This window comes from Leopardus geoffroyi, chromosome B2, assembly GCF_018350155.1.
Source record: "Leopardus geoffroyi isolate Oge1 chromosome B2, O.geoffroyi_Oge1_pat1.0, whole genome shotgun sequence".
Taxonomy (NCBI): Eukaryota; Metazoa; Chordata; class Mammalia; order Carnivora; family Felidae; genus Leopardus; species Leopardus geoffroyi.
The window spans coordinates 41,049,195-41,165,260 of NC_059332.1; the positions used below are offsets into that span (position 1 = coordinate 41,049,195).

The 116,066-nt window shown below is 43.8% G+C and overlaps 2 protein-coding genes, 1 long non-coding RNA gene and 1 pseudogene across 8 annotated transcripts; 2 read left to right on the forward strand and 2 right to left on the reverse strand.

Annotated features, from left to right (window-relative positions):
- Window positions 1-1,391: 1,391 nt before the first annotated feature.
- On the reverse strand, window positions 1,392-3,566 carry TBCC (tubulin folding cofactor C). Its single transcript, XM_045498248.1, has one exon. The coding sequence runs from the start codon at window positions 2,777-2,779 to the stop codon at window positions 1,745-1,747; it is 1,035 nt and encodes a 344-aa protein (XP_045354204.1). The 5' UTR covers window positions 2,780-3,566; the 3' UTR covers window positions 1,392-1,744.
- An 833-nt stretch (window positions 3,567-4,399) lies between these two features.
- On the forward strand, window positions 4,400-111,618 carry BICRAL (BICRA like chromatin remodeling complex associated protein). 5 transcript variants are annotated; one of them, XM_045498243.1, is made up of 13 exons: window positions 4,400-5,048; window positions 32,532-32,796; window positions 70,772-70,817; window positions 72,537-72,585; window positions 72,674-72,742; window positions 75,311-76,990; window positions 95,728-95,833; window positions 96,714-96,814; window positions 98,566-98,627; window positions 99,412-99,557; window positions 100,875-100,969; window positions 103,223-103,325; window positions 107,746-111,618. In XM_045498243.1, the coding sequence occupies exons 3-13, from the start codon at window positions 70,777-70,779 to the stop codon at window positions 108,507-108,509; spliced, it is 3,216 nt and encodes a 1,071-aa protein (XP_045354199.1). In that variant the 5' UTR covers window positions 4,400-5,048; window positions 32,532-32,796; window positions 70,772-70,776; the 3' UTR covers window positions 108,510-111,618. The 5 variants fall into 5 exon arrangements, with proteins under 5 accessions (XP_045354199.1, XP_045354201.1, XP_045354200.1 ...); XM_045498244.1 differs by lacking the exons at window positions 4,400-5,048; window positions 32,532-32,796 and adding an exon at window positions 65,276-65,296; XM_045498242.1 differs by lacking the exons at window positions 4,400-5,048; window positions 32,532-32,796 and adding an exon at window positions 69,803-69,916.
- On the reverse strand, window positions 57,148-69,677 carry LOC123608389. 2 transcript variants are annotated; one of them, XR_006717216.1, is made up of 3 exons: window positions 69,565-69,677; window positions 58,978-59,131; window positions 57,148-57,195 (listed from the first exon to the last, which is right to left on the reverse strand). It is a non-coding gene; the product is annotated as an uncharacterized LOC123608389 (long non-coding RNA). The 2 variants fall into 2 exon arrangements; XR_006717215.1 differs by lacking the exon at window positions 57,148-57,195 and adding an exon at window positions 57,493-57,539.
- LOC123608388 lies at window positions 59,524-61,213 on the forward strand (annotated as a pseudogene).
- Window positions 111,619-116,066: the final 4,448 nt, after the last annotated feature.

Sequence of the window (116,066 nt, forward strand, 5' to 3'; positions counted from 1 at the left end):
TTAGCATTAACTATGGCTCAAACTGCCATGATTTTGTGATTTTATTATCTATTACAAACTGCATGGATTTTTTTTAGATGCAACTAGTTAACGGTCCTATAAAAGTGCAGTCCACAAAAATGAATCGCAAGCCCGTTAGTGCCAGAAGCATGGCTTCTCCTGAAGGGCACCTGGTGTTAAACTATCAGTCTTTAGGAGCGTAGTTTTCCTAGTCCCTGTTTCTTTCTAATGTGAAGATATGTTTGAGAATTTCATTACATGTTGTCTCTTCTTCTTACCAGCATTAATTCTCCTGAGCAATAGATTTTTTTAATCTCTCCTCTTTGGAGATGTTGCAAACTGTGAAACTGATTAGGATTCTGTTTCAAGTCAGCTAATAGCGAGAGGGGGAAAAATTCTGGTTTCACCTCCATCTAAAGAATAGAGCTTGGCAGGCCACATTTTTTTACTGGCTTCATTTCTGCCTCATTGACTCTACCCTTGTTCCTCCTCCTCATTTGTTATCTTGTTACATTTCACACATCCAAAAAGCCACCTTAAGTCCTTTTTTGGAACAAGCCAGAACATATAAATATTAAACATATACTTAAGGTACGATAAGCACTTTAATACTAATGGTTATTATTAAATTCAAATCCTATGTCTACAGATACAAGGCACTAGACCCCAAAAAGCTTTTCGAAACTCTCAGAACTTTCCATTTAAGAATATGGGTGAGAACATAGAGCAAAAGCCAAATTTATAATAGTACCCAATCACAGCAAAATTTGAGTGGAAAAAATTAAGACTCGGCTATATGTTTCTGTGTGAAGATATGTAACATTTATTCCTGAGAATTTAGGAAAAGCAATTTGCCCTCTTTAATGACTCCGGAAAGCTCTCTTTCCAACTCAACTAACGCTATTCAAAATCAGTACGTTCCAGGGGTTGAGAAGGTGGGCTCTGGAGCCAGACCACCTGGTTTCCCAGTCCCCTTGAGCTGTGTGACTCTGGCAACTCACCTACCTCGCTTGAAAAATGGTGTTCACAGAACCTACCTAAGATTTTCTGGACTAAACGTCATGTTTACATGAGTAAGGTGCTTAGAATAGTGTCTACAACCTTTTAAGTGAACAAAAAATTTGGTAGCTATAATTATTTTGGTTTCACAGTTGGTAAGCCTCATGAGTCTCCTGGGGTCAATGCCAAAACTTTGGATCCAAACAAGTCGATGAGTAGCTGGATTCCGGAAGCCCAAGCTAATGTGTACCTGAAGACCAGAGTCTTTCCACCGCCCTGCTGAGTAATACCTATGGAAGTGAAAGTTTCAAGTCAAGAGCTCTCAAGGGCTATTGTTTTCAGGTTTGATAACATACTTCTACATTAACTGCCTCCTACTAGAGCCCTACAAATTCATTTATTAAGTATTTATTGAGGGTCTACTTTATCATGCAGTAAATTTTAAATACACAAAGCATTAATAACCAACATACACGGACACTCTTTACCTCTTACTGTTTCAAACTATGATAGTCAATTAATTAAAGCTACTACACATTACCAAAAGAGCAAACATGCTTCAAAGTGTTAGACCTGTTGTGAATTTAATGGAAATCACAAGTAGGAGCCTAACACAATCTCAAGCCTTAAAATACCGAAAACATACAAAGCGTGATAACAGTAAGTAAACTTTGAGATCCCAGTAGCAGGAGTCGGTCCCACATGGGAAGTATTTGGTAGGAGTGAAGAATATAGTGACAACTGCTTAGTCCCACTGGACCATTCGCTCTTCTTCAGGAAGAATACTCCAGTTTGGGGAGGCCATATCCCGGGCCAGCCAGTTAAAATCGTCGACGTCGTTCCAGTTATTTTTGCTCCTATCTAAACCAGAGCCCTCGAAGTCCTTGTCGATACCCGGGTAGCTCCAGGTATAAGGGGCGAACTGGATTCCGCTACAGTCTTCCACGATGGCCCTGCTGGTCACCTGCAAGAAGATGCGGGTGTCTCTCGTAGTGTGTACGCGCAGCTGTTGGCAGGCCACGGCCAGCACGCAATCACTGCAGTCCTCCAGGAACACAGAGGTGGACACCGGGCCGCAGAGCACCGTGCAACTTCGGGCTTTGGCCAGCCGCAGGGTGTTGGGATTGCCATACAGTCTGACTGTACATTTGCTCAGTTCGGTCAAAAGAACGTCACGCTGGTGCAGCTCCTCTGCCCTCTTCTCCAAGACTTGGGACTCCACGTTGGAGAAGCCGAAGACCCAGCTGGAGCCGATGCCTCCCTCCTCCTTCAAGGGCGGCGGGGAGGCCAGGATGCCTTCCGCCGCCGGGGCTCCAGGAGCGGAGTCTACTTTGGCGGCCGAAGCAGCGTCCTTCCTCCGGGTCTTGAAAGCGAAACGCTTCTTGGGCTGCAGCTCCTGGCGCCGCTCGGCCAGGGTCGTCTGTAGCCGCGTCAGCGCCTCTTGTCCCTGCCGCAGGTCGTAGGCGGCCAGGAACAAAACCGAGTCGTTGACAAGTTTCTGCAGGCCCTGGAGCCGAGCGGCCGCCTCCTCCAGCCGCTCCATAGATTCTCCGCCCTCCAGAAGCTCTTCCACGGCCGCTCGCTCCCGAGCGAAGGCGGCAGCGAAAAAGTCGCTCTTCTCCTCCTCCACCTCCTGGTTCTGCCGCTTTTGCTTCCGCCTTTCCATCTCCAGTTGACGCTCTTGCTCTCGTCTCTGAAGCCGCTCAGGCACCAGGCTCCGGTCCCGCTGCGACCCCACGGCCCCATTCGCCGCGGCGGCGGAGCAACTAGCAGTCTCCATCTTGACTTCAAGCTTCCTTTCTCCTGCCTTGCTTCCTCCTGGCGCGCCCTGCGAGAGGCCTCCCACCAACGCGTCCTGTGATTGGCCGGACTTGCTTACGTCAGCCCCGGCCTTATTTTCTTAGCCCATTGGCTCCTCCGCGTCGGAGAGGGCGGGGATATGAGGCGGGGCCGATTGACAAGGGGGGTGGGGAGACAAAGGTCCTTGTGGATGGGTGGGGTGGGAGACAGGAGGGGGAAGCTTTTTTTCCTCTTAAAGGGGCAGGACTTATATCCGGGATTGTGGGGTGAGTTGCAGCAGCGGCAGCTGCACATGTGGGTTTGTTTATAAGAACAAGGTTAGAAACTCGCAGGCCTCCCCCTCCCCCCAGCTCCTCCCTACTACCCCCTTACAGGCCGGAGATCCGCTACTGGTGGGGGGAATGTGTGCGTATGGTGGGTGGGGGGACAGGTAGTGGTGAGAAAGATGGAGGGGGGGGTGGAATATTGCACCGCCCGGCCCGCGTCGGAGGAAGCGGCAGCTGGAACAGCTGGCTAGGGAGCCGCTTGCATGCCTCTGGTTTTTTCTTTTCCCTTCCACCACCCCCTCCCCCAACCCATTCCTGCCGCCCCCAAACCCTCATTCTACCCGCCTTTCCCCCTCAGCCGCTGCAGTTCCGCGTGGCCTGGGTCTCCTGGATTCCCGCAGGCACTTACGGGGGCGGGAGTAGGCGAGGGGCACTGGGATGGGAGAGACTGGGTTTCTCACTGCAACCGGGTTCCGGGGGCCCAGGGGCAGTCTAAAAACGGATTACTATTTTTTTGGCCAATTGCTGCAGTCGGAGGGGTGGGGGCGGGGGAGGGTGAGATTCCACACCCCCTTCCTCTTCCTCCCACGTCCTCCCCCCCTTCGAGGTCAGTCGCTCTGCAGCTGCGCGCCGCTGGCCGCGCGGGGGTGAGACCCGAGCCCGGGGTTCTGGTGCTCTCCCGTGGGACCGTCGGTCTTTAGGAAAGCGTTGGGGGAAATGTTACATTATTTCTAGGGTGGTGGGAGGGATTTGTCACCGGAAGTGAATGAGCCTAGCCTAAAGTCGGGATCAGCCGGAGGTGTGAGTGGGCAGCCAAGCCGGCGCAGTCACTAGCAAAACGCAGGGCCACCGGCCGGCTGAGAGCCGGGACGCCGCGGGCTGCGGGCGCACGGCAACCTCGCGTGCTCGGGGCAGCCGGGGGAGCGCAGGGCGCGCCTTTGACCGCGCCCGCCTTGCCAGGCTTCGGTTTCACCCTGATCTCCACCCCCGTTCGCAGCCTCCCATCGTTGCTAATTGGGGTATTTGCCCAAGAAACTGTCCGTTGAAATTTCACTGATACACCTGCATTTTGATGCATAGAAGGATGGGAGGAAACGAGAGAATTACGACTTATTTCCAGTTTTTCACGCCCCACTCTCCTCTTTCCGTTCCCACTTAAAACAGCAAAACACACGTAAATTCCCTTATTTTTCCACTGAAAGCAAGCACACATCGCACTGTTGGGCAAATTGTGCGCCCCGGGGGATAGGGGTGGGGGTCCCGGGTGTTTGTGTGTGCAGCAGATGGGAACCAGGGTGCTGAAAAAATCCTGTGCTTAACGCTTGTAGTATATATTCTTAGTTTTCGTTTGCTTTGTTTTCATGTGCAGACTAGACGAGGCTTTTTGTGTGGTTTGGTTATGAGGCTGGTGAAAGAAATATAGCTGGTTAACTTGTCTAAGCCAAACGGAGGCGTACAATAGCTGCGTCATTTTATGAAGAGTTGATTTAACCAAGGAAGGTTTAAAGAAGATTTATTTTGCTAGGGGGAACGACCCCAAAAACAAAAACCTGACCTGCCTCCCTTAAGTTTTTCAGCAATTGAATCTGTCCCACTCAAGTTTGGAGCCAACCGAGGTTTACTGGAGCTGCAGGTGCAGTGAGGCAACATTTCTGCATTAGCCATAGTGGACTATGGGTGGTCGTTAGTGTCTGTATCCGACGTGGAATTGAATGTCATTAAGCCTTCCCAAGAGCTTCATTTCTGCCCCCAAACAGGTTTTGGCATAGAGGCCAAGAGACTTTGGAAGTTTCTGAATATTTTAAGTTGGGCAGTTCAAACTTTTATGAGAAGAGGTAAAGGACAAAAAGGGACAGGTTGTTGGAGGCAGTTTCAAAGACCGATGTTGGGCCTGCGTGGGAATGGACAGTGGTCAGTGGTGTGGTCATCATGAAGGATTGGCTTGACTGTTCTTTACAGACCCCAGCACAGCTGCAAGCCAAGGTAGGTAGGTGGTCAGAACATGAATATAAAGCTACGTTTCTACGTTCAAAAGCAATAGGAGGGTTATAAAACTTCCAGCAGTGCCGGACTGTATTTGTGTGTTTTTTCTGACATTTGAGGGCAGACAATTCAGTGTGCATCCTTGAAATGGATCCCAGCTCCTGGGAGGTAAGCGCCTGTTGAGTGGAAGGAAAGAGGGTGATGTATTACAACAATGTGAAATGTGGCAAAAGGCAAGCAGCTTGAGAGTTCTGAATCCTACTTTCATAACCTTCAGGAGTTTGTGAATCAAGTACTACCCCTCTTCTAGACATCTTGAAAGAATTCTAAGGTATTACAGACTTTAAAAATTATTTAACAAAAATTTATGGTTTATGGTTCTATTCGTTAGATTTACTTTATAAGAAGATCCTGAAATTTTCAAGCATAGGAAAGGGGACAGTAGAGGTGATGTGTATGTGTCACCCAAGCTTCAACAATTACCAACTGACAGTCCGATTTCTTCTGAATCTCTGACCACTTACACACCCCATCACCCTGATTATTTTACAGCAAGTCCCAAACATTGTATTATTTCATATTTCATAATCTATAAATATTCCAATATGCCTCTCAAAATGATGAGGACTACCTTTTCAAAGTTTACTTATTTATTTTGAGAGAGTGAAAGAGAGTGCGCACAGGGAGGGGCAGAGACAGAGGGAGAGAGAATCCTAGGCAGGCTCCATGGAGTGTGGAACCCAATGCGGGGCTTCATCTCGTGAACAGTGAGATCGTGGCCTGAGCTGAAGTCGAGAGTCAGATGCTTAAAGCGACTGAGCCACTCAGGCGCCCCTACCTTTTTAAAACATAACCACATATGGGGTGCCTGGGTGGCTCAGTCGGTTAAATGTCTAACATCAGCTCAGGTCATGATCTCATGGTTCGTGGCTTTGAGCCCCGCGTCGGGCTCTGTGCTGACAGCTCAGAGCCTGGAGCCTGCTTCGGATTCTGTGTCTCCCTCTCCCTCTGCACCTCCCCTGCTCATACTCTGTCTCTCAAAAATAAATAAAACATTTTCAAAAATAATTTAAAAAAACCGTAACCGCATATCACCACACTCCAAAAAAGTAGTGATATTTCCTTATCATCAGAGTTCCAGCCTATATTCGTATTTCCTCGATTATCCTATAATTTCCCCATTTTAACTTATTTATTGAATAAGGAGCCAAAAAAGTTCCATATAATGTGTCTAGCTGATATGTTCCTTAAATCACTTTTAATCACTTTTAAATCCTGCCCCCCTACCAATTGTTTGGTTAGAAAAACCTGATTGTTATTAGTTCAGTAGAGTTTCCTAAGTCTCAATTTTGCTGGTTATGTCTCCATACTGTGTTAGATGTTAAGTATTTGTCATATTCATTTGATCTTGTAATGTCATAAAGTGAATGTTTATGTATTTATGCTGCAGGAAATGAAAGTATCTCAGTACAGAAAACAGTTTTGGGGTGTCTAGGCAGCCAGGAGTAAGTCCTTTTGCTGTTCTGTGGAGTTTATCAGAGACCCTGTGTGGATGAGAGATACCAGGCAAATAAACAGTTCCAGGCCGTTTTCTGGTAGCTCAGTTCCAAAAGAGGTGGTATCTTTCAGCAGACGTTGACTATTGGATATAAAGCACTCATTAAAGAGCTCTCCATGCAAGTGTCAAATGTTAGGCAAATTTTCCAACTTTCCGGACCATGAAAGATGACTGTGAGAAGGCATGTGCTGTCCTTGAAAAGACACCAAGTTGGTCTGGGAAGTAGGACAGGAGCAGGCCCCTTCCTTCCACCTTTGCCCCTGGCTCTCATATACTCTTCAAAACCCTTCTCTTTCTGGAACTATTTGCATCATTGTGCATCTAATGCCTAGCCCAGAGGCTGGCACCGTTCATTGAGCCAGCATCAGTTTATGAAGCACTTACTGTGCCCCACCCCTCCCCCATTGAGCCCAGGGAGGCCCTCAGGCTACCAAGGTGAATAAAGACAGGCATAGCCTCTTTCCTCTTGGGGAGGCCTAACCTGGGCAGATAATGGCACAAATATGTAAAATTGTAACAGTGACAGTGTTACAGAGGAAAAGAGGAACAGTGAGTGCCTCCAGGGGGAGGTTTGACCTTGCTGGGGAGGTCGGTAAAGGCTTCCTTGGGGGTTGAGCTGAGGCTGGAAGGGTGACCAGGAATCGATAAGGAGAAGTGAGTGAACACTGGAAAGTGTCTTCTAGATGTATGGGTTCATGGAGTCACTTGGTGGCTTTGTGGAGAGCTGTGCCAGAGGACTGCTGTGGGCAGGAGGCATACCACACGAGTGTGAGCAGGGATGGAACGCCGTAACCGAGCTAGTGAGACAAAGATAAGTCTTTGGAGAAGTTTGACCATGAGGGGGAAGGGCCACTAGCTGGGGGTTGGGAGGAAGCCAGTGAGGTGTTGTTTTTTTTTTTTTACAGAGAAAACATAGGTTCATAATACAAGGATCCTGAAAAGGCTGGTGGGGGCAGGGGGCAGGGGGGCCGGGGGGGGGGGGTTGGGGAGAGGGGGGCTGGGGTGGGGAGTGGGGGCTGTCGGATCCAAAGCACAGGTGCAAGGATCAGCCCTAGATAGAGAGCTGGGGCAGATTCTCTGTTGCAAGGCTGTTTTAACTTTTTATTGTGCATGTTTCCCAACATACACAAACTTTTTGACCTCAATCCACAGTCACAGATACATGGTAACTGAAACAGAAGCTTTAAGAAACAGTAAATACTCTTACTGTGTGCAATAGATACTATTTTCTATTCTACTTACTGCATTTCAAAAATGCTGATCAAGGCCCCCTACATTAAACTGCAGCGTTTTTTCTTTTGTAAGGTTTATGTATTTATTTTGAGAGAGAGAGCATGAGCAGGGGAGGGGTGGGGAGGGGTGGGGGAGGGCGGGGGGGGAGAGAATCCCAAGCAGGCTCCATGCCCAGCGCAGCATGGAGCCAGAGGTGGGCTCAGTCTCTCAAAGACAGTGAGATCTTGAGCTGAAATCAAGAGTCAGACAGACTAAGCCACCCACTACCTCCTAAACTGCAGTTTAAACATGCCACATCAGCAGGGAGGGTGCAGCTATAGGGAAATTTGTATGTTTGGTAATTGGCAGATGAGTCAGATGGTTTCTGGGTTCTCTGTAAAAGTAGGCAGTGAGGGGCGCCTGTGTGGCTCAGTCAGTTAAGTGTCCAAATAGCTCAGGTGATGATCTCATGGTTCTTGAGGTTCTTGAGTTCGAAACCCGCATTGGGCTCTGTGCTGACAGCTCGGAGCCTGCTTGGGATTCTCTCTCTCCCTCTCTCTCTCTGCTCCTCCCCTTCTTTCTCTCTGTCTAGAAAAGAAACAAAATTGGGGGAGTAATAGGTAATTAGGTTTATTCCCCCCCCAGTTTTATTGACATATAATTTGATAAATAACACTGTGTGAATTTAAGATATACAACGTGATGGTTTGAGATATATAGTGCAAAGTGATCACCACAATAAGTTTAGTTAACATATCTATCACCTCACGTAGTTACCTTTTGTGTATGTATCTGGTGAGAACTTTTAAAATCTACTCTCGAGGCGCCTGGGTGACTTAGTCAATTAAGCGTCTGACTTCTGCTCAGGTCACGATCTCACAGTTGGGTGGGTTCAAGTGCCACATCGGGCTCTGTGCTGACAGCTCAGAGCCTGGAGCCTGCTTCGGATTCTGTGTCTTCGTCCTACTCCCCCAGCCCCCGCCGTGCACACGCACTCTCCTTCTCTCAAAAAATGAATAAACATTTTAAAATTTAAAAATAATAAAAACAAAAGATCTACTCTCATAGCAACTTTCAATAGATGATACAATTAACTATAATCAGCATGCTGTACATCACGTCTCCAGAACTTACCCATCTTATACCTGGAAGTTTGTACCCTTTGAGCATCTTCACCCATCCCTGCACCCCCTGACTTTTAAAAGCATAATCTACATTTGCTATGACTGGTTTCTCAGTTATCATTCCCTCCTCAGCCCCTTCCCATATGACTTCTGCCTCTGCCACTTTATTTGAAAGTGAGAGTGCCCACCTCCCTCCTACCTTCAAATCCATTGCTGTTTGTAGCTCAAAGCACTCGAATACCCCTTCTTGAAGCACGGCCTCTGGTTCTGTCTTAGTCCCCTGTCCACCCCAGATCACTGCTGCTTCTTGTCTCCCTGACAGGCTGAGAGAGAGAGAGAGAGAGAGAGAGAGAGAGAGAGAGAGAAACAGAATCCCAAGTAGGCTCCACGCCCAGTGCAGCATGGAGCCAGAGGTGGGGCTGGATCTCTCAAGGACAGTGAGATCTTGACCTCAGCTGAAATCAAGAGTCAGACCGACTGAGCCAGGTTTCTCTCCCAGTACCCCTCTTCTCACTCGTCTCACCTCCTTGACCAGCTTACCATCTCCTTGGCCTGCTGTCCATGTGCTAACCACCTCTCTGATGCTTACCTCCTCCTCCACCTCTCTCCTGAACCCAACCCTGAACTGCCAGTACCTTTCTAGATATTGCCTTGTAACCATTTACTATCCTTGTAACTGTCTTCTATCCAAAATACCTCATCTTAAGTAGATGGCCTAAAATGAAGTCCTTATTGCCCCACTGGTGTCCTTTTTCTTCTGTGTGTAAGTTTCAATCCTATTTTGCTGCATGACCATCCCCAAACTCACTGGCTTAACAATAATTTATTATTTTTCACAGTTCTGTGGGCTCAGCTGGGGCTGGAGGCCCCAAGACTGCCTCACTCCCAAGTCTGGGGCCTTGGTGCTGGCTGTCGCCTGGTGCAACTCACTGCTCGGCCTCTCTCTCACGCTTGGTCTCTTAGCACGCGGTAGTTCGAGCTTAAGCTTTGCGTGCTGGCTGGCTGGCTTCCAAGGCAGATGCCACGAGCCTCTTAAGGCTCGGACCAGAATTGGTACCGTGTCACTTCTAGTGCAGTCATGGGGTCAAAACAAATCACAAGGCCAGCGCAATTCAACAGGAGGAGAAACAGACTCCGCCTCTTGCTGGGTGGAACAGCAGTCACTCAGGTGGAAGGGATTGGCAGCCATCTTTGCAGACGACCCACCGTGCTGTGTGTGTGTATGTATAAATATATAAGTCGTTTTGTTAAATCTTACATGGCATTTACCGTGTGCCAGGTGATGGCTGCACACCTGCATGTATTACCTCATTCAGTTGAAACATGCCCGTGATGTAGGTACTATTGTTATCCCCATTTAACGGATGGATAACTGAAGAAGTGACAGTGACTTCCTCGGGACCAAGAGTTACTAAGTGGCAGAGCTAAGATTCGAAGTGGGTCAACCTGGTTCCTGGGTCCAAGCTTTTTAACACCACCTGTCTGATCATGATACCACACCTGATTGTACTGACAGCGCGTCAGTGGGCTTCCGAGCCCTGTACCTCCCCAGCCGTGTCTCCCACCGTCGCCTTTACTCCAGCCACACCAGACCCTGCCAGGACACCTACACACCATGCCCGCTGCTTCCATTTGTACCTGCCGCACTTACTTAATCACCACCGACTGTAGGCTCGGCCCTTTGCTAGGTGCTGAACACACACACACGGCTCCCTTGGAGCTTACAGCCTAAACGAGGGACACAGACAATGTCGGGTGATACATACTAAAACAGGGGAAATCTTGGGCGTACTAAGATCACACACAGTAACCTAACCCAGACCAGGGGAATGGGGTGGGGGGATGTCTTTAGTAAATCGCAGCTGCATCCTGCAAAATGAGTGATCTCCAGCCAGGAGAAGGGAGAAAGCAGTCACTCGTGCATGCCTTTCCGCAGATACTCATAGAGCGCCAACTATGATCTGGGCACCGTTCTAGGTACTAGGAATACAGTGAAAAAGACAGGAAGTCCCTGGCTTGATGGCCAGGAAGCTAGAAGAGCTCCAGTGCCTCTAGCAACAGAGACAGGGCATGTGTAACAAACCTGGACGTGAGAAAAAGAGCAACGTCCTCAACCCTGGTTGCCCGTTAGTACCTATGGAAGGCTTTACAAAATCCTGATGCCCACGGCCTTCCCATGAATAGTTCAGTCATAACCCCTGGGAGTGAGACCTGGCCACTGTTTTTTTTTCTTTTTTTTGTTAATGTTGATTTATTTCTAAAGAGATAGAGTGCGAGCTGGGGAGGGACAGAGAGAGAGGGAGACATGGAACCCAAAGCAGGCTCCAGGCTCTGAGCTATCAGCCCAGAACCCGACGCGGGGCTTGAACCCACGAGCCCTGAGATCGTGACCTGAGCTGATGTCGAGGCTTAACCGACTGAGCCACCCAGGCACTCCATACACTGGTATTTTTTGAAGCTCCCCATGTGGTTCCAGTGGGCAGCCAGGGTTGTAAGCCACCACGTTAGGGGACCTGTGGCCCATGGAAGCCGAAAGTGGAGATCAGAGTTGAGGTTAGAGTAGTGAGCAGGGGCCAGACCGCCAAGGGTCTTGTAAATCCCGTCTGGCGGTTTTGGCTTAATCTTGAAAGCACTGGGAACTGGTGAAGGATTTCAGCAGGGTAATGGCAGAATCAGATTCTTTTTCTTTCTTTTTTTTTCTTTAACAAAGGATCAGGCTGGATGCTCTGTGTGGAATAGATTCACTTGGAGCAAAAGTAACAGTATGAGTTTGGAGGCTGTTGTAGGAGCCCAGGAGAAGTAGAGATACAGGACTATGGTGATGGGTGAGGACAGAGAAGGAAGGGGTAATGTGTGAGAGATTTAAGAGACTACACAGGACTCTGACTCACTGGAAGTGAGGGATAAAGGAGGGCAGAGAATTGTGGAAGGTACTGGCTTGAGGAGCTGGGTCCTTGGTGATCCTAGTACAAGAGACAGTGAACCAGGAAGATCGTGTTTGGAAAGAGCTGGTACGTCCATTTGCGACCTGCTGCTTGCTTTCTTGTCCTACTGCCTGTGATCCTATGCTTAATCTCTATTTGACAGCACTCGCCTCCTACGAGACCTATTTTACACACCTCTTCCAGGAAGCCTATCAGGATTATTCCTTCCATTGGCTCTGGATGAATGTCTATCAGGTTGTAAAGTCAGTATCTATTTACAGATATGTATTCTACAGCTTGGGCTTCTCCAAGCACAGAAGTGTTTTATTCCATGCTGTCTGCATAGCACAGTGCCCAGAGCACAGGAAGTGCACGATAAATAGATGTTAAATAGATGAGTTGATGGCTGAAGAGCTGGGTCAGAAACAGGAGTTCTCCTAGGACTGTGATTAGAAGTGGGTCAGGGGCTTCTGGCTCTCATTTCTAGGGTAAGGGACAGACAGAGTCCAGGGGCAAAAGAGGGTATTTGCTGAGCTGATCAGTAAAGAGGCTGAGTTAGAAGCACCAAAACTGTTGACTATAAAATAGAGAGACATATAATCAGCTATCTAAATTGTCTTTTAATAAATGCAGGATGGGGTATTAAGAAGGGCACTTGTTGGGGCGCCGGGGTGGCTCAGTCGGTTAAGCATCCGACTCCTGATTTCAGCTCATGTCATGATCTCACAGTTTGTGACTTCCAGCCTGGCATCAGGCTCTGTGCTGACGGTGTGGAGCCTGCTTGGGATTCTCTCTCTCCCTCTCTCTCTCTATCCCTCCCCCACTCATGCTCTGTCTCTTCCTCAAAATAAATAAATAAACTTAAAAAAGAAAAAAGGAGGGTACTTGTTGTGATGAGCATTGGGTGTTCTGTGTAAATGATGAATCACTAAATTCTACTCCTGAAACCAATATTACACTATATGTTAACTAACTAAAATTTTTTTTTTTTTTTAACGTTTATTTATTTTTGAGACAGAGAGAGACAGAGCATGAACGGGGGAGGGTCAGAGAGAGGGAGACACAGAATCTGAAACAGGCTCCGGGCTCTGAGCTGTCAGCACAGAGCCCGACGCGGGGCTCGAACTCACGGACCGCGAGATCGTGACCTGAGCCGAAGTCGGCCGCTTAACCGACTGAGCCACCCAGGCGCCCCTTAACTAACTAAAATTTAAATAAAAATTTGGGGAAAAAATTGTCTTTTGAATATAATTTCGAATTCCTTTTGTGGCAAAGGCATGTAAATCTTTTAAAGCTTCCCTGCATCTGTTCTTTCTCTTATGTCTCTTCCTGTCAGTAAAGTGGGGTGATGGGGGGCGCCTGGGTGGCGCAGTCGGTTAAGCGTCCGACTTCAGCCAGGTCACGATCTCGCGGTCCGTGAGTTCGAGCCCCACGTCAGGCTCTGAGCTGATGGCTCGGAGCCTGGAGCCTGTTTCCGATTCTGTGTCTCCCTCTCTCTCTGCCCCTCCCCCATTCATGTTCTCTCTCTCTCTCTGTCCCAAAAATAAATAAACGTTGAAAGTGGGGTGATGGTAAAAAGTAGACAGATCTGAGTTTAAATTCTGATTACTAGCTGTGTGACGTTGAGCATGGTACGTAACCTCTCTGAGCTCAATTTCCCCCAACGGTAAAGTGGGGGGAAAGAAAGATCTATTTCTCCCAGGATTGTCGTGATGTGAAATGAGGTAATAAAATAATGTGTGGGAAAAGTACCAAGTATTGGGCCAGGCCTGTAGTAGGCCCCCGCCAATTGCCAGGTTCCTTTCTGCCTTCCGGTTGCTGACCTTTGTTCCTTAGCACCTACTTCCCAGCCCTCTAGACAAGTGGTGGGACCAGAATGTGCTATGTGCATGTGACCTTCTCAGAAAGGGCCCTTTAATGTCCAGCCTTTCTGCAATTCTGGGGCATATTTAGGCAGATTTTGCATGCAAATAGTGCTGCAAAAGAAAACCAGAGAAATCTAGAAAGAGGGAGCCGGACAAGGTCTGCTGGACCCTTTAAAACCAGGACAAAAGCTAGCTTATAGTTTAAGGAAAAAATAAGGATACGCCGTGATTTTTTTTTATGACAATTCAGTTTGAAGAACTATACTGAGAGATCATATCATTTTTTTCTCTCTCTTTCTGTTTTTTAAGTATTTCTTTTATGATCGCCTACCTGAAATCTTTACTTTGGGGAAACCACTGATCTAATCTTACCTCACTTTACAGGGAGTGTAAAACAGTTGTATGTTATGTAATATTAATGGCTATTTTCTCAAACACTAAACTCTCTGTAGACACCATAAGGGCTGTGGTTGTGTCTACCGTTTTTTCTATTCCATAATCCCATCATGCTTGGCATGAAAGGCTCACAATAATTACCTGTCAGAGGAATAAATGAATTATTCAGCCCGGGCGCTTTAGAATCCTAGTTTTTTGTTTTTGTTTGCGTTTTTTTCAAGATCCAAAAACCAGTTTCTTTTTAAATTACATATGTGTGTATATAATGTTTTTATTTATTTATTTTAATTTTTTTTTTAACGTTTATTTATTTTTGAGACAGAGCATGAACGGGGGAGGGGCAGAGAGAGAGGGAGACACAGAATCGGAAGCAGGCTCCAGGCTCCGAGCCATCAGCCCAGAGCCCGACGCGGGGCTCGAACTCACGGACCGCGAGATCGTGACCTGAGCTGAAGTCGGACACTTAACCGACTGAGCCACCCAGGCGCCCCTATAATGTTTTTATTTAAATTCCAGTTAGTTAACATGCAGTGTAACATTCGTTTCAGGTGTACAATATAGTGATTCAACACTTCATACCACACCTGGTCCTCATCACAAGTGCACGCTTTAATCCCCATCACTTACTTTACCCATCCCCCTGCCCACCCCCCCCTCTGGTAACCCATCAGTTTGTTCTCTGTCGTGAAGGGTCTGTTTCTTGGTTTGCCTCTCTCTCTTCTTTTTTTGTCCCTTTACTCATTCGTTTGTTTCTGAATTTCCGCATATGAGTGAAATGATATGGTATTTGTCTCTTTCTAACTGACTCAGCATTGCACTCTCTGGCTCCATCCATGTCACTGCAAATGCCAAGATTTCATTCTTTTTACGGCTGAATCATACATATTCCGTTGTATATATACCTCATCTTCTTCATCCATTCATCAGTCAATGGCAACTTGGGCTGTTTCCATAATTTGGCTATTGTAAATAATGCTGCTATAAACGTCAGGGTGCATATATCCCTTTGAATTCGTATTTTTGTGCTCTTTCGGTAAATATCTAGCAGCGTGATTGCTGGATTGTAGGGTAGTTCTATTTTTAACTTTTTGAGGAATCTCCATACTGTTTCCCAGAGTGGCTGCACCAGTTTGCATAGAACCCTAGTTTTTAATGATATTTATTTTCATTGATGGAGCCAGTAAACTCCTTGAGGGACTCTGTTCTCTAATGCCCGGCAGGGCAGGTGCTCAGCAAGTGAATGAGCCTCCTGGTCATGCAGAGATGAGACATATCCAAGAGAGGATAACTCAGGAACCTGAATGATAGGGAGGAGCCATCAGGTACTTCCCTTATATTATCTCATTTGATCTCCATGGTAATCTTGCCAGGAGGGTAATAATTTGAAGCAACAGCAACTTTAAGATTCATTTTTTTGTTGTTGTTTTGCTTACTTCTTTATTTTGAGAGAGAAAGTGTATGCACTCATGGAGGGGCAGAGAGAGAGAGAGAGAGAGAGAGAGAGAGAGAATCTCAAGCAGGCTTCATACTGTCAGCACAGACCTGACACAGGGCTCTATCTCAGGAACCTTGAGATCATGACCAGAGCCACTATCAAGAGTCCAATACTTAACCAACTGAGCCACCCAGGCCCCTCAGTTTTAAGATTCTTTTAAAAGATATTGCTGAATTTTAACTCCCAAACACATCTGAGTTTTTAATACAGATTGAGAGGCGCGGACGTGGTGGGGGTACCTTTTCTACTTTCGTTTCTTTCTTCTTCAGTGTGAAGGGAATAGTGACCCACAAGGTTTTGAGATAATTTAAAGGCTTTTGTTGCAACGCTCATTTATTTAGATCAAATGCTTTTAAAGTATCCTGGCAGTCGAAAGTTAAATAAGAAACAAAAAAATTACTCCTCTAAAACTCTTCTGCCTAGAACTTTTAAGGTCTTCTTTAAGTAGGACTTCATTATTTGCTGTAAAATGCCACTTTGCTGGGAAATGCTACAAACTACTATATTAAGACATAAGTCCCAACCCAATAAGGTCATGAAATCCATTTAGTGGATGGCGATCTGCATTTTTTAAAAAATGGCAAAAGAAGGCTGCCTAGCTGACTCAGTCAGTAGACCATGCAACTCTTGATCTCCGGGTTATCAGTTTGAGCCCCACATTGGGTGTAGAGATTACTTAAAAATAAAATCTTTAGGGGCGCCTGGGTGGCTCAGTCAGTTAAGCAACTGACTTCGGCTCAGGTCATGATCTCACGGTTTGTGGGTTCGGGCCCCGCATTGGGCTCTGTGCTGACAGCTCTGAGCCTGGAGCCTGCTTCAGATTCTGTGTCTCCCTCTCTCTCGGCCCCTCCCCCACTTGTGCTCTGTCTCTCTCTCTCTCTCTCTCTCTCTCTCAAAAATAAATAAAATGTAAAAAAAAATTTTTTTAATAAAAAATAAAAATAAAAAAAAAATAAAATCTTTAGGGGCACCTGGGTGGCTCAGTTGGTTAAGCCTCCAACTCTTGATTTTGGCTCAGGTCATGATCTCACAGTTTACAGGATTGAGCTCCGCATCAGTCTCTGTGCTGGGAAGCACAGAGCCTGGTTGGGATATTCCCTCTCTCTCTCTCTCTCTCTCTCTCCCCCTTCCCCCATGCTTTCTCTGTCTCTCAGAATAAATAAATTTAAAAAACGTTTTTAATAAAATCTTTAAAAACAAGGCAAAAGAAACAGAAGATGTCAGAATGCATTGTGTTGCATAAACGGGTTTATATTATGTATATATGTTTTACGTATAATATACATGACTTGCCAGATAAAATGTATTTCTTTTTATAGGTTATAGTCAAAAAAGTTTGAAAAAAATGGTTTTGTGAATGACACCTTGACATTATGGTGTTCAAAAGCATTCATTGGCAAGGATGAAGGGACATTTTTTTGTGTCATTATCAAGTGATGGCAATAAGGAAATATGGGTGCTGAGCTAATTTCCTGCGGAACGTCTTGTCAAGTGGGGACCTGTTTGTGCTGCACATACTTTTCTCCTCCTTTCATTTGTAAAAATACTGAAGGTTTGCTCATAAAAAGTGAAAGATTTGGATGAGGAACCAATGGCATATAAAGTTTAGGAATGTGCATATGTAACAGGCTACAGCGTGAGGGTTTGTGGCTCTAACAGTTATGAATTCTACTCTCTGGAAGGGAACCCAGGGGTCCCTGCCATGTAGTAACTCGAAATTTGCTGAGGCACAAATCTGAGTACATCCTAGGAGGCCTATGGGTAGGGAGATAGTGATTTGGCTCATGAGTGAGCCCCGCCCCCTGCCCTTCATCTCCATTTTTTCTATTGTTTTATTATTTTAAAAAAGATTTTTTAATGTTTATTTATTTTTCAGAGAGAGAGAGACAGACAGAATGTGAGCAGGGGAGGGGCAGAGATAGAGGGAGACACAGAATCTGAAGCAGGCTCCAGGCTCCGAGCTGTCAGCCCAGAGCCCGACACGGGGCTTGAACCCACAAACTGTGAGATCGTGATGTGAGCTGAAGTCAGATGCTTAACTCACTGAGCCACCCAGGCGCCCCTCTAGTCTTTGTTTTTAAGAGCATAACTCCCTTCAGGTAATAAGGGGTGTTTCCATCTGAACAATGACCATGAAGTGAAAGGAGAAGCTTGTGATGTGAAGACATGTCAAGAAAGACAGCTTCTTGACAAAGGTGTGGGTGCCCAGAAAGCCACAGCTGCTGCAGGTATCCTTGTGTCCTACAAGCTGGTCATTCCCCAGAGGTCTCGGGAGGAAGCTGTGCCATATGCTTTCCTGCCTCTTTAGAACCTGGGGGGTTAAGCCAGTCAGTATTCATTTCCTGTATAGCCTCTAAAAGATAGAAACTTTGTGTGTGGAAATTTTCATGTTTGTTTAAAAAGAGGAGAGATTGTATGTTTTGTGTATAGGTTTTGTTTGGTTTCTGCTTACTGGCCGGCGCTTCTGGATCGATTGCTTTGGGAACGAGTGTGTAAAGCTCTCAGATAGTACCTGAAGTCGTTACGCTCTTTAGGATTCTGTGTTGCCTGTCTCGGGTTGGCTGAGAGTTGAGGCCTTCCCGCCACTCCGGAGGGGAGAGGAGCAGTTGGGGACAGGACAGGGATCGTCAGTGGAGAAATCAGGACCTTCACATGTAGATGCTGACTCTTTTGAGAGCATTGCAATAAAGTCACTCCTGGGTTGACTCACGTGCCCTTCCTCGAAAACACATAAACCGGGTAACTGCCCATTCTCCAGTATTGACCTGAAGCTGGCATTCCGTAATGTGCCTGTGAGTCACAGTTGGAACGTAGGCAGGGGGAAAGAGAGGAAGAGGAGAGAAGCATGTTGGTTTATCAGGATATGAGAAATTGTGCCTCCTTTTTTATTAAAAAAAAAAGGGGGGGGCGCCTGGGTGGTTCAGTCGGTTAAGCGTCCGACTTCGGCTCAGGTCACGATCTCAAGGTTTGTGAGTTCGAGCCCCGCGTCAGGCTCTGTGCTGACAGCTCAGAGCCTAGAGCCTGCTTCCCAGTCTGTGTCTCCCCCTCTCTCTCTGCTCCTCCCCTGCTCATGCTCTGTCTCTCTCTGTCTCAAAAATAAATAAAAACATTAAAAAAAAATTAAAAAAAAAAAAAAAGTTGGGCTGAGATTCAGTCATGCTGTATCTTAGATGTCACCAGGAGTCCACCTCTGCTTTCTCAGCTCTGCATATGCAGAGGCTGAGTGGGCGCCTCACCTAAATTGATTAGGTCCAGGGAGAACTTGTCCCTACCGCCCCAACCACCTGTGGCCATGTGTTGAGTGCCTCCTGCCTCCAACGCCAGCCAGGCACCTTGATACAGTAACACAGGACATTATTTTTTCATTTTAAATGTTTATTTATTTTTGAGAGAGAGAGAGAGAGAGAGCGTGAGCACTAGTAAGGGAGGGGCAGGGAGCGAGGGAGACAGGATCCGAAGCGGGACCTTAACCGACCCTTAACTCTTGATGGACTGAGCCACCCAGGCGCCCCAATAACAGCAAACACTTAGTAAATGTTCCTATAATATATTGACGCAAGATGCTATAGTTGGCCCTGGGATGAGGGTGTGTATAAAAATGAACAAAACAGGGGGCGGCTGAGCTGCTCAGTCCATTAATTGTCTAACTTTGGCCCAGGTCGTGATCTCACAACTAGTGGGTTTGAGCCCCGCATCGGGCTCTGTGCTGACAGCTCGGAGCCTGGAGCCTGCTTCGGGTTCTGTGTCTCCCTCTCTCTCTCTGCCCCTCCCCCGCTCATGCTCTGTCTCCTTCTCTCAAATGTAAATAAACATTAAAAAAATTTTTTTCTTAATTGACCAAAGCATAGTCCTTGCCTCCTTGAGGCTCATGACCAAGGGATGGACATGAGGACAACTAATTATAAGTCAAGCCAACTGCAGTGTGTGTTACAAAGGAGAGAGGAAGTTCCATGGAAGTACAAAGGAAAGATGGAAGGGTGCCGGGCCATGGCAAGAACATGAGCAGAGCCGGAGAGGCACCGGTAGTATTTGAGGAGCTTGGAGTAACACCACGTGGCAAGAGTGGAGAGTAGTTGGAGGGAAGGTAGAGGGATGTGGTGGATGATGGGCTGAAGCCCACCTTCATCATCCCGAAGTCACTGGGGCCCCTTCGGAGGTTTTGAGCAGGGAGCAAGGCATCCGCTTTGTGTTTTAGGAAGAGAGGTTGATGAGAATGGATTGGAGCAGGGGAGATTACCTGCCAGAGGCCACTGCAATGGTTCGTTGGGTGAGTGACAGGGCTTGACCTCGGCCAGTGGAAATGCAGTGGAGGGTACTCAAGAATGATTTGTACTCCACAGCCAACCTGTGAATTTATAATGGGCGCGAGCCTACCCAGGCACTGGAGTGGTTAGGTCAGCTGGCCAGAGCACACCTTTTAAAATCGAAGTACATTAATAATCAAAGGATTACTTGGTGAAAATGGAGGTAAGGCGAAAGGAGCTGGATGGTCTGCAATGACCTTTCACTCAATCTATAGCAGTTCTTGTATAGTAATAATAATAAAGCTCAGTCTCCAGCGGGTTGTTACCCTTCTCTGGAGAGATACTTGGCCTGCTGCAGCTGGAGGCACTGCTCTCCTGGCCAGCACTGCAGAGAGGCTGGTGGGTAGCCTATCAAGGATCTTTTGGTTGCAAAAAAGGAAACTCATGCATAGGCGCGCAAGGAAAATGAGGAATAATTATAAGGAAGGAAAGTCTTCTAACCCAAATGCTAGAAAGGCAACCAGGTCTCGTGGGGCTTAGAATATCATCAAGCAGGGGTGCCTGGGGGGCTCAGTCGTTTAAGCATCTGACTCTTCTTTTCGGCTCAGGTCACAATCTCATGGTTCATGAGATCGAGCCCCACATCAGGCTCTGTGATAACAGCACGGAACCTGCTTGGGATTCTCTCTCTCTGCTCCTCCCCAGCTTGCACACACACACACACACACACACTCTCTCTCTCTCTCTCTCTCTCTCTCAAAATAAATAAACATTTAAAAAAATGAAGAAAGAATATCATCAGGCACTTTCTCCAACCCTCTTCCCTCCCTCCACACCCAGTGAGAATCTCTTCTTCTCCCTGACACACCGACCTTCCTATACCCATCCCCTTGCATGGGCCCCATTACAATTGCTCCAAAATGGTGGCCTTGACCCTTAGTCTTTCCAGCCATATAGTCTGTTCCCCACAGCTGAGTCAGTTTCTGTGTCCCAACTATTAATACAAGCAGAGAGGATCCGATTGGTCCAGGTTTGGTCCTGGGTCTTTCCCCAATCTAGTTAGGCTGAAGATGTGATGTGATAGATTCTTTGACAAAAAACAAAATGATGGTAAATAATGGATAACTCTAGTATTTCTGGTATTAATGTTCAGCTCTGCCAGACTTTATGAATGACTCTGTGTATTAGTTGTCTATTGCTGTATAACAAAATACCTCAAAATTTAGCAATTTAAAAAAATTTTTTTAAGTAATCTGTACACCCAGTATGGGGCTCAAACTCAACCCCACAATCAAGAGTCACATGCTCTGCCAACTGAGTCAGCCAGGACTCCCCAAAATTTAGCAGTTTAAAACAACAAGCATTTATTATATCCCAGTGAACCCCCGGGAGCCATTTAGCTGGGAGTTTCTGCCTCAGGGTCTCTCATGAGGTTGTAGTCAAGCTGGTCTCTGGGGTTGCAGTAACATGAAGGGTGGGCTGGGAGATGATCTACCTACACAATAGGCAGAAAGCCTTGGTGCCTCACTGACTGTTGGCTAGAGACCCAAGTTCCTGGCCATGTGGGTCTCTCCATAGACTGAGTGTCCTTAGGACATGGCAGCTGGCTTCCCCCAGAATGTGTGATCCAGAGAGAGCACCTCAGATAGAAGTTGCTGCCTTTATATTCTCACCTCAGAAGTGGTAAACAATCACTTCTGCCCTATTCTGTTGGTCACCGTGGTACAAAGTGGGCGGGGTGCATAAAGGTGAGAATACTAAGAGGTGAGTCTACCTGGGGACATCTTGAAGATTAGTTACCACACTCAGTCAACAGACATTTATTCAGTATCTACTTGTGTGCCAGGTGCTAGGAATTCAGAGCTGTGTGACACAGAGTTTCTATCCATGAGGGGCTCTCTGTCTAGTGTGGGGAAGCCTTAGAAAAACAGACCACCATGTGTCCCCTGAGCTCTCCCCGCTGTCCAGTCATCTTTCACACTGCCAGCATACTTATCCTCATAAAATTCAAATCTGTTCATATCAGTCTCTTATGGAAACCATCCTCAAGTGGGTCCCCTTTTTGCCTAAACAGGTTTTGTTTTTGTTTTCGATTTTAATCACCACCACAGTAACAAATACTTTTTTTTTTCTGTAGGTAGACAAAATACCATATGATTTCACTTATGAGTGGAATCTAAAAAACAAAACAAATGAAGAAACAAAAAACAGAAACACAACCATAAATACAGAGAACAAACTGGGGGTTGCCAGAGGGGAAGGGGACGGAGGGATGGGCAAAATGGGTGAAGAAGAGTGGGAGATACCGGCTTCCAGTTATGGAAAGAATAAGTCACAGGGATGAAGGACACAGCATAGGGAATGCAGTCAATGGTTACCATAAGAGCATTGTATGGTGAGGTAGGAGCTACACTTGTGGTGAGCATAGCTTAACATACAGGGTTGTTAAATCACTGTGTTGTACACCTAAAATTAATGTAACACCGTGTCAACTATACTGCAATAAAAATAATAATAATGAGAAATTTTAATCATCGCCACAAGAAGAAATATACACAGTAAAACCTTGGTTCGTGAGCACAATTCATTCTGGAAACATGCTTTGTAATCCAAAGCACTCGTATATCAACGTGAATTTCAAGAACCATTGGCTCAGTTGTGATCATGTGATGTTCGCTGTCACGTACTAAATGTATTGCAAGACCTCGCTCATTTATCAAGTTAAAACTTATTAGAAATGTTTGCTCGTCTTGCGGAACACTCGCAGAACAGGATACTCGCAACCCAAGGTTTTACTGTATATATTTTTAATTGAAGTGTAGTTGACACATGGTATTATATTAGTTTCAGGTGCACAACACAGTGATTCACCATTTATATACATTATGAAGCGATCACCAGGGTAAATCTAGCTACCATCTGTCCTCGTAGAAAGTTGTTACATATTATTAACTATATTCCTATGCTGTACATTGTACTCTCATGTCGTATTTATTTTTTATCACAAACCAACACATATAATAGATGCATTTATAATGAAAACAAATTTCACAAAAAAGTTTACCTCACTACCTGTGATATATTCAGGTATTTTCGATTCCAGGCTGTTTCATTTTTTTCTGAAAGCGAGTCACAATCTCATGAATTTTACAACCTACTGAATTGTGACCTGCAGTGTGGAAAGCAACAGGCTAAAAAGTCGTTCAGACTCCCTGCCATGAGCTACAAAGCCCCCCAGCATAAAGTTCCTCTCCCTGGAGTTCTCTCCTATTTAGAGAGCTCTTACTCATCCTTTAAAACCAGGCTTTAAAGTGTCTCCTCTTCCCCTCTCTTCTTGGATAGAATTGCCTGCTCCCTCCTCTGGCCCCTAGAGCATTTCACTTGGTAACTATCCATCCGGCTCTAGGGCCAGCCCCGGAGTCTACAATGTATTTTCATGGAGTCTCTCCAAAGTATGTTTAGGTAGAAAGACATGGAGCAAATTAGCATCACACAAATGATGATGTTGCAAATGAGCGATGTGCAGGTGGAGGGTGTCGCGCACGTGGGTTTCCTGTTGATGGAGCCGCGTGCTTGCAGAAACAGGATCCCTCCCCCTGCGGGCCACAGTCTCGCCCGCGCGTCCATCTCAGGTACAAGTCGCACCGGAACTTGCCGCTGGGGTTCATTGCCGCGGTTCATTTTAGCTGCTCAGGTCTCTTTCTTTCTTTTTTTTTTTTTAATATATGCTTTTTTCATTTGTTTGTGTTGATAGGGACAGCCTGGTGAGAAATGGAGCTTCAGGCAGCACAGATAGAAAGATCTCTCTATCTGCACCCGCCCTGCGGGGTGGGGGCGGGGGTGGGGTGGGGAGGGTTTCCTTTCTGAAGTGGTATGGAAGGAGGGTTTTGAGGTTTTTGAATATTTTCTTCTAAGTATCTAAGAAAGAGATTTGTTTGCCCACATTTACACTATCTTGGCAGGGTAGCAACCTGACAAAATATTTTCTGGTTGGTTTTGCCTTTACGTGGTTTTTATTTTTCTGAGGGGGAAAAGAATCTACACCTTGGTTAAATTCTACTGAAACACAGTGGCTGTTTTCTTTTGACTTAAGGGTTGATGCCAGTAAGATGCCTAGGTCCAGCCTCTTGGGAGCTGCTGATAGACCATTCTGTGAGCCATAACCAGAAAAAAAAAAAAAAAGGCATAAGCAAAAGCAATTAAATTATTCCTTCTCCAGTATTCTCATTTCTGCATTTGTCAACGGCTGTAACTGCCCAAGGATATGTTGACTTGGTTATGGTGTGTGCATATTTGGGGGAGGGAAGTGAGGGGTGAAGACAGACTGTAAACAGATTATTACTGTAGAATATGAGAAGTAGAATAATAGAGGTATGTATTGCATGCAGAGAGAAGGGAGTCATTTACTCCAAGCAATATTTTTCAAATGAGGGTCACCTCTATTAGTAGATCATGAAATCCATTTACAAGGTAGCTAATAGCATTTCTATGTATTTTTTAAAAAAAATTTTTTTTAATGTTTATTCATCTTTAGGGGAGAGAGAGAGAGACTGGGCAGGGGGTTGGGGGTGGGAGCAGAGAGAGTGAGTGACACAGAATCTGAAGCAGGCTCCAGGCTCTGAGCTCTCAGCACAGAGCCCAATACGGGACTCGAACCCACGAACTGTGAGATCATGTCCTGAGCTGAAGTTGGAGGCTTAACCGACCGAGCCACCCAGGCGCCCTGGTAGCTAATAACATTTCTAAAGGAGACTAGACTGAAATACGGTTGACAACATAGGGGTTAGGGGCACCAATTCCCCCACACCCTTCAATGTGTAGTCAAAAATCCATGCATAACTTCTGATTCCCCTCAAAACTGTAGCCACTGACAGCATACTGTTGATGGGAAGCCTTGCTGATAACATAAACGGCCAATTAACACATACTTGGTATGTTATATGTATTACGTGCTGTATTCTTTTAAGGTGTTTTTTTTTTTTTTTTAATGTTTATTTTTGAGAGAGAGAGAGAGAGCAAGTGGGGGGTGGGGGTGAGGGGAGAGAGAGAGAGAGAGAGAGACCAAGGATCCAAAGAGGGCTCTGTGCAGACATCAGAGACCCCGATATAGGGCTCGAACTCATGAACCAGTGAGATCGTGACCTGAGCAGAAGTGGGCCACTTATCCGATAGCCACCCAGGGGCCCCTTACCGTGCTGTATTCTGACAGTAAAGTAAGCTAGAGAAAAGAAAATCATATAAAGAAATCTACAAGGGGGGTGCCGGGGTGGCTCAGTCGGTTAAGTGTCGAACTTCGGATCAGGTCATGATCTGGCAGTTCTCAGCTTCAAGCCCTGCATCCAGCTCTGTGCTGTCTTTGCCCTGAGCCTGCTTGGGATCCTCTGCCCCCTCCTCCCTCTGCCCGTCCCCCGCTAACTCTGACTCTATCAAAATAAAATAAACTTAAAAAAAAAAAGTGGGTACCTGTGTGGCTCAGTCGGTTGAGCGTCCAACTTCAGCTTGGGTCATGATCTCACAGTTTGTAGGTTCAAGCCTCCGTCAGGCTTGTGCTGACAGCTCAGAGCCTGGAGCCTGCTCTGGATCCTGTGTCTCCCTCTCTCTGCTCCTCCCCTGCTCATGCTCTGTCTTTCTCTCTCAAAAATAAACATTAAAAAAAAATTTTTTAAGATTCCTCTCTCTCTCTCTCCTCTGCTCACATTCTCTCTCTAAAAAATAATAACAAATTAAAAAAAATTCATATGAAAGAGGGGCACCCAGCTGGCTCAGCCTGTAGAGCATGTGACTCTTGATCTGATCTCGGGGTTGTTAGGTCAAGCCCCATGTTGGGTGTAGAGATTACTTAAAAATAAAATAAAATAAAATAAAATAAAATAAAAGAGGGGGAGGGAGGGAGGAGGGAAGGAAAGAGGAAAGAAAGAAAGAAAGAAAGAAAGAAAGAAAGGAAGAAAGAAAGAAAGAAAGAAAGAAAGAGGAAGGAAGGAAGGAAGGAAGGAAGGAAGGAAGGAAGGAAGGAAGATTCATCAGGAAGAGAAAACACATTTACAGTGCTGTACAATAAAACAGTCTGCATATCGGTAGACCCGTGCATGCTCTTCAAACCCTTGTGGTTCAGGGATCCACTGTGTATCAAGTTGCATCCTCCGTGGTAAATTTAGATATTTTTTCCCAAAACCTTTGTTTTAGTTACATATTTATTGCATGGTAATGTGAGATCTATTTCTTCGGAGTGTCAGGCACAGATGTTTGAAAGCCACTGCTTGTAGGGGATGGAAGAAGGCACCCCCCGAGGAGGTGGCATTTGAGCTGGGCTTTGGAGAATGGTGGATGTGCCCCCAAAGAGGAAGGGCATTCCTTACAGAGGGAAAAGCATATGCCCACACTGGGCAAGTCTGTTCCGGGGCAGGATGTTCCCCGTGACTGCACCGCAGGGTCCTGGGAGATGAGAGGCTGCAGGTGCTTCTGGGAGGCAGGTGGAGTAACTAATGGACCACTTGACAATATAAATGTTGGCACCCCAGCCCTCCCCAGAAATTCCAAGTCTCTGGTAATGGGTTTGGCCTTGGGAATCTGTATTTCTAATACGCTTCCCTGGGCAGTGAGGTGCTGATGGGGGTGTGACGAAACCAGCGCTAGGTTTGCAGAGGTGATTTTTGTAGTAATTTAGATAGAAGGTTGAATGGAAGGAAGTAACATGGGGAGGCCAAGCGAGACAGAGATGAGGACCTGAAGTGAGGTGAAGGCAGTTGGAGAAGAAGGGCTGCATTTGAGGGAGATTTTGGAAGTGGGTTGCATGAGCTAAGGGAAGTAAGAGAATGAGAAGGAATCGTAAATAATCCTAAAATATCTAGGGGGTTGGTCTATGAACACAGAGACTAGAGAGACCACATTCAGAAGGGGAGAGGATTACTGGAGTTTTGGTTTGTGCCCATGGCAGGGCAGAGACAATTCAGTTTTCACCATGCCCCATGTGAACTAGACCTTCAGAGCATATCTGTCCTTTGCTCTGATTGCCTGTCTCTGAACAACCTTCTGATTGTCTTAGAGCGGGCTCAAATTAATCTAACTCACAAGAGACTGATACATACACACCCAACTGCTGGTTGACTGGTATGATTTACAGTGAGGGATGTATACACGTTTGCAGGTGTAAAAGTACTTACGCCTTTGCTCAGGGTATCAAAATACCTGGAGAATGGAAGCAGTATTTAAAAGATTTAGGCGAGGGGTGCCTGGGTGGCTCAGTTGGTTAAGCGACCGACTCTTGATTTCAGCTCAGGTCACGATCTCACGGTTCGTGAGTTCAAGCCCCACATTGGGCTGCGTGCTGAGAGCACGGAGCCTGCTTGGGATTCTCTCTCTCTCCTCGGCCCCTCTGCTCATGCTCTCTCTTTCTGTCTCTCAAAATAAAGAAATAAACTTTAAATAAATAAATAAATAAATAAAAAATAAAAGATTTAGGCGAGAGAGAATTGTATGGTTTGCAGAGTGTTGCATGTGGGCTCTAAAAATGCCTGATTAACTTTGCTGCGCTCAAATAAGAATGTGACTCTTCAGTAATCAAAATACTTTGTGGAGGTTACAGTGTCTACACTCCCTCTATCTTAGAGGCTGACTTTCTCATCAAATTCTGAGGGCGCTTTAATTTTTTTTAACGCTTATTTATTTGGTGGGGGGGGGGGGGGGGAGGGAGGAACAGAGATTCCGAAACAGAATCCGAAGCAGGCTCCAGGCCCTGAGCTGTCAGCACAGAGCCAGACGCAGGGCTGGAACTCACGAACTGTGAGATCGTGACCTGACTGAGCCACCCAGGTGCCCCACTGAGGGTGCTTTAAAGCAGCAACTTAAAGCCTATGAGACTCCTCTTCTACTGCCTCTCTAGTTCACCATCCTCCTGGGCCTGGTGGTGGGGAAAGAATGCTCTGTTTAGGAGAGGTTAGGAGTGCTGGCAGAGCACCAGAGAGGCTGGGGAGTTGGTGACTGACACATCCCAGCCATGCCTTCTAGCCACGTGTGATGTCCTCCTTAACCTGATGACTGTCCTCCCCCTCACATACTCTGTGGGGAAGCAGGCTAGATGTGTAAGACAGCAAGGCCAGTGGGAGTGCTGAATGCCTTTTTTTTTTTTTTTTACAGTTCTGTTATACTCCTTATCCTTGTACTAGAAGCTTGTAGGAGTTCAGACTTTTTAAAATCTGTCAAGGAAAATAACCAGCTTGAAATATGTCATGACTAGAATAGCCTTAGTCTCTACAAAGATGATTTAAAGTGTTTATATTCATGTATCAAATAATGTAGGCAAGGTTTTGAAAACAGTTGTAATCCAATAAATTGCTTGTTTGGGATTGCTTTGAAAACAGTTCCACATTACTTCTAATGATAGTATTAACAGTCACAAGAATAATGGTAACTATTATTGGATATTACTATATATCAGGTTCTTTTTCAAAGTTTATTTATTTTGAGACAGTGCATGCACATGCATGAGCGCGGAAGGGGTAGAGAGAGGGAGAGACAAAATCCCAAGAAGGCTCTGAGCTGTCAGTGCAGAGCCTGGCACGGGGCTCGATCTCAAGCACCATGAGATCATGACCTACGCCAAAATCAGGAGCCAAGCCGGATGCTTAACCACTGAGCCACCCAGGCGCCCCACTACATATCCGGTTTTAAAGCAAGGATTTTGTACACCTGACATCATTTAACTGTCCCTCCACCAACCTGAGATATAGGTATGTTACCTTCATGTTACAGATGAAGAAACAAAGGTAGGAGAAGTTTAAAAAGTAGGCAAAGAGATCACTTGGCTAAAAAGTGGTGGTGATAGAGCTCTAACTCTTGAGAGTGGTGGGGAGTGGGAGGAGGGAGAGGAAGAACCATTGGCTTCTTCTGCCTGTGATCCATTGGGCAGTGGTTTTATGTGGTTCTAGGAGACTTACTGCACTCGCTTGATATATAGGTCTCTAGTTATAGATTGATTTCATGTGTTCTAATGCATCTTGTAGACTGGGCTGTTTTTCTTTTATCCCACAAGTACTGATTGTGAGCTAACTATGTACAAAGTACTCTGCTAGGCCCTCAGAGAATAGTAAGCCCTTGAGGAGCTCCCTGTCCAGGAAGGAACATGAGAGAGAGAGATTAGGTTGAATCATAGGAGATGGCCGTTGGGAAATTACATGGTACGTACTAAAATAAATCACTGATACATAATTAAAACAAGGCAACATGGTATTAGCTAAATATTGTGACCTCGCATACCTTTCAGCTACCATGCTAAACATTTTGCATGCACTAGTTCCTGAATCCCTAAAATAACTCTCAGACATGATTATAATTGTTCCATTTTATAGATGAGGAAGTAGAGGCTCTGAATGGTGAAGTGAGTTGCCCAGAGCCACATACCTCGGATGTGACAAAGGTAGAATTTGAACCCAGGTCAGCCTGAGTACAGAGCCAACGCACTTAAGCCCGAGAATATAAGTACTTCTAGAGGTACAAATAAAGGTATACGCCTTATTTATACACATTGACCATTTAAAAATTTTTATTTCACAAGCACTTTATAGAGCACTTACTAACTCATCTGAAATATTTTGGTATTTCTGTGATCAGGACACATCTGGTCATGCATATCGCTACTTACTCTCAGCATTTGCACTCTTCCCCTTCTGAGAATGGCCCACCAACCAAGGGGAGCATTTGGAGAGAAAATACAAACAACAACAACGACATGTATTTCACCTTGTATTATGTGGACATGGAGCCTTTATTTATGACGTGTATTTGGAGGCACAAGCACATGCTAGAACACTTCAATTATAATTTAATTTCTTCCTTTTTTTTTTCCTATGTCCACTTGCCCTTCTTTCTAAATCACACACAGAGATGGGAATCACAGGAATGACCATTTAAATTGTACATACTTTGCAGGCAGTACTGTTAAAGTGATTTGTATATAGTCGAGCCACTCTAAGAACTTTCCTCTTAAAAAGCTTCCAAATCAGGGGCGCCTGGGTGGCGCAGTCGGTTAAGCGTCCGACTTCAGCCAGGTCACGATCTCGCGGTCAGTGAGTTCGAGCCCCGCGTCGGGCTCTGGGCTGATGGCTCAGAGCCTGGAGCCTGTTTCCGATTCTGTGTCTCCCTCTCTCTCTGCCCCTCCCCCGTTCATGCTCTGTCTCTCTCTGTCCCAAAAATAAAATAAACGTTAAAAAAAAAAAAAAAAATTAAAAAAAAAAAAGCTTCCAAATCATACATTCGGATACCAAAATCCTGTTGATATAAACCACAGTTTAAAATTTTATGTATAAAGGCATATCCCTTATTTTAAAATGTTTTTTTTTAATCACATGGGAAAAAAATAAAGTTTTTATTTTGTTGTATTATTAAGCGATGTCCATTTTGGTGGTGATCTGGCGAATCTGAGATTCTCCCCACTGCTGTTCTGGGATTTTGCAACACACCCCAAAATTTAAAATTAGATTTGACAGCTGGCATTCTCAAAGTATGTTGTCACAAATTAGAGGGCTGTCCCCTCTGCCTATGCCACAGTATTGAACTCTGTTTAAAACAGGAAGGAGTGTTTGTTCCCAAGATCCTTTTTCAGGCCTTGAAGAGGGGGGAGTTCTAGCATCAACCTGACTTGGGGCCCCCCACCAGCCCTTATTAGATTGATGACCCCAGGCAAATTACTGAAATCATTGGGAGCCTTAGCTGCAAAATCAGGACGATTAAACCTTACTCTACAGGCTTGTGTGAAGGTTTAGCCAATAATGTATGTAAGTATGTAGCTGGTACTTAGTAGGCTCTCAGGAAATGTCGGTGCTCTTATCCTTTGGACATTCTTTAAAAATCCTGCAATGCCCCATACTCTTTATAAGTGTATAAATTCAGTTCTGTTTGGCGATCTTTTAAAGTCAAAGTTGTGTTTCTTTGGGGTTTTGGGTGACTCGGGAGAATAGCTTCCTGAAATCCATTAATATTTCATTGGAACTGTAGAGCAACAGCTGTAGAACTTGCTTGGTAGGCCCTAATTGCCATGAATAATCCATGAACTCTTTTGAAATGTAATTCTTCGAAATGGGTATTATAATTAAATTCCAGCCAATCCAAGGGCACTTTAAAACATGTTTAAAAATTTCCCAAGCCAATTAGAAAACTGGTTGGTCCAACTGTCAAGTGTAGAGAAATATGCTAATTTATGCAAAGACTACTGTTCCAGGAAGGCCCTGACTGAATGTGAAGCACATTTTCTGAGAAAACACCTCGGTGATACTATGTGATACTAAATCACTGAATATATTTTTAAGGCATGTCCAAATACAAAGCATACATCGTGAATGACAGAACAGCAGTTACTAGGGCAAGATGTGGTTTGTTTTTTAAAAAGATTTTGTATCTTGAATATGACAACATTGTATGCCAACCTTTACATTTTTATCTTGTTTAATATAGGTTAGTTACAGTATCCTTATAAAAGCAAGCAAGGTGCACTAGTGTTATGTTTTTTAATTCTAAGGGGGTGTAGAAACTAAACAGTTTCCCTTAATTTAAATCTAGAGATAATTGTTATTTGAAACTCACCAAATATCTGGGGGACATGGGTCTGAATATTCTGTTTATCCGCAGGACTCCCACTGCTCTATGTATTACAAACTAACTTAAAATAATTTGGAACATTTCTGGGGCTTACATATGGAGTTTTTAAAAATCCAAATCACATTCTCGTCCAATCCATCGTTTACCTGCCCTTGATGTTTATTTAAAAGAGAACGAGACCCCCACTGTATTTTTGTGGGCATTTACAGGAAAAGTAAATATAATTAACCTAGACACAAAGGCACCCCTTCCCAATCCACACTATCATAATTAACATTTACATAAACGCTCTGAAGGCTAGATGGTTTATGGAGACGTCTCAACAGTTTGAGATTTGAGATTAAAAACGGGTGGTAATTATACTTGCACCAAAGAGTGTTAAAAGAGTGGGTAGCTCCCTTTTTAAGACTGGGAATCATTTAATGAAAATTCCACAAATGTAGTAATAAAGGATATCTACATAAAGAGAAGGCAGTAGGAATTGGATGTTTTGAGAGTGACTTAATCAGCTCCTGACCTTCATCTTGGCCGCTAAAGTTGTGTTGTGTTTTGTTTCTTTTTAATGTTGACTTACAGATATCACAGATAAGGTTTCACAGCATTCCGGAATGGGAAGAGAGGGTGTTGCAAAGGAAACCCTAGTACATTTAAAAGTTAGAATGAATCAGTTATTTGCCAAATAACTAAGTAAAAGTGTTGTTTTAGTTTTAAAAAAGGTATATGCAAAAAAAGAGTATTTACTGGTTCTAATCAGAGTTCTAGACAAATATTGTGGGTTTTGTTTTTAACCCCCCAGCGCCCTCCTCCCCCGTCGAGCTAAAACTGGTGTGTGTGTGTGTGTGTGTGTGTGTGTGTGTGCAGGGCGCCTGCAAAGAATAGCACGCATCTTGTAGATCTTAAAAAAAAAAAAAAAAAGCCAAATAAACCTGTTTCTTGAATAAACCAATACATTTCTGAAGTTAAAAAGAATCCCAAAGGAAACAGGAATTGACAGCTTGGGAGCTTGATTTTGGAAAAAAAAAAAAAATTTTTTTTTTTTTAATTAAAAAACCCCTAATCTCCACATTTTTTGCTAGGCGAGAACCGAAGTTTGGAGGTAGACGAGCAGGCGAGCGGTTTGCCCGGGCGCAGAGCATGAAGGCCGGGCGGGCGCGGGGAGCGGGCGCCCGCCGCCCGGCGCGGGGGTGAGCGAGAGAGAGAGCGGAGCGCGTGTGGCCGGCGCCGCTCGGCCGGGAGCTCCCGCGCCCGCGCCCCGCGCCCCGCGCCCGCCGCCGCCGCCGCCGCCGCCCCTGGTGCGATGGCGCAGAAACCCCGTTGACAAGGCACTGCTTTTTCATGACGGTGAGTTTCCCTTTGAGTGTATTATAATTTTGTGATAAAAATTTCAAGGAGAAAAAAAAAAACACACACAACCTCCTTCCTCTGCCTCTTTCCTTCGGGGAGGGGGAAAGCGAGGGAGGGGGGGCTGGAGATCTGTCTCCAGACAGACAGAAAAGAAAGAGGAGCAAATTAAACACCGAGTTGCCAAAACCAGGATATTAGGTTTCAGCCCAGAGAGCTATTGGCTAAGGCTGTGTTTTTTTTTGGGGGGGGTGGGTTTGTGGGTGGGTGATGGTGGTGGTGGGTGGATGTTTAATGGACACGGAGAAAAGGGGAATCGAGTGTTTATGCCTTTCCCAGCGCCGCCCGGGCCCCGGGAAGACCAAGTTCAGTGTCTCGGGCGGGGGCGCGGGCGGGCAGGGGGCGGCGGGGCTGGGCTGGGGGTGCCTCGGCGGGGTGGGGGCCCGGCGCCTTTTTTTTTTTTTTTTCCTTTTCCGCGGATGCAAATTTCTGGAGCGGGGAGAGGGAGAGAGCCTGGGAAGGGGGGTGGCGTGGCGGTTGGTGGTGGGGAGGAGAGGGGAGGGAAGCCTTTTAATGACTCATTGATTGAGCCGGTTTAAAATTAGTTGTGTGCGCGAGTGTGAGTGTGTTTTCCGCCCCCCGGAGCCGCCGGGAGCCGGGAAGGAGGGAGCGGGGCTCGCCGTGGGGAGGACGGCGCGGCGAGGCCGCGAGCAGGGGGCAGGGAGGGCCAGGAGTGACGGCGGGCGAGGAAGAAAAATAAGCTTTTCCAATCTCCTCCCCTCGGTTTTCCCCCCCTCATTTCTTTTCTCTCTCGGAAGCTCTTGGGTGTGAATCGCATTTTCTTTCTTCTCGGCAAAATGGACCCCGCGTCTCGGGAGGGGGAGGGGAGAGGGTGGGGAGGGAGGCGGCGGCAGGGACCGGGTTCCTTTTTCACCCTGGCTGCTTCTTCCCTCCGCTTCTGCGGGCGGCCGCGGCGAGAGCTCGGAGCCGGCCGCCGGTCCCAGCCGGGGCCCGGTCCTGCGCGCGCGACCGCCGGCGGGACTGGCTCTTCCCGGTCGCCTCGCCGCCTGGCTCCGGAGCTCCGCCGAGGACCCGCGGCCGGGCCGGACCAGCCCTCGCGCCGCGCCGAGGACCCGAGGCCCACCCAGGCACTTTCTGTCGGGGCCGCGCGGCCGGACCGAAGAGACGAGAGGCTGTGGCGGCACTGTTTTGGCCGAGAGCGCGCGGGCCCGACGCGGTTCGCGCCCCCCGAGTCGCCCCGAATGCGGGCTCTTGAGTGGGGCGGGGGGGGGCTGCGGCTGGAAGGCGCTAAGATGGCGCTGGGCCTGGCCCGTCGCCAGGGCTGGTGGCGCAGTTGCTCCGCGGGCGCCATCTTCCCTGGCGGCGCGGGCGGCGCCCTTCGCGGACGCTTCTCCGGCCCGGGCGCCGGGAGGGCGAGGGCGACGGGGAGCCACGCTTGGGGTGCAGAATTCTGCAAATGGGGCCGGAGCCGAGGCCGGGGCCGCCTAGCCTTGGCCTTCCCCGTGCCCCCGGACCCAAAAGACGAGGAGGCCGGCCCGGAGCAGGAAGGGACTAGGGCCGGCGGCGTCCTGCTCCTTAGCACTTGTGTTGGAGGGAAGAAGTGGGCTTGGGGTCGGACCTTGCGGCCGGCGGGTTCCCTCTCTGAGCCCGCAGACCCCCTCCGGTCAAATTTGGAGGGGAGGGGGCTTCTCGTTAGCGCTTCTTGGGCCTAAAACTGCACGGCTTTGTCTTCCCTGGCCTGGCCGAGGGCAGGGCAGGGCATGGAGGCTTTTCCTTCATCCTCTTCCAGTTAGTTTTGAAGAGTAGAGTCAAACCAGGTTACAAAATTGCAGGAAGAAAGAGTCGTGGACAGTGTCTGCCTTCTAGTGACTCGGTTCTCGATTGGCACCCTACGTTAGTTTTATTTCTTTAGTTGCTTTATTTTAAAACAGTCCTGGAGAGACATTTATGTAGTCAGACTGTGAAAAGGTTATGGGTTCCAGTGATTTGAAACATCTTGTTGGCTTTCATTTTAATTATTCCAAGTGGTAGTGATTTAAAACCGTTCTCAGAACTCTGATCCGAAAAATTAAACTCTTTGAAACGCTTAGACTTTTTTTTTTTCTTTCCCTTTCAAAAACAACCCCCCCCCCCCGCACCGTTTTGGCTCATCTCTTTCTCATCGATATAATAAGGCTTCTCAGTTCTCTGACTCCCCAGCGTGTTGCCTTAAAATCATTCATTTAAGTATTTATCTGTCGTGTCGTAGGTCTGTATTAAGAGATGCGTGTGGGTTTTAACTGTTTTTGTTACTGAAAAGATTATTGGGAGGAGGAAAAAAGTCTAAAGCTCTCAACTCCCTAGGAGTCCACAGAGATGGAAAGTAAGTAATTTCTAGTGGATAAAAGTAACATCGGGGCACCAGTAAGTGCGTCCTTGTGTTTATAACCAGTCTATATAGTGGCCGTTTTATCCCCTTTAATAAGACCTTACCATATATTGAACACTACTCCATGTGTGTGTCTGGTCCTTTACTTAATTCTTATTTATATCAGCCCTGCAGTGTTGATTTGATTATCTCTTTATACCAGAGGATCACCCAGATACACAAATTGGTCTTGGTCTCACGGTTTTAAGTGGTAGAATTGACATTGGATCCCAAAAGCCATGTTCTTGGCTTTACACACATGGTGTCCAAATCCGAGTTTCAAAAGCAACTGGAGCGAGATATGTTTAAATACAGATTTGTAACCTCACCTTTGCCCCCCATGATTTGTTAGGGCCAGTAGGGTTTTTCTGTTACCGTTGGTTTCCCCAAAACATCTAATGTGTTACACAATCTCAGTTTTAAGCTTCTGACTTTCAACTTCCTGCTGTCCCTAACGCCCAATTTTGAAATTCTGGCCCACCCAGCAAATATGTAGGAGTCTGTGTTAGTCGACAGCTGTCCAGGTGATTCCACTGTGACACAGATTTGCATTTGGAATATCGCTATACTATATACCGCGTGCTGTGCTGCTAGCTCTTTTTTGAATGGAAACGTGAGGCCCATATCGCTTTGAGTTTCAACACAGTTTTATTGCTCGTTCTTTTTTCTCCTCTAGCTGCCACTTATCAAATTATTGAACCTTTTCTTACAGAAAGAAGGTTTAGGTATTCTAAGACTTTAAAATCTCAGTACATTTTCAAATGTGTATCTTCTTCTGCTGAAGAGTTATATAACATACAGGCTTCTAGGTCTAGCTGGGCCATCTAGTTTAGTCCAGACAGCTGTGCAACAAAAATAGAATTGAATCTAGGATTGATATAGAAATGAGGAATAGGGTAGAAAAGATTCGGGGGGTGGGGGAGGGACCTAGAAATAAATCCTTGGGGGAAAGGATTCTTTTCAGAATTTTGAATTCGGAGGATATCTTTTGGGTTTTGGGAAGTAGGATGGTGAAGTGACTCTAAACATGAGACCTTTTAAGAACAGAGGAGGCTTTCAGGACACGGAAGGTCAGGAAGAAACATCCAGAGCCGGTGATGAATAGCTGACCTGGCCAAAATGGGAGGAAACTAAGCGATAAAAATCATTAACTTCTCTGGAGCAAGGGCCACGTATACTTGTTCTGTGCTTTCCTTTCTTTATTTCTTTAGTCACTGTTGTGTTTAATAACTGCTAGGGGGAATGGTTAAAAACTTGTGATGCAGATGTCAAAATTATGTTATGCGCACATTTCTCTCCTTCCACATTTGAACATTTTTATAAGGAGCGACTCTTAAGCACCTGTGTGCAGTCCGTGTCCAGTCTTGACTAGTGGGCGGGTGGAGGTCTAGGCTTTGGCTGTCCAGTGTGCTTTTTCTCCCTTTGTGTTTCATGGTAAACGCCAAAGTAATTATATTCTTTGACTAAAACCCAGTAAAGCTTGAAAGGAGAAGAAATCTAAAACCTGCTTAGAGAGGAGGAGCGTCTTCGTTTTATTTTTATTTTTTTAATATTTATTTTGTGAGAGGTAGAGTATGTGCAGGGGAGAGGCAGAGAGAGAGAGAGAGGGAGACAGGGAATCCCACTCAAACCCACAAACCATGAAATCATGTCCTGAGCTGAAATCAAGAGTTGGACGCTCAACGAATCGACTGAGCCACCCAGGTGCCGGACTAGCTTCTTCATTTTAAAGTAGCCTTTAGTGGGGGGTGCCTGGCTGGCTCAGTCAGTAGAACATGTGACTCTTGATTCCAGGGTTGTGAGTTCAAGCCCCACATTGGGTGCAGAGATTACTTTTAAAATAAATTAGTTAACTTAAAAAATAATAAAGTGGCCTTTAGTGGGATTCAAGGCAGACAAAATCTCTGCCCTCATGGAATTTAGAGTATAGTGGGGAAGACAGGAAGTAAGTTAAACACAAATAATCATGATAATTGGAGATTAGAAAAACAATAAAAAGTTAAGCTGGTAGATCTATAAGAATGTGTTGTGGGGAATGACTGTTTTGGCTAGTGAGAGTCAAGGGGCATCCCTTTAGAGAGTGATACTTGAGCTGAGGCTTGAAACATGAGCTTGTACTACTCGCTGTGTGGAAGCTGGGGAGACAGTCCTAACCTGTGAACAAAGTGCAAAGACCTGGAAGGCCCAGAAGGGCATGGGTGTTAGAGAGAAGCAAGAGGAGAATGAAATAAGAGTTGAGAGATCTTCTAGGGCCTCCTGTATTCGGCTGTACCAGGAGTCTGGGGTTTTGTTTTATTCAAAATAACAATCTGTTGAAGGGCTTTCATTGGGACAGTGGTTATTTGGTGGGTTTGTTTTTGTTTTTGTTTTTGTTTTAGAGAGAGAGGGTGCAAGTGAGCGAGGGGCAGAGAGAGAAGTGGGGCTCATCCAATGCAGGGCTCCAGCCCAACTGATGTGGGACTTGAACTCACAAACCGTGAGATCATGACCTGAACCGGAGTCAGATGCTTAACGACTGAGCTGCTGTTTTTGTTTTTAAAGATCACTGCTGCTGTATGGAGCAAGAGGGGAAGTAGACAGGGAGGCTATTGCAGTAGCCGGCTCAAGACTGATGGTATCTTGGGCAAACACAGTGGCAGTGGGGATAGTGCAGGGTAGATGGTGGGATTCAGATGTATTTTGAAGGTGGAATCAGAAGTATTGGCTTAATGAGTTGTCTGTAGAGACGGAATCAAGGAGGCCTTCAAGTTTCTAGCCTAAGCTTTGGTGGCCGATGGTGCCATTTGCTGGTTGGAGAAGACTGAAAGAGGAACAGGTAGGAAGGGTGGGTAACGAGTTCTGTGTGGGACCTGTTATGTTTTTGAAATACTTGCAAGACCTCCAAATGGAAGGTCAAGTAGGCAGTGAATATTCAAATTGAGCTGATGGGAGTGGACATAAATTGTGGGAGTCACTAGCGTACGAATAGTATGTCATGGAACTAGTTGAGATCATTTGTCATCATAGAAGTCTTAACATCGAACCCTAAAACGCTTCCAGTGGCTAAAGGTTGGGCAAAAGAGACTGAGAGGGCCATTAAATGGGAAGAATGGATTATTCTTTTCAAGAGAGAGAGAATGGCCTTCTCTGCCAAATTCTCCTGAGAACACTGAGGATAGAGAAATGACCGCTTGGATTTGTCAACATGGAGGTGGCTGTTTGACAAGGAGTTTCAGTGGCATATGGGGATGGAAGCCAAATCAGAATGCACTGAGGATGGGATGGGGTGACCGTAGCCTGCTTTTTGGGGAAGTTTTGCTGTAAAGTCTGGAGAGCGACAGCACAGCAGTGGCTGGAGAGGGAGGTAGGGTTGAAGAAGTGCTTCTTTTTAAATGGCGGGGAACAGAAGAGCATTTTTAAATAGACTAATGGGAATATTTAAGAGGGAGGGAGTGACTAACAGAAGAGAGATAAGACTACCAAAGGAGCAGAATTCTTGAGAAGGTGAGAAGCTATTCAAAACACAAGAGGGGTTTGCCTTTGACAGGCAACTTGCAGAGTGGCAGGAGAGGAGGCAGAGAATATGGGCACAGCGCAAAGACGCTTATAAAGTGGGGATGGAATACACGGCTTTATGATCTGTGTTCTCAATGAAGTCTGAGTCAAGACCAGCAATGAGGAAGAAGGGGTGTGCATGGTCTGAGGTGAGAAGGACGCCTCACCTTGGACAGCAGGATTGTGAACTAAGTCCCTGGGAAGCGAGGTAGGATTGCTGCACACAGGACTGCCTGGCTGTGCCTCGCCTCTGAATTTGAAGTGAAACCGGTCCATCCAGTTGTGTAGTTTTCTGCCAGCAATATCCAGCTGTTACAAGGGAAGCCAAGAGCGGGCAGGGGATTGGTTTGACCGGGACTGGAGTTTTACACCCCCCCCCACCCCCCCACCCCCACATGTGACAGCAGAGAGAAACTAGGACTTAAAGGTGGTTTCAGGGGACAATTAAAATGAACCTTGGAATGTTAGCTGGGTAGGAAAGCAAGAGAAGAGAATGGGGGTGGGGGCCATGAAGTTAACCATGAGACTTGTTCTTGGTTAATAAAAAATGAGTTAAGGGGGAAAGAATTTAAAGGTGGATTAATGAAAAATCCTGGAGTTGGATAATAGCTGCAATGGCACAGCAGTGTGAATGGACAGAAGGACACTGAGCTGGACACTTAAAGACAGTACATCATGTATTTTACCACAATAAAAATAACATCTAAACTTTTGTGGCAACTACAGATGTTATTTGCACACTGCCTTGGACTGTTTGCAAAGTACTGCATTTTTTTTTTAATGTTTGTTTATATTTGAGAGAGAGAGAATGTGAGCAGGGGAGGGTCAGAGAGAGGGAGACACAGAATCCAAAACAGGCTCCAGGCTCTGAGCTGTCAGCATAGAGCCCGACGAGGGTCTTGAACCCACAAAGCATCCACGATGTGAGCCAAAGTCAGATGTTTAACCGATTGAGCCACCCAGGTGCTCCTAAAATACTGTATTTTCTATGGAAGACAGTAGCTTTAAAAATTGTATCTGAAATTACTGGGGCTAAGGAGAGTATCTCCACTTTATCATGGTCCCAAACTTGAGTGTGCAAAATAGTCACCTAGAGATTCTGGAGTGGGACCAAGAAATTTTAAATTTTTTCTTAACCTGTTCACTGACTTATTCTAACCCTTCAGCATAGCATTTAAAACAAGCCTGGCATGGGGTGCCTGGGTGGCTCAGGCAGTCGAGTGTCCCCTTCTTGATTTCGACTCACGTCCTGATCTCACGGGTTCGTGGGATTGAGCCCCTCATCGGGCTCTGTGCTGACAGTGTGGAGCCTGCTTAGGATTCTCTCTTTCTCTCTGCCTGTATGCTGCTGTATCTCTCTCTCAAAATAAATAAATAAACATTCTTTTAAAAACCAGAGAAGCCAGGCATTCGGTAAACATCTGTTGACTAAAGTGTTTGACAGTCCAGGTAGAGTAAAATGATAGGAACCAAAAGGAAAGGTTTTTGAGATCGGTTGAGATCAACAGTGCCTTATACATTCTGATCTCTGGGGGTGATGAGAAAAAGCAGATTATGGGCTGAGGAGGGAGAAAGGAAGTATTGGGAAAATCATTTTTTTTTTTAATTTTTAACGTTTATTTATTATTGAGAGAGTGTGAGCATGGGAGGGGCAGAAAGGGGGAGACACAGAATCCAAAGCAGGGTCCAGGCTCCAAGCTATCAGCACAGAGCCTGACTCAGGGCTCAAACTCACAAACCGTGAGATCATGACCTGAGCTGAAGTTGGATGCTTAACCGACTGAGCCACCCAGGCGCCCCGGGAAAATCATTTTTTAAAGATTCAGACAAAACCAAATGGAAATGTGTAGCTCTCCCTTCAACCACGCCTTTCTGCATTCTTTGAGTGACGTTCATTCACCTCATAAGGTTCTGTGTTCCTCAACCTGCCTGCAGAATAAGTAATAGTAAGGTGAAATTCGAGAAAAAGAACGGGGTAGATGATGAGATTCAAAATAGATGTCTGTGGTCTCCACTGGAAAGATAGCAAGGTCATTTGTTAGGGGTGGAGGCAAAAGGCTTGGAGTTTAAGGAGAAAAGGAGTCAATTTGTGGAATGTATCAGATGGGGGGGGGGGGTACCAGAAATGGGACTTAACTATAATGAGGCAATGTGAATTAAGCTAACATAGGAGATCCATCTCTCCGTGGTCAATATGATCTATAGTAGAAGTGGAAAATACAGTGAGGGGGAAGGGTTGTTCAATTAGTGTGGAGAAGTGGGAGAGCTGACAGGAAAGGAATGGGGTGTGGACTTTAAAGGAAAGCCCTAACATGGAGACCTTGTAAGTGTACCTCTCTTTGTGGAAGTTGGAGCCCAGGATGTGTCTCTGCTGGGGACGGCTTGCCCATTTGTAGTGCAGTTCGGGAGAGTTCCGGGGCTGTCCGCATGTTGTATGGGAAAGTAGGAGAAAGAGGTCTTGGGGGGGAAGTGGCTGTGGGGGCTTTGAGCTATTTTTTTTCCTCACCTCACATTGCATCCAATCAGGAAAAGATCCTGAGACCTCACTGTACTAGATCTTAAATCCAGGTTCCCCTTCCCTTTAATCCTTATCAACTTTAATTCATATGGTTGTGACTTGATGATAAATTTTTAATAAAGTTGTAAAATTGAACATTTTCTGGTTTTGTGGGTTCTTTGGCTGTCTTGCAAACACATTAAACACTTCTATTACCTGAAATAAAAAGGGTGAATGTGAAAATGTGAGGGAATGAGGTATGAAAAGTATTGTCTTTCTAGCAAAGGCTTATCTCAGTTCAACCAAAACCCAGGATGCTTCCTTGTATCATCAGAAATTATGTTTTCTGTCCTCACCTGTAGTTGGAACATTTTCACAAGGAAGAAAATAGGGGGGAAAGAGAAATAATATTTGTTAAACCTTAACATTATTTCCGGCCCTGATGTTTTAACATTATTAAATTCTCATAGTAACCCTGGAGGTAGGTTTTGTCTGTAGAGATAATGAAACTGAGGTTTACAAAGGGTAGATAACTTACCCAAGGTTCCATTACTAAGGGTCAGAGCTGGGATTTGAATGTATACTGTAGACCCATGCATCATACATTTTGCCATCAGTATTAAGCCCGTGCATAGATTTAATTGACAGATGACTGCCTACTGAACATTTTAATATATTAAAATTGGATGACCTTGATTTCAGTAGAAGGACTAGGGAAAAGTAGTGTTTTTGGTGATAAATAAAAACCGCGACCAAAAACACCAGAATCTCTTATGGTGATCAATTCTAGGTCAGAGCTCTTATTCTGCCCTTTCTGCAGATAACTCGGTTTTTATTTGCACAGTAAGGTGACTCAAACATGGGGACCGTTTTAGCTCTATCTTTGGTAGCAATCAGAGATTATGAATCCTATCTTTCACTTAAAAAAATCCTAATTGGGAAAGAGAACACTTAGGACCTTAATTAAGCATGATATGGTGCAGCTCGAGTTGTACCCGTGCTTAGAATGTCAATATAAGCACAGTAATTAGAAGTACAGATTTGGGGTGGAAGTACTTAAAATGTTCAGGAGCGCCTGGGTGGCTCAGTCGGTTGAGCATCCGGCTTCGGCTCAGGTCATGATCTCACGGTTTGTGGGTTCAAGCCTCCATCAGGCTCTGTGCTGACAGCTCAGAGCCTGGAATCTGCTTCAGATTCTGTCTCTCTCTCCCTCTCTCTGCCCCTCCCCCACTCACGCTCTGTCTCCCTCAAAAATAAACATTAAAAAATGAAATGTTCAAAGTGTGATTCACTTTAAGGAAACATTCTTTTAAAGAGGCCATACTGTAAGGTTGAACATAAGGCACATTTACTAAGTGTGGCCAGTAAGATAACATGTCAAAAGGCATTTTTATTTCCTTTTTGACTGTTCCAAAAGGCTTAGCCCTGATAGGCAACAGGAGTAAAAGATCATGAAACACTCGCCCTGTGGGTTCTTGAGTTCACCAGGGCTGAGATCTACAGCTTTTGAGCCACATGCTGCTTACTGAACACTCTGAGGTAGCACATGAGTTCTTCATGCAAGGCTGCAAGAACTAACTTGAATTTTCCTCCTTTGCCCATTGAGAACCAACTCTATCACTGCTTATTAGTGGGAAGCCCAAGTTGGGGAGATGAAGAATTTCAAAATCTTGTGGTAAGTGTCACGCTGGAGAGAATCTCAAAATTTGTTATGTGGTCCGTAAATATTTTGACCATAACTAAGGAGTAATAAGGCTGCTATTGTACGTATTAGAATCAACCACCCATAAAAGTTGCTTGCAGTATATTTCAAAATGACCCCTTTTGAACTTTTTTTTAACGTTTATTTATTTAGAGAGAGAGAGGGATCATGAGTGGGGTAGAGGCAGAGAGAGAGAGGGAGAGAGGGAGAAATCCCAAGCAGGCACTACCCTGTCCTCACAGAGCCCATCGTGGGGCTCGATCTCACTAACTGTGAAATCGCGACCTGAGCGGAAACCAAAGTCAGATGCTTCATGGACTGAGCCACCCAGGCCGCCCCTCCTTTTGTACTTTTTAAAAAGGTAAATCAGCTTGTCTGGTTTCTTCAGTTTTTAGTTTAGAGGTTTTAGTGCTCCTTAGAAAATATTTTACAGGGTTATGGCCACCCCCATCAGTGTATTTTTAGCAGTAAGTTTTCAAGCCCTCAGCATTTCCTTTGAATTAAAAAAAAAAAGCAAAAGCCATAGTTGTTGAATAAGATTAGTTTCAGTGCAGTATAACTGATAGTTTTGTGAATATAAAATAGGGTAGTTTATAATTTTTTTTTTTTTTCAGAAATCATTTCTCAGGGCGCCTGGCTGGCTCAGTCATCTCAGGGTCGTGAGTTTGAGTCCCACGTTGGGTGTAGAGATTACTTAAAAATAAAATCTTAAAAAAATCATTTCTCAATAAACAGAACTGGAGAAACCTGGATGCCATTTTGAGAGATTAAATTTAAAAATCTTTGTGTTTGTCAAAGTTGTTACAAAGTTAAAATTCACGGCAATGAAAGTTAGAAAACTTCAGTTTTTTAAACTAGAGAAAATTTTAGTTTTTTAAACTAGACATAACCTGGGAAGTAGAATACTAGGATTTTCTTTTCATGTGAGAACTGTCTTAAAACTTAGAAGTAACTCTTTCCATGTATAGACAACTATTACCCACAAAAAAAAAAAAAATCACATTTTTTTCCCTCCTGATTACTGAGCATAAAAGTTATTTTCATGTGGTTTTGATTTGGAAGTATTTCTTCCAGGATTTAAAATAAAAATGCATGCTGCTATATTTAGATTTAACTCTGGCATTTCCTAGAAGTGCAAAGAAATATATTTAGAAATAGGTCGCTTTATTCTTCCTATCTATCTGTATTCTGATTCACCAGATCTCTGAGAATCTTAGGATTGGAGAGCTCCATGGAAGCCAAGCCCTTTTCTCTGGGTGTGATCACACTTAAAAGATTAATATTTACTAGATATGTTTGGGGCTGCTTTTATCCATAGACCTCAAGATGGCTTTTTTGTTTTACTGTTTTACATGTTGGTCTGACTTCATATGTCACATGATACCCTTATTATTTTCTGTTACAGCATATATCATGTAGATAAAACAATCTGAAAGTAAATGTCCAGAGAGAATAATACAAAGAGAAATGAAATTTGGGTAACCATGCTGTTTGAAAAAAAGGGGTGGGGAGGACCTTTACATACTTAGCAATGTGAAGTGGACATTATGCCATGGAAAATACCAAATACATACCAAAGAAAATGTGCTTCTCTTTTTTAGATGGTATCTTCTGAGTACTAATATATTACTGTACATGTCTTTTTCATTTACATGGTCATATTAAAGTTTTACGGTTAAATTAGACAAATAATCGATTAAGAAGTTACCCTAAGTCATGCAGGAGTCTGTTTACAGAGCTTCCCCTTCAATCCTCATGGAGGAAGTTATGCATGTTCAGCAGTCAAGGTGAGGAAAAAATCTGCAGCTAATTTAATTTTTTTAATATTTGTTTATTTTTGAGAGAGACAGAGTGTGAGCAGGGGAGGGGCAGAGAGAGAGACACAGAATCCGAAGCAGGCTCCGGGCTCTGAGCTGCCAGCACAGAGCCTGACGTGAGGCTCGAACTCACAGACCGGGAGATCATGACCTGAGCTGAAGTCAGATGCTTAACCGACTGAGCCACCCAGGCGCCTGTCTGCAGCTTATTTAGAAAGCCGTCTAAACTGTTTTTCAGAAGTACACACGTTGGATATGCAACACAACATGCACAATATAGAGAGACAGGCTCAAATGTTCATGTAAATGAACACTCTAAGTACCTGCATAATGTGAATATAGGTAAGTTGTTTTTTAAAACGCATTTTCTTCATGAGTTAAATACCCCCCAGCTAGAACTTTCTATTATTAGATCAAAAACTGTGACATAAAACCTACGTGACATTAACCTTTTATTTTTGTCACATGTTGCATAAATTCCCAACTCGTAACTATCATTTAAAATATGTTCTGGGGGCGCCTGGGTGGCTCAGTCGGTTAAGCGGCTGACTTCGGCTCAGGTCATGATTTCGCGGTCTGTGAGTTCGAGCCCCGCGTCGGGCTCTGTGCTGACGGCTCAGAGCCTGGAGCCTGTTTCAGATTCTGTGTCTCCCTCTCTCTGACCCTCCCCCGTTCATGCTCTGTCTCTCTCTGTCTCAAAAATAAATAAACGTTAAAAAAATTTTTTTAAATATGTTCTGTGTTTCATATTACCTAACTATCAAAACATTACCTTGTGCTTGACTTTCAAGAATGTCTTCAGGTTATAAGATGCCATGAAAGATGAAAGTCACTAAGCAAATATTTTCTTTTCAGAGCATGACATGGATTTGTGGTGTGTGTGTGTGTGTGTGTGTGTGTGTGTGTGTGTGTGTGTAGAAAATACTTCATCCTTTTAAAATTAATTTAGGGGCACCTGGGTGGCTTAGTCAGTTGAACGTCTGACTTTAGCTCAGGTCATGATCTCGCTGTTCCTGAGTTCGGGTCCCACGTCGGGCTCTCTGTGCTGACAGCTCAGAGCCTGGAGCCTGTTTCCGATTCCGTGTCTCCCTCTCTGTCTCTGCCCCTCCCCCACTTGTGCCTGTGTGCTCTCTCACTCTCTCTCTTTCTCAACAATAAATAAACATTTAAAAATTAAATTAATTAAAAATTATATATTCTAAATTTTTCTTCTATTTTTCTTCTAAAATTTCCTTCTAGAGTGTTTCTTTTCTAAGCAGAATATCAAAAATGAATTTTTTTTTTTTTTTAATTTTTTGTTTCAACGTTTATTTATTTTTGGGACAGAGAGAGACAGAGCATGAACGGGGGAGGGGCAGAGAGAGAGGGAGACACAGAATCGGAAACAGGCTCCAGGCTCTGAGCCATCAGCCCAGAGCCTGACGCGGGGCTCGAACTCACGGACCGCGAGATCGTGACCTGGCTGAAGTCGGACGCCCAACCGACTGCGCCACCCAGGCGCCCCTCAAAAATGAATATTTTTAAAAATATTACTGTGTCTACTCTGAAAGAAAAAGGCACTACACTGATATTTCATCATCAAATATTTGTTAAATGCTAATTTTGTACAGAGCACTTGGAGGTTATGGGAATACATAATCTAGCTAGTTGGATAATAGGGACACCCAGAAAAATACACAACAGTATATGGTAAGTACCAAGTGAGTAGCACAAGTGAGAGCAAAAGAGAGCCTTTGATTAAAGTGTGTGAGAACATCCATCCATCCATTCATTCAGCAATCAACTGAGCATCTAATTTGTGCCAGGTGCCATTCTAGACTCCCAGATCCCTCAAAGAGCAAAAGACCAAGGTGGGAAAACAGACAATAAACCTAGATAAGCACTGTAGTAAGTAATGGGGGGGGGGGGGATGCGGGGATAAAGCAAGTTAAGGAAAGTGTAGAGTGCTGGGGGATGGGAAGGTGGTCATGGTAGGTCATGATCAACTGAGCAGAAACTTGAAGGAAGTAAGGGGCAAGCCTGAGGATATCCGAAGGCACAGCATTCCAGGCAGAGAGCAGCCAGTGCAAAGGGCCGAGACATGAGCATGCCTGGTGAGTTCAAGGCATGGCAAGTCAGCAAAGGATAGAATTGGGGGTGAGGGATGGAGACACGGAGAGCCCTCGTGTAGGGCATTGCAGGTTTTCACAGCTGAGCACAGAAAAGGATTTTGTTTTTTATAGTGAGGAAAATGAGGATTCATTGGAGGGTTTTGGCTTATGTTTTAAAAGGACTACTCAGAGGTTGGGATGAGAATAGATTGGAGGGAGTAAAAGAGTGAAAGCAGAGAGACCAGATGGGATATGATGATGGTTTGTATTAGGGGGATGACAGTGGAGGTAGACAGTGGAGGATTCTGGACCTATTTTGGAAGTATAACCAAGGGGCTTTCTTGATGGATGTGGAGCATAAGAACGAGCAGTCAAGGTTTACAGATAGGAAATGGAATTTGAACTGGAGCCTAAAGGGATTTGTTGACCATGAAAAGATGGCATAAGCAGAGAAATTTAGGTGGGAAAGAACTAAATTAGGTGAGGAGTGTAAGAAAGGGGCAGGACAGGAAAGTTCTCTGATGGAGTTAGAAGTCTGTAAAAGAAAAAAAAAGGACGGCTGGGAAGGGACTTTGGGATCAGTTTGTGAAAGGCACTAAATGCAAGGTCAAAGTAGATGAATTTTTCCTTTACATATTCAAAATCATAAAGGTTTTCAAACAAGACGTAAAAAGAAAAGACTATTGTGATAAATAATAGCTTTGGAACCAGACAGATTGGAGTTCCAACCCTTGCTCTTTTCCTTTGTGTGCTTTTTTTTTTTCTTTTTTAATGTTTATTTATGTTTGACAGAGAGAGAGAGAGGAAGACAGAGAATGAGTGGGGGAGGGGCAGAGAGGGAGACACAGAATTCTAAGCAGGCTCCAGGCTCTGAGCTGTCAGCACAGAGCCCGACGCGGGGCTTGAACTCACAGGCGAGTTCACCTGAGCCAAAGTCGCTTACCCGGCTGAGCCACCCAGGCGCCCCCTTTCTGTGCTGTCTTGAGTAAATTATATAACCTCTCTGAGGGAATGTGCCCAGTTTCTCCCTCTGGATTGAGAATTTACCTTTCAGAGGAAGTTTGTAAGGATAAAGGGAGATCATCGTATAAAGATTTATATAGTGCCTAACCCATTTGGGTGTCAGCTATCACTGCTTTTTAAAATTATTATAGGGGCGCCTGCCTGGGTGGCTCAGTCAGTTAAGCGTCAGACAGTTTCGGCTCAGGTCATGATCTCACAGTTCATGAGATTGAGCCCCACGCAGGGCTCTTCACTGACAGCATGGAGGCTGCTTGGGATTCTTTCTCTCCCTCTCTGCCTCTCTCTCTCTAAATAAACTTTTAAAAATTGAAAAAATAATAAAAGTTATTATAAAAAGTAATATTAAAGCAGTGTTTCATTAGACTAATCTGCTAACAGTGAATGAATAAATGAATGGTTCCTTTAGGAAATGAAATGAACTTTTTGCCTAAAGTGAATTGCTCCTGTCAGCCAGTATTTCCTTCCAAAACTGGGCATTGCCCCCTTGAAATTCCTATTAGCTGTCCAGTAGCATACTTTGATCAGAACAGCAGGAGATATAATACAGAATTTCTTCCTTCCCTCCCCAGACATTTAGAGATCAAATCTAACAGATGCCCATCTTGACATTCCCAGTTTAGTATAGAAGATCCTCTGAGAATTTAGCAGCAGAAACCTGACGTCACTTTAAAACCCAGTTTCCAAAAATTAAGGTCCTGCTGAACAGAATTCTGCAGAACACAAGATTTAGAAAATGCTGGGAAAGTGAAAAAAGGCATATGGGCGTTGATTTCATTTAAGTATAAAAATATACCTAAAAAATAAAAATGTACTAAAGAAAAAGACTGAAAAATCATCCACAGCATCCACGGCATTAGTCAGCTCCAGAGCCCGTAACAAAGTACCATAGGCTGATGGGTGGCTTAAACAACCGAAGTTTATTTTCTCACGGTCCTGGAGGCTGGGTAGTCCAGCATCTATCTGGGTGCCGGCCAATTTGATCGCTGGGCAGGGCCCTCTCCCTGGCTTGCAGACTGCTGTTTTCTCACTGCGTCTTCATGGGAGCTCCGGTATTTCTTCCTCTTATAAAAACACCAGCCTTATCAGATTAAGGTCCTACCATTATGACCTCATTTAACCTCAGTTACCTCATAAAGACCCTGTCTCCAAACACAGTCATACTGGGGGTTAGGGTTCCAAACACCAGCTTGGTGAGAGACAATAGTTCAGTCCCTAGCAGTCACCTCTAGGCAGTGGTATCATAAGTGATTCTCATTTTCCTCTTTAGAAATTTCCGTACTTTCCAAACTTTTCTGCGGCTGTAGGGGTTGAGTGAAATTAGATTCTACTTCTAGATTCCATTTTTATGAGATGCCTAGAGGAGTCTAATTCATAGGGACAGAGCGGACAGTGGTGGTTGCCTGGGGCTGGAGGGAAAGCGGAATGAAGAATTAGTGTCAAATGGGTGACAGAGTTTCTGGTTTTCCAGGTGAAGACTTCTGGAGATGGGTGGTGGAGATGGTTGCACAACAATGTGAATGGACTTGATACTACTGAACGATACACTTAAAAATAGTTAACATGCGGGAGGCGCCTGAGTGGCTCAGTCGGTTGAGCGTCCGACTTCAGCTCAGGTCATGATCTCACACTCCGTGAGTTCGAGCCCCGCATCAGGCTCTGTGCTGACAGCTCAGAGCCTGGAGCCTGCTTCGGATTCTGTGTCTCCCCCACTCTCTGTCCCTCCCCTGCTCATGCTCTGTCTCTCTCTGTCTCAAAAATAAATAGAAACATTAAAAAAAATTTTTTTTAGGGGCGCCTGGGTGGCGCAGTCGGTTAAGCGTCCGACTTCAGCCAGGTCACGATCTCGCGGTCTGTGAGTTCGAGCCCCGCGTCGGGCTCTGGGCTGATGGCTCAGAGCCTGGAGCCTGTTTCCGATTCTGTGTCTCCCTCTCTCTCTGCCCCTCCCCTGTTCATGCTCTGTCTCTCTCTGTCCCAAAAATAAATAAACGTTGAAAAAAAATTAAAAAAAAAATAAAATAAAAAAAATTTTTTTTTAAATAGTTAACATGGTAAATTTTATGTTATGTGTATTTTACTACACACACGCACACACACACGCAGATATTCCCAACCCCTTCCCACCAGAAACAAAAACAAAAAACTTCTAAAAAGTACACAACTTTTGGAGTTAAACAGATGGTTTAAGTACCAGTTCCATGTTGATCTAGTGGTTCTCAAACTTGAGTGTGCATTAGAATTACCCAGACGGCTTAACACCCCCTGGGTTCCCGATCCAGTAGGTCTGGAATAGGCCCAAGAATTCACACTTTTAACAACCTCCGAGGTGCTAGAGAACCACGGGCCAAGAGCAAGTCTTGGTTCCTGGTTTATAAAAATGGGCATGTGAGCCAGATGTGAGGCTTCTGTGAGGATACCTGATCCAGAAGCTCTCAGCATCAGCTTTAGTTTCCTTTTAGCAAATTGCTTGCTTTTATTTTCAAATAATTTTTGGATTTTTTTCCCCATGTAATAATTATGGTCATTTGACACAAACAGAAAGAAATAACTTATTTTTATTTTTATTTTTTTTTAGTAAGCTCTACGTGGGGCTTGAACTCACAACCCCTGAGATCAAGAGTTGCATGCTCTACCCACTGAGCCAGAAATAACTTATTTTTAGAAACATATATTAAGGTAGTTAAATATGTGAGAAGCATGTAAAATTTAACTTTGTTTCTTAGAAGATTAGGATTATTTCAGCTCAATGGCTAGACTAGGGTTATCTTTGGAACTGATATTTAATGATCAACTTTTTCCTGTTTCAAATTAAATCTGCACATGTATGTATGGTGGGCAGGGTTATATTCTGGTGAAAATAAGGGCTGTGGCAACTCCCTTCCCTTCACCTCTTGCATAAAAAAAATTTGGCAAAACCTCTAGGAAACCCTATGTAAATAATTAGGGTAAATATTATTCCTATCACTACAGCTGTTCTTAAAAGTTCCACTTTGTGGCTATCCACAAGAGCTGACAAGGGGGAAATGGCCCTGTAAGCAAGTGTTTTACCTTAACTAAATTCTACAGAAGTCTGTAGATTGGGACTGTCCAATATGGTGACCACTAGCCATATATGGGTATTAACACTTGAGCCATGACTGGCACCAGTTGTGATGTACTGTAAGATTTAAAGACTTTGTCTGAAAAAAATGATGTAGAATATCTAATTTGTTTTATATTAATTACATGTTGAATGGTTAAAAATTAAATTAAAATATTTTATTAATGTATTTATATTAATATTTTCCATTTAGTCAAAATATTTTTTGATATTATGGACTAAATATATTAAAATTAATTATACTTAAAAATATGGCTACTAGTAAATTTTAAATCATATGTGGCTCTCACTTGTGACTCATATTTCTGTTTGATAGCTGAGCTCCTCTAGACCTTCCAGGAATTAATAGGTGTTGGGGGTGGAGTTGGGTAAGAAAGGAGGGCTCTGTGGCAATGGTAACATATGAAACATTGACATTTAAAAAACAAGAGGTCTGATACGCATGATGAATTACCGGGAAGTCTGTGTATGTGTATATATAAATACACATACATGGGTATTTGCAGTATATATATGAAATTGTATATATACATATACTGTATATATATGAAAAATTTTTTTTAATTGTAGAATTTTCATTGATGGAATAGTGAGGTTTTTTTGCCGTGGGAGAAAATGTTAAGATTCTCGACTGCTATCTTTTGGTATGGGAAACATTTCTAGAAATTGAACCTTCCAAAAATCATGTTTCCACCCACAGAGATGAGAAGCAGTATCTCTTGGGAATTAGAGATTTGAGTTCAAACCTCTGTCTTGCTACTTACAAACTCTGCAGTGTTGGGCAAGCCTCTTATATTCTCTGTAAAAATAGAGATAATAGTGCATACCTGGCAGGACTGTGTTAGAAGGGTTAGAACTGTGTGAAATGCCTAGCAGAGGGAAGACCAGTAGTAAATGTTAGCTGCTCTTACAGTTTTTATTATCTCATGTGCCTTGGTATATCAACTAATAATAAAAGGGACTTAATTTTACTGTAAATACCCATGCTAGTATGCTTATTTTCTTGCTTATTGATAATGCTTTCTGTAATTTGGAAAATTATTTCAGATGTAGTTCTTGCCTTTCTAATAAGATTACCAGCTACTCGCAAGCTGGGACATATTATTATGTTTGTTTAGCCCTGCAGGACAGACTTACCTAATAAATAAGTAATCGTTGAATCCAGTCCTCATTATCATTAGTATAGTAATTATAATGGTACTGCTTAATATATCATGCTACCTTAACGTGCTTTCTTAAAGAAAAAGCATATGGATGTTAAGGGAATCTTTAACAAAAGTTGCAAACTATCATTAGAAGTTTAAGGAAAAGTCAGGGCCCCTGGGTGGCTCAGTCGGTTAAGCGTCCGACTTCGGCTCAGGTCATGATCTGGCGGTCCGTGAGTTCAAGCCCCGCGTCGGGCTCTGTGCTGACAGCTCGGAGCCTGGAGCCTGTTTCAGATTCTGTGTCTCCCTCTCTCTCTGACCCTCCCCAGTTCATGCTCTGTCTCCCCCTGTCTCAAAAATAAGTAAATGTTAAAAAATAATAATTAAAAAAAAAAGTTTAAGGAAAAGTTAAATAATGACAAATCTTCATAGGGGAATAATTTTACTCAGTGAGGCAAAATCTAATAATTTAAATATTTAGAGAGGGAAATAGGGTGTTCTTTAGGCATGACTTTGAAGACATAATGAAGCAAGAAAAAATTATTCTTTTTTTTTTAATCTTGGGCAAGTTAATTTGTGTCTTTTTTTTTTTAATTTTTTTAAATTTACATCCAAATTAGCATCTAGTGCAACAATGATTTCAGGAGTAGATTCCTTAGTGCCCCTTACCCATTTAGCCCATCCCCCCTCCCACAACCCCTCCCATAACCCTCAGTTTGTTCTCTATATTTATGAGTCTCTTCTGTTTTGTCTCCCTCCGTTTTTGTATTATTTTTGTTTCCCTTCCCTTATGTTCATCTGTTTTGTCCCTTAAAGTCCTCATATGAATGAAGTTATATGATATTTGTCTTTCTCTAATTTCACTTAGCATAATACCCTCCAGTTCCATCCACGTAGTTGCATATGGTAAGATTTCATTCTTTTTGATTGCCGAGTAATACTCCATTGTGTGTGTGTGTGTGTGTGTGTGTGTGTGTGTGTGTGTGTGTGTGTATACCAACCACATCTTCTTTATCCATTCATCCGTTGATGGACATTTGGGCTCTTTCCATACTTTGACTATTGTCAATAGTGCTGCTATAAACATGGGGGTGCATGTGTCCCTTCGAAACAGCACACCTGTATCCCGTGGATAAATGCCTAGTAGTGCAATTGCTGGGTCGTAGGGTAGTTCTATTTTTAGTTTTTTGAGGAACCTCCAAACTGCTTTCCAGAGTGGCTGCACCAGCTTGCATCCTCAAGGAAAAAATTATTCTAATTTGTCCAAAAGAATGATACTGAATAATGTCAAGAATAGAACTACGGGTCTATCTTACCTTTTTTAATTGACGTATAATTGATACACAATGTTGCAGGTGTACAACGTCATGATTCCACAACTCTATTCATTATGCTATGCCCACCACAGCTTAGCTACTATTTGTCACCATCTAACACTATCACAGTACCATTGACTATATTCCCTATGCTGTATATTTTACCCCCCATGACTTATTCATTATATAATCTGGAAGCTTATGTCTCCCACCCTCCTTCACCCATTTTGTCTTTCCACCCAACCCCTGCCCCTCTGGCAGCCACCACTTTGTTCTCTGTATTCATGGATCTGTTTCTGGTTTATTGTTTGTTTTTTTAGATTCCACATATAAGTGAAATCATATATTTTTCTTTGTCTGACGTGTTTCACTTAGCATAATACCCTCTAGGTCCATCCATGTTGTCACAAATGGCAGGATCTCTTTTTTAATTATTTTATGGCTGAGCAATATTCCAGTGTGTGTGTTGTGTGTGTGTGTTTATATATCACATCTTTGGGGCGCCTGGATGGCTCAGTCGGTTAAGCGTCTGACTTTGGCTCAGGCATGATCTCACGGTTCATGGGTTTGAACCCTGCATTGGGCTCTGTGCTGACAGTTTAGAGCCTGGAGCCTGCTTCAGATTCTGTGTCTCCCTCTCTCTCTGCCCTTCCCCTGCTCATGCTCTGATTCTTGATCTCTCAAAAATTATATATATATATGTGTGTGTGTGTGTGTGTGTGTGTGTGTGTGTGTGTGTATCTCACATCTTCATCTATCAGTGAGCACTTAAGTTGCTTCCTTATCTTGGCCATTGCAGATATTGTTGAAATACACATAGGGGTGCATATATCTTTTCCAATTAGTGTTTTCATTTTCTTTAGGTAAATACCCAGTAGTGGAATTACTGGATCATATGGTATTTCTATTTTTACTTTTTTGAGGAACCTGCATACTGTTTTTCTTAGTGGTTGTACCAATTCACATTCCTACAAACAGTTTGTGAGGGTTCCCTTTTCTCCACCTTGCCAACACTTATTATTTCTTGTCTTTTTTGATGCCAGCATTCTGACTTGTGTGGAGTAATATCTCATTGTGATTATGATTTGCATTTCCCTGGTGATGAGTGATGTTGAGCATCTTTCCATGTGTCCGTTGACCATCTGTATGTCTTCTTTGGAAAAATGTCTATTCGGGCGGGTCTGTCCTATTTTATTTTTTATTATTAAAAAAACATTTTTTTAATATTTATTTTTGGGAGACTGAGAGAAAGGGTGCAAGCAGGGGAGGGACAGAGAGAGAGGGAGACACAGATTCTGAAGCAGGCTCCAGGCTCCAAGCTGTCAGCACAGAGCCCAACAGCGGGGCTCGAACCCATGAAACACGGGATCATGACCTGGGTGAAGTTGGACACCTAACCGACTGAGCCCCCCAGACGCCCCAGGTCTGTACTATTTTAAATAACCCAGAAGTGATATAAGATAGGGTCAAGCCAAATGAAAAGTTTTTATGTTTTCCCTAAGGAAAAGGGTTGTGTTATAGGCACCAATGTCTTAGAAGATGGGACTGTGTTCTAAATCAGTTATACAGTTTCCCCTAACATCATTCAATTCTGGTACATGTGACTGCCACTTTGAGAATGAAGTGGTTTTAAATTAAAGAAAAAAACTTAAAGTGAGTTGGCCTTAAAAATAAATTTAGTATTTTGTTCTTAGACTACTGGAGGCCATCTATAAGTTACTTGACTCCCTTATTTGAGGGTACAGTAATCTATAGCAGAATAGCCCAGAAGTGAATAAGGGGTGCCTGGATGGTGCAGTTGGTTGAGCATCTGATCCTTGATTTCAGCTCAGGTTGTGATCTCATGATTGTGGATTTGAGCCCCACGTTGGGCTCCACACTGGGCATGGAACCTCTTAGGATTCTCTCTCCCTCTCTCTCTTACCTCTCCCCCACTTGTACTCACAAGCACTCTCTCTCTCCAAAAAAAAAAGAATATACATATATTTTGGGGCACCTGGGTGGCTCAGTTGGTTGAGCTTCTGACTCTTGATTTTGGCTCAGGTCATGACCCCAGGGTTGTGGGGTTGAGCCCCACTTTGGGCTCCAAGCTGAGCATGGAGCCCGCTTAAGATTCTCGCTCTCTCTCCCTCTGCCCCTCTCCCCCACTCGAGCTCTCTCGCTCTTAAAAAAAAAAAAAAAAAAAGGTGAGTACACAAAAGGGTGTTAATTCAGAGGTCCATTCAATTCTAAGCACTCATATAAAAACTAGAAAAGTACATGATTTATTTACGTAACTGTTTTCCACTTCGGATGTTCGGGAGAATGAAGATATGGATTTTGACTAAGCTTACCAGAAAAGACTGTTGCATGTTTATCATGAAATTTGCCTTTGTGTTTTACACTGGTCCAAGGTTGAGAATTTTGATGAGCTTTTCCACTTGTGCTTGTAAGTTGTAAAATGTGTTTCTGTTGCTCTCCACTAAGCATACAAAATATTAGCTTTACTTGACTTCCTTACTCAGGGAATTTGATAACTTTGGTGATGCTGGAGAGTGTCCTTTCTGCACAGTTGGAATTGCCAGCTTCCTGCTACCATCCTGTGTATCTGGCAGCACCTTCAATATCTTTGCAAAAATTACATCAAACAGTGTTTAGAAATGACCACAGTCTGTGCTTAGCAAGTATAAAAATAGCTTGTGGATGATATTCAGATGTTTAGAATCCCACTGTGTTTGTTACTGCATTGAGTTTATTCACTTCACATGTTGAACAAGTGCCCTGGGCCCTAGCAGTGCACGGGCTCTATGGACCCACCCCTAAAGGATCTGTGGATAGAAGTGTGGGGAGGGGAGACCATGAACTTGGATATGAAGAACATTGCATGTTACTTTCACTAGACTCCAGTTGAAATTTATCATTTCCTAAATCTATGAATGAAGGCAGCCCAAACCATGAATTAACAATGCCTGGGAATTTGTTACTATTAGAAATATTTTTTTGTCCATTACATTTGCAGATACCTGAAAAAATTACGATCTTCCAAAAGGTAGTAGTTACTAGACTTACCACTAAATCTTGTAAGAATGCGTTGATGAAGAATCACATATATAACTGTATCACAATTTTTAAATATTTTTATAAATGTGTTTTTTATTTTTTAAATGAATGCATTTTTTTTAAAGTCCTACATATATTATGAACTTTGAAGTATTACTCTGGCAAGGGATCCATAGCCTTCACCAGACAGCCAAAAGGCCCACAAAGGGTCAAGAAACCTCCTCCCTCCTTTGGGGGATTTCCTCCCACAGCCATATCTGGTACCTGTCAGTAGTTGTGGGGTGAAGTGCCTCAACTTCTTTCACACCACTGCTTCTAGGGTTAATTTTAACCGATGAGCCCTGGGTCCTTCATCTCCCTTCAGTGAGATTTAAGTGTCAGACTTCGGCTCAGGTCATGATCTCACTGTTCGTGAGTTCGAGCCCCATGTCAGGCTCTGTGCTGACAGCTCGGAGCCTGGAGCCTGCTTTGGATTCTGTCTCTTCCTCTCTCTGCCCCTCTCCCACTCATGCTCTGTCTCTCTCTCAAAAAAAGGGGCGCCTGGGTGGCGCTGTCGGTTAAGCGTCCGACTTCAGCCAGGTCACGAGCTCGCGGTCCGTGAGTTCGAGCCCCGCGTCGGGCTCTGGGCTGATGGCTCAGAGCCTGGAGCCTGTTTCCGATTCTGTGTCTCCCTCTCTCTCTGCCCCTCCCCCGTTCATGCTCTGTCTCTCTCTGTCCCAAAAATAAATAAACGTTGAAAAAAAAAATTTTTTTTTAATTTAAAATAAACAAATAAACATTTTTTTTTTTTAAAGATTTTTTGATGATAGATCTACAACTAGTTATGGACCACTAGTTATGGCCTTGGTTTTTTAGTAAGAATATTCATAGATGCTTTATTTTTTATTGTTATTTTTTATTTCAAAAATTTTTTTCATAACATAAAATTTTCCATTTTAACCATTTCACGTATAGTTCTGTGGCATTAAGTACATTCACACTGTTGTGCAGCCATCCCCACCATCCTTCTCCAGAACTTTCTCATCTTCCCCAACTGAAACTCTGTTCCCTGTAGTCTTTTGATAGAAATAAGTACAAATATAAATTGCCTTCACATGGCATTTCTTAGGGTTTATAAAAGACTTTACATTAGATAGAAGTTTATGTCTTTTAAATGGAGTGTAGAAAAATGAGATTAATTTAGCTTCTTAAAAAAATTATTTTTGTAATGTTTATTTTTGAGAGAGGGAGGGCGAGCGTGAGTGGGGGAAGGGCAGAGAGAGAGGGAGACAGAGGATCCTAGAGCAGGATCTGCTCTGACAACAGAGAGCCCTACGTGGGGCTCAAACTAAGGAACCAGGAGATCATGACCTGAGCTGAAGTCAGACACCTTAACTGACTGAGCCACCAACGCGCCCCTAATTCAGCCTCTAAAAGTTTTTGTAGAAACTGAAATTTTGCTTGGAGTAATACAGTATATTTCTTCATATTCTTTCTTAAATCCTTCTTTAAAAATATTTGTTCATTTTGGGTTTTTGTTTTTTTTTTTTTTTTTTAAGTAGGCTCCACACCCAGCATGGGACTTGAACTCACAACCCTGAGATCAAGAGTCTCACGCTCTGCCGACTGAGCCAGCCAGTTGCCCCTTAAATCATTTTTAAGTTTAAAAAAATTTCTCTCATTTTCTTCCCCTTAAAAAATTTATTTTGTGTACACGTCGTCCTTGTGAATCTACTTTTACTAAAGGGGACCCTGGACATGTCTTCTTTGGTTAACATCATTGACTTCGTAAAATGGAATTTTGTTTGTTAAATATTGTTAGCTATTTTTATAGGGCTTGTTTTTCTTGGAACATACCATAAAACCAAAATATTTTGAATGTTACTCATTGAGAGAGAGCAGTGAGACTCAAGAGTTTGCAAAATAACTTTAACCAGAACGCTAATAAAAAATATTTTTTGCTTATAATTACTACCGTTTCAAAGTATCTTTTAAAAGCAGTTCCACACATAGGGACAACAGTACCTACAAACTACACTAATGGATAACAATGGCATCCTATTATTTTGAGGAAATACAGAAAAAGATTCAGCAGTTTTTACTTTTTAATAGCTTAATTATTACCATGCTGTATTTCAGTGAATTCTTGACTGTAGGATTGGAATGCAAAAAGCAGTCTTTTTTACTATTTGTTGTGACTGGTACTGCACAGTAATACCCGTTGTTATTAAAAGTAGAAAAAGTCACATTGGTAGGGTTTTTACTTTTATTTCATTAAGCTGTTCTCTGAAAGATGGGTGCCTGGCTGGCTCAGTGGGAAGAGCATGCGACTCTTGATCTCAGGGTCATGAGTTTGAGCCCCACGTTGGGCGTAGAAATTACATAAATAAAACTTTAAAAAAATTTAAGTTTATTTATCTTGAGAAAGAGAGGGAGAGAGAGAGTGCGTGCACAAGCAGGGGAGGGGCAGAGAGAGAGAGAGACAGAGAATCTGAGGATGTAAGTAAGACTTACCTTTGGCTCTTCTCCTTTTTAATGCCTGTTACTGAAATTTTTGCTAACGTGTTTTTGGTTGATACTCGTTCATCTTTCTGGGTGGCTAGTTTCAATGTTGGCATTGCTTCCTTTTGCTAAGTCAGCTTGTTGTTGGAGCTAAGGCTCTAAATGACTGTTTTTAGTGGAAGAAAGTAATAAATGTGGCAGTCAATGACTAAAACAGAAATTCGCCTTTTATTTGGAAGTAAAATACAAGAATTCTTTAACTGAAACAGTAGTATAACTGAAGAGAACTGACTTATCTTTTTAATATGTATTATTCTATATACTGAAGTATCATGATTTATCACAAAGATAGTTTCAATTTCACTTTACTTAATATTTAATAGCAATCAGGCTAGCAGCATTTCTTTTTTTAATGTTTGTTTATTTTGAGAGATTGAGCATGCACGTGAGCAGGGGTGGGGAGGAGACACAGAGAGAGAGGGAGAGAGAGATTCCCGACCCAGGCTTGATCCCACAAACCATGAGATCATGACCTGAGCCAAAATCACAGGTGGGACGCTTAACTGACTGAGCCACCCAGACGCCCCTAGCAGCATTTCTTTGTATCATTTCTCAATAATTTCCTGTATATTATTTTCCATAGTCGTTAAAATGTTCAATCTCTTTTAAAACATTGTAAATTATAGCAACATTTTTTGGCAGGGCATCTGTTTTTTTCCCATATCATTGAGTTGTTTTTCTTCCCTGTAAGGTCTAGTGTTGGTACTCTCAAAAGCCATGCAAGGCTGTGCCAGAAACTCTTCAACTTAGACTTTTACTTGTCAGTCTTTTAAGGAACACAACTATTATTAATATAATAAATGACTGTGCTAAAGATTTGGGAACTCCAAGGAATTATTCTGTTTATGTTTAGTACGCAAATCCCTGTTTTAGGGAAGTTTATTTAATACTAAATAGATTATTATGGAAGGATACACAATCCTTTTGTCCTATGAATCTTAAAAAATGACACTTCCTTATGCCTCAGAGATTGAGTCATCTGATCTGGAGCAGAGATGGGGAGTCAGTTGACTTCTCATGACTTTTTCTACGCAGCAGGAATGGCTGTCTAGATCCGTAAGGGCCCAGCATAAGCCAGTAGATCCTGGGCATGGGACGCTCCACACTGCATCCCAAATCCTGTGCTTTGTGATGCGAGAAAGTGCTCATGGGTAGCCTAGCTGTATATTTTTGGCAACTAAATAATAAGGACCTGACATCACCCGTCGAAAAGTTAGTTTTTTAGACCAAAATCTTAGTAAAGTTATTCAATAAAGTAAAAGACATTTACTAGGCACGTTTATATCAGGCATTGTCCAAAACTCAGATAATACAAAGATGGAAAGAAACTGCCCCAGCTTTCATGGAACTTGTAAATTAACAAGGGGACCAGAAAAACAAAGTTTTGTCAACACACCTGTCAGATGCTAGTAACATGTCAGATGTGCTCTGGGGATACAAATAAGTAAACAATTAATTTTGCTTGGGGGTTTAAAAAAAATAGTATAATTTTACTCAAAGCCTTAAAAAATAGGCAGGCATTGTCAGTTGGCCACTTGGAGGTGGGTAGGAAGGTCTGTCTTCTCAAAAAGATAAGTGCAAAGCCAAAGAATTTAAAAAGTGATGTGATAGTTTGGGGGACATGGTCAAGATGGCAAAGAACCAAGGGTCCCTTCATTACAGGGAGGGTAGGGTGGGCAGGGATTCAAAATGAGGCTAGAGCTTTTTCTTTCCGTGCCAATAGCGTTCTTGCAGCCATGGTGAACGTTCCTAAAACCCACCACACTTTCTGCAAGAAGTGGGGTGAGCACCAACCCCACAAAATGACCCAGTACAAGAAAGGCAAAGATCCTCTTTATGCCCAGGGAAAGTGGCGTTATGACAGGAAACAGTGGCTACAGTGGGCAAACTAAGCCGATTTTCCAGAAAAAGGCTCAAACTACAAAAGAAGATTGTGCGGAGGCTTGGATGTGTTGAACCCAACCCAGATCTAAGAGAATGCTGGCTATGAAGAGATGCAAGCATTTTGAACAGGGAGGAGGTAAGAGAAAGGGCCAAGGGATCCAGTTCTAAGCTTCTTATTTTGCTACATCATGAAGACAATAAAACCTTGAGGTTATGTTCCCTTCATTTGGTTGCAGTTGGTCTTTTGAGAGGCAGGTAAACTAGTGCCCTCAATAAAATTCCCTTTGTGGGGAAATTTATGCTTTAAAAAAAAGCAGCTAGAATCTACTGTAATGAGCCAGTGTTTCCAGTTCACTGATGCCAAAAAACACGACGCAGTCTAAAAGTTGCTCAGCTTTGGGATGGGTGTCTTAGCTGCTCTTCATCAGTCTTCTCAAAGCACTCTAGACTCTTTTTACTTAAATTTGGGCTGTGCTTTAGTTGAGAATAGAAGATAGGCGTAGCGAGGATAATCACAGAGAGTAATGTCTGATCAGTGTCGAAAGACATGGTGGTTGCTTTTAGAATTCTAGGTAGAGAATCCTAAGGTTGTCAGAGAAGGATTCGCAGAGGTTCAAACTACCAGGAAGAGCATTCCAGGTAAGAAAATTGTCACCTGGACAAGGGTGGAGGGAGTGCACGTTGTGTTTGGGGGCAGGAGAGTGGCAGTTTGGCTAGAATAGCATGTAGGGGAAGAGCAGGAAATGACTTTAGCCCCATTGTGCATTCTAGGCTTAAGTAGAATTATTTTCCACTTTAGATTGTTCTCCCATAGGAATAACCTGGTCTTCAAAAAAATACACTTTCTTGGAAAACTAAAGTATTTCAAGGAGAAGGGCCTGGGGTGCCTGATCCTGTTGGAGGTTTTGCCATCTTGTGGCCAACATACTGGAAAGGATGATAGGTTCATTTCGAAAAATGTTCACTAACAACAAGGAGATATCACTTCACACCTGCTAGAATGGCAAAAAAACAAGAGATGTCAGCAAGGATGTGGACAAAATGGAACCCTAGTGCACTGTTGGTGGAAACGTAAATTGGTGCGGCCAATATGGAAAACAGTATGCAGGTTACTAAAAAAATTAAAAATAGAGCCACCATATGAGCCAGGAATCCCACTTTCAGATATATAGCTGAAGGAAATGAAATCACTGTCCCAAAGAGATATCTGCACCCCCTGTTCACAGCGCCATTATTCACAATAGCCAAGATATGGAAACAACCTAAGTATCTGCCGATGGATACATCGATAAAGAAGTTGTTTTATACACACACATGCCCATATACCTACACTGGAATGTTGTTCAACCATAAGAAAGAAAGACACCCTGCCATTTGTGACAGCATGGATGAACATTGAAAGCATAGCATAAACTAGGTGAAATAAGTCACACAAACATAGACAAATACTATATGATCTCACTTATATGTAGAATGTAAAAAAGTTGAACTTGCAGAAGCATACTCAGTTGGTGATTGGTTGCCAGAGGCTGGGTTTAGGAAATGGGGAGATATTGGTCAAAGGGCACAAACTTCCTGTTATAAGATGAATAAGTTCTTTAAAAAAGGGGGGTTGGGGGAAAGGAGTGCCTGGATGGGTCAGGTGGTTGAGCAACCAGCTCTTGATTTAGGCTCAGGTCATGATCTCGCAGTTCATGAGCTCGAGCTCCGCATTAGGCTCTGTGCTGATAGTGTGGAGCCTGCTTGGGATTCTCTCTGTATTCTTCTCTCTCTCTCTCTCTCTCTCTCTCTCTCTCTCTCTCTCTCTCTCAAAATAAATAAATAAACTTAGAAAAAATAAGATGAATAAGTTTGAGGGATCTCATGCATAGCATTGATGACTGCAGTGTATTATATATTTGAAATTTTGATAACCTCCTTTGTTGGGACCTGGGCCCCCAGCCTGGTGCAAAATTGGCAGCTGAGACTGAAAGAATATAACAAAGAGAGGCCTGGAAAGCTTTTCCCTGGGACCATCTCTGCATCAGTCAATGCGTATATAGGTCTTCTGTCTGTGGATTCTTAAGTAGATCTTGAAATTTTGAGAGGCCACTAGCAAACACGGTTAGCACAATTTTTATGAGCCCCGAAGTTCTCCAGTGTATATATTTCTGGACAATTTTAGAATCTGTTAATGTTTCTCACACTTGAGATCTCAGATCACCCAAGGTTATTTTCTCAGACACTAGCTTGAGAAACACTGATTTGTGTGGTTAATGATTTTATAGTCAGTAATCTTAAGGTTATTATCACTGTGTTGGAATTTATCTTAAAGAAGTTTGATGTGTTTATCAAACCATATCACTATTCTGTTGCTAAAATAATCATGATTCTTGATTTTTATGGATCCTTGGGTTTTCTTTTTTTTTTCTTAGTGTTTATTTATTTTTGACAGAGAGAGAGAGAGCGCACGCAAGCATGAGCAGGGGAGGGGCAGAGAGAGAGGGAGACACAGAATCCGAAGCAGGCTCCAGGCTCTGAGCTGTCAGCACAGAGCCCGACGTGGGGCTCAAACTCACGGACTGTGAGATCATGACCTAAGCCGAAGTCGGACGCTTAACCAACTGAGCCACCCAGGCTCCCCATGATCCTTGGGTTTTCATTTTCAGATTGACCACTCTTGATGGTCATTCTTTCACAACACACAAAAACCACTGCATTCTAGGAGTTGGAGAAGTTAAAAGGTTTTCAAACTTGTTTTCTCCTAGCTAAATAAGAATTGAAGGGGGAGAAGTGGAACATCAGAGTGTCTCCACCACCAATATTTAGGCCTCCAAGAAAGCTCCTGGACACCTTGGAGAATCCTAGGTCACCAGGGAACAAAGTTTAAAGATCATAGCTGTGGCTATTAACTTCATTTAGGGGTGGACAAATGGGCCCTGAGAGATTGGAGCTTGTCGGTAATCACACAGTTAGTTAATGTCAGGTATCCAAAACAAGCCCTTTGCCTTCCAAATTCAGTGTTCTCCCCGATATGTCCCTTGCTCTACAGACAAACCTTGCCAGACTTTGCCCTGACCCCCTGAGGTCGGCCACTCTTTTCCCCCCACCTTAGGGCACATTGTTTAGCCGGCTGATTTCTTAAATATGAGGTTTATTTCCATCCTGCCTCATTCTAAATAGGAATTAAAGCAGCTTTTTAAAGCCTTCAAATTCTACATTTCATGAGGTGAACCAGGGCCCAATACTGCCTACTTAATGGTCATCTTTTCTGATGGAGGAATTTTTTAATCCCCAAGTTCTTCTAATAATATTTCTTAGTCTTTTCTGTCTTCTCTTCATTGCTGCTAGAAGACATCAAAATGAAGGAAGTTCTTTGTTGAATAATAACTGAAAAACTCAGAGCCCACTGTGTTGAGTTTGATTGCTTCTTTGTATTGCAAACGAGTATAATTGTGAAAATACAGTCATGTTTCCTTTTCTAGTAAAATGTCATATTATTTCACAAAAAAGCCCTGGAGCTTCACCTGAAGAAGCTTGAGAATCCCTGCCAAAACTCTCAGCACTTCTCACATTGCATTGTGATAAATTATTGAATGTCTCCCTTCCAAAAGAAAGTGGGTGCCTTAAAATCGGAAACCATGGCAGAAAGTTTCACACTGTCTTGCAATTACAAAATTTAATAGCCCATAACTATTACAATATAGTAAAAGGAATACAAAGAGAATACTTTAGGGGCGCCTGGGCAGCTTACTCCTGTCAGTTAAGCATACAACTCTTGATTTTTGGCTCAGGTCATGACCTGCCAGTCTGTGGGATCGAGTCCCACGTCTGGCTCTGTGCTGACAGTGTGGAGCCTGCTTGGGATTCTCTCTCTCCCTGTCTGCCTGCATCTCCCCTACTAGCTCGCGCTCTCTCGCGCGCTCTCTCTCTCTCTCAAAATAAATAAGCTTTAAAAAAAAAAAAGAGAGGGGGCGCCTGGTTGGCTCAGTCAGTTAAGCATTCTACTTTGGCTCAGGTCCTGATCTCACAGCTTGTGGGTTTAAGCCCTGCATCAGGCTCTGTGCTGACAGCTAAGAGCCTGGAGCCCGCTTCAGATTCTACATCTCCCTCTGTCCCTTCCCTGCTTGCACTGTGTATGTGTGTGTGTGTGTGTGTGTGTGTGTGTCAAAATTAAAGAAACACTAAAAAAAAAAAAGCATACTTTATAAAATTTTTTAATGTTTATTATTTTTGAGGGAGAGACAGAGAGCAAGCAGGCAAGGGGCAGAGAAAGAAGGAAACACAGAATTGGAAACAGGCTTCAGACTGAGCTGTCAGCACAGAGCCTGATGCAGGGCTTGAACCCACAGACCATGAGATCATGACCTGAGCTGAAGTCGGCCACTTAACCAACTGAGTCACCCAGGTGCGCCAAAAAAGAATATTTTATATCTTAATTGACATAAACAGCTACTTGCCCTGGGTAAATGGTTATTTTATGGCATAACTTTTTGATCATGACACTCATTGGAAAATTGTTCGCTAAAACATAGTCATTCACTTTTCAGCATTGCTTTTACAGTCCTACAAAAATATTAAGTGTGCTTACATTTATTATTTTTAATTTATTTAATAAATCATCATTTATTAACTTTAAGTGTGCTTACATTTATTATTACATTTTATGTCATGGTCATTTGATATCCCTAGCCTTAATACAGTACCTGGCACATAGTAGGTGCTAAATGTTTACTAAATGAATAATGAATAGTGACCAATTTTATTAAAAATACAGATTAAAGAAGCAGCTTTCCTCCTTCCCTAAGCTATTCTGCAGGGTAGATAACAAAAGGAGGCATAGGATAAAACTGTACGATTGATTTAGTTTCCTCTTCCCCCCTCCTCAATATACTCTGACTTATAATTTGTGCTAATGAATTCATATAAACTGTCGTTACCTCCTAACGTGATATTTTTTCAAAACCTTAAAAATAGCCGTTGTAGGGCTGAGATGGAGAAACTGGGACTGAATTTACTTTCCTGCGTTAAAAAAAGTTAAAAATAGGATAAAATATATTAAACAGTGGTTTTGAGACATGGGAAATCAGGCAGCATGGAGAGCAACTCCTGAGAAATGGAAAACGGATAAGGTGAGCCCTATTTGTAATTGTTCCAGCTTACTGTCTGGAGAGAGTTGCCAGGCCACAGCGTAGGGAAGGGGACCCCAGATGGAGTCTGATCATCTTCCAGGGATGAGCTGATGTGGTTGGAAGGGGAAAGTGGCTCAAACACAAGGCACAGTACCCGAGAGGAGAGTGCTACCCAGACAGAAAACGCCTGAGTCCTCAGCTGATGACTGGTCAGTCCATGGGGGCTGAGGGACAACTACCCAAGTCCTGGGAGAGAACCACCCAAAAGGATCAGAGGAAACAATGCTTAGAGCTCACACAGGGCAGAAAATGGTTTGTGTTCCCACCTGTGAGAGCGCGAAAATCCTTGCAATCCATGAGACATCAACAAGGTACGCCATCAAGTGAAGGGTACTGCCTCAGGATAGGGCAAAACTAGCCCTAAGGATTGCCAGCGCTTAAAAGCAAGCCTCAAGACGATCAAATGATTTAATAAGAACTTAATTTTGTCCTAGACAAAGTTCAAAAATATCTGCAGGGATCCAAAACTATCCAGCACTCAATAACACAAAATTAACAATGTCTGGCATCTAATAAAAATGTACCAGGCAGGGGCACCTGGGTGGTACAGTTCAGTGATTTAATTCCAGAACATTTTCATCATCCCAAAAAGAAACCCCATACCTGTGACATCTAGGTCTTTGCAGTCTTTTGCTAAAACCAAGAACGCTGCACTGGATATTCTTACACACATGTGCAAAAATACCTGTAGGACAAATACCTGAAAATATTTGCCAAGTAGAATAATTTGTGCACCTAAAATTTTGAAAGCTATTGCTAAATTATTCTCCCTAGAGGTTATGGAGTTCACACTCTACTGGCAAAGCATAAAAGTTGCTGTTTCCCCACTTCCTCACCATCATGGTCCTTTACCAAACTTGTATCTTTACCAGTCTGATAAGTCGTAGTATCTCATTGAAATTTTAATTTATATTTCTCATGTTCAAAGAGAGGTTGATTATTTTTATATGTTTAGGGGCTACTTTCCTTTTTTAGTGAACTGATGGTTCATATGTTTGATTTTCTGCAGGGTAGCTGTTTTTTTGTTTTGTTTTGTTTTTTTGTTTTTTTTAGGGGAAGAGAGAATCTTAAGTAGGCTCCATGTTCCGTAAGGAGACAGACACGGAGCTCAATCTCACGACCGTGAGATCATGATCTGAACCGAAATCAAGAGTTGGATGCTCAACTGACTGAGCCACCCAGGTGTCCCTGTTTTTCTTTTGTTGTTGTTGTGTTTATAGAAGGTATTTGTGTATTAGGGAGAAAAGCCCTTTGTGATATGAACTGGAAGTATTTTTTCCACTTAGTGTTTTTTGGGTTTTTTTAGTCTTTGACTTTGTTTACTTTTTTCCTTTATCATGCAGAATTTTAAAATCTGATGTCAAATTTGTCAATCTTTTTGTACTTCTGTATCTCGTGACAGACTTTCCCTACTCTAAGATTACAAAAAAACTATTTCTCCCATGTATTCTTCTAGTACTTTAAGATTCTCCTCCCCTCTCTGCCCCTATTTAATTGTTTGATCCAACTAGAATTTATTTTTGTATAAAATGTAAGGTATGGATCTCCCATCTTTTCTCCATACAGCTAACACCTTTCCCCCATTGATTTAAAATGTCACTTTTATACTTGATTAAAAGCCACTATTCAAAGTGTTGACTCCGACAAGGACAATTTTAATACTAGCTTTAATTTTTTTAAGAGTGGTAATCCGGAGCACCTGGGTGGCTCAGTCAGTTAAGTGGCCAAATCTTGATTTCGGCTCAGGTGATAACCTCACGGTCTGTGAGTTCGAGCCCCGGGTCGGGTTCTGTGCTGACCGTGCAGAGCCTGCTTGGGATTCTCTCTCCTTCTCTCTGCCCCTCCCGTGTTTGTACGCATGCACACATTCTCCGCCCCCCCCCCTCAAAATGACTAAATAAAAATAAACTTAAAAACATAAAAAGAGTGTAATCAGGTGTCTGAGGCAGTGATTTCTGACCTGTTGGGATGCCTGTCAGGATTCTGTAAGAAATACGGTCCCCTTCCCTCTGTGACAAATCCTCCTGTCATCAGCTGCTGTTACTGAGGGGAGTATGTCTCCCTCAAGTGTGTTGGGCCAAGAAGTAGTTTTTAACCATTGACCTAGGGGGACTCCTCTTTCACAGAGCATTCTAAATTTCACCTAGTGATTCCAGGGTTGTTACTTTACGGAGGAAAGAGCCTCAGCAAGAGTCCAGAAGGAAAGGGGGAGCCTACCTATCCAAAGAAAACTAAACTCTTTACCTTGGAGACATTAGTTTCTGATCCTCAGGTTGTCTTCCCACACTAGAATTGTCAATTTCTACACCTCTCCTTTGGGAAATTGCCTTTGGTGGACCATGTGTCCTCCTGGGGAAAGGAACTACTGGGTTAGACGTGGGATGACTGTGCTTTGGCAGTGTGCAGAGCTGGGGACATAGCGATAAGAGTCATCTCTTTTAATTTGAAACTCTTTAAAGTCAGAAAAGAGGATGGCCCTTTAAAAAGTGGAATTCTCCGGGTACCCCTGACTATAAAATAGGCTCGTGGAGTTCTACCCACAGGGGCCTAGCGACAGAGGCTTGTGTGGTTGGATGGATGCCACTGACTAGGACAGATGCCCCCAGGGAGCATTCGGTCAAGTGTTGGAGCAGCCCGTTCAGTTTGATAGGGGAGGATGCACAATGGCTTTTACTTTCATCCAAAGTTGTGTAAGTGTTCTCTTGTTTACGCCACTCAAGGAGTAGCTGGTCACTTTGAACTTTGGGGTAGCAGATGTTCTCAGTGCTTGAAAGTCCCAGTGGCGGTGACACCTTGGTAGAGTGACTGGCGCTGACATCCTTTCTCAGTTTGTTAACCTTTGGGTGTCTGTTCCGCTAGAGGAACGTGTACAGGTGTGAAGTCGTGAGGGAAGCTGGGATAGTTGGGAAAGGTTGTTGTGGTATAGGCTATTTTTCCCTTACATTTTCATTAGTTTGTTCCAGAAACTATGGACACTATAAATAATAATAAATCATATCCACTTTATAGGCTTCATGATATGTCCTAATTGCCTAATTTATTCCACGTGATTGTGATGTCTGGGAGACAAGCTCATGGCACAGTAATGAGCTGTGGCTGATGCAGTTCTACCACATAAAATATCAGGATTTAAGGGAGGCCCTTCCCACAGATTTCTCTGTATCTATTTAATGATCGTTTTCCTGCTTTTCCTAGCAGTGGCATTTTCACTTCTCAGAAGTCTGGTCTTGCTAGCATGTTCCTAAGTAACTCCACATCTGAGGCCTCAAAGCACATTTCACCTTGCCTGCCACCCTTTTCACACTTTAGCCTGGATGTTACCCTTGGATCGGCCTTCCCCCTCTTCTTCCTCCTGTGTTACCCACCATCTCACCTCTCCACCAGAGTTCCACTCAGACACCTGCTCATCACCCCCAAGCCATTCAGCACCTGAACAAATCCCCCCCCCCCCCCGCGGGAAGGTCTCACATTGGGGGATACTTACCCCTTCCAGACCCTTCCTGGGGAGAACAAGTTTCCTTCCATGTGGCAGGAGCCAGTTTTATACTTGTCTGGCCTCGTGACTGAGAGGATGGGAGGTCTGGGGGAGCTGGAGAGGAGATGGCAGTTTTAACCAAGGAAAAAACACTGAGTAGAAATGATCCCTTCTGCCTTCTTCGGGCGTGTCCCTCTTCTGGGCATCTCTTCAGGATTTCATTCCTCTGTCCAACTGCCGTTCACAACTGCCCTTTCCAACTGCTCCAGAACTCTTGGCCCCGGCATTCCGTGATGTAAATTATTCCACGGATGGCTCGAAATGGGTGCAAAGCAGTGTTGCCAGGTGTCGGATCACTAGTGTAAGTTTACCGGATCTCGGGGGAGGGACGAGAAAGGGGGAGAACTGCTCTTGGAATTTGTCCGGTTGTTACCATTTCAGCCCGGAGCACAGTCACCGTGCTGGCTGAGCTTGATGCTGGCGGTGGCTGGGGAGAGAGGGAGCTTGCTGGGGGCTGGGAGCCGGGGGTGAATTGAGGGTTGAGATTTTCCACTTTAAAGATTCCAGTGATGGGATGTAGATTGTTTGGAATTGAAGGGTTGGCGGTGCTGCTGCTGCTCCTGGGGGAGGAACCTGGGACCTCCGGGGCAAAGCCAAAGCCAAAGCCTGTAGCAGTCCAGCCTGGAGCTATGGTGTCTCCTCTGTCTCAGAAAAGTAGGGAGAACTGGCTTTTCTGTTTCTGTAAAGAGAGCCAAACTATGGCAAGAAATCCACATTGCTCACCGTGTTTGGAAACACTCGGTCATAAAACTCAAACACCTCTTGGATGCATGAGATTTTTCTCTAAAACAAATACTATTTTCTCCCCTTTTGCACGATATGTTTTGAGGAAGTTCCTGTTCCTGGTACGGTCCCTTTGGGGAATCTGTGTGTGGGAAGGATTGCCGCCAACTATCTTTGATTTATCTAGATTCCTTTATGACTTGTAAGTTAAGGGTTTGTGTTCAATAAAAACAACTTAAATTGAATATTTAGTCTCTTGAATAACCACAAAATTTAAAAAAAAAAAACTCCCATTAAAAACAAGCAGTTAAAGAAAAAGCTTCCATGAATTACACAGTTATTTAGGAAAGTATAGAGTGTATTTTTGTGTTGCGTTGGCGCGACTGGCTTTAATCTGCTTTCTAACCAGCGTTCTCTTATTCCTTTTGCGTAGTTGTCATGGATGATGACGACGACTCGTGTCTCCTTGATCTTATTGGGTAAGATGCTCATTCCAGAACCAGGGTGAATCAGATGTGTAAGGTTTGCCGTACTAAAACAACCTACTAAGCTAGCATATTAAAACTGGGTGGGCTTGGGGGGCACCTGGCTGCCTCAGTCAGTGGAGCGTGTGACTCTTGATCTCAGGGGCATGAGTTCAAGCCCTACATTGGGAGTAGACATTACCTAAAATTTAAACTTATACCCCAATGTTTATAGCAGCACTTTCAACAAGAGCCAAATTATGGAAAGAGCCTAAATGTCCATCAACTGATGAATGGATAAAGAAGTTGTGGTTTATATATACAATGGAATACTACCTGGCAATGAGAAAGAATGAAATATGGCCTTTTGTAGCAATGTGGATGGAACTGGCGAGTGTTATGCTAAGTGAAATAAGTCATACAGAGAAAGACAGATACCATATGTTTTCACTCATATGTGGATCCTGAGAAACTTAACAGAAGACCATAGGGGAGGGGAAGGGGAAAAAAAACTTAGAGAGGGAGGGAGGCAAACCATAAGAGACTCTTAAAAACTGAGAATAGGGGCGCCTGGGTGTCTCAGGGTTGAGCGTCTGACTTCAGCTCAGGTCATGATTTCACGGTTCGTGAGTTCGAGCCCTGTGTTGGGCTCTGTGCTGATGGCTCAGAGCCTGGAGCCTGCTTTGGATTCTGTGTCTCCCTCTCTCTCTGCCCCTCCCCTACTTGTGCTCTGTCTCTCTCTGTCTCTCAGAAATAAATAAATGTAAAAAAAAAAAAATTAAAAAAAACCTGAGAATAAACTGAGGGTTGATGGGGGGTGGGAGGGAGGGGAAAGTCGGTGATGGGCATTGAGGAGGGCACCTGTTGGGATGAGCACTGGGAGTTGTATGGAAACCAATTTGACAATAAATTTCATATTAAAAAAAAATAAAAATAAAAAAGCTGGGTGGGTTTTTAAAATAAAAATCAAGGGGCACCTGGATGGCTCAGTTGGTTAAGCATCCGACTTCAGCTCAGGTTATAATCTCACAGGTTGCAAATTCAAGCCTTGCATTAGGCTCTCTGCTGTCTGCACAGATCCCACTTCAGATCTCTGTCTCTCTCTGCCCCTCCCTGGCTCTCACATGCATGCTCTCTCTATCTCTCTCTCTCAAAAATAAATAAACATTTAAATAAATAAATAAATAAATAAATAAATAAATAATCAACATAGATTAACAAAGATATTTGGATATGATAGGGTTCATACTTAGGTTATCCTTTATTAAATTTACTTTCTAACAAATCCCAGAGACAGAAATATGTAATAATAGGAAATGGAACAACATCAGGAAAATCAATAATAAAACCAAAAAACTAATAGGGGCGCCTTGGTGGTTCAGTCAGTTAAGCATCCAACTCCTTGATTTTGGCTCAGGCCATGATCTCGTGGTTCATGAGATTGAGCCCCACATCAGGCTCTGTGCTGATAGCATGGAGCCTGCTTGGGATTCTCTCTCTCTCTCTTTCTCTCTCTCTCTCTCTCTCTCTCTCTCTCTCTCTCTCCAAATAAATAAATAAATAAACTAAAAAAAAAAAACACCCACAAAACAAAAAAACTAATAAAATCGTTTAAAAACAGGGAGAGAATTTTACTCAGGCTATGTCATTTTCTTTTGACCCTAGTGAGAATGAATCCTAAATACAGGTTATGTATTTATTTGCTGATTTCCTTTCCTTGTTGTTGTTTTCCAGAGACCCACAAGCATTGAACTATTTTCTACACGGACCTAGTAATAAATCTGTAAGTAATACTTTGAACATCACAGATATGAATTTTGTTCCTTCTTTACAATTAAAGTAATCACCTTATTGAATTTGTACCTTTGCAGAGCAATGATGACTCAACTAGCACAGGATATTCTGCAGCCAATTCAAATTCAATTTTCGCCAACTCCAGTGTGAGTATTGGAAGCTGAATTCAGTGGTCAAGTGTTTCTCCCTCCTTGCTGCCTTGTGTCCGGAGGCTTCAATCGCCTTTGGATCCTGATGGGAGTTATTACCTTGTCTCTTATAATTGGCATGGAAGGAAATCTACCGAATGGTGTTGACATTGTCTCCTTTTAACTTAGTCAATTAAGATAAACTATATGAGATTTACTTTGCCATTTTCCTGACTTATAACCTAAAAAAGCCATATTAGGATGTTTAGGGACTTGTTACATAGCTTTAAAGAAATTACTCTTCATTACAAACATTTTCATCTTAAAACAAGAAAAAAAATTAATGACTGAAAATCACTGAGCATTTAGTATGTTCTTGGCACCAACTGTTTAGCATGATTAACCTCATTAATACACGTGATAACTCCAAGAAATAGGTTCTATTATGATCTCTGTTTTATGGATGAGGAAACTAAAGCACAGAGAGGTTAGTACTTGCTCGAAATTATACAGCCAGGAGTTGGAGAGCTAGGATTCTCCCTCAGATCACCAATTCTGGATTCCATATTCTCAAGCTCTAGGAGTGTCCAGACAAGAAACCTGACCTGGGGGATAGGGTAGTCCTGCCTACAGACTATGTCCAGATGACTACATTCAAGCCTATCTTAATCAAGTGCCTTCTTCCATCATGGATGGTAGCCCAGAGTCAGACTGCCCCAAGTGTGAATCCTCACTCTGCCACCTCCTAGCCCTGTCACCTTGGATATGTCACTAAATCTCTATAGAGTTCAGTTTCCTTATTTATGAAACCAGGAGAATAACAGAACTACTTCCTAGGTTGGTTAACATTAATTGACTAGTCCAGGGAAATTACTTGGTACAGTGCTCAATAAAGATTAAGTTATCATCAGGGCCTTTATTTCCTTCATCTATGACATGGAATGGTATTCAGAAAGCCCTTGGGAGTGCAGAGTTCTTTCACGTATTTGAGTGTGTGTAAGTTATGTCAGATCATAGGATGTATGACATGTCCACATGCTACAGGTGGCTTTGAAGTTACAACACTGATCTCCTGTAAGGCTTGTGAATCAGTAGCACTTTTGAAATTCATTCTGAACGAGTAATAATTTTATGTGGTGCCATTAAGCACATAAGGTAGATATTTAGCCTGTCCCTTGACGTGAATGATTTTTATTTACCAACTCTCCCCCTTCCATGTGAGTATGACTTCTGACTTTTCAGACTGCCAGTATGTATTTATTGGGAATTTCTATTACATCATGGGAGGGGAGGTAGAAATTTTTTTTTTCAGTAGAAATATTTTTCAAGGATGGCCGTTTAAACTTATGGCCTGTTAATTTGTACATTGTAAAAACATTAAACTGTGTATGACCATTCAGGAGATATCCATTGTTGTCTAGATATTGTTCCGCAAAAAAAAACATCTCCTTGCTTTCATTTGCTTTCCCCATTTCCTTTCGGAGGACTCCTCAAGTCCTACCGCATTGGTCCTGCTTCAACTGTTGAGGGTTGAGGGTCAAATGATCTAGTCTTCGGTTTTCTACCTAGTTCTTCCCATCATCTATGAGAATCTCTACACTTTTGCAAGGTTGCATTGACCTGTTTTTAGTTTTTTTTCTTCATCTTTTTTTTAAATGTTCAGTGGCATTAAAATACTTATGAAATTTACTATCTTAACCATTTTTAAGTTCAGTAGTGTGAAGTACATTTGTGATCTCCCTACCTGTGGATTCCGTATCTTTTCTTTTATAAAGTTTGACATGTCCCAGGAAAAACTGCTAGACAGTGGAGTAGATCTTATTTATCACGTTCGTTTCTCTTCATATGCCTGTGTTGTCTCTAGTTGGAATGCCCATTCCTAAGGATTCCTTAAGGATAGAAACTAACACACAAGTGGGTGCTTGATGACTAAAATGTTGATGGACTTTTACTTTTGAATAGGACACTGAAATCGTTTTGAAAGCGGCATAATAAGCGGATTCCTTCTAAGAAATCGAATGACCGCTCACTCACGTGGGAAGCTTGTTTTCATCTGGACTGGTCTTGCCTGGGGTGGTAGGGATAGAACTAGACATGTTCTGAGAAGCCCGGAATGACAGGGCTGAATCTGGGATACCTTCTGGACCTCTAACAGAACAGTACCCAGAACTCCCCAAATTCACTTAGATTCCTGTCGTGCAAAGGACTAGACATGGCTATTTCTTGGATGCTTACACACCCTGGGCCGAGTCTCACTCAAGCCCTGGACTGGGAGCAGTCCTGAAAAATAAAGCCTTTGTGAGTATCTGAAAAAATGGAGCTAAACTCCAGGTGGTCATCAGTATGATCCTGTTATGTATCTATTTTCTATGAACTAATTTACCAGAGCGCTGAATGTGTACGCTTACAGAAATAATGTAGAACGTCATCACGAAGGAAATTCAGTATCAGAATAAGCTGAGCACTTTGAAGAGCTGTGCCTGTTAGGCTTTATTCTATTCAAAAGTGAGGTTTGTGTTGTGTTGTTTTAAGAGCTTCTTTCAAAGGTTGGATATGCCAGGTAACATACTTGTGTATGTTTTTTAGAATGCTGATCCTAAGTCATCCCTCAAAGCCGTAAGCAACCAGCTTGGAGAAGGGCCCAGTGATGGACTGCCACTTTCAAGTAGCCTTCAGTTTCTTGAAGATGAACTTGAGTCTTCTCCTCTTCCCGATCTCAGTGAGGACCAACCTTTCGACATTCTTCAGAAATCCCTGCAGGAGGCCAATATCACTGAACAGACATTGGCAGAAGAGGCATATTTGGACGCCAGTATAGGTTCAAGCCAACAGTTTGCACAAGCCCAGCTTCATCCTTCTTCATCAGCATCGTTTACTCAGGCTTCTAATGTTTCGAATTACTCAGGTCAGACGCTGCAGCCTATAGGGGTGACTCACGTGCCTGTTGGAGCATCATTTGCAAGCAATACGGTGGGGGTGCAACATGGCTTTATGCAACACGTGGGGATCAGTGTGCCCAGCCAGCATCTGTCTAATAGTGGTCAGATTAGCGGTTCGGGTCAGATACAGCTAATTGGCTCATTTGGTAATCAACCCTCCATGATGACTATTAATAACCTAGACGGATCTCAAATCATATTGAAGGGCAGCGGGCAGCAAGCCCCATCAAATGTGAGTGGAGGACTCCTGGTTCACAGACAGACTCCCAATGGCAACTCCTTGTTTGGGAGCTCCAGTTCCAGTCCCGTAGCACAGCCTGTTACCGTTCCATTTAACAGCACAAATTTTCAGACGTCTCTACCTGTGCATAACATCATCATACAGAGGGGTCTTGCACCAAATTCAAATAAAGTCCCGATCAATATCCAGCCAAAGCCTATCCAGATGGGTCAGCAGAATACGTACAATGTGAACAATTTGGGAATACAGCAGCACCACGTTCAACAAGGGATCTCCTTTGCCTCCGCCAGCTCACCCCAGGGCTCCGTAGTTGGTCCGCACATGTCTGTGAACATCGTAAACCAACAGAACACAAGGAAACCAGTCACCTCACAGGCAGTGAGCAGCGCTGGGGGTAGTATCGTTATTCATTCTCCCATGGGCCAGCCTCACACACCCCAAAGTCAGTTCCTCATACCCACAAGCCTTTCTGTCAGTTCCAACTCGGTACATCATGTCCAGACCATAAATGGGCAACTGCTTCAGACTCAACCTTCTCAGCTCATCTCCGGCCAAGTGGCCTCAGAGCATGTCATGTTGAACAGAAACTCTTCCAACATGCTCAGGACCAACCAAGCATATTCTGGACAGATGCTGAACAACCAGAATGCCGCCGTCCAGCTGGTGTCTGGGCAAACGTTTGCCGCCTCTGGAAGCCCAGTGATTGTCAATCATGCCTCTCCTCAGATTGTTGGTGGACAGATGCCCTTGCAGCAAGCGTCACCAACCGTATTACACCTGTCACCTGGGCAGAGCAGTGTGTCCCAAGGGAGACCTGGCTTCACCACCATGCCCTCGGTGACCAACATGTCAGGACCTAGTCGGTTCCCTGTCGTCAGCTCATCCAGCACTGCCCATCCTAGTCTTGGGTCTGCGGTTCAGTCGGGTGCGTCAGGATCAAACTTCACGGGAGATCAGCTGACCCAGCCAAACAGGACTCCAGTACCGGTCAGTGCGTCTCATCGTCTTCCAGTTTCTTCTTCCAAATCTACCAGCACCTTCAGTAACACCCCTGGAGCGGGAACCCAGCAGCAGTTCTTCTGTCAGGTACATTTGCTTTATCGCACACATGTTGGGATGATTCCAGAAAAGGAAAATGGAATGTGTATTTCACAGAATATCATTTTCATCCTAAGCTCCCAATTTATTCATTAACAACTCTCTTTTTTTTTTTTTCTTAAGTTTATTTATTTATTTTGAGAGAGAGAGAGCAGGAGAGGGGCAATGAGAAGGAGAGACAGAATCCCAAGCAGGCTTCACGCTATCAGCGAGGGACCCGATGTGAGGCTCAAACTCACAAACTGTGCGTGAGATCATGACCTGAGCTGAGCTTAACCGACTGAGCCACCCAGGCGCCCCTCATTAACAATTCTTTTTTTCATTAACAATTTTCAACTTGTGATTGATTGCCTTTTTTTCTTCCTAATTAGAAAGATTTGTTTTTTACTTTTTATTTTATTTTTTTAGTTTAGAGAGAGAGAGAGAGAGTGTGTGTGCGAGCAGGGGGGAGGGGAGGCACAGAGGGAGAGAGAGAATCTTAAGCAGGCTCCACACTCAGCAAGGAGCCCGATGCAGGGCTCGATCTCATGACCCTGGGATCATGACCTGAGCCGAAATCAAGAGTCGAACACTCAACTGACTGAGCCGCCCAGACACCCCCTTAATTAATATTTTTATTAATTTTATCATAGCATTAATTTATCATAGCATTGTGGTTTGGAGTGGGGCTCTAGAGTCAGTCTTATGGATTTGAATCTAAGCTTTATGACGTAGAGCAAGTCTTACTTTAACTTCCCTCTCTAGACTTAATTTTCTTCATCAGCGAAATGGACATATATTCCCATGGGGTTATTGGGGGGATTAAATGAGATAATCCACACAAAGCACTTAACGTAGTCCCTAACAGCAAATAGCAAATACTCGATGAGAGCCAATTAATACATATACTTGATGAAATGTATGACAGGCATTTAAAATGAAAGCTTATGGTAGATTATTTACTTACATCATATAGTAAGCCGCTAGGTCATGTAACTATGGACTGGGTGGAGACGTTGTGACTGCTTCTTGGGTGTCAGTCAGAAAGGCTCAGGGACTCAGTACGATTCATCAGTGGGTAACTGCCCTGCACGGGAGGGATGTATACAGAGGGAGGGATCCAAAATTACCGTGGGCAGTTGGTAAACCCACAGAAGGATTATGTTTCTAAAAATCGTCTCAAATGTCATCAGCTTTGGTCCTGAACCCCTATCTGTGGATCCTTGAATTCCTCCTCTCGCTTCTAATTCACGCTCATCCTGAGCACTGTCCATAGTTCCAGCTCCACACCCCGCCTTCACCTCTGTGGTCGACCCTGTTTCGTCCTCCATTTCCACTGCCTTGCTCCTCCATGTTTATTTATTTATTTATTTATTTATTTATTTATTTATTAATGTTTATTTATGTTTGAGAGAGAGAGAGAGACACAGAGCATGAGCAGGAGAGGGTCAGAGAGAGAGGGAAACACAGAATCCGAAGCAGGCTCCACACTCCAAGCTATCGACACAGTGTCCGATGTGGGGCTCAAACTCACAAAGAGTGAGATCAGACCTGAGCTGACGTCGGACGCTTAACCGACTGAGCCACCCAGGCGCCCCTCCTCCATATTTAGATGTACTCAAAAACCTCTCCGTGCTGGGTACATCGATAGTTTTCAAACTGTATACCTTTGACTTAGTCATTCCACTAAGAGTCCTAAGGAAACAGATTATTTATGATCAAGGACATTCAGTGTATTACTTTCAGTGTCAGAGGTTGTGCGTGGGTGTGTTTTGAAATAATGTCAGACTTCTAGAAAAGTCAAAGTTGCAAGAAGAGTATAAAGAATTGTCATTTGCCCTTCACCAAGATTCCCCAAATGTTAACTTTTTAGTACATTTGTTTTATCCTCCTCTTTCTCTCCCCTTGCCCCCCCCCCATACACACACACACACACACACACACACAATTTTGAGAGTAAATTGTAGGCATGATGCCTCTTTAGCCCTAAATACTTTGGACTTCAGTCTAAAAACGGAAACATTTGGGGCGCCCGGGTGGCTCAGTCGGCTAAGCGTCCAACTTCAGCTCAGGTCATGATCTCACAGTTGGTGAGTTTGAGCCCTGCGTCGGGCTCTATGCTGACAGCTCAGAGCCTGGAGCCTGCTTCAGATTCTGTGTCTGCCTCGCTCTCTGCTCCTCCCCCACTCACACACTCTCTCTCAAAAATAAATAAATATTTTAGAAAAAAGAAAGAAAAAAATGGAAACATTTCCCCACATAACCATAGGTAGTACAGTTAATAAAAACCAGGAAATTAGCATTAGTACAGCATTTTTACCTAATCTACAGACCTTATCCAGATTTAGTTGATTTTCCCAAGAATGCCCATTACAGCAAAAGGGGGAAAACTTGTATTGTTTTGTTTTTATGGTCCCGGGTCACTGTCTAATTGTGTCATCATGTCTTTAAATCTGGAACATTTCCTCCATCTTTTTTGGTCCTTCATGACCCTGATATTTTTGAAGAGTACAAACCAATTTTTATGTAGAATGTCCCTCAATTCACATTTCTCTGCCGTTTCCTCATGATTAGATCCAGGTCATACATTTTTGATAGGACTGCCGCAGAAATGATACATCGTCATCATGTGGATTTGTCCCATTCCCGGTGGTGTAAACTTTGAACGCTTGCTTAAGATGGTGTCCGATGCTTCTTAATAAGTTTCTTCTAGGAGATACTTTGACACCATGTCAGTATCCAGTCACTCATCAAACTTGCACATACGTTAAGTTTCCATTGATAATTCCTGACCAAATCCATTATTATGGAATCTGCTATTGCTGTGATGGCCACCAAATAGAGATTTTCTGATTCCATCATATGTTCTACATTAATTGTTGGCATTCTTCTGTAAGAAAGCATTTCCTTTTCCTCTTTTACTGACATGTTTGTTTATATCAGTATGGACTCAGAGGTTCTTATTTTACTCAGGGGGTTATAAATTGTCGTAGTCACTTATCTTGATGCTCAAGTTACTTTGATGGCCACTGGGCACCCCTCCAAATTGGCTGCTGGTCCTTCTGACACATTTCCATTGTGCCTTGAGCACTTTCTTTAATTTCTGGCAAAACAAGATGTTCCGTGTTTATCTTTTATTTTCCTGACTCTGCCCTGGAACCAATCATTTATTTAAGGAGCCTCATTCCTTCTAGTGGAGAGCAGTATTTAGAAACTATGACCTGAGCACTACACGTTCATTGCTACTGACCTGGGACTTATATATATTTACACACCCCCAACATCTGTAGCTATTTATATATCAATCTGTATTAAAAGCAATGAGCTCCTATTGATACTTCCTATTCTAATCCAGGACCACTGGGTTCATTATTCAATTCTCTTTCTTTTCCATTTCCAAACATCTTCCATGTTTCCTCTTTTCTAACAGTGAGAAAGGCAACTCCACAATATATCTATATAGATATAAAGGTATATATAGGTATAGATATATCTATACAGATATATAGATATAGATATATAGATAGATCAATATAGATATATAGATACAGATATATCGATATAGGTATATGGATACAGATATATAGATATAGATATATCTATTTGCTCAATCCTAGAGTACACAGAAAATAGTTTCAGAATTGCTACCCCATACCACCATGAAAAAACAAACCTACTAATGAGACTTCAGCATCAGTCTACAGTTCCGTCTTTAGCCTAAAGGCATATGGTCAAAATACTGTGTTCTAAAATTACTTGGGTTAGTGCTTTTCCCTCCTCCCTTGGTGTAGTTATGCTATTCATTTGAAATATAGTCCTGCTTATTAATTGTAGGAGTCTTTCCCCACCACCCTTCTTGATTATATCTATTTCATTTCTTTTGAAAGTGTGACCCATTAGCATGGCCCCAAAAGTCAGGGCTCTGCAGAAAGTATACCTTGAGCACCTCACTCCACCCTTCTGTATTCACTGATCTCATTCGTTTCTAGTTATTTATCCTACATTTATTTTTACACAAATGAGCTGATATATGTAATGTGTTATGTCTGATTTCCCTTCCTTTTTTTTAATGTTTTTATTTATTTTTGAGAGAGAAAGAGTGCAAGCAAGGCAGGGGCAGAGAGAGGGAGACAGAGGATCCAAAGCAGGCTCTACACTGACAGCAGCAAGCCCGATGTGGGGCTCAAACTCACCAACTGGGAGATCATGACCTGAGCCAAAGTCAGACACTCAACCAACTGAGCCACCCAGGTGCCCGCCACCCTTCCCTTCTTATTCAAGTATAGCATGCTGTAGATACTCTTCTATACTTTGGTTGCTAAAAAGTTTTCTAAAAACCCAAATGTCTAGGGGCACCTGGGTGGCTCAGTCAGTTAAGTGTCCGACTTCGGCTCAGGTCATGATCTCAGGGTCCGTGAGTTCGAGCCCCACATCGAGCTTCCTGCAGTCAGCATAGAGTCAGCTTTGGATCCTCTATCCCCCCACCTCTGCCCCTCCCCTGCTCGTGCTGTCTCTCTCTCAAAAATAAATAAAAATAAAATAAAAAATGTCTAATAATAGAAGAATGATTGGCTGTGATGAAAACTATGCAGCTATTTAAAATGTGTCCGAGGGGCGCCTGGGTGGCGCAGTCGGTTAAGCGTCCGACTTCAGCCAGGTCACGATCTCGCGGTCCGTGAGTTCAAGCCCCGCGTCAGGCTCTGGGCTGATGGCTCAGAGCCTGGAGCCTGTTTCCGATTCTGTGTCTCCCTCTCTCTCTGCCCCTCCCCCGTTCATGCTCTGTTTCTCTCTGTCCCAAAAATAAATAAACGTTGAAAAAAAAAAAAATTTTAAATGTGTCCGAGGGGAACCTGCCTGGCTTAGTCGGTAGAGTTTGTGACTCTTGATCTCAGGGTTGTAGATTTGAGCCCCACATTGGGTGTAGAGATTAGTTTATTTTATTTTATTTTATTTTTTTCAACGTTTATTTATTTTTGGGACAGAGAGAGACAGAGCATGAACGGGGGAGGGGCAGAGAGAGAGGGAGACACAGAATCGGAAACAGGCTCCAGGCTCTGAGCCATCAGCCCAGAGCCCGACGCGGGGCTCGAACTCACAGACCGCGAGATCGTGACCTGGCTGAAGTCGGACGCTTAACCGACTGCGCCACCCAGGCGCCCCTAGAGATTACTTTAAAAAAAAGAAAAAATCTTTTTTTTAATTTTTTTTTAATGTTTATTTATTTTTGAGACAGAGAGAGAGAGAGACAGAGCGTGAGTGGGGGAGGAACAGAAAGGAGGAGGCACACAGATTTTGAAACAGGCTCCAGGCTCTGAGCTGTCAGCCCAGAGCCCGATGCGGAGCTTGAACCCATGGACCATCAGATCTTGACCGGAGCCAAAGTCGAATGCTTAACCAACTGAGCCACCCAGGCGCCCCCCAAAAAAGAAAATTTTTAAAAAAATAAAATAAAATATTTTCAAAAAATAACTTAAAGATTTGGGGAAAGACTTACAAAATAATCTTTTAAGTGTACATTTAAATTTGAAATATTTAAAACGTGCATTTAAATGTATAATAAAGAGGGGCGCCTGGCTAGCTCAGTCAGTAGAGCATAAGAAACTTGATCTCAGGGTCATTAGTTAAAGCCCCACATTGGGTGTAGAGCTTACTTAAAAAAATTTTTTTTAAATAAATGTATAAGATTGAATAAATAATTTGTTTTCACTCTTAGAAAAATGATGGGGAGAGACAATATGTTGAATTAGAAAACAGAAAACACTTGCTTATAAAACACCCAGAAATTTCATTAGAAAGAAATACAATATAACATTAACAGCAGTTCTCTGGATAGTAGATTTATAGATTATTCTCACTTTCTTCTAGTTTTAAAAACTTGCCCCTGGGGCGCCTGGGTGGCGCAGTCGGTTAAGCGTCCGACTTCAGCCAGGTCACGATCTCGCAGTCCGTGAGTTCGAGCCCCGCGTCAGGCTCTGGGCTGATGGCTCAGAGCCTGGAGCCTGTTTCCGATTCTGTGTCTCCCTCTCTCTCTGCTCCTCCCCCGTTCATGCTCTGTCTCTCTCTGTCCCAAAAATAAATAAACGTTGAAAAAAAAAAAAAAATAAAAAAAAAATAAAAAAAAAAAAACTTGCCCCACACAGGAGACATGATATCTGGACAGCATTTATCAAAACATTTATGCATTTTTAAAAATAAGTAAAATGTACAGGGCATCTGGGTGGCTCAGTTGGTTAAGCACCCGACTTCGGCTCAGGTCATGATCTCACACACAGTTCATGAGTTTGAGCCCCACATCGGACTCTGTGCTGACAGCTCAGAACCTGGAGCCTGCCTCAGATTCTGTGTCTCCCTCTCTCTCTGCCTCTCCCCCACTCACGCTCTGTCTCTCTCTGTCTCTCAAAAATGAATAAATGTTTTATAAAAAAAAATAAGTAAAATGTGCAACTGGTAAAAACTTAAAAACAGTTCCAAGAGAGTTGAGAGTGAAAAGTAAGTCTTCCTGCCAGTTCCCAAGTTTCTCTCCGAAAGCCTGCCACCGCGTCTAGGTTCTTTCTCTGTATTCTCCCTGAGAGAGCCTCTACGCATACGGACGGACACAAATAACTGCAGACGTCTGCTTAACTCTGCAACACGCCATGGGTGTTTTTACTTAATTCCATAACTTGAGGATTGTTTTCATATCAGTATGTGTTGATCTGTTTTATGTTTGCTGTTATTAATGCTATATAATCAGCTACGGCATGATCTCTCTTTAACCCCTGTGTAACAAATAATGCCTTGATAAGGAAAAAAAAAGTCTGTCTGAGTCCCAAAAGTTTCAGTTATCCAGAGGTAACAAGAAGCCTCCACTGGCAGCTCCAGAGTAATTTTTTGTGACCTTTAATGCCAAAAAGTATTGGGAACTAGGTCAGTTGCATCAGGCGTATTGGAGTAAGGAGGACACAGCCTTGGAGACCGCATAGTTAGAAAAGTAATGTTGAGGTGTTATCTAAATTTTGAACCCCCAGAACATCCAGGAACACTTAACAGTGACTCTCTTTTTTACTTTACAATTTCCGTGTAAAATTTCTGTATAAATTACTTTATAGAATGTTGTAATAAACAAAAACACCGGGGCGCCTGGCTGACTCAGTCAGAAAAGCATGCAACTTTTGATCTCAGGATTGGGTGTAGAAATTACTTAAATAAATAAATATTAAAAACAGCAACAACAATAACAACACCATTCCCAGGGACCTTCCATGTTTGTCTATTTAGGGAAATTTAATTCAGCAAGTTTTGATCCTGTAAGAGTTAAGTCTACAGAGGAGTAAGTTTCTAAATATAAATTTTATTTGGTTTTGGCATAGAAAATACATGTATTTGGTTTAAAATCCAAAAAGTACAGAAAGGTATATACTGTAGTGAAAATTTCCCTCCTTCTGTCCCCCAGCCATCCAGTTCCCTGCAGGCAACCAATGTAACCAGTTTCTTGTAGGGTGAACTTAAGTCCCCACCCCACCTTTTGTAATGTGAAAACTTCCCAAACCCACAGAAAACTTGGAAGAGTACAGTGAACCCATTCACCTAGATTCATCTGTTGTTTATATTTTGCAACATTTGCTTCACCTGTGTGTGTCTTGTGTTTCTCTGTCTCTACATACACACTCACACACACACCCACAACTACCCACATACACACACACACACACACACACACACACACACACACACACTTTTGTCTCTGAACCATCTTGAAATAAGTTTCAAATGTCATGACCCCTTACCGCTGAATACTTCACCAGCTATTTAATAAGAACAAAGGGCCGCCTTCAACGCAGCCACAATATCACAACCAAAAAAGTTAACATTAATACACTGCAGTTGTATCAGATTTTTTCCAGTTGACCCAATAATTTCCTTTACAACAGTGTTTCATTCCAGAATCCAGAGAGCACTGACATCATCTGTTGTCACATCTCTAGTCCACAGCAACCCAGATCATTTGTCTTGTAGAATGGCCTCAGTGTGGAGGTCTCTGATTGTGACTTCACGATCAGAGTCAGGCTAAACAGTTTTGGCAAGACACAGAATGTTGAGCTGTCCTATTATTGGTGTGATCACTTGGCTAAGGTGGCTTCTGCTAGGTTTTTTCTCCTCCAGGTATTCAAAGGTACATTTTTTCCCTTTGTAAAGCAGAAATGATCTCCAGGATGGTGCTTTGGGACCTTGTGACTATCCTCTTTCCCAGTCTCTCATCCAGTGATTTGAGACTCTGAGCCTCACCGGAATATTAATTACATCGGTGGTTGCAAAATGGGGATTTTCTAATTGTATTCTCCTACCTATAGTTATTGGCTGGGACTTTTCCAGAAAGAGCTTTTTCTTTCCTTCTCTCTCTCTCTCTCTTTTTCTGAATAACACTATGAACTCAGTTTGTCTGGGGCGGGGGGGAGGGGGGGGGCTGCATTCATTTTTAAACATTTTATTATGGGGGATTTTAAACATGAACAAGAGTAAACAAAATAGTGCAGTGAGCCCCTGTGCACAATTAGCTTCAGTGCTTATCAACTCATGGCTGTGCTTGTTCATCCATCCCCAGCTAAATTCCCCCACCCCCTGCCCAACATCATTGTGAGGCTAATCCAGACATAGAAATTCATTTGTGATAGTTTAGTGCCTGTCTCTAAAAGATCATGCATTCTTTTTGTAGTTAATGTTGCATTCTGTTGCTTTCATTATTTTTCTTTTTGATGCCTAAAATGTCCCAAATGTGGTCAGTGGAGGCCTGCTAAAGACGGCTTCTATACTTTTGACACAGCCGCATCTACTTTGAGAATTTCGTGGCCCAAGACGCTGTGGGCATGTCTTCCGATTACCTAAACCTATTACCTCAGACCTAGAATCAGCCATTTCTCCAAAGAGTCCTGTCAACTGAAATCCCTGAATGCAGAGAATAATTTACAGGATTTAAACTTTCTTGTAAACAGATTAATATTCAAAAGTCAGTGATTCGGGGCGCTTGGGTGGTTCAGTCGGTTGAGCGTCCGACTTCAGCTCAGGTCACGATCTCGCGGTCTGTGAGTTCGAGCCCCGCGTCGGGCTCTTGGCTAATGGCTCGGAGCCTGGAGCCTGCTTCCGATTCTGTGTCTCCCTCTCTCTCTGCCCCTCCCCCGTTCATGTTCTGTCTCTCTCTGTCTCAAAAATAAATAAACATTAAAAAAAATTTTAAAAAAAAGTCAGTGATTAAAGGAGGCAGTTTACAACAGTTTAACCTGCCAAACACAAGTAAACATGTTAATTTAAGTCCAAATCTCCGCAGATCACTAGCAGATTTAGTAGCTTGTAAATTCTTCCAGGGCAGCACCCACCATGCTTGCAGGTGTTGGTTGCCATAGTGACCACCCAGCCCCCCCCCCCCAATCCCTCCCTGCCCCTCCCTGCTTTCCTTTCCCTCCAGCGCAGCCTGACAACCTTACTGTGGAACCACTGGATTTTCAGACACCCAGACTTCAAAATCTAGGTGTTTTTTCCTCTCCTTCTATACTTTTAATGACTAAATCCTATAGATTGGTCTTTGAAAGTCTCACATCTATTCTTTCCAATAGTAACAAAAATAACGATCATATTGTTGACAACTGGTACATGCCAGGGGCTATCCATATTACTGCTAATCCTTACTTTGGGGCTACAAGTAGATACTGTTTCCACTTCACAGTCTAGGAGATAGAGGTTCAGAGCATGGCCAAATTGCTTAGCGAAGCAGACTGTACCTGCTAGCTGGCTATACTGTACTCTTTTCTGTTTCTCTCCTTTTCTGCATCCTTGCCCTGAACTAGACTTTAAGAGGGACTGCAATGTAATGGGGAAAACAAGAAGCAGACTGTACCTGCCTGCTGGCTATACTGTACTCTTTTCTGTTTCTCTCCTTTTCTGCATCCTTGCCCTGAACTAGACTTTAAGAGGGACTGCAATGTAATGGGGAAAACAAGAAGCAGACTGTACCTGCCTGCTGGCTATACTGTACTCTTTTCTGTTTCTCTCCTTTTCTGCATCCTTGCCCTGAGCTAGACTTTAAGAGGGACTGCAATGTAATGGGGAAAACAAGAGTTGGATTAGCAGTCAGAGCTTGCTTGTAGGTCCTTCTCTGCCAGGGATGGGTTTTGTGAACTAAGTTTGTGTCTTAAACTCTCTGAGCCCTAATTTTCTCTTCTTTAAAATGAGGAACCCTAGCTATGCAATCAAATCACCTGGGGAGCTTTTTAAAAATATGGATGCCCGGGCCTCTCCTCCATAAATTCTGATTTAAACGGTCTGGAGAAAGGAGTCTAAGCATCAGCATTTTTCAAAAGCTCCCCAAGTGATTCTAAAGAGCAAGCAGGATGGAGAACCACTGAGTTTAGATGATTTCCAAGGCCCAATCTGACCCTAATACGTGGACAAATGTAGCAATTATCTGGGTGATTGATTTGCCTTCTGCCTCTTCCTAAAGGCAGATTTCCACCACAGTAATCTTCCTAAAACATTTGCTTGGTGACCTGAGACTCCCGATCACCACAGGAGAAAATACAACCCCCTGGCCATTAGTTAAGCTTCTCTAGTCGAAAACCCTCCATTTTAGTGAAGCTGACCCCTCCTCCCCACCTCCCTGACTGGCCAGACTCATTGTGAGCCCCATGTCTTTACTGACATGGGCATTCATTACACACGCTTTCCTAACAGGTAGAAATGTGTCCTGTCCTTCAGGCCCCCACCCAAAGCCCCTAAAAGAGTGAAGCCTTTTTCCAGTGTCCCCAGATCTCTTCTCTGCACTTTTCGTTCATACCGCTCAACAGGTGCATAATCACTTACTGTGTTAAATGTTTCCTTCCTTCCTCCCTTCCTTCCTTCATTCCTGCCTTCAACAGTATTTTAGAACCCCCCAGGGCTACACCAGTCAGTTGCAGAGCAGGAGGCAGACAGATAAGCTGACAGCCACAGAGCACTGTTTTAGACACTCCGGTAGAAGTAATATACCAGATTACCAGTCTACCAGACTGCCTGGGTGGCTCAGTTGGTTGAGTGTCCAACTTCAGTTCAGGCCATGACCTCACAGTTCATGAGTTCGAGCCCCACGTTGGCTCTGTGCTGACAGCTCAGAGCCTGGAGCCTGCTTCAGATTCTGTGTCTCCCTCTCTCTCTGCTCCTCCCCTGCTTATGCTCTGTCTCTCTCTTTAATTAAAAAAAAAAAAAAAAAAAAAAAAAAAAACATTAAAAATTCTTTAAAAAGTAAGTAATCCAGAGCTCCAGGCTCAAGAAAGACACCTCTAACCCAGATGGGATGGTTGGGGAAGGTTTCCTTGAGATAGTGACTTCTGACGGAGACCTACTAAGGGAAGGAAGAGTTACCCAGGTAGCAAGGGCCTGAGCGAAGAATGTTCCAGCAATGGGAACAGCAGTGCAAAAGCCTAGGGAGAGAAGAGACCGTGATACTGACGAGACAGCAAAGCAAGTTCAGATGAGATACAGCAGACTTAGGCAGGAAAGGTGAGCAAGGACCAAATCATACAGGACCTTGATCTGGCACGTTAAGGAGCTGGTGTCATAATCTAAGCATGAAATACTGAAGACCTACACTAGCCTGGTGGCACTAGAGATTGTGGGAATGGAGTGGTTTGAAGACAATTAGGTTAGACCTTCTGATTGACTGGCTATAGCAGAGAGAAAAGAATGACACCCTGGACAGTGACACCAGGTTCACTGAGATAGAGAACATGAGAAGGAGTTGTGGTTTGAAGGGAAATTATGAGTTCAGTGTAGGGTATGTTTGCCAAGCCTGAAAACCTGTAGGACAACCAAAGTGTATGATAAACAGCTACCAAAGCACAGGACCAAAATGTGGACGCAAATGAGACTGACCACCATATCCATTGTAACTGAAGTGGTAGAAATGGATGAAATGGATCAGGGTGAGTGTGTGAATAAAGAAAAAATGGCCAGAAGAGAACCCCATGGCACCTTGCTACTTAGGAGATTAGGAGAAAGAAGAGTCCACAGATGAGACTCAGAAGGTTCCAGAGAGGAGGAACCAATAGGGTCCAGCATTCTGGACGCTAAGAAACGAGAATGTTGTTACAGGCAGGAGGACAGAGGCCCACAGAGTGAAGCATCATTGAGAAGCCAGTGGAGCTAAGGATTGGGATGTTTCTGACAGCTTTAGCAATGAGGAGGCAGCTGCTGACCTTGGTAAGACTTGTTTCCATGGAGTGTCAGGTGTGGAAGCCAGAAAGATTGAAGTAGACCAGGGAGAGGCTGGAAGGTGTGGTCATGAGCACACACAACATTTAGAAAAATGAAGGTAGGGGCACCTGGGTGGCTTGGTCGGTTGAGCGCCCGACTTCGGCTCAGGTCACGATCTTGCGGTCCGTGAGTTCGAGCCCCACATCGGGCTCTGTGCCGACGGCTCAGAGCCTGGAGCCTGTTTCAGATTCTGTGTCTCCCTCCCCTGTTCATGCTCTGTCTCTCTCTGTCTCAAGAATAAATAAACGTTAAAAAAAATTAAAAAAAAAAAAAAGAAAAATGAAGGTAACTGATAGCTACAGGATGTAGGGCCGAGGGAATTCGTTTTTTAGGATACGGGGAAGGCTTGAGCTTTTTTTCTCAAAGCTGGATGGGAAGGAGATGGACATGAATTCCAGGGCACTGGTGGGATTCTTTGTAGAAAAGAGGAGGGATGCCTGTGCCATTGTAACAACAGAAGCAAGGAAAGGTCGAGTGGGGATGCAGGGAAGGGTGTAGCTGTGGTGGTAGAGTTGAACGCATTTGCACCTGGCTTCCGGGTTTGAAGACAGTGAAATAGCGTTCCGTGGAAAATGAGCAAAGGTGCTGGCTAGGAGAAAGAAAGGACCACACAGGCGTGAGGGCCCAGTTGAGGATAGAAGCCATAATTACAGTATGCTGATGAGCCGTGTTGGGGTAGGCCTGGGTTAGTTCTGGATGGTGAACTCCCAGAAGTCAGAGACCGTGTTGGTGTCCTTCGGCCGCCTTCTCTGTGGTTGACCATGGTGCCCTGTACACAGCCGACGCCCAGGTGCCTTCGTCGAGGCACTTCGGGTTGCAACTCTCAGAAACTCACCGGACGTCTGGGTGGCTCAGTCAGTTGAGCGTCCGACTTCAGCTCAGGTCATGATCTCACAGTTCGTGGGTTCGAGCCCCGCGTCGGGCTCTGTGCTGACAGCTTGGAGCCTGCTTCGGATTCTGTGTCTTCCCACCTCTCTCTACCCCTCCCCCGCTCAAGCACTGTCTCTCTCTCTGTCTCTCTCTCTCATTAAAAACATTAAAAATTTTTCTAAAAAACAAACTCGCCCTAACACATTTAGCAAAAAAGGAGAACGTTCAGGAAGTCCAGTGCAGCTCCTTATAAGGTCAGAAATCAGGCTTTCTGCTGTTCCCTCAGCCTGTTCAAGATAGCGTGGCCTTTTATCTGTCCTTCATTGTTCTCTCTCACTCTTCTCCACCAAAATGGCCACCTCAGGCCGGCTTCCTATGCAAATGCAGTGGTTTCCAAAACCTAGCAGTGCATAAGAATCAAGTGGAGAGCTTTTTGGAATTTTAAATTCCTGGGGCGCCTGGGTGGCTCAGTCACTTGAGCGTCCGGCTTTGGCTCAGGTCATGATCTCACGGTTTTTGAGTTCAAGCCCCGCATCGGGCTCTATGCTGACAGCTCGGAGCCTGGAGCCTGCTTCGGCTTTTGTGTCTCCCTCTCTCTCTCTGCCCCTCCCCACTCATCCTCTGTGTCTCTCTCTCTCAAAAATGAATAAACATTAAATAAATAAATAAATAAATAAATAAATAAATAAAAGAATTTTAAATTCTTTTTTTTTTTTTTAACGTTTATTTATTTTTGAGACAGAGAGAGACAGAGCATGAACGGGGGAGGGACAGAGAGAGGGAGACACAGAATCTGAAACAGGCTCCAGGCTCTGAGCTGTCAGCACAGAGCCCGATGTGGGGCTCGAACTCACGAACTGTGAGATCGTGACCTGAGCTGAAGTCGGACGCTTCACCGACTGAGCCACCCAGGCGCCCCCTTTTTTTTTTTTTTGAACGTTTATTTATTTTTGAGACAGAGAAGAATTTTAAATTCTTAAGCCCACATTGGATTTCTGAATCTTGTGGCTAGAACCCAGAAACTTGGTATTTCAGAAGCTCCCCAGGTGATCTTGATGCAGCTAGTCTATAAACCTGCATTTGAGAGCCACTGCCTTTGGGTATCCATTCCCCACCACCACTCAAAATTCCCAGGAGAAGCTTAATGACCCACCGTGGCTCAGTAAGCCATAGCCAGAGGAGCAGGGCCATGGGTGACACGAAGTGACCATACAGAGCCTCTCCTGCTGTATACAGGACCTTTGTTCAAATTAAGAAAAAGTGCCCCTCTGAGCCAAAATAGAAAAAGGTACCCCTCTGGGTGGATAAACTGCTCCATTGGCAGGATTGGCACTTTTATTTTATTTTTAAAATTTTTATTACAGAAAGAGCAGGGGAGGGGCAGAGGGAGAGAGAAAGAATCTTAAGCAGGCTCCATGCTGAGCATGGGATCGACATGGGGCTCAATCCCACAACCCTGGAATCATGACCTGAGCCCAAATCAAAAGAGTTGGGCGCTCAACCAACTAAGCCACCCAGGGGCCCCAAGCTTGGCACTTTTATTTTTTAAAAAAAAATTTTTTTTTCAACGTTTATTTATTTTTGGGACAGAGAGAGACAGAGCATGAACGGGGGAGGGGCAGAGAGAGAGGGAGACACAGAATCAGAAACAGGCTCCAGGCTCTGAGCCATCAGCCCAGAGCCTGACGCGGGGCTCGAACTCCCGGACCGCGAGATCGTGACCTGGCTGAAGTCGGACGCTTAACCGACTGCGCCACCCAGGCGCCCCAAGCTTGGCACTTTTAGATGGGAGAAAAAGTGCTCCTTCCTTTCCTAAAGTTTAACCCTCAGTGCCTCTGGCAGGTAACACACCTTTGTGTCTTCTCCAGCCTTCCTGGCTCCAACCCGTTTCTGTGGCAATAGGACAATTCCCAGAGGGGAGTGTGGCTGGGAAGAGCCCCCCAGTGGTCTCCCTCATTCAGTAAATGCCTGTTGTTAGGTGAATATTGTCTTGCTAGGTTGTAATTGGTTTCTTTCAAAGTATACCCCAGAAGGGGAGGTTGACATATCAAATATTTTGATTTGTTGGGGTTCTTTGTATGTTTACATGGTATCAAAGATAATCCATAGGATCTAAAGCATTAAAATGTATACTGATGTTAGCAGATTTCTTAGAGCCAAGTTCTCAACAAAGTATCCTTAAACAGTCTGTTTGTCAAGAAAATGTATTTAAAGAGCAAGGCTTCTCTAAGAGTTCAGGAAACAGGACACGTGGTAAATTTCACTTCTGGAAAAGATGGTCAGTTGTGGGCAACCTGAAGTTTTGGGGAACAGGAGAGAGGTGATGGATCCTGAGGGGTGGGGGGGGGGGCTGGGAGGAGGGACGGACCCCCATGACGTACACTGCAGTGGAATTCATTCACACAGTTTACTGAATAACTGTTTGCTGTGCGCTCACTGTGGTGCCGGCCCCGTTCTGGTGCCGGGAATACAGCAGTGACCCAGACAGACCAAAGTCCGGCCCTGAAAATATGTAGACTGGGAGCGAGCGGCGAACTTCTGGAGACAGAGTGGTCCCTAAGGCACAGAGCTTTCCGAACATACAGACCAGCTGGACTGAGGTTATGCCACTGCAGGGTCCAGGCCAGGCTCCCCCCATGCATTCTGACTCTAACACCACCCTGGCCCTACCCGCCCCAGCCCAACCTGTGCAATTACCCCACAGTGGGACAACTGGAGTGACCGTCCTCCTCCCGAGGGAAGGTGTACTATGAGGACACAGGCAGGGGTAAGATGAAAACGCACTGATGCCAATGCTTGGCACCCACACAGGTGGGCAAGGGGACTACAAAACACTCCAACATGTGCTCAAACGAGAGGGTCCCCTTCAGACAGTTTCCTTGTTTTTGTTTTTGTTTTTTAATTTTTTTTTTAACGTTTATTTATTTTTGAGACAGAGAGAGACAGAGCATGAATGGGGGAGGGTCAGAGAGAGGGAGACACAGAATCTGAAACAGGCTCCAGGCTCTGAGCTGTCAGCACAGAGCCCGACGCGGGGCTCGAACTCACGGACCGCGAGATCGTGACCTGAGCCGAAGTTGGCCGCTTAACCGACTGAGCCACCCAGGCGCCTCAGTTTCCTTGTTTTTAGACACAACAGTACTTTCATTTTCAGGCTTGGACATGAGGTTGTTCTGGGTTTTTTTCCCTTTCGCTCTTCTGTGTTGTGAAAGAGAACACATTTAGAAAAAAATGTGGAAGACATGATCGAATAGTTAACAAAGAATTCAAAAGCAAATTCCCATCCACGTAACCACTCAAGAAATAGAATATTGCCAAGTAGCCCCAGAAACCAGCCCCCTCTATATGCCTTCCAAACCACAGCCCTTCTCCTGACTTTCCTGGTGATCTCTTTCTTGCTTTGCTGTATAGTTTTATCGCTTATGTATGCAGGGGGGTTGTTTGTTTGTTTTTTAATGTGTATTTATTTATTTTGAGAGAAAGCACATGAGCAGAGGAGGGGCAGAAAGAGAGAATCCCAAGCAGGCTCCAAGCTGCCAGTGCAGAGCCCAACGCAGGGCTCGATCTCACGAACCATGAGATCAAGACCTGAGCGGAAGTCGAGAGTCAGATGTTTAACCCACTGAGCCGCCCAGGTGCTGCTGTAGGAATTTTGTTTTGTTCATCTGTTTAGTAACTGTGAATCATTTTAGGTCATGTCTGATAAGTAAGGTGGAAGATCAGGCTGGGTAATGCCATTTTTATTAAAAAAAAAAAAGTTGTATACTCTAAAGCAGTAAGGATGACTGACATTCTTCTGTTTCGTGCGAACTAGGCACATTGGGGAAAATTTCCAAAACTGTGTATTAACAGCACTACCGTAAGGACTGCGGTCACTGGAACATATTCACTCTGGTCCATCTATTCTTGGTGGTCTGGTTAGTTCAGAGTTCCACATAGTATATAGCCTTGCCCTGTGAAGCCACATTTTCCCAACTTTTATCTGTTTGTTTTTTATTCAAGGTGGCCCTTAGTGTTCATCCCCTGGAAATATCTGAGAGGATGCTCACCATTTTCCCCAGACCTCCCCGCAACCCCAGTGTCCTCTGTGTGGACAGCTACCAACACTAGGAGAGCAGAGTTATGTTCTAGGTGAAATGCTGTGAACACTGGAAAATTTACCCTCCGGGTTTTGTTACTAAAAATGTATTAGCTGTCTGCGTAGAATGGTGTAGGTCTGACCTTCCCTGCTAACGGAAGGATGAGCAAGGTGACCGTTTCCAACTTTGTAGTGACCTCTTCCTTCTGGGGTGATGTCACATCCCTCTCAGGGCACCTGGGTGGCTCAGTCAGTTAAGCATCTGACTTCAGCTCAGGTCACGATCTCAGTGTTCGTGAGTTCAAGCCCTGCGTTGGGCTCTGCGCTGACAGTGCGGAGCCTGCTTGGGATTCTCTCTCTGTCTCTCTCTCTCTCTCTCTCCCTCTCTCTCTGCCCCTCCTTCCCTCCCTGCCTCCCTCCCTCTCTCTCTCTCTCTCTGTCTTCCAAAAATAAATAAATAAACATTAAGGACACAATAAGGATGTATAGCTCTAAAAAGAAATCCCTCTCCATTTTTATATTAGAAGAGAGAACCAAATAGATAATTGATCGCTTAGAGTAGAAATATCAGCATGAACTTACTTGGCCAATGGTCAGGCATTGCTAAAGACTGTGTGAGTGCCCACACATGAATGGTTGGTGGGAACATTTTAATCAGGCCAAGGTCATAGTTTAAGTCCCCCGTGGGGATGGCTGCACTAAATTCTCAATCCACTGATAGAATAGAAAATATAAAACTGAAGAAAAAACTCTGAAAACTTATTGCGCTATGAAGCAGTAATGACACAGAAGGTTAAAAATTGAGAGTAATTTAAAAGCCCTTTATCATCTTCCTTTAAGTGGATCATAGAGATAACAGATCTTTTTAGAGCTAAAAGGAACTTGTCAGTCCCTAAACTTCATCCAGTTCATGTCCTCATTTATAGAAAAGAAGCACTCACCCATTTAAAACATCAGATTAATTTTCTGAATAATATTTTCCTCAGGCTAATATTCAGTTGAATTTACATTTCCCACTTACACCTGATGTTGACATGATGCGAACGGGAGACATACCGGTGGCAGGGGTGGCACGTACTCTAGATCATCTACACAGCAGTGCGTGCTCGCAGTCGGTTTGGGGCTGGCGCTTGGACCCTGACCAGGTGCTCAGAGTCCGTGCAGCACCCCGCCCCCATAGGTTCTGGTAGTTGGGATCATAGTCCCTGCAGGCTAGAAAATGACCGCGGATAGAAAGTGAGCTTCTGGCTCTGCCTTTGTGTCTGGGCACCACAGTCCCGGGGCAAGAAAGCAGTCTGGCATCAACTCAGCATCCCCGTGAATGGCACTGAGAAAATTCGGCTCGCCTGTAGCGTTTTAAAGGGCGCTGCTTGCGGTCCTCCCAGCGTGGTAGGAGAGGGACGGAAAACTGCTTTTGTTTTGTAATCTAACCTGACGGTGATGCCGGGTAGGCATTAACTGGCCTAATTGGTGTTTTGAGGAATCTGTTACAGCCTTTAGTCACGAAATTAACTTTTCCTCTTGGCAATATTTTTCGCAGGCTCAGAAAAAAGGTTTGAATCAGACTTCCCCCATATCCGCTTCCAAGACCACAGATGGCCTGAGGCAAGCACAGATCCCTGGCCTCCTGAACACCGCACTGCCAGGTCAGGAGCCTTCACAGTAATCTCCCCTCAGCCGTCCCCTGTCTCCCCAAATCCAGAGGACACTCTCTTCCCATCCTCACCCTGCATGTAGCCCTTCCCATTCAGCCTCCTCCCCACCCTGACCGTTCCTTCTGCCTCCTTCCCCCCTGAATGATAAACCATGTTGCAATCCCCACTTTCATTTTATACACTACTAAGAAAGAAAAACAAAACGCACTTCTAATTAAATTATGACGCACTTAATTTGGGGGGAAACGTGCCGCTTGGAAACAACAAAATCCAGTGTCCTATGGCACAAGGGCACAAGGGACTCTGTAACTATCCTCATGTCACTTTATTTATATATATTTGGAATCCCCCTCCCCCCCCCCCCGCAAGACTAAAAATATTGTGGGCTATGTCTTCCGTTCCTTCTAAAGCTTTGAATACCTGCATTGCTCAGTAAATACTGAAAAAGACAAAAGCAGGAACACTTGTAATCAGCCTCCTGCTTGGGCCTCCCATCCCTTACATTGTTCGTGAGCATTTTGGGGTGTCGTAATCCTGGCTGGCTGTCCAGTAATACTGCCGTAGTGACTGGCTCGAGGCCTGTTCCTCAGACCTTCGATAATTCGAAACTGTAGCACTGGCAGCTTTTATTTATTCCCATTGATTTATGTATCTACTTTCTATTTATTACCACGTAGGCTTTACTAATCCTGACATCTTCCGCCAGGGCTTCTGTAGATAAATGTACTTCCCACTGTCCTTCCTCAGAGCAAGCATTCGTGATAAAGAAATCCTTCTCAGAACATTCAGTAACCCACATCCATTGGCCTCTAGGGGTGATATAAGGGGCCCGATTGACTGTTTCTGTTGTCTTATGTGTTCATTCTAATAGGGCAGGATTCTGGAAGCAAAGTTATACCGGTGTCCTTAGGAACGGCACAGCCACAGCAGGAAAAGGTAGTTGGATCATCTCCTGGCCAGCCAGCTGTGCAGGTAGAGGACAATTTGCATAGCTTCTTCCTAAGGTTGAGCGTAATTGTGAGGAAATGTAGTTGTGTCATCTCCAGGTTGGTAGTTGCCGCCTGGTATCATCTACACACAAAAGTGTACTTGCTCACTGAAGACCTTCCCGACAGGCCAGGCTGTGTTCTGTTAATGTTTATGGGATTTATGTGTCTATTCTATTTCTCACATTACAGCACTGTCATTTCCTCATGAATTAATAATAGACTAGAAGCTGGGGCTCCTGGGCGGCTCAGTCGATTGAGCATCCGACTTTGGCTCAGGTCGTGATCTCACGGTTTGTGAGTTCAAGCCCCGCACTGGGCTCACTGCTGTCAATGGGGACCCTCGGATCCTCTGTCCCCCTCTCTCTGCCCCTTCCCTGCTCGCGTTCTCCTTCTCTCAAAAATAAACATTAAAACAATAATGATAACCATAATAATATACTAGTAGCCAATACATAGTAGGCACTAAAAACATGTAGTTTACTATTCAGTGGTATCACTCATTATCATAACTGAAGTAGATCTGTTCCTCTTAGTTATACCAAGAGTTTTTTATTTTTCTGCTGTAGCAACCAGGAATATATGAAATAGTCCGTTTCTGTGGTCTTTTAACCCAACCACTGATCTAAAAAGGAAGGAAAAATATTTTTGTTTTCAGCTTGCTGAGCCCTTAGTTTCTTCTCAATCAAACCCCAATTCATAGTTTAATGAAACTTGTTATAGTCTGGGCCCGCCTGGAATACTCCGTGAAGGATCTGGTTCAATTCTCAGATTCTGACATAAGTCATGTTTGTTCCCTTAACATTGACATAAGAAATGCCCTACCATGGGCACCTGGCTGGCTCAGTCAGTAGAGCACACGACTCTTGATCTAGGGTCATAAGTTTGAGCCCCATGTTGGGGTGTAGTTTACTTAAAGAAAAGAAAGAGAGAAATTCCCTACTAAATCACACACCTTGACTGTAACAGCTACTGGATTTTCAGATGTTCATGGAGTTGGTACCCACAAATATACTTCAAAAATCTAATGATGCATTTATAGAGTTGGAGATTCAGGCTTTAAATACAATCCCTTCCAGGGAACTGATAGTACAGCTTTCCATAATCTTGACACAGTGTGACTTTGCTACATGGGTCTGTGGACTGGCTTGTTTTATTTTTTTAGCAGCAGTACAGTCCCCATTCTTAGAATATGTTCTTGAGGGGCACCTGGTAGCTCAGGCAGTTGAGCGTTAGACTCTTGATTTCAGCTCAGGTCATGATCCTAGGGTATTGGGACTGAGTCCCACATTGGGCTCTGCGCTGAACATGGAGTCTGCTTAAGACTCTGTCTCTCCCTCTGCCCCTCTCCCCAACTCACACACTCTTTCTCTGTAAAATAAAAAATTAAAACAAAGGTTTTTAGTTAAAATCGAAACAAAGGGGTGTTTGGGTGGCTCAGTTGGTTAAGCATCCAGCTCTTGATTTCAGCTCAGCTCATGATCTCACGGTCTGTGAGTTCGAGCCCCATGTTGGCTCTGTGCTGACAGTGCACAGCCTGCTTGGGATTCTCTCTCCATCTCTCATGCTTGTGCGCTCTCTCTCTCTCTCTCAAAATAAACGAATAAACTTAAAAAACTTAAAAAAGAATATGCTCTGGATAGGGAATTGAAAATATCTGTAACATAACTATGTGTAACTACATTCTGCTTATTGTTTCTACAAAAGGGAATAATAAGAGGTATGTTTTGTCTTTAGGTGGATAGTCATTCAGGAGGACAAAAGCGGCCTGCTACAAAACAACTAACTAAAGGAGCTTTGTAAGTGACCCTTGGAAATGACTCATTTTGATCATTTCTCTAGGTTCCTAACCTTCAATAAATATACAACAGAAGTCAGGTTATAATGTATATGTGTGTGTGTGTGTGTGTGTGTGTGTGTGTGTGTGTGTATAATGTATATAATATTTTTTTAATGTACTTTGAAAATAATTTCCTATAGTTTGTTTCTATTAGGACCTATAAATACAGTGACCCTTGAACATCACGGATTTGAACTGTGCAGGTCCACTTATACACAGATTTTTTTCTGATAAATACAGAAAATGTATTTTCTATCGATGTATTTTCTGTTCCTTATGATTTTCTTAATAACGTTTTCTTTTCTCTGTATAATGCATATAATATAAAAGCTATATATTAGTGGACTGTGTAATCAGTAAGGCTTCCAGTCCACAGGAGGCCATTAGTAAAGTTTGGGGAAAGTCAGTTCTCTGTGGGTTTCTGACTCTGCGGGGAGTCAGTGCCCCCAGCCTCCCATGTTGCTGAAGGGTCAGCTGCGTATCATATATAGTTTGAGTCTACTGTTGGCTCTTTTGTTCTTAAGAAGAATAGTTCTTGGTCTTTCCAGCATGCCACATACCCTTCGATTGACTGAAGGGTCTCTGGGAGAAGCATGGTTTGGTAAACGCCTATGAAGTAAAAAAACAGAGCTGCCATACTGTGAATAATAACATTCCTGTAGGTCTTAATTTCTTTGCATGCAAATCGCAATTAGGTTTCCTACCATGGATCTCCACTGACATGGGCAATTTCTCTTTTAAAGCATTCTCCAGCAGTTACAGAGGGACCAAGCCCACGCTGTGACACCTGATAAAAGTCAGTTCCGATCACTAAGTGATGCGGTGCAGAGGCTACTCTCCTACCACGTGTGCCAGGGCTCCATGCCCACCGAGGAAGACTTGAAGAAAGGTAAACAGGCTGTAACCCCAGAGTGCCACTGTGACACCAGACACCATCCTATGGATGCCCCACAGAAGAGCGAGAGCCACGTAGCTCCCAGACAGTAGGCACGTTAGTGTTTTTAATCACAGACCTAACTTGTTCCCAATTTACTCAATCTCCCGGTCCATGTTTAGGGTTATGTGACTTACTCTTCTCAATATTCTGTGAAGGGATATGCAGGTGTCAGAGTATTTTATTGACAGGTTTGGGGGCAGTGAGTCCAAAGCATTGTCTGGACTACTACTGGCTGCAGGCGGGATGGCTCGGAAGCAGGTACTCTAGGCAGTGATTTCTTGTATTGAGGCAGATTGCATACCCTTAGCTGCTACTACCAGTTTTATGAATTAGAGAGATACTTTAGCCCTCACAAGCATTCTTCAAGGTTCCAAAATGAGTCTAGGGCATTGCCTTATGTCAAGAAACTGGCAAAAAAGATTAAGGCTGGGAGCCCCATTACCAACCTGGAACCCCGCCATTCCGATGCCTCTCACAGATGCACAACGGAGTTGGACCCGCCCTCCCCCCCCCACCCTTCCCACCACCGTCCCCAAGCCTGGACTCTGGTAGTTCCCTTCCACTGCTTGAATCCCTCCCTCGGCTGCCACTGGTCTTGCTTCCCTGGCTGGGGTCTCTGATCTGAGTACAGTGGTGTCCCTGTCAGTCCCCTGGGAGCTTCCCTGGGAGTTCCCAGGAATAGGGTCCAGATCCCGCATTATACAGGGATGTGAAGACTCAGAGTGATTAGAAAATATGAAACCTTTGGAGACCGGCAGGCAAAGGCCAGAGCCACTGCACCATCACCTGCAGGATATCATGAACTAGTTTGTGTCCTCACATGAAAACCAGTCGGCCCACCCCAGACAGCAGGACTGCATTGTTTCAACTGTTTTCGTCTTTCATACCATTGAAGGGAGAGGGGGTACGGCCACCTAGACCAGCAGATCATTCTCTGTTCATTGATATTTATTGCACATCTGTGTTACGTGGTTTTCCTTTATAGGTGATGTTAAAAGCGTTATGCTTTTGGCTTCCTGATTTAAGTTAACGTAAGCTAGTATTGAAATGACTTGCTTGATCACATAACAATGGACCGTGAGAAAAGCAGCGCAGAAGCTTGTTTAAACAAGGAAAGCTAATCTAGGAAGAGAAAACTGTCACAGACAAGACAGGTTTGAGCAATGGAAGAGTAATGCATTTCGGGCCTAAGAAAGAAAAGCCCTAGTGGTGATTTGCACCGTCTTACCATTTTCTCTCTTTCTCTCCTTTTTTTTTTTTTTTTTTAAGTCGACAATGAATTTGAAACAGTTGCCACTCAGCTCCTAAAAAGGACCCAAGCGATGCTTAACAAATACAGATGCCTGCTTCTAGAAGATGCCATGGTAAAAATGCTGCTACCACGCATAGTTGTTTTTTTAAAACTCTACAGGTCACAGCTACTAATTCAGAGAGAAAAAAACCTCAGGGAATTGTATTTTCCCAGCATAGTTTAAAAGGCACAGATACTACAGCACTTGGCATCTGGTGCGCTTTCCACGCTCGATCCCACCTAGTGAGTGCTGTGGCTTTCCTGGCCCCAAACGAGGAAACCAGTGCTTTGGCTAAGTCACTTGCCTAACATTCCACAGCCAGTGAGCTTGCAGAGTAACTAACAGAGCTAGAAGGTAGACCGGGACCATCTGGTCTGGCTGGGCACCCCCCAGCCTCCATCCACACTCTGATGCTGCCAGCCACCTCTCACCAGCCCAGAGATGTGGCGAAGGTTGTTCAGAGTGACATCTGAAAAGACGAGGTGACAACAGATGTTAAAATTGGTTTTATCTTGTTTTTAACGGAGTGATCATGAACATGCCATAAAATCCCTGCACGATTTAAAAACATACACCTTGGGGGCGCCTGGGTGGCTCAGTCAGTTTAGCGTCCGACACTTGATCTCAGTTCAGGTCTTGACCTGACAGTCTTGAGCTCAAGCCTCATGCTGGGCTCCATGCTGGACATGAAGTCTACTAAAAAACATAAATGTGGACAAAAATAAATATAAATGTACAACTTGATGGTTTTCCGTATATTTGTAGGGTTGTGCAACAATCACCATTGTCTAATTCCAGAGTCTTTTCATCTCCCTAAATAGACACTGAAATTAGTTTTAAAGCATCCGTTAATTAGAGAAAAATGTAAGATACCTCAGGAAATGGTAGAAAGACCAAACCTCTTCTGAGATTTTAGAAACAATTCTAAAATCGTATCAGCCTTAACCTATAAATTGGCCTCTTACAAGCAGTCTTAAATTTAAAATCAACTTTGAAAATGTCCCTTGGGAACTTAGTTGAACTACATTATGCACATAGACAGTACAGTATAAATTCATGTGTGTTTATGTTTACTTAACTATATATACACACACACATATATATGTATATATATGTACATATGTGTGTGTATACATACATATATGTATGTATGTATATACATATATATACATATATATATATACACATATATATATGTATGTATACACACACACACACACACACACACACACACACACACACATTGGGGTGCCTGGGGGGTTAAGTGTCCAACTTTGGCTCAGATTATGACCTCACAGTTCGTGGGTTCGAGCCCTGCGCCAGGCTCTGTACTGACAGAGCCTGAAGCCTGTTTCGGATTCTGTCTCCCTCTCTCTCTGCCCCACCCTTGCTTGCACTGTCTCTCTCTCAAAAATGAATAAACGTTAAAAAAAAATTTTTTAAGACATGTATATATATATATATTTACTTACTTATATTTACTTAAATTTGTGCCTCCAAAGCCTGAAATAGTTGTTCTCATTTTAACAACCATTTCAGAAACAAAATGCTGAGATGTCAAAAAAGAGTACCATTTTTGAGGAAAGGCCCACCTATTTGGTCAAATTATCTTCTATTAAAAAAAGGTCATGCAATGAAAAGACTTTTAACATATTAGTAAGCAGAGAAGGAAATAAGAAAGATACAGAACAATGTGTATAGTTGCTACCATTTGTGTGCAGAAATAAAGAAGAATGTCAATGCATGTGTGTGCATAAAATCAGTCTAGAAGAGTCTAGTAACACTGGTAGGTGCAGGTGCCCCCAGGGAAAGGCAGGGAAAGCCAAGAAGGCAGGCTTATTTTTCACATCCTCTTTAGTATCTTTTGAATTTTGTATCAATGTGTAAATCACCTTTTCCCCCAAAATACAATTTTTAAAAATGCATTCCTACATGATAAGGATAAATGTGACTAAACAGAGGTGCACCTGGGTGGCTCAGGCAGTTAAGTGTCTGACTCTTGATTTTGGCTCAGGTCATGACCTCATAATTCATGGGATCTAGCCCCGTGCTGTTAGCACAGAACCCTGCTTGGCATTCTCTCTCTCATCTCTCTCTGCCCTCCCCACCCCCTCCCCCTGAGTTCGCATGTGCATATACTCTCTCTCTCAAATAAATAAACATTTAAAGAAAAAGATTTCTTTAAAAAAATGTGACTAAATGGGACATGACTAGAACCTAAACACCAAATCCTCATGTCTGGTGGCTTCGTTTGTTTCAAAGACACAGTGGGATGTTTGCACTTGTTAAAAGGCATCTGAAATGACCGGACTCTCTCGTTTTTAGCGGATCAATCCCTCTGCTGAGATGGTGATGATCGATAGAATGTTCAACCAGGAGGAAAGAGCTTCTCTGTCCCGAGACAAGCGTCTGGCACTTGTAGACCCTGGTAAGAAACGTCAGAGGGAAAGTAGAGGAGAGGGACGGACTTATGGGGTCCGGGCCATGGGCCTTTGGGGAGTCTGTCTGAACCACCTCTTGTTACAAAACCTGAAGGTACAAAATGAATTCTGGAGGGGATGCCTGGGTGGCTCAGTGGTTAAGCACCCAACTCTTGATTTCACCTCCGGTCATAATCTCATGGTTCCTGAGTTCAAGCCCCACATCAGGGTCCAAGTTTACAGTGTGGAGCCTGCTTGGGATTCTCTCTCTCTGCCCCTCTCCTGCTCACCCTCCCTCTCTCTCAAAATAAATTAATTTAAACTTTAAAAAATTTTCAAACTTTAAAATATTATATAATACAATACAATAAATAAAATGAATTCTGGGGAGAAAGAAGAACAGAATGAGAGCAGTGTAGGCATACTCTAAGAAGGCCTATAACCTAGAAAATCCAACCTGGAATTTGACATTTGTTACGTGATTATTTCCCCCCATTATAAACGTAAAATTCTCATTCTTTTTCTAGTTTTTGAGAACAAAATTAAGTCAGAAGCCTTCCCCAAAGCATTTAAGCCTCAGCAAATTACTGAGTTGTCTTACTATTTGCAAGGCATTGTAGGGTCCCTGCCCACAAGCTTGTAAATTGAGATGCTCCATTTAAGTACCTTTCTCTCACTCTGTCAGTTTCCCACTAATTTCGTGGAAGGGGAGGAAGAAATTTCCCTCTGTCCAAAGTTTTTCTAGCTGGGCTAAGAATTAAATTTTACATAAGACCTATTAATAGGAGGAAGCAAAGTTTTATTTATTTATTTTTTTAACATTTATTTTTGAGAAACAGAGCACAAAGTGGGGAGGGGCAGAGAGAGAAGGAGACATAGCATCCAAAGCAGGCTCCAGGCTCCTGGCTGTCAGTACAGAGCCCAACGCGGGGCTCCAACTGTGAGATCATGACCTGAGCCAAAGTCAGAGGCTCAACTGACTGAGCCACCCAGGCGCCCCCAAAAAAGTTTTATTACATGTGTACAAAGGTCCAATAATGAAGTTGAGACTCAAAGAGTAACCAAGGCAGGCAGTTTTTCTACTTTTTAGACAAAGAGACAATAAATCTATGAGGAATTGATACGATAAAGAAACTTAACTCTGGGACTTGACTTAGTAAGGAATTCAAAACAGAATTTGGACTGGAGTGGTAAATTAGTGAAAAGTAACAAGGGTTGTTCATACATCCTTCTTGGCCCTGAATTCCATGTATCTGGTGATGAGGATATCTCTCTGCCTCTTGGTACAGGGAGGGCACCTTTCACATGGGGGATTTATTTCCTGCTCTCAGGGAGCCAAGGAGGGTCAGAGTATCCTTGTACAAGCTGTTTTTTTAAGTAGTTTTAATCCAAAATAATCAGTATGCCATTGTGTTATTGGGGTGGCCTGCCCTTGGTCCCTACAGAATGCCATTAGATTTGACCCACAATCTGCCTTTTAAAAATGAATCCTCCCGGGGCACCTGGGTGGCTTGGTTGGTTAAGCATCTGACTTCAGCTCAGGTCATGATCTCACTGTGCATGAGTTGGAACCCCACATGGGGCTCTCTGCTGTCAACATGGAGCCCGCTTTGGATCTTCTGTCCCTCTCTGTCCCTGCCCCACCTCAGCTCGCATGTGCTTGCGCTCTCTCACTCTCTCTCTCAAAAATAAACATTTAAAAAAAGTTTTCTTAACGAAATAAAAATGAATCCTCCCAGGGCGCCTGGCTGGCTCAGTCAGTGGAGCGTGACTCTCAGTGTTGTGAGTTCAAGCCCCATGTTGGGTGTGGAAATTACTTAAGAATAAAATCTTAGGAAAACAAACAAAAAAATGAATCCTCCAAATAAATAAGAATCCTCCTTACTTTTCTCTGGCCTCTAAAAAAATTTTTTTTAATTTTTTTAATGTTTATTTTTGAGAGAGAGTGCAAGGGGAAGGCGGGCAGAGAGAGAGGGAGACACAGATTCCAGAGTAGGCCCCAGGCTCTGAGCTGTCAGCACAGAGCCCGATGTGGGTCTCGAACTCATGAACTGTGAGATCACACCCTGAGCTGAAGTTGGACACTTAACAGACTGAGCCACTCAGGTGCCCCTGGGCTCTAAAATGTTTTTTTTTATTTAATGTTTTTTTTATTTTGGGGAGACAGAGAGACAGAGTGCAAGCAGGAGAGGGGCAGAGAGAGAGAGGGAGACACAGAATCCGAAGCAGGCTCCAGGCTCTGAGCTGTCAGCACAGAGCCCGACGCGGGGCCCGAACCCATGAACTGTGAGATGGTGACCTGAACTGAAGTCAGACGCCCAACCGACTGAGCCACCCAGGCGCTCCTGAAATGTTTTAAATCAAATATCATTATCACAGTTCATGGAATATAAATTTTACCCATACTTGCACCATCCTATAGAAGAAAAGTTTTTATTTCTCCAAGTTTCCTTCCAGCTCCGGTTCCTATTTGCATGCATCATTTATGTATAGTTATAACCATATGTCATATGGTAAATATGATTTTGTTATTCTAATTGGCTTCCATTTAACATATCTGAAGTCCTTATCATTTGCTAGAGTCTTCAAAATAATATCTAATACATTTTTTGTAACTTTAATTTGAGAATTTAGCTACTCCATTCCCCTACTGTTGGACTATTATTTTCCAGTGGCTTTATTTCCATTCCCCTAACTTCTTTTCCAGTTGTTAAAGATTAAGGTTCTGCCTTGTGTCTGACGTGGCTCATGAAATTTCTAAAGAGAATAAATGATCCTTACACTCAGTCTGAAGGGAGCGTCTAAAAGAAATGCTGTGTACTTAGGAGAATCCTCAAATCTTTCCAAAAAGGAAAAGAATGATGTAGGATATAATTCTATCTCTTTTTCTTAGAACTTGAAATCTCCTATTGCCTTTTGATGAGTTGGGCTTATGGATAAATCTTCCTACTTCGTCACAGCCCCCCAGACCTGCGTGTCACCTTCACCCCCCTCTGTATTGTGCCTGCACAGCCAGTGTTTGTCGGATGGAGTCTTCTTTTTTTATTTATTTATTTATTTATTTTTAATGTTTATTTATTTTTGAGAGAGAGAGAAAGAGACAGAGCACAAGCAGGGGAGGGGCAGAGAGAGAAGGAGACACAGAATCCGAAGCAGGCTCCAGGCTCCGAGCTGTCAGCCCAGAGCCCGATGTAGGGCTCGAACTCACAAACTGTGATATCATGACCTGAGCCAAAGTCAATGCTTAACCAACTGAGCCACCCAGGCGCCTCTGGAGTCTTCCTTTTAAATATTATTTTTAAACTTTTTTAGAGAGAGAGAGAAAGTGCAAGCAGGGGAGAGGGGAAGAGGGAGAGAAAGAGAGAATCTTAAGCAGGCTTCACACACAGCACGGGGCTCAATCCCACGACCCTAGGATCATGACCTGAGCCAAAATCAAAGTTGGACACTCCATCAGGTGAGCCACCAGGCACCCCTGGAGTCTTCTTTGTACATTTCAAGGCTGTATCCCCTCATCTCGTATTTTGTGATTTGATGAAGAAATTCACATTTTGATTCTACAGATGTCATTAAAGCCCTATTTCACTTTTTCTCCTCTTCTGTAACAGCAGTCTGCTTCCGTGCCCTCAACCTCCTAAATCCTCATAAATTTCTCGTGTCATCCTGGGCTCTTCAAGGCTGGCACAGTCCAGTGTTCACTCATAGACCTGGTTCTTCCATACACCATTGTCCTTCCAAGCAGGTGTCATTTTGGAATCGTGTTGACCATTATTTGTTTTGTGGTCCTGGCAAAGTGCAGCTATAACTCCAGGTCCCCTTACATGTGTCTATAGGGACCGAAATGCCATCACCCAAAGACAGAAGTAGTTGTATCTACTCCCACCCTGCCCTAAAGCCTCATTCCACAGCCCTCTGCTCCAAGGGAGAAACCAAGCTGATACTAGCATCTAATTTCTGTTTTCAGACTATTTCAGAGCAGTAATTAAAAAACTAGCTAAAGATAACACTAAGAGGGGTGCCTGGCTGGATCAGAACACTCTTGATCTTGGGGTTGTGAGTTTGAGCCCCAAGTTGGGTATAGAGATTACTTACATACATAAGTAAATAAACTTTAAAAAGAGAGAAAGAGAGAGAGAGAGAGAGAGAGAACACTAAGATATCAAGACAAAGTGGAGGTTTTGCCTGTTTGGTTTTCCCATTTGTCACCCACCAAGCAGCTACTTTTTCAAAGAGGTTTAAGCTTCTTGTCTGGAAGCCATGGTTACTTTCACAGGAAGCCCCCTCAAGTGCGGTGCTTCTGCGTGTTCCTGGACACGAAAGACTGGTTTGCTGGGCTCGGCTGGATTTGCACTTGACCCACTGGGGGTCTGCCATATAGTTCTTCCTATCTCGTTCACTCATTAGTGTTCTTTTTGCTCCCATTCCCAGAGGGTTTTCAGGCTGATTTCTGTTGTTCCTTCAAACCTGATAAAGCTGCTCATGAGACACAGTTTGGCCGGAGTGACCAGCATGGCAGTAAAGCGCCCAGCTCTCTGCACCTGACAGCCAAGGCCCAAAGCCGAGAACCGACGAATCATGACCAGTTTCATCTAGTGCCTAATCACATCATGGTCTCCGCAGAAGGAAACGTTTCTAAAAAAACTGAATGCCTCGGCAGAGCACTGAAATTTGACAAAGTGGGCTTAGCACAGTACCGGAGTGCATCTGAAGAGAAGACAAGCCGGAGAGAGTCCACGAAGGCCAGTGAGTGCTCTCCCGGCCCCGAAGGGCACCGGAAAACCTCATCCAGACCAGATCACGGTACTGAGAGCAAACTCTCAAGCATCCTAGTAGATTCTCACTTGGAGATGACGTGTAACAATTCCTTCCAGGACAAAACTCTGAGGAATTCTCCAAAGAATGAAGTTTTACACACAGACATCATGAAAGGGTCGGGCGAGCCCCAGCCAGACCTCCAGCTCACTAAGAGTTTAGAAACAACATTTAAGAACATCTTGGAACTCAAAAAGGCTGGGCGGCAGCCCCAGAGTGACCCCACGGTTAGCGGCTCTGTTGAGTTAGATTTCCCCAACTTTTCTCCAATGGCTTCGCAGGAAAACTGCCTGGAAAAGTTCATCCCGGACCACAGTGAAGGCATTGTAGAAACCGACTCCATTTTAGAAGCAGCTGTAAATAGTATCTTAGAGTGTTAATAGCAGCAGCCCTCCCCCACCCCGCCCCGACACCCCGCCCCGGACAAGTTACATTCTTTCCTGGCAAAAGCAAATGGAAGTGTTCTCCTGTCTCCAGCCTGCTTGACCTTTCATCACAGGTTATTCTTTCTGATCTTCAATCCCATTCTTTGTTTAAGAGCAATACTCGTGGTGGTTACAGGGAGATCCTTTCGTGAAATTAATCCTTGTTAGAAAGCAGTCTGATAGGCCCTACACATTTCAAGTGTTACGAAAGTGCTTATAGTCATTTTCTTTGTGTGTTTGTTTACTTGTTTTATTATTACTGTTTTTTTTAAAAAAAAAAACAAAACACCATAACTCGCTGAGATCACAGTACACTTGGCCCTCGGTAAAATTCTGACAATCATTAAGTCATTTGAAAAGAACAGACTTATTAAAGAAAATCAAACAGGACTGATAGAAGCTACTTTGTGAAAGAATGTCCCACTGCATCTCCAAATTTCGTTGTTTTGGGTTTGTTGTTGTTGGAGGGGAGACCGCACGGTTGTCCCCCCCACCCCACCCCCCGCGCCCCGCCCCGGGCCACCTCTGAGCAGTAACTTGCCGGCTGCTCTGCCAGGGACCCCACAGCCCCGAGGAAGCAGCCAGTAGCACACAAGCAGGGCATTCGCAGGGCTTCCTTGTTCATTGAGCGCTTTTCTGATGCTCCTGGAGCAAAACCTCATGCTTTTCGGCATACGCATGTTGAGTTTCATCTAGGGAATGCTCTGTTCTTAGTTGCAATGGCACGACTTGAGAAAATTTTCACCAGGCTGAAATAAAGGAAAATGGAAACCAGTTAAGTGGCACAGTGTACAGGGGAGGCCGGGAGAGAGCCTTGAGGAGTATACTATGTATATATGTAAAAGCATATATATGTTAACTATTGAGAAAAAAAACAAGCGTTTTGCATTTTGTAATTGGATATAGTCAACGTATGCTGTACGTTTTTGTTGCTGGGTTTCCTTTCATTTAACCTCTCCGCACCCTCTCCCACAAATAGCCAAGCGTCCAAAGCACTTTCATTTGAAAACTGTGTTGTAATACTTCAGTTTAAACTCTAAGGGGACTTTGGCCTTGTTTATGCTTCTTGTCTGAGAACAGTAGTCACCCCCCGGCAGCAATCATTACCAAAACACAGACAAACCAAAGTTACCAGCCAGCCCCCCACTGAAAGAAAAGAGCTGAGACACGGGATTCCCGCTTGAGAGCCAAAGGACACGCCCTGTCACGGTCTGTGTGTGGCCCGTGTTCCTATTAGTGAACATGACTTATTGCTTTATTTATTTATATTTCTTTTCAGGGAGCTTTCCCCGTTTTCCTTCCTTGTGTTCGTGCCCCAGTTCATCCCATCTCGGCTGTTACCTTCATTCCCAGTGTCATTGTAACCAGCCCTTCTCTCCTGTCATTGGGAAAGCGACATAACGGTATTTCGTATGCACTCTGCCCCACGTGCACGTGCATGTATCTGAGCTATTGAGATCAGGTCATTCTGGTGACAGTGTGGACCCACCCATTCTTCCTCCCATGTGCACGCACTCTCTCATTTATCCTGTTGATCTCTCTGGCTTGAGGGGTTGCACCCACTGGTCTCCACTCTGACGCATTGCCAGCACCTGTTTCTGGCTGTTGCCAGAATGGGGATGACCCCATTGTCATCATGTTGGGCGCTTCTTTTCCAGATTGGCCTGCGTTGGAAAGGAAGGCTTCTGTTTATTGGAAAACACGGCAACGGAAGACCCAGACTCTCTCCCTGCCCCTCTGTCCCTGCACTCAAAGAAACCTCTCTCAGCCAGCCAGCCTTCATAAAAGAGAAGTTCCTTCTCCCCACCCCCACCCGCCGGCCAATAGAACTTGGAAAATCTGGGCCATTTTAGGGTTCCCATTTTTTCCTTATTTGTGCCAACGTCCAAATTGCAGATTTCCCCTTTTTTCCTGTATTGTAACATATTAGAAGGATAAGTTGGTATTGCCAGTTGGAACTTTCTGTTTGGGCCGCCCTGGGGTAACACCCTGCCCTGAACCCCATGATTTTATAGGCTCTTCTTCTCTTAGGACTCATGCTCCCCTCATTCCTAGCAAGACTTAAAGGTGGTCCTTCCTAATCAAATTCTTCTCATGGTGGAACTTTCTACCCGGAAGCCTTCACGTAGGCTACTGATGAGTTACGTTAATTATTGCCAATCAGTGGAATTCTTAAAAGATAAGCTTCATGTACATTCATCACCTCCCTTTCTTCCCCATCCTGTCCTGCTACCCCAATCCCAGCCTTTCTATATACCATCTCAAAGGGTCTTTTGAGCCCTAACACTTGTCTAGCAAATGGAGAGCCTAATTTACCAAAATGAAACTTGTAAATTTTTGTGTCCTTGTATGTAAGTTTACTTTCTATGGAGGAAAGATTCTAGATAATGACAAATGAAGATTACGAAATGTATTTTACTCCTGTGATTAGGTTTTGCGCACATGGGTCATAACTCGCATGTGGAGCCCCCTCTGGCTAAGGGCCAGAGGGCTCCGCCTCGGACGGCCAGCTTTGAGTTGTTCAGGTTCATTAGTCAAGGTTAATTTTTTAGAACTACTTGTACTCAGTAACAAAAATCATCTTCTTTTTTTTTTTTTTTTCTGTTGTGGAAAAGTGTGCATTTGTTATTAAGCATTTGATTTTCTGTGTCCTTAAGTACTGCCTAAAGATAAAGCAAATTTTAAACTGGCAATTACGAAAAAGAACTATTTTAGCTCTGAAGAATTTAGTAGATTTTGTTAGATTAGGGAGGCCTTACAGACTGACTTGACTTATAGAGGATGCGTCACTCACTGTCAGTGTGGTGTGGGCTTTATTTGCTTAAATACCTTCATTTGTATAGTATGTCTCACTTGAAATTGCTTTGTATACATTTTGTAAAAATATTTATAAAATGTTTTGTAAAAAAAAGTATAACAAATCGCAGTTTATTTTGTTATGTTGGATAAATACTGTTAAAAGAAACCAGTCAGTAACTATATTGTTAATCCATGGTTAGGAAATGTTTAGTTGGAGATTACAAAATGAAACAACCATTGCAATACAGCCAAAGATTTGGGAAAATGCGCAACTGTGATTGTCTTGATTTTGCAAATAGGAATGGCTCTTTTCCCAGAAGAAAAAGGTAAGTAAGCGTTCAGTAGGAGTTCTACTGAAATAGATTTACTGTTCCCAAACAGGAGCCTAACTAGTGAGGGGATAGGGTTTTCATTGACTGGCCTTTCCAAACAGTTCCAGATTCAACAGAGTTGGTCGGTGAGAAAGTTTAGTCATGTATTTGTCGGGCCTCCAGCCCTATTCTTGTCACGTGGGTCCTTAAGGATGTCACGTGGGACCTTTAAGAAGGAAGTAAAAATGGGGCCATTTGAGAAGTTAGATAAATGAGCCTCAATCTGCAGAAGGTTTTCTTCACTGTATTTATTTTGTTTCAGTTAAGGACAAGAAGGCTAAGGCATAGGTACAGAAAACTGTTTTACACAAGACTTACCCCAGAATTAACATGTTTCTCAAAATTTTTCACATATTTATTTATTTTGGAGACAGCATGAGCAGGGGAGGAGCAGAGAGAGAGAGGAAGACACAGAATCTAAAGCAGGCTCCAGGCTCTGAGCTGTCAGCACAGGGCCTGACACGGGGCTGGAACCCACAAACCAGGAGATCATGACCGGAGCCGAAGTCAGACGCTTAACTGAGCCACCCAAGCGCCAACTTTTTTTTTTTTTTAATGTTTCAGACTTAACATGTTTCTCTTCGCACACATTTGACCAAACTACACTGAGAAATACCTCTGTAACCTTAACTGTAAATTCTGAGGCGCTTCTGAGTTCTTGCCCTCACAAGAGGGATGCTACCCAAATTGTTAGAGAAACTACCATAGGGTGAAATGTATTTCTGGGGTGAAGGTATAAGACTCCTTAAATTTTTCTTTGGGGCCTAGGATCCCTTATGGTTGAATTGTGCCCCACCCGCACTCCCACCCCCACCCCTAAAGCAGCAGTCAGGAAATCAAGATTCTGCAGTAATCCACATAGAAGCAGGATGTAGTAAGAATAATTACTGCTAGAATAATTGCATCACTGGATGGATCCCTTCATGTCTTTTACGCACTGTTGCTCTGATGCCAAGATTCTCTTGCTAAGGACAAATGTGTGCCCAACATGATGTTCTTTCCCCTCTTCAGACCATTTGCAATGGGAGTGTCCCACGAATGAAGAAGGAAGGATGATCTGGCTGCTTGGTTCGGATCAGACTCTGTTCCCCAGGGGCTTGCCTGGAGGAAAGACCAGGCATCTTCTCTAAGGATGGTTAAAGCCCTCGGTCCTGTGTATGGGGGGCGGGGGGCTGTGTTCCAGGAAAGGGGCCAGTGGATTATTGGGGGCAAAGAGAAAAGGAAGAAAACAATCTGGGGGCACTGAAACAGATCGCTCAGACAACACTCCGGCTGTGCTGTCCTCAAGGGGCTAGGCCCTGGGTCCGGGCTCTGACTCTGCTTCAGCCTTGCCTCTATGCTCTCGGAGACAGAGTGAGGGCTCCTGGGTACCCAGCTGAAGGTGGACAGCATTTGCCACCATACATTTTTTGAGCAGTTTACAGGCACCAGGCTAGATGGATAATTCAGGTATGACCTCTACTCTCAAAGAGCTCACAGTCTAGAGAGGAAACAAGCACACAAATAATTGCATTACATTTGGGAAGTGACTGGAGTTCAGGAGAGAAGAAACCGGGGCTAAAATTCTTCCCGACCTACCACTTCGGTAAAGTTGCGATCTGTATTCCAGTGCCCTGCTTCTTAGTTCATCCTTAGTTACATTTGAGAAAAAGGTGTGATACTTTGTGCGGGAATGAAGATAAAGGCATTTTGTAATTACAGGGTTAAATATTATGGAGAAATCAGGAGCATTGTCATAGTATAAAGTGGATTCTGTAATATGAATCGTCTGTGTCTATGTTGCTGCCCATGAAAGGCCATTATAAGAAGCCCTAATCTGCATTTCTCACGGGCATATGCTGGAGCCTAGCCTTTGAAAACACTTGGAAAGGCATGAAGATCCTCGGAAAAAATCACTTGTGTGAAGGTCTGAGAAAGCAGTACCACAGAGTGGGCAGAAAGTGCTTTGGGCAGCAGAATCCAGAAATGGGTTCCGGTACCTCGTCTAACACATAATTAGATCTCTTAGTGCAACTTTCAGCCTCAACTTCCTTGCCTATGAACTGGGCAGATTTGTCCTGGTCCTCTACTTCCTGAGGTGTAAAATGAGGTGTTACTGAAGAAGTATGGAAGGTGGGAGAAGCTAAGAGCCACTGTCCCTGAAATAATTCAGAAAAGGTTCGGTTTTTCTGTTTTGTTTTTGGTCTTACCCTCCTGCACACTATGTACTTCCTACTCTAGCTTGCCTGTGTCTATCCTGGACCCTCAAAGGCTGCTGGCCTTCACATGTTCTCTCCTTTTTCCTTCACACTTTTGCTTCCTTATGCTTGTTTTTCATCAGGATCAAAATCTGTTGGCCACGTTGTCTTCCCCAACTCCAGGCTCATCTGATCTTTCTCACCTGTGTCCTGGTAACCTCATGTCACTCTCTGAGGAAGCAACAAGGAAAGCTGGAAACATAACAAAAGTCAACTTCCTGAAGTCTCATAACTGTCCCTCAACTGTCCAAATAATCCCAGAGTGCAGACAATACAAAAGTAACCTATTGTGGAATATGCTGGGAAAAGAACCCTGGAGTCAATTCAGAGAGCCAGCAAAGGTTTGCCCTGAAAGGACTTTTTTTTTTTTTTCTTTTTAGTGTTTATTTTTGAGAAAGAGTGAGATAGAGTGTGAGCGGAGGAGGGGCACAGAGAGAGGGAGACACAGAATCCGAAGCAGGCTCCAGGCTCGGAGCCGTCAGCACAGAGCCCAACGTGGGGCTCAAATTCACGAACCGTGAGATCATGACCAAGCCGAAGTCAAACGCCCAACCCACTGAGCCACCCAGTCAGCCACCCAGTCTCTTTTGAGAGAGAGAGTGAGAAAGGGCACGTGCAAGGGTAAAGGGCAGAGAGAAAAGAAGAGAGAAAATCCCAAGCAGGCTCTGCATTGACAGCGGGGCTGAATCCCACGAACCATGAAATCATGACCTGAGCTGAAATCAAGAGTTGGGTGCTTAACCAACTGAGCCGCCCAGGCACCCCAGGAAAGACAAAGATCGAAGAAAAGACTGAAGAACCATTAGGCTTGAGAAAGACAGGAACAAGGAAACTCCAGATCTTAGTAGGTGGAAATCCTTAAAGTCTTGCCCCAAACCTATGTTTCTTCCATTATCACTCTGCTCAAGATTCAAAACCCAAAGAAGTTTAGTGTCTCATGCCCCCTCCCACTAGGGAGATGGAAGGAGTTTAAAAGATCTTTCAGAGACACCCCTTCAACTTATGTATTGGGAGCACAAACATTTAGATTTGATACCCTACCCTACTCCATGATTGTACACGATGAAGTAGAGACCAGTCCACAAGAGAAATGGGATGCTGTTAGGAAATGGAAATGGTCATCAGCAGGTCAACAAAGAAGAAAAACACCATTAAGATTTCAGGACATGAAAACCTACCTCATTGCGTATAGTTGCATAGTCTTAAGCATTCCCAAAAGGGGCCTATGACAACAGGCCATTCCCCATTCTCATTCGATATCCTCACTTTGAAATAAAAAGTCTTGTATCTTGCCTCACGCTGGGTCAATGCTCAGTAAACATGTATTCACTTAGTGAATAATTTTGGATTGAGGAGGCCTCTATCACTTTTCCTCTGCATCTTGTGGAATGATGGCTTTGGCACTGAGAATAAGTACTCTCTTAGCGCCATCTGCTGGCTTTGGAAAACCTATCCTGAATTGTGGCCTCCCAAGTCTCTTTTAGCCACTGTTAATAGCCCTGAAATTCCTTCTCTCCTACTACCCTCAGTACCAGAGGACCTACCTCTTATCTGTAGATAGATACAGTTACAAAATATTGACCTATTTTTGTTCTTTGATTACTATCTAATAAACGTTTTACACTTTGGTGACCCTTGTTTTTGCCTTTTTACAAAGTAAGACACATGTGAAGTGCTAAGTTAGTGAGAAGGAGTCTCACACCAGTCTTTGATTCCAAAGACTATGTTGTCCTTCGACATTTATTCATCAGGTAATGAGCTCTGTGTATGGCACTCTCTCTCCCTGGTTGGATTAGTTACAGAGCACGTACCAATATGATGCTTTGAGGTTAGCTAAAAAGCACCTGCAGGTGCCCACTATTGTGACAGGAGCTGTAGCAGATGGAGAAGTATGAGATAAATTCCCTACCTTCAGAGCACCCAATCTAATTAGGGACACAATAAGCCAAACAGTACAGGATAAAGTCTGCGGTGATGCCTATAAGTGCCGAGGGTCAAATAATGACGTTGGGATAAATATATATACTGTACTAAACATGTGGCAATGCCTGAAGACATTTTTGTTTGTCATATCTGGGACAGAGGTGCTACTGGCATGTAGGGGG

Bases quoted from the DNA above. Each gene is read 5' to 3' on its own strand.
- TBCC (XM_045498248.1), bottom strand. From the start codon at position 2,779: ATGGAGACTGCTAGTTGCTCCGCCGCCGCGGCGAATGGGGCCGTGGGG.
- BICRAL (XM_045498243.1), top strand. From the start codon at position 70,777: ATGGATGATGACGACGACTCGTGTCTCCTTGATCTTATTGG. The intron at 96,815-98,565 runs GTAGAGGACAAT...TTTTGTCTTTAG, and splicing joins CTGGCCAGCCAGCTGTGCAG to GTGGATAGTCATTCAGGAGG. The intron at 100,970-103,222 runs GTAAAAATGCTG...TCTCGTTTTTAG, and splicing joins TGCTTCTAGAAGATGCCATG to CGGATCAATCCCTCTGCTGA.